Here is a 115,770-nt window from a genome sequence, read left to right as displayed (position 1 = left end):
GAGCCTGGTTCAATTAACTCTATTTTTTTTCACACAGCAGTGCGCCTAGATGGAGGATCGAATTAGATTCTGTATGCTCACTAGTGTTGTTGGCAAAACTACCGAGTTTTGCCAACCGGTTCGGCAAAACTGGTTGTGCCCGGTCCTCGGCAGAACTCACGCGAAAGGGGGGTGGCAAAACTTGGTAGAACTCCAGGATATCCAAGACTCGTGGAGATGTAATTTAGCTCTCTGATAATATAGTTTGAATTCAAGAGAACACGCAAAACGACGTCCCTAAAGTAAGATGGTGCATGCTGGAGGGCGCCCCCTCATATCACTGATCAACGAATTTCGAGTGCCTGGAACGAGTTGACAACAGCTCCCATTGTTACTACTGTAAATGCAAACATTGCGGCGACACTGACAACTTATCAAGAGCGCACATTCTGTGATCTCGGCACAACACGATCTGGATTCTGCACAGGGTGTAATCTCTTAGTTGACACATTTGAAACACTCGGCAAAATTCATGCAAACCTTCGCACTCACATGCACATTCGTGAAGAGATTGTTGAGACTCCACAGGATCTTAAAGCATCCTTCGCATGGGCACCTCCGCTCTCGACTGAGCCTCGCAATGCAGATGACCTTCTCACTGATCTAGAGAGTATACTCAGTGAAGAAGTTCAGAGCATATTGAAGTGCTCGTGGGAAATTTTGATTTCGACCGTCGAGTTGGATCAGGTCGAACAACCAGACTGTTCTAGATGAGATTGAGGTGGTTAATTACAATTGCGAGGGTGACAGCTGGGACGAGGCAACATTGATATTGATGTCATCATATGTAGGAATGTCATACATACAGTCTACATAACCTAGCTAAGCGCCTAGAGTTTTGCCAAGTTTTGCCGGTTTTGCCGGTTATAACCGGCAAAACTAAAGCCAAGTAGTTTTGCCCCCCACACTAATGCTCACCGCGCTGGCATGAATGCTGAGTTTGAACTTAGAGATCAAATTTTTGATGAGTAGCAGATATGCGTGTCACTGGATGAGCATAAAAATGGCGAACAACAGAAAAACAAACAGACCCGCGCTTTAGCTTGACACCAGTCATACACTCGCACTTTTTGACGGTAAGAGTCAACTCACCGACCGTAGATCCAACTTATGACACCGATGGTCTAGATGAACTTCTTCACAGCCATTCTCCTGGCATTAACAATTATCAGTCCTCTTGGCGTGCAAGCCACGTCTGACTCAGAGAGTATCAGATTATGCAATTGGGCTCCATGCGGGTACTTGTGCGGGGGAGTCACCCAGTACACCGAAAGTTGCACCGACTCGAACGGCAACCCTAACACCCAGCGCTGTTGTGAGAATGTGTAGTGGTGTGGGGAAGCATTGTGATACAAGCGAGGGGTCTGGAGGTATCGGCGATAAAACGCTTTATCAGAACACGTCCTGGGAGCCAAGTAGATTGCGTCCTTCCGCCCGAGGTATCAGGGTCTGAAAGAACAAGTTATTCCATGATACAGGCAATGGCCGAGAATCAAATATACAGTCAGAACAACAGCAGGTTATGCATAAAGGTAGGAGAGGTTCGACCAACCAGCCATCTCATAGCGCTGGAACTTACTGTGATATTGGTGTCGAGACTCGAAGGCTACCTGAAAATACCGAGGTTCAGAGTCACAGCTGGGGCCTCACCCACCTACTCCAATACATTTTCACTCATTTCTAGCTTGCCCTCCTCTTCAGCTTTTCCCGTGGTGAGTTAGGCTTGCGTGAATTGTTTGCAAACTCACTTATGCACCAATTTGAATGGTTCAAAGGCCGAGGTGTGTCAAAAAAATCTCGTTGATCGTTTGCGGGTTGACTGCACAGGGTAAATTACATTCTCTCAGTACTGGAGGTGACACCCTTACCTGTGTAATATTGTCCAGGAATATCACTTGGTTCACCAATAACAGTGGCATTCGCAACTGTGAGTGGAAACAGTAATTAACATAGAAGCGCAAGGCGGAATGAATACCGTGACGACAAGGCGACATAGCGACCCGCTGTTTGCCGACCTCTGGTATGGTCGACAGGACAAGTTGCAGATGTAGTGTCCCAGTAATGTAAGCGCATCTGCAGTGTTTATACATATCACCCCGATGACGGCTAAGGAGGAGTTCGGAATCCTCGTCTATCAATATGAAGTTGTAAGTTAGTTACCGGAGCAGGCAAATATTTCCTAAGCACCATGTAAATGTGAAGCAGAATTCGAAGTGATTACAATCCAGTTGTAAGGCATAGTGACTGTCACTATAAAGTATGATGCACAAGGTGTGGTATATGATACAGGACGGTGGAAACAGATACTTACTGTACAAATTTATTACCATATGAAGTGTCTTGATTGTTCGTGATATACCTTCAGTCATCGAATTCATCCACGCCGAACCCGCTTAAGTCCATTGCCATCACGGCATCCGTCTCATCAAAATCCATCGCATCGCTCGCATCCGTGGGTGGCAGCTCTAGAGCGTTGGCCCGCCGTGCATCCTCATCCAAAAACGCCAAGCACGTCTCTATGCACCCTCTCCATCGCAGCGGAACTGCTCCACCCACGTCTACCCAGCGATGTGACGCTCCCATGTGAATCGCTCGGCAGCGTGCCTCACGAAGAATCGGCCCTTGTGCTCCGGGTTTGCACACCCGCCCGAGCCCTGCGATGGCCTCCGGCCATGCTTTCGAGGTTTGAGAGGGATACTATTGGACTTGAAAACACCGGGCACGTTCTCCGTCAATACCTCGCGTACATTTTCTGGCACGTTCCAAACGTCGGAAAGAGGGACCCCATAATATTCGCTGAGCACAGTCCGAGAGTTGTCGTCTTTCAGTGAGCAGAGTAACTTTCGATAACAGATCTCAATCAGTGGAGGTACGCCCGGAAGGAAACGTCGTCAAGGGAGATACTGTGATCGCTCTCGATGAATTCGCCGCCGACTCCCTGTATTGTGAGAATATGCGAGTCATGGACCGCCGCTGAGACAGGATGTCGCGAGAGGCGGAGGGGACGCGAGCAAAGGACGGCTCGGCTAAGAAGGGATTTGGGTTGAGCTGTAACTTCAAGAGTTTCATGTCTCGCATCTCTGATGGAATGTAGGACAGGCGGTTCAGCGAGATATTCAGCTCCCTCAAGTTGATCAAATGACATATCTCGGGGGGATATATGTCAACTGGTTCCCGCCTATAACTTGGTAAATATATAATAATGGGAAACACGAAAGAAACGCACGCAGACTCAACACAGTCAGATTTTCTAACTTGAAAAGCTCAGGAGGAAGATCGTGAATGTTGTTTCCAAAGAGGTAGAGTTGAAGCATATGTCGTTCCTTGCCCGAGTCTATAATGGACTTTGTCCGCTCGAATGAACGCACTCGGGACCTCGAAAGCTGGCTCGGTCTTGACGGTGACAAACTGCGTCCGGAGAATAGACTTTGCTCAGATAATTCCGTCGTATTAAAAAAACCCCGCGAGATCGGCGACCGACGCAGGAATAGTTTTCAATGATAGATTACTGTATGCACGATAAGACGCGTCAGAAGAGTGAGTTCTATGAAGCTGGGAAATACGGCACCTCAGGTCTATGTGCCCGTTACCTGTATCGAAGGGTTTGCGCAACGCGTCGTCCCATAATCGCTCCATCGCGATCAACGTAACGCGGACGTGCTCGAGTCTAGAGAGAAGAGACTTGACGTTTCGTCGTGCAAGTAGTCTTTTTCTCCCAGCGAGCGAGAATAGACTGAGCTGCGGGACAATGGCGTTGGAGTAAGTGCGGGAGGTGTACTCGGGGGAGTATCTTGCCTTCTTTTCCCGCTGTGGAGGGCGTTTGTTGGCTTTTGCCGATGCCGCGAACGGATGAGAGAAACCTAGACGCGTCTGGGGTGGGGAGTCTAGTATATACGGCTCATGCTGTGACTCGAGGGCGGAGATGAGTCCAAGGGTGCTAACAACGGCGACGATGCCGGGGATGAATCTCGAGATGACGATGAATTCGATTCAAAATCCATGTCATAGTCTGTCATTTCAGGTTCGGTTGATGTGGGGAAATAGATGGTCGTGTTGCAAGTTGTGTGTTCACTGTCAAGCTTGTTGATTGCGTTTACCTTTTATAGGCAGCGATTTAGGTCGTACGTAAATCTAATGCTCTGCCCAGTCGGAACGTAAACAGAAACAACTACATTCTCATTGCATTTTACATGTGCAACGTATGTATGTGTTATTGTCAACGCGGACTCTGCATTTGATCGAACCTACTGGATAAGTCTTCCAAACTTCCGCTGCAAAAAATAGCTTTTAGAAGGGTTACTAATAGACTTTTCCAGCGTTGTAGCAAAGGAGTCTACAGTTGACTCTGATCAGCACTTGCCGTACCAGCAGCAGCAGAAGCTCTCACCAATGCAGCGATAAACTGTTTTCGTCATCTTCAATTCGTTGTTCAACCTGACTGTGAACCAAGGTTCGTGAATGGGCAGTACAGTAACCAGTGACTTCTGCATGGCTGAATGCCTCGAATCCAGTCCATACAATTTTTCTGTTTTTGCTGATCAATAGCAGAACTCTATATCGTAATTAAATGCTTACCTGCATGTCGGGCCGCTTCAAAAAGTTCGAGGACTCCTGAATATCAATCGGGGCAGATACGAACTCCAGGGCCCACCTTGTGAACGCAATCTCAGATGGTGGGAGAACACTGTTGATCTACCTGAGGATCAAGCATTCGCAGCGAACCTCTTCGTGCTCTGTCCACAGTTGACGACTCCATCGGATTTTGCATCCAAAGGGTCGATAACATGCTTTGTAGTCTATGAATGCGGTCCAAACAAATATCGCTGCACAACCTTGCGCGACGCCATTCGTATTGGGCAATCAGCTTGCATCCCACTGAGCTACCTCTGGGAGTCTGGAAGCGAGATTGGGGTTGTATCCGATGCACAAGTACCGTATAGCAGATGGAATGCGTGAGGTGACAGCTAGACGTATCTAAGATGTGTAGAAGAGAGGTGCACCAGTGAATAGTCAGCACTTGAAGAGCATACGCAAGATCGTTCAGACAGGTCGCATGGTCACATCCTGGAGTAGCGCTCCGACACGAGAAGCAGGACATGACTTGATGCAAGCCCAATAGGGTGCCGATGCCATCCGACAGTTATCGAGCACTGACAGGTAGATCTGCAGAGATGCGACACAAAGGTTAAATTCGAAAAGAATGCGGTAAATGATTAGGTATTCGGCAACGCCGCCCTTGGTCAACCGAGCACTGATGACCGCACCCGATGCGCACGCCGCGAGTCTGTCTCATTGACTTTTCTATTGTTGTCTTAGGTTGGTATTGTCAAATGTGACTAGTTAATAAGATCGATGACCACGGTCCATGCAAAGGCTCAAATCTTATCAGACAGTCCTAATACTCATTATTCAGTCTTCACAGGGATCTTATGAGTCGATCATAACATACCTCAGGGAGACTAGACCAATCTTTTTAGACAAAAGTACGCCTCGATCTGCAGGTCTATCTGTGCACTGCTGTGGATATGAGGCGAGGATGGTTATTAGATTCGTGACCAATAACCTATGAGGCAAGCTGGACTGGTAAAACTGGCTTTGAATTTGGAGGTCGAGCGGATTCGCAGGATAACGTGACCTTTAGCGAATGAAGCTGTTACTAGCATAGAAAAATAAACAATATAGTTTTCAGTGTCACTATTGAGTACTGAGTCTTGACGCGACGCAACGCAACCTACACTGGAAAATCAACGGCTGCCTCATACGTTAGGACTGGTCACGAGTCTAGATGGTTATTCTGAACAAACCCCTGGCCGATTGAATCCACGAGCAGAACACTCTTCATTTCATAATACCTGGGTTCTGCATCGATCATCTATCTGCGTTTTGTTTTCCACCACGTTATACGCCGTACGGTGCGCGTGCGGTCATGTTTTGCTGCAGATCCCAGTACTCAGCCATAAATATAAACTCTTGATCCTCTGTCACTGAACCCTACTATCACCTCCAAAGATGACGGAATTTTACTCGATGGATGCCACCTTTGACCAATCGTACCACCCAAAGGTACAACGTAGGGCTGTGTATTAAGCACTATTCAACATTGGGCAGCTGTGAGTCACCATCAACATCTTCCTGACCTCAGGCGATTGCTGCTTAAAAGCAGCTACTCCACCTGTTTACCGAGATTGCAAAGCAGAGTCATCCACCCTGCTTCTGTATTGATGTGTTGCAATGATATGTGAGCTAGTGTGATGCTGCAGTCCGGTTCTGAACTTCGGTTCGGACCTGAACCCTCCCGGACCGGACCGTGGGTTCGGTCCTAGGTTCGAAATAGTATAAGGACCGAACCGATTATTAAGTTCAGCGTTCGGCTGCTGCCTGAATACTGTGAACCCGTTCGAACCCGTCCGAACGTGTTCTCATATTCTTTGCATGATCCACCAATATATCTGCTCTGATCTTCTGGCAACCGGCATGTCGATCGATCTCGGGACAATCAACAGCGGAATCGGACTTCGCAGCCAAAACACCCAACACATTCCATTGGCGAGATCTGACTTCCCTGGTAATCTACTCGATGTTCTGGTAAGCCTAATGTTAAACAAATGTTAATCTTTATTCAGACTTCAATGGACTTTATTTTCAGAACATATTCTCAGGTTTCTCGTTCTGGTACTTCAAGCTTCAACACCAAGTAATTGCATGGCAACAGGATGTTCAAGGTGCGTCATTTTTTTGATCTCTTATCATAAAATTTGGAATAAATGAGCTACTTACTACAGGTTCAATCTTCACCCTCCTTGCTGCACAAATGTCGTGCGCACTTGGATCTGACGGCCAACTCAAGGATGCTAGTGCCATCGATTGGTACAATGATCCTGACGATGACACGCCCATGCTTCCTCCACCTCCGCCTCCTGCATCCAATGGCAAGCTAACTGCCTTTGTGTCTCGCTCAGGCCGAGCTGTTAAACCGACAGAAAAAATCCGCGATGCTGGCAACACGGCTTCCAGCCAAAATGAGTGGCTCCAGCGCCTCCCCAAGGACAGCCTGCACCCAAGCAAGTGCAACATGGGTCCCGTCTGGTCCGTCACCATGATGACGATGACGACGAACCCCCTGCGCTAGAGGATTGTTCAGATGATGAAGAAGAGGCCGAAGACAATGACAAAGAGGAAGCTTACGAGCGGACCAAGGTATTTGGAGACAAGGACCGTGAGGATCGCAAGCATAAGAAGAAAGAGGAGCGCAGTGGGGATTTGAAGGTAGTATTTACTCAGGAGAAGGGACGCATCAATCCGCACACCCAAGAACCCGAAGATGGCTGGTGGTGCGAGATATGCAGGTATGTTTTTACTTTTACTTTGAACGTCACACACATAACTAACTTTGTCAATTCAAGAGCCAATGATGTACCCACCAATCAGTGCTTTTTCAAAGGCAGTGTTTCGACTCGCCGCACCCATATCGCTCGAAATGCGAAGTGTCACTTTCCAATATACCGGACCGCTGCAAAGAACGAGGTATCAAGATGCATGATCGGGCGATACCTCCTAACTGCAAAGCAACCGACGACTTGCAGAAAACGTTAGATGCCTCCCTCACGCCTAAAATTCCTGAATTCACCAAGACCGGTCTAATGGATTACATTGTTGAACTTATCGTGTCTGAGGACGAGGTGAGTTTTTTTTTTGTAATCGTGACTTAGGATGTTCATGCCATAGATAGGCATTCCAACTCATTGACAAGGGACCCTTTCGCCGGCTCCTTCAATACCTCCGGCCTTCCCTTTCAGACAGGGATATTCCTCACCGCACCAAGACTCGAGATGAAATTCTTGAACGGGCACAGCTTGCCGTTCCAACGTGTCAAGGAGAAACTTAAGCAAGTTGATAGCAAGATTTCGATCACATTCAACTCATGGACCTCCGAACCTGGGGTACCTTTTCTCTCCGTCACCCGCGCATTATATTGACTCCCCAGCTGGGAAACCTCATGAGTGGGAGTTGAAGACAGAGCAGCTTGCATTCACCATCATCAACGGCAATCACAGTGGGAGCAAACATTGGAAGAATCCTGATTGAAACTATCAATAACTATGGCATCCGCACTAAGGTTGGATGGTTTACAGCTGACAATGCTACCAACAACAACACAGCAATTCAGACTGTCGCACTTGCTATCGACCCTTCCGGCAAGAAATGGATTGCTGGGGAACACCGTGTGCGGTAAGTGAACTATTTAATATCGTGATTTATATATATTGATGTCTACTATTCAGCTGTATGGAGCACGCCTTGCACTAGCTGCGAAACACTTTGTTGAGGAGGTCGCACCCACACCAGCAAGCGTGCTCCTCAAGAACATGGCTGATGAAGATGATGATGATGAAACAACTGATTTTGAGGTTGCCGACACCGCAGGAAAAGCCCCCTCGCACTTGTTACACAGATTCGGAAAATCTCCCCAAGCACGCACTTTTTTTTCAACAGTGTTGTGTCGAGGTCAATGAGCCGAAGCTTGAGCTTTTTGAAATGGATTCGCACACGATGGGCCTCACTCTTTGGTATGTTGGAGCGCACCCTTAAGCTACGCAAAGTAAGTTGGTTTCTATTACTGTGCCTATGCCCAATACTAACTCAATTTGATCTGCCGCAGGGTGGTGAATAGATTCATACAACGTGGCGGGATGACAGCGACGAAAGTCCCAAACTTGCAGGGCAAGTCATATGGAGCATTCAAGCTTTTTAGCCGAAGAATGTAAGAAGTTGGAATTGATGCACAACGTGCTTCAGGTATGTGCGGAGTGTCCAGTCGAGTCTCAAATGTTTGTATTAACCTACTGTATAACCAGGAACCTGCCAATGCACAACAATCATTTTTCGGCGACTCGTGAACCTAAGTATGGCGCGCAATTCCAGTCCTCGAGTATCTCCAACAAACTTGGCAAAACATGGCTGGTTCTTCGAAGTTTGATGACTTTTCATCTGCCAATCAACTCTGGCCTCGACAATATTCGCAAATGGTACCACAAGATTGACGAAACTGATGTTTATTTTGTTTGCCTCGGTATGTGTTTTATTTACTATGATGCCCTATCTAATGTACAATGTAGCGCTTGATCCTAACTATAAGGTGGCATATGCGAAGGGTAATGGGAGCCTCACGACTTCGACGAGGGCATGAGACGCTTGCGGAAGGTTTTTTGACAAATATTATCATCACAACTCCTCGCCCGCTGCTGCAGAGCCATCTATTGCAGCTCCTGCCTCGCTTGCTCGCCATGGGTCATACGGCCATAGCTGGATGCGTGATGCTGTCAAAACTCCGTGTCGCAAATGACACCGCAAATCGAAGACCTCGCCAGGAGCTTGACGACTACCTTGCTGCCCCCATTAGAGGATGTTGAGAATATAGTGGCGTGGTGGGGCGTGAGTTTTTTCGCATCGCATTTCCTTGCAAGTTGACTCAATATGCCTTAGCACCATTCCATTCAATATCCCACCATCTCACGCATTGCAAAGGATTACCTTGCTATTCAAGGCTCTGCCGTTGCATTTGAACGAGCCTTTTCGAGTGGCGGCATCACTGGGACTGCGCGCCGTAATCGTTTGTTGCCAACAACATTCGAGGCCCTTCAGCTATTGAAGAGTGGGTACCGTCAAGGCCACATTTCTGCAACGGTTCAAGCTGAGTTTGCTGCTGCTCATGAACACTATGCCATGGACGAAATTTAGCTACTCATTTACGGTTCATGTATTTCTTGCACTTTTGTCAAATTATATGTAGTGTTCGAGCGTTCGAACACGTTCTGAACTTGAACTGAACGCTTGTGAACACGTTCATAAGGGTCCGGTCCAGCGTTCGCCCTCCTTGCCTGAACGCGACCGATGGTCCAGTTTCGGCGTTTGCATTTAGAGGCCTAAGAACCGAACCAAACTGGACTTCGGCACCACTACACACAAAGCCAGGTGATGTCATCCAAAAAAACGAAAGTAGAACTCAGAGAGTACAAAAAATCAAAGGTGAGGAGGCACATATCTAGGTGTCACTACTGTATATCTGATCTATCATAGAAGGGCTCAAAACAACCCACTCATGTAAGCAAGGAATTGCAGGACGACAGCATGAGCCAACTACTGGGCGTCACTATAGCGGCCATCAATGCTACCAAAGACCTTGTGCCCATCGATCTCGCGAAAGGCATCCTTGGAACAATTGCAAACATTCTGACTCTCGTGCAGGTGTGTTAGCCTAACTCTTAGAAAGATTGATGAAACCCTACCTAGCCTTGCATTTATACAGTCAGTAATCAAGAACAAGTCTGATTTCCAGGCGATAGCCGACAAGTGCGAGACTATCAGAGAAATTCTTGAAAGTGCGACCAAGGATGCTACCGAAGATGATTTACGGGGACACTTAGGGCATGCATTAACCCAGCTTAACACGTAAGCCGAACCGATTTCACCATTGCCAGAATCTGTTGACACTGTGCAGGTCAGTAAACTGTATTAACAGTGATGTAGCATCATCGAAGGAGCAGGGATTTTGGAGGAGGCTCTTCACTGTCATGATTGATCGCGACAAGATCGCTGCATGGGAAAAGGATTTAGATCGCGTCCTTGGACTCTTCAATGTATGTCTGTGTAACTTCATCTCTACTTTGCTGGCTGAATGGCGTCCTAAGTTTGAAGCGATCACTGGCATAGGGATCAACATGAAGTTTGTAAAGAAGGCTTTGGAACTCGCGAGCAATGTTCCTAATATGAATGCCCCAAAGTACGTTGTGATTTTTGGTGGGTGGTGCGTGTCCCCTGAATGCAATTAGGAATCGTCAAATCAAGCCTCCATCACAGCCTGCCATGCTGTACGGTCGCGACGATCTTGTGGCAGAGTTGACAAACCTTGTCATCAATGATGAGCATTTAGCGTTGATCGGTCCTGGGGGCATGGGAAAGAGTTCTGTGGTCAAAGCCATCATCAACGAACCGCTTGTCACAGCCAAATTTGCTGTTAGGCGCTTCTTTGTGACTTACGATGGCTTGGATGCTTCAACCATCACTTTTGAAACCTTTATGACTCGTTTTGCAGGAGCCCTTGGCATAGAGATCGCTGGCGCTGATCCCATACACCAGATATCTACCTTTCTTGATTCTGCCAGCGCCCTCATTGTCCTCGATAATGCTGAAACCTTCGAAGAGGCCAGTGTATTGTCGGCACTTGGAGACATACCGCCGGCCATCGCTGAAATCGCTAATATCCCTGGTGTCATTCTGGTTCTCACGTCATGCAGTAGAAGGAATGCACCAAACATACGATGGATTACCAAGGATATTCTGCCACTGGACTTGAGCTCTGCTCAAGCGATGTTCTTTCAAATTTATCAGTGCGCCAGTTGTAGCGAAGCCAAAGAAGACATAAAAGGCCTGCTCAAAGAATTAGATTTTCACCCCCTTTCCATCAATATACTCGCAAACGCTGCGCAACAAAATGGCTGGTCTCCAACCACACTGCTCAAGAGATGGAACGATTGTCACAGCAAGGTGCTTGACGGCGGCAGGGGGAAGCTGCAAAGCTTGTCTGACACCATGCAACTGTCGCTCAGCTCGCCGTCTGTCCGGAATCTCGGTGAAGATGGACTTCGTGCTTTAGCTATCATTGCCTTCTTGCCCCAGGGTCTGAACGAGAACCTAGCTGGTCGTTTGTTGCCATCGCTTCTGCAAGTTGACACTATATGCAATGTTCTCTGCATGCAATCACTCGTTTATCGTCAAAACAACTTTCTCAAGGTGCTCGCCCCCATTCGGCATTACGTGCGGGATTCGTTGCAAGCACCTGACTCCACATGTTTGCAAGATATACGTACCTTCTACTATTGCACTGTCACCTCCTGTTTGAAAGAACGTGATCAGTATGCTGATATCATTATCTCGGATCACGTAAACATCAAGCATGTAGTTGCCTTCGACCTTGCCAATATCCCGGATGACGCAGAAGAGACCTATAACACTTGCTGGCAATTTTTGGAATTTTTGGAGCGGCATCTTCCTCGCCCGACTACTCTTACCCCTGCTATTTCCAACATTGTTGAGAACTCTTCCACGTGGATGTTAAAATCAAACTGCTTGTTAACTCTCGCGTGGCTCTACAACACACTTTCTCAGCTTGTCGAAGCATCACAGGCTTTCCAAGCAGCCGAGGTGCTCTACCTCACTGCCGGCGACCTCGAGATGATGGGGGATTGTCTTATAACTCATGCAGACTTACTGAGATGTCAAGGTCGCTTTATTCAGTCCCAGAATCTCTTAGAGGGTCTTCAGGACTCCAATTCTTGGGAGTCTCTCAGCGAAACAACGAAAGCCCGAGCTTGGTATTTTTTGGATATGGCCCGGATGTATACATTCACAGCATCTGCTGATGAATTATTTGTGAAGTTCACGGAAGACCACAACTGGGGCTTGCCATCCAAGATTTGGCACTGGCGGGCCAAATTTTGTCATGGGGGAGACATTGTCCAGGTGCACACCCACTTAGAGGACCTGTTCCTGCAATGCACAAGTGTCGGAAATGTCTTCAACTGCAGGGATGCACTTGAGGGGCTTGCAGATATAGCATTTTGTGAAAGCAGGCTATCCGACACAATGGATAACCTACAGACACTTGTAGGGATTTTCGAGGGACAACATTCCGACGATACCCTTTGGGCTACTGTGGGAAAGGCTGTTGTTGCAAGCAAACAACAAGGGAATTGTGACCTTGCAAGGGAGCTCATCCAGAAAGCCTTGGAATCATTCCCCATTATTCGCAACTGAGCAATGCGCGCATATTCCTCCAGCAATCTTATGGCTCGGCATGCATCGAGCTCACTGCAGGCGAGTGGGCCAGGGCTGAAAACCTATTTCACCACTACAATTGAAGCCTGAAACATGCAAAGCAATCTGGTGGTCAAGGCACTCAGTATATGTGGTCTGGGGGAGATTGCATTTGCGCGTAGTAACTTTGCTCTAGCCACACAGCGCTTCGAGGAGACACGGTCTTTGTGCACTGAGATGGGAGTGCCTCCACAGCATCTGTACAGTTGCTTACTACTCAATACATTACCAGACAGATTCGAAGGATGGGTGTTGTTTTTGGGGGGCCGGTCGCCATTTGTGAATGTTACAGTGGCTCAAAAAACCGTCCGTATGTTTTGGCATTTTTCACTATCTATAATATTGTGTGAGAACAAACAAATGCCTCAAAAACATGCTTATACCACATTGTAGTATGGCTTCAGGGCTTTCATTTGAGCCCTACACCGTGGGAATCGGTGGAGATATGGTGGAGATACAAGGCTCACAAAATGGTGACTCATGCGGACAGTTTTTTTGACTCAAGTATTTTACAGTAATAACCAGGTATTCTAGTATTTTGTATGACCTCCCCTGGCTTTAATTACTGCCTCTATCCTTCTAGGCATACTCTCAATTAATTTCTGGCAATCCTCAGCTGTGATCTTCCCCCATTCCACTGCTACTCTCTCCCAAAGCTCCCATACTCCTTTAGGGGGGTTTTCATAGGCTTGAAGCTTTTTCTTGAGTGTTCCCCAGAGATGTTCAATGACATTGACATCAGGAGACTGTGCTGGCCAGTCAAGAACATTGATGTTATGTTCTTCAAACCATTCCCTAGCTCTTCTGGATGTGTGCTTGGGATCATTATCCTATTGAAAAATGATATCTTCTTCATCAATCCCTGATTCTGCCAAGCTAGGCAGCAAGTGGTCATTTAAAATGTCCACATACTGCTCAGCATTCATCTTCCCCTCAACCTCAGCAAGCATTCCCACACCATTCCATCCCATACAGCCCCATACCATTAAAGAACCCTCCTCCAAACTTGACAGTCCCATTAACCTCTCTGTCTGTTAGGCCATCTCCCTTCTTTTTCCATACATACACCTTCCCATCTGACCCAATCCTATTGATTTTGGTCTCATCTGACCATATAACATGCTTCCAGTCCTCTACAGTCCAGTGTTGATGAGCTAAGGCAAAGGCTAGTCTTCTCTGCCTATGTTTGATGGAGAGAAGAGGCTTTTTCTTCTTTGTTACTGCCTTGAGATGAGCTGCCTTGAGAACATTCCTCACAGTTTGTGAAGAGACAGGGGTAGTGATGGTGGAATTGATATAATGGGTGGCTTGGACAGCATTATCAGCCTTTCCTGTAGTGATATGTTGGATAATAGCCCTTTTGTCAGTAAAGGTAAGCTTGGATGGACGTCCTCCACAAGAGTTTTCCTTGTCTGGGTGGCTTTCTTTGATGAACTTGGCCACAGTGGACTTGCATATTCCAGTTCTAGAGGAAATTTGGCGAGCAGAGAGGCCAGCATAAGACAGAGAGAGGATATTATCTCTTTGAGCAGAGGAGATGGCTTTCATGGTGATTATGACTATGATACATGAGATATTCTGGTTTATATAGTTAGATATAGTCATAAAATAAAATAATGACACCACTTTATAATTTATATAATAGTGGCATGATTTTTATGGTGTCTAAATAATGATTTATATAGTTTTAATATACACTCAAAAAACTGTCCACATGAGTCATCATTTTATAAGCCTTATATCTCCACCATATCTCCGCCGATTCCCACGGTGTAGGGCTCAAATAAAGCCCTGAAGCCATACTACAATGTGGTATAAGTATGTCCTTGAGGAATTTTGTTTCATTCTCACACAATATCATAGATAGTGAAAATGTCAAAACATGCGGACAGTTTTTTGAGCCACTGTATGTAGATCATGGTATTCAAAGGAACCATTGTACACCAAGTTGTATCTTTCTTGTGTCTCATACGATTTACCCAGAGCAGTTTAACGACCACATATCTATGCTATGACATGAATGACATGGACCGTCCACACCAGGTCGCAGGGAAAGTGTGTTCCATGTTCATATTACAGCGTGTTAAACTCGCACGTGCTTTAGGGCAGACTCATGAACATTCATCAATGTCCTGAATCTCGTACCTATCTGCCAAAGACACAACCAATAGCTCTAGCTGCCTGCGCAAGGATGGCGCAGGCAACATTGCGTTCGAAATGAAAGACAATCTACATGGCCCAGGGGAAATTATGCAAGAATCACGACTAACTTATAGCAGACGCAGCCCCAAATGTGAATGATTCTCCCAGGTAAGTCAAGTTTATGCTGCCCCGAGCATCATGGGGGCATTGGAATTAGTGAAGTTGGGCGTGGATTATTTGTCCAGAATGGCATGGCAAATTTGCGTACTTGTGCATGGCGAGATGATCAGAACAGGAACGTGATAAGAAATATGTACCATGCAGCTGGTACAGACAGATGGTGGCAGAATGTCAGCATATCAGCGTCAAATTGCCTTCTACAGAATGAGAAGGGCATCATATCCGAAAGTAAAACTCTGCTCTGGGACCAGAAAAGATAAGCTGTTATGCGACACTGAGGGATATCTCCAAAGCGAATGACAGTAGTGCCCAAGTGTCCTTTAATGTTGTGTCAGGGAATATGGACGTGCGCGCGAACACTGACATGGCCAAGCAACAGACAAGAAGATAAAGGATTGAAGGACAGACCTAGATAAAAGGAAGAAAAACCTTGAAACCATAGATTGACTTCGTCCAGCCTAATACCCAGTCTCTTGTTCACGAATCCGGCGCCCCTTCTGTCCTTCCATTGCTACCAGTCAAACCGTCATCCTCACCTCCCAGGTCTGACTCATTGGGTCGATCATCCACTTCAAAGTGGGGGTATCGTGTCGGTGGCGATTAAACATAAGGATATGCTATCCATGATCCCAAACGATATTATTAGTCTCACGGAGATCAGATTTAGCGAGAACTTACCAACCATGATTTGCCCCACCCAGAGGTCGTCGACGATCCTCGAGCTAGTCGGATGCATACTTTGCCACCTTATGCTCTTGTTCAGTTCCTTGTAGATTGTATCGCCCAGGTTCAAACTTCCAGCGTTGGTTCGCCACAGCAGGGATTTAGGAGGTATGTAATAAGCCTTGTGGCAAGAGTCGAGTAGATCGATAGATGGATGGTCTGAGAGACCTGAGGTATGCAAGTTTGTTGGGGGATCCAGTGTGTCTTGGAGATCGGAAGATAGAAACATATGACTATCAGCTCTCCCGGACGATGGAGTAGAGTTGATGATCTATTAGTCGAGGATGTGAATGGATTTGGCTTCGAGCTGAAACAGGCAGAATATTGTAGAAGGGGATGTGTTGGAATGGCACATGTTGAAGACAAAGTAGCAGCTGATGATGTGACATTGGATGGGGGAGAGTCGAGATATAGTTCCGATCGAAGCTAGTCGATCTGATGGCTAAGCTGTTTGACTGTGAGCCTGCATTTAGTGTCATGTATCTTGAGAAGGCCAGACTGCTCACCACGTCACCTTTTCATCATACAAGCTCCCTTTTGGGCTTGGTGAAACGTTCAGACATAACATCTCGTGGCGTCATAGATTAATCTAGTTTCTCATCAATGTTAATATACCTGGCTAGACGAAATGGGAACCCAGAGAACGTGCAAGGGTATTGAGACGATCGTCTGCACATCTCGAGCTCTGCATGATAGATCTGATGATCGATGATTAATAGCCACAATGGGTACCCATGACCCATACCATCTGACCCACGAGTCACCCGCGGGTGTTGCCCGGGCGGGTACCCGGGCAAACCCTACCCATGACACGCCCTAGACAGTTAGTTGTAACTTGTAATGTCGATCGTGGTTTCATTATTTTGATAGTAATTTCATCAGGCTGCAGCATTCTCTCAGATATTATGCAAGGCTCATCGGTCAATTTTTCCCTCATCTTTTAGGACTCAGACTGCTCCATCACTTTAGGCTCGTTGTGTAGCCAGACTAGATATGTCGATATGACTCAGATACAGTAGGTTGAGTCACACATTTGTGCTGCGCAGTTTCTCACCCTGAAGTAGTTGGAGGCACTCGTTTGACTTCTCAATCCTACTTCCATCACACAAACACAGGCAATGTTATCCAAAGCCAAAGACTGCAGGGTCCAGGCGACTAAAGGCAAGAAGGCATACATCTACTATGTTTCGTATATCTGATCTAACGTAATAGGACGACCTGCAAGCTAAACAACCCTCTTCTCAAATCAAGCAGTCCCAGAACGATAGTGTATATCAGCTGCTGAATGTCACCATAGCCGCGTTCAACACTACGAAAGATCTCATTCCTATCGCGCTTGCCCAAGGCATCCTCGGGACAATTGCAAACATTCTGACTATTGTGCAGGTGTGTTGGCCTATCTTCAGAAATATCACTGAAGCTCTACCTCTATATACAGTCAGCGGTCAAGAACAAGTCCGATTTCCAGGCGATAGCCGACAAGTGTGAGACTATCAGGGATATCCTTCAAAGAGCGACCGAGGATGCTACTGAAGACGATGCATCAGGAAATCGCCCAGGCCTAGGTTTTTCTAGTTAGATGTGATCAACGTAACCAAACATGGTAGATAAGGATCAACCATTTTAATTCTTGACTACGTGATAGCACTTAGACATTCAATGTCTACTGAGTTATGATACAGCTCAATATTGATTGTCCTTGGGATTCTCCTGTCACTACAGGCCTCCTAGGTGATATTCTGGCTTGGGGCTACCATTTTTCACCTTTACTTATCTCCAATTGTCTTGTGTTCACTTTTTGGTGGCAGTGTTAGAAGACGTGGCCATACAGTAGCACATAGATATTCAACGTCCCTGTAACTTATGATACAGGCTCAATATTGATTGTCCTTGGGATTCTCCTGTCACTACAGGTCTCCTAGGTGATGTTCTGGCTTGGGGCTACCATTTTTCACCTTTACTTGTCTCCAATCATCTAGTGTTCACTTTTTGGTGGCAGTGTTGGAAGACGTGGCTGTACAGTAGCACTTAGACACGCAATGTCCATGAGTTATAATGTAATGGACTCCACATCGAAGCCATGTACTGTCCGCTGATTGGTAGCCCTCGTGGAATCGGATATTTTGATCTTTAGTTAGGAATAAGCGTGAAGAAAATAACATGCTATTGCATGGATAAACTATTTCATACAAGTGAGATTTCGTATGCAGCTACATGAGAACAGCAAGTTAAACGAAGAGCAGCAATAAACCAAGTGAAACCGTTTTCAACATCGGCACTATCATCGCCTTGCTCCAAGTTCGCAAAGGTCGAGAATGCAGCAGGTTGGTGATCCTCTGCCCAGAACAACAACGGCGTGTCCGTTGACACTGTTCCGCTTGCCGAAATCCTTGGACTCAATGAGTTAGAGTTCAAAAAGTGTGTGGTATCACTCACTGCCAAGATAAGATCCTTCATTGCGACCTCAACCTTGATCCGTTCATCATCTGTAAGAGTGGGCCAGACGAAGTGTGGTTTTGGCGAGAGGTAGATACTCATGGAGTCGGACGCGTAGTCCAAGAACTTGGCACGAGTATAACACTCGATATCATGGGTATCGAAGTCGCCCCAACGAAGCTGAACGTCGATCCAATATTTATTGCTGGTCGTGCCATCCAAAATGTCCTCGTTCTAAATAAACGGAGCGATCAGATTAATGTCCAACCAGGTATGGAGGATGACCTACGTCTGTAACCAGTGAAGGCCGAGAGATGTTCCACCATAGACGTGCAAATTGAAGTTGTGAAAGTAGTACAATTCGAGGGCGCAACATGATGTTTTTAGTTAGTCATTGCGTAATCAATCAGCTAATGTAAGCCAGTGTATCCTGATACTATCAATCACTGCCCAATATCTAGTACTTCGCTACTTAATCTCTAGAGCACCATGGCATCTACTCTGGCACCACCTACTAACAATCAAATCAACAACAACTCACTCGTAAGTCGTTGTATCCTCAAGTTGTACTCATTAACCCAACCGTCACTAGAATCAGGTACCCTCGATTCAACCTGACATTCCAGGCCCGCTGATCATCAGCGATTCAGCAGTTGTATGTTATGAATACATTACATCAATATGAAACTAACCTACGGTTGTAGGGAGTGTGGAATACTGCCATCGAAACGGCCCAATACCGCATCCAGAATCATGCCACCATGCCGCCAGTTCCTTTTCCGACAACCGTTGAGGAAAAATGTTGGGTGACTCTGATGGCGTTGAGGAGAGAAGAAGACCTGCAGGAGACAACTAGGTACTTGGAGGACACGTGGAGGGAGCTGAGAGAGGTAAAGAAGTTATTGGGGATTAACAATTAGGATCCCGCATAGTCCACCTGTGAACGTCTTCGATGAGCTGAAGCTGAGGGGAGGAAATTACATCTTTTTGCGATAAACTGCTCGCGCTTCTGCCTTCTGATCTCAACCTGTTGCTGCTCTCTGCGGTGTGATCGTCTTGCTTCAAATCACCTTTATTCTTATAGTCTGATCAAACACGCATCTTCAGCAACCGATATCAAGATAAAAAATTGAGACAAGTATACTGGCTCTGCGGTGTTCCATAGTACGTGACTCCATGACAGATGGCTGGATCGAAAATATCAGTGTAGGAGCTGAAGCTGATGGGAGGAAATTACGTCCTTTTGCGATATTCTCCTCGTGCTTCTGCCTTCTGATCTCAACCTGTTGCTGAAATTTTTGTCAGGCGAGTCTACAGCCGAAGAGAATAGAGGCTACCGGAGGTGAAGCATTCCCAGGTCTTCCAAAGGGTCCCTGATGAGGCTGAGGAACGTTGCGCCTGGAGGCTAAGTCAGATCGTTCGTTGTTGGGACCATACCACTGGGGGGTGGGTCGTGTGCGGGGGCATCACGCCTACTGCTAGACCAGAATGGATCAAGAGGCACGCTTTGGACACCTAAGATGTTCGTCGCTCGACTGTCCTCTCAGTGGAGGGACGCGACCCTGCACACCAGTGAAGGCGCTATGACCCTGCATGGATGTGTTGTGAGAGTCGATGCCAAAAGCCAAGGATGTTGCTGGAGCAGCAGGCTCTGGCATCATATGCCTTGATGTAAACCGTGCGCTATAGTATTATGGAACATTCAGCGAATGGTTCAATGGAAGTTATACATAACACTAACCTCGTGGCTGCTGTGCGTTCCCTTCCACGCCTTGGCTGCACAGATATGTCAGTACCAGATACATCATGCGATTTATTAAATGATACACACCGATATACCAAAGGCAAAGTAAGAATCCATGCCATCGCTATCGTTATCCTCATCAGAGTTCCCGAAAGAAAACATTGTGGAAGGCTCGTGAACGGGAGGCATCAGTTCTGGCTCTGGTACACGGGAATCACCACGTGCTTGGTTCGCTTGTATTGACCATCGCAACGAATCGTGGTATATTCCAGGCGGGAACATATCCAAGTTAACGCTGCTAGAAGGATTAGATCTCCCAGATGTGTCACCGTTCAACACCTGTGGTCATTCCAAAGACATGCGTGGTGGAGAGCGCAAGCGAGCAGCACGCAGAGTGTGCAGAGGTGGTGTGGGTGGACGATAAACATATGGTGGCTGCACATCTCCCTCAGCTGAGTTTGTTGAATCCGGGATAGCATTGATCAGGGCGAACACAGGGTCAAAGATACTGTCGGGTGAGTCTTCAGAAGAGAGGTGATTGCGGTCTCTTGACAGAGATCTGTTAGTCCCACTTCTTGTCTGCGGATGTCTGTGTTTGGATAACATCTTGGAAAATCGTGCTCTCTCCCATTCGTTCAAGCCTCCTCGTGGAAACTGAGAAGGTGACCCCGGACCGTTTGATGCGAACGGTCTTGAAGGAAGGTCACTTGTTCGACCAGATGACAAAGGGTGGGAAGATGTAGTCGATGAGGAGTCCGTTTGACTGGCTATAAGACACCTCAAACGAGCAGCTGCAGTCAAACTTGAAATGTCTGAACTGTCTTGAGGAGGCTCGTCAGAGCTGGTACGTGAAGCAAACAATTGAGAGCGAAGATGCGCCCTGGCATTGGTGCGGCGATGTTCTGCGGCACTCTCTGATACTAATGAGTTGCTGGATACTGTCGTAGCAGAGGAATGCAAGCAGGAATGAAGGCGGATAGCGAGCTGGAGGATGATTGGGCGGCTCATGGCGGGAAGGTGACCCAGACAATGAACGGGCTAGATGAGAGAGATTAGTGAATACAGTTCACATAAATGCGCTGCACCTTACCAGTTTCTACGCCATGCTCGGGTAGACCGCGGGCATTATGAAGACCTTGGATGATCTCATGCACACTGTCTGAATGGGAGGGGTCGTCATCGTCTTCATCATTTTTGCCGGCAAGATCATAACGATTATGAGCCATGACCCTGCGTCTTCTCTCGTTATCCATGGAGTCCTCTTCACTGAGACCCTCTACGTAACGGTCAAATGACAATTCTGCTTCATCCGAATCTTCAAATCCCTGTTCCCTGGAAAACGAAGAAAAAGCCGCCGAGAGAGGATGAACTGGTGATATTTGTAAATAACAGGAAAAAATAACACTTAAATCATACCTGAGTTGCATGAGCGTTCGATAACTGTTCTAGCACGTGCAGCAACCTCTTGGTATCTGTCAGCAGAGCGCGAGGGAGATGAGTCATTGTCCTGGATTGTATTCAAAGTTACTCGAGGCCGTTCCTCATCAGCAGCGTAGAACTGAGAAATGGAGTCTCCAAGCACTGGAAAAATAGTAGCTTTTAGTCAATATGATCATCACTTGTGTGGGACAGAGCACCAACCAGAGGATGACGCAGAAGCGCTTGCTGACGTACGCGCAAGTACTCGATCTCCAGCCAGTATCTGAATGGGTAGAATGTCTTGCAGCCTGCGGCCTAGCAGCTAGATCTGAAGTTGGTTGCTCAAATACGCTGTCAAGCAATCCCGGATGTGACTACATCTGGCGAGGGCGCAATTGGCGGCGAAGGACGGGAGGAGGTAGGAGCACCCCATAACAGATTTGACGAGCCAGAACTTGACCCGCGATGGACATCTTGCCTGCCGTCGGGTCCATGTAAGGCATCAGTATTGTTTCTTTCAGTTTGCAGGACTGACGGTATGGAGGCAAGTGATCCACTGGAAAACTCATCAGATTCTCGTGTAGATGCGTTTGTCCTTGCTGATGAAGAGATCGATGGGGGTGGGTGGTATGAATGATGAGGAGGGGTGTTGGACGAACATGTAGAACTGGAGACATTGCTTGTAGTATAGCCAGGACGTAATAAGCCTGATATGTTCGGTGATATTGCGTGAAGACGGAAGGCAAGGGCGTCTACGAGGTTATACATTTGTCAAACAAATCTACAAACGTTACGATCAGCGTGGCCTTTCGAAGAAAAAAAGAGCAGACATACCGATTAACTTGTTCTCAAGGGTGAACCGGATGATGGGTAGAATGACCTCCTGCACCTGCGACAAAATCTCAGGCGAGGATTTAATGCATGAGACAACCTGCACAACTTTATCAGATGCTTTGAACTAACATGATGGCGAGAGTACACGCACAGTCCAAATAGTTTTAGGAACTCCCAAAACATTGTTTACTTTATCGTTGTCGCCATCCGTCACGAGAGATTCCACATCAAAATGCTGTCTGGAAATTGTTTTCTTCTGCTGTGCCAGACCCTCTTTTGCCAGGCGTAAGTAAGATTTACACTAGATACATGCCGTCAGTGTATCATATTAGCATCTACAAGACAAGGCTCACCAGCCAGTGCAGTGAGCTGCGACACCACAGGCATTGTGAATATCAAGGTCCATTTCATTGGAGAGCTTGAGAAGATCTGTAACAGCCACCATCAAAATCAATGAGTGCGTTAACGGGTTTGGACATGAAACACACCTTGCTGCGGGATGATACGAGACCAAGATAAGGAAAAGCAGTAGGACTTGACGCCAAACTGAGCAAGTAATGCAATGTCCTCCTTCCAGAGCCTGTATGAATCAGTGGCCACATCCCTGTCTCGGCCGTCCATTCTCTGTCCAGGTTGCTTGGAGAAGTCGTCCCAGATAGACTTTCCATGCGTCCATCGACATTGGCAGATCCTTCGATCTGAAAACCCTGCTGTAAAACACGTCATTGCTTGATGGCAGCGGTAAAAATTGTGAAATGTACCAGTAGAGGGAAAAGGTACCTGGTACGTTGGGTCGGTTTTGGTGAAGAGGACGACGAATGGTTGCCAAGTATCGATATGTTTGACGAAGAGGGTGATGTCAAGAAACTTGCGGTAAGCGCGGATGATGTCCTCAGTCGAGGCGACGAAAATCAGCAATCTGCCCATCGGAGAAGCCCATGCGTTTAGCATGCTTCATGAGTTCATGGTCTATTTCTTCAACGAAGCCAACTACCTTGATTCCGAGGGCGATTTTAGCAGCAGTGTAGGCAAGCGGATAACCAGTAGCTTGAGACGCAGAGCACTTGAACGACATAGACTGATGAAAGTCGTATTAGCATAGACAAATATAAAAAGAACCATGAACGTACCGGGCAATAACCTTGATAACACAGTATTCCTTGGACATGGGGATTAAGTGCATACTGGACGAAAAAACCAAGGGGCAAGACGTTATGAAATGATACAGTGTGCATGTTAGCAGGAGCAGGAAGAAGAGTCTGGGCTAATGACGTTTGGGATTGGGATAGAGACGTTGGGACAACGCGAGTGATAGCCGTGATGAATCTGTCACGAGGGATATCGACGTTTGGGAGGACGCAAGAGAAAGCCTCGATGAATCCGTCGAGTTCGAATTAGACGCAGAGTGCGAAGAAGAGGAAGGAAGAGGCGCAAAACCTAGGTTTGCCCCTGGGAGACGAATAGCTCTTGTGGAGCACATCATTCAAGGAGAAGTCTTTCCTGGTCATGCCATCGACCAGTGCTCTCAAAGATGGCGGTTGTCCTATTGGCTTGACAGGCATTGGAAGTTGGGTTGTGGCATCGAGCTGCAGCGCTTGCTGGGAAGGAGATTTAGCTGCTTCTGCAACCTCCTGTATCAGCTTCACGGCTTCCGCTTCCTGTAGATAAAATGAGCCATGTGAAATGTTAGCCACGTCGCAGATACCTACTTGAGCATTCTTCTTCTCCTCGTTAGCCTTGCATTTTTCCTCCAATGCGGCTGCATTCTGTCGGGCACGTTCTTTCTCTTTCTCCCTGCTCTTCTTCTTCCACCTGTCGTCGCTGTTTTGTGCGCTCAACTGAGATGTGCATGGCGGTTTTGTGAACATCTTCGATGCTTAGCGTAGGAGTCGCGAACGAGGCAGGGGTTTCGGAGGTCACTGAGATGGTTGATAACAAAGGTGACTGACCAATGACGCTACCCCCATGAGTTGTGGTGGGTGAATTGAATGACGCCGAGAGGCAGACAGAGGTTGATGTGGATCTCTAGCAAAAAGCCTTCCAGTTGAAATATGGGGTCGAAGCTGCCGAGTGGTATCACACTTCAATAATGACGGTAATGGTGGAGGCCCCATGGTCGACAAACGGCGACCTCTGCTATCAAGCATAATTTTGCGTTTCTCAATAGGAGAAACAGATGGAAGCCTGTCCCAGTTAGGCGGCCCATTCATTGAGGGAGATAGTAAACTGTCACGAGACCTGCCGAAAGAAGTATAGTCACCAGGACCATGTCTCAATATGTGCGATGAGCGATCATAGCCACTTACAGTTTTTTGGAGTAATTGCACTGGTTGTACAGGCGACCGCATTGGTCCATCTCGTCCACTACGGATGTTCACTGGAGGTGGAATATGCTTTATATGAGCCTCTCCTAGACATCGGTGCCCCAGGGAAATGCCGGGTGTTTGGATGAGAACTGTATGGCTCGAGTCTGAGCATTCATTGAAAAGAACTCTTGAACCTTCCAAAGGCGAGTAGCTAGGATGCGAAGATGCAGGAGACATTGATGAATGTCGAGGAGTACGTGGTAGATCCTTGTGCACAAAGGATGGGGAAGGCCTAGATCGTGGCCATCTCCGGTCAAAATCGTCTGCAATAAGCCTTTGTCTGAGAGATTAGACTATTCGCCAATATTCTCCTTTAAGTTTGTCAGACTGATGCGTGAATAGCACAAACATTGTAACATACCTCATCGTCCAATTCGCATGAAGGTATACAAGAGCACACGCATGATCCGTAGCAAAAAAAAAAAAAGCCGGAGACGCCCAGAAGAGCTTTTGTCTCATCGAATATGCACATTCTTGGATTGCTTTTCGATGTCTCCCAAACGCAGACAGCTGGCCAAAATCAGGGCTGTCTGGCGAAAATTGACACACTGGCAGAGGGTAAAGTGGAAACCAAGCAGCTAATGGCATCTAAGGACGCAACACAGCGATGACCAACTGCAGAGAGCAGAAATAGAGATAAGCCAGACAATAGCGGGAGTGTAAACAGGGTATGGTCCAGAGTGCAACGACCAGCCGAGGAATTCCAATGCCAATAGAGTGAACAGGAGATCCACCGCTGTCCAAGAAGGAGAGGAGGCAATGGATGGGATGACCGTTACTTGACGTTGGTTCGAAACCTGTGGCTCAGATGGGAGCGGCAGTCATTGCTGCAACACTGCGATTGAGAAGTCAGCGTCATTGCGGCAATGCGTACAGATCAGACAGAAACATAGAAGAGCAAAGAAGACCAAATAACATCAATTGGAAAATCAAAAAGCAGAATCCTTGCTTATTTTCTCTCCCACACTGATATGGATAAGATCGTACCTGTGCTAAAAATTCTCAAAATCTGCTATCTGCAGCACGCCATTGTTATCGATGAGATGATCAGCAGCATTTGTGTGTAGGGTCACTACTAGGGTGTCACTCTGTGAACAGTCATAAGATAAGATTGAGTGAGGCAAAGGCAATCTGTACTTTGAAACAAGCGATACATTCTGGTGCTTGACTGCCTTGAAAACTTTGATCAAGGCGATTAGAGGAAAGCCGGCAAGCCCTCCTTCTCGAAGTTATTATGAATAAAATAACATTTGAGCTACCAGGCTTTTGGTAAGATGGTGGACTGCTTCATAGACCTCTCTGATCATGATGATGAGCTGGTGGTATGTAAACAATTAACTTTGAAGAGGTAGGAGGGCCAGATGGTACTTGCCAGCTCTGCAATGGCATGAACCTCATTATCTCCACCTTGCATCAGGAGCACCTCCAGGCCTGCCACAAACTGGGCAGGAGGACAAAGTACTCAACCTTGAAGTTTTCTTGTGAACTGTGGAGGTGCCACCACCACATTTCTTAAGGGCGTGGTAAGACACCTTCAGATGAGGATCCCTGGTAGTCAGTTATCTTTGGTGAGCGTTTAAGACTCTATCCAGTACTCACATTGCTTGTGTGTATGTTGAAGGCTGAGACCTTCGACATTAGTGGAACTATAACAATATCCCAAACTGAACTTCAGTAAGGGCCGCCGCATCAGATTGTGCCAGAATGTAAAAAGAATGCTTGCAAGATATGCAGTGCTGAAGACTGGGACACACCTGATGAGTGTGACTCATCCAATTCCGGACTTTTCCGATGAGTATTCCGAGCCCCCACATAACTCATCATGCGTCTAACCAGCATTTAATAGAAAAGCCAAACAGGATTTGTACAGAGGTAACGGTAAATCTCATGGTATTTGTTGTACAAGGTCAAGAAACGAGATCCGAGAAGGGACTAGCAAACATCCGATGGAAATACTGTGACTAGTACGCAATGGGCCGAGCCGAAAAGTAGGAAGGCGGTACAGGTGAGCTAAATCTCAGAGACTTGGGGGAACTAAAGCCCTTAGTACTGTTTGGGACGACAATGCAAGAATGAATGATTGGCTGCTGTGTAAACTCGATAGGTTCAACGTCCGTCATGTTCCTCAACCTCTTCCCGTTCTCGTCTGTCATGATTCTCGGAAGACCCGACCTGGGAGCAATAGGCAGGATATTATTCATCCTGAATGTAGAGCATGAGTATGCTCAAACAGCACATTAAATACGTACTTTATGAATGGGAGAGCTTGCACTGTATCTGTCATATACCATATATCCAGTTACAGATCCGATGATCCGGATCTCAGATCCGATGAACATATCCGTCGTCCGGTCCACAGATCCGCTTTGATTCTTATTTCATTTCCTGTTCATATAATTCTAACTATCATTCATCTCCTTTCGGTATTCCTGTACACCGGTATACCGGTTATCCTTTACTTCCGCTTTGCTTACTGATCCGCTACACTTACGAATCTGCTTTTACTTGTACTTCATTCCCAGTTCATGATTCGTGATCCATCCGACTTACCAATACGCTCCACTTAGACTTTGCTTATACTTTCGTACATAGCCTCGCACCTTTGCTTATTGATCATTCCGTTAGCTATCCGTAGTATATAAACCTTTGTATATGCGCTGTAGTAGATCAGTTCGAATATCATCTTAGATTGCACTCATTCCGTCTGGACTCTAAGTCCATCCGTATCCGTCCGGACTTGAGTACGCTACTCTTGTCTACTCCGAGACTTAGGATAGATTCCTATAGTCTACATATCCGCCTCTGTCTTCGGACAGTCCTCACCCGTTAGTTTCTAGTCCGGATCCGATCCGGATTAGCCGTTACTCTATACGTTCGATATCCGGAAGTCTTAACGGATCCGTTGCAATACTTATCCGTTGCGATACAAGACTTATCCGTTACAATACTTATCCGTCTCACTAGACGCGATACTTTAGCTCTCTGAAATAAGGGGCAAGACTCGGGAAAGGGGCACAGCGCACGAGCTGAGGCCGAAGCCCTTCGGATCCGATACTACTTGAGTACGGTCTTAACAGTATCCGTGAATGTCGGAAACATGTTTGGATAATTGTACATTTCATTCAGAGCTGACATGAGAACCCCGTTCATGACTTCTGGTTCAAGATGTTCGATCTTCTCCGAGCTAGCACATTTTTCTTTCATGATGGTGACCATCGACTGGTAGAGCTGAAACATCGATGCAACATCTGTTAATTTGAGAAAACACAAAGGAAATACAAACTCACCAAAGTCATCAAATTGCACACCGGTTTTTGGCCCAGACAGCTGGAATCTGAAAAGATTTCTTCCGAAAAGAAATTGGCTAGCCTCGCACTGCCTTTTCCGTTTGCTAACTTGCTGATTGGGTGAAAGAGTGATGCCCAAAGGAGCTCCAGGAAAGCATGTTCCCCAACGAGTTCGGAAATCACCTTATACACCTGAAAAATGAAAAGTCATGAGCTAGTACAGTAACTGTGGTCTCAAGTCCCGTACGTCATTGATATCTTCGAGTTGAGGAGAATCACGAAGTACATGACCCTCGTTCCTAGTGCATCGGAAGAGGCGCAAAAGTTGGTGTGTGGTGACAGTGCACCTTTGATAACCTTCCTTAGTTCCGCCTTTGAATTGTCAAATGCCTTAGCCAGCTGCTCGCATGAGTAATGGAAAGGCGAAGGCGAAGGCGAAGGCAAGAGAGGGCGTACATTTACATGGAATTCCAGCCACCCAGCAGAAATGGTGCCTCCATTGGTAAATTTGACGGTTACTGATGAAATTGTGATATGATGACTGGTAGAATTCAAGATGCAAGGCACTGACCTGGTAGTTTCTTCATCTCGTCATAAGTTGTGTCACATAGATGAAGCGCGGTGAGAAAGATATTGGTAACTCGGTGTTGTACTTCCAACTGAGAAATCTCGAATGGGTTTGGGCGCTCTCCTACCCACATAGCTCCAACAAATATGGCCCTAGTGAGCATCACGATCCGCCACCAAGACGACTTCTTCATTGCGCGGGTGAGGGTGTCTCGTTGCTTCTTGTTTAAGGTTGCCCATATGCCATCCTTAGACCTTCTCCATTGTAAGTCGGGATGAAAACCCTCGTGGACTGGCTCTCTGTTGAGATCATCATCAACTTCATCCCATTTGTCCAAAAAGGGCATAATAGCTGCATCGTCGACACCATTGAGGGAGGTAATAGTGGATAATCCCCAGTAGTTATAGCCACAATCGAGCTCTTGAAGCTCCGTGGGTGTGAGGTCAAAAGAAGTGGGGGCCAGGAGACCATCCGAGAGCGCGTGATCGAGAGCACTTGAATTGTCAGAGGGCAGCGCCTCATACGTTAGTTGTTGTATGGGGGTGGGAGCGGGAGGCGGATACCCGTTTGGAAACGGAGCATAAGAGAATTGAACTGATGCGTTCAAAAGTTCTTGAAGCTATAAATGTATCACAATAAAAACGTGCACGACAACTGAGCACAGCACTCACGAGCCAAGTAGGCATTGGGATACCTCTGCTGTCAGCCCTACAGTATGTAGGTGTTATTGCACTAATATAAGCGCCGCCAGCTGGCTAGATCTGTCGTTAAAGATGGGATGCTTGATATGACAAATGGCTCACCGCTGTTGTGAATAGCTCGTGAAGGTGCGTAGCATCCCCCTCACCAGGGATAATCAGCCACCCAAGTTGCGTAAGCCGACCAGTCCAAGGCTGGGCCACCTGGAAGGATTTTTCGCACTACAAATAGATCACATGAGATTGAAAATTTGCATTCGAGAAGGAAAACTCACGTAGATGGCTGCTATTTGGTTGTGATTAGCAAGGTACCCTACAACAACATACGATCCTGTAGTAAAGGAGATGAATGGATGCTGAAAGAAAAAATAGGTACAACAAATTATAGTGGATGGACGGCAACAAACCTCCTCATGCTAGAGGAGAAGGTCATCAGCATCAGCGAATCCACTGCATTCAGTCCTGTACTTACGGCAAGCTGAATGAGCTGAAGAATTTCGCCGATAGCGGGCACGTATAGCCACACAGTAGGAGACATTGATTGACCTGTGAGTACGAGGGTGGGGTGGGTAAGGAGGGAATTGATGGCAACCAATCAAGTTAATAAAGGCTGGCCATAAAGTACAAAGCCTGTAATACATTAGCAAAGGTTAAAATTGGGGTAATGCGTACTAATCTGTGTATTGGCCGTTACTTCTCGTTATCGCTAGTTGGTGCCCACCACTTCTCAGCATTGCTGGACGATACCCACCTGTATTGCCTGCCAATCCCTACCTGACAGTGACCGCTGGCAATCTTGATTGAATTGGTGGCCATCAATAATCTCCGGTCATATTATGTATTAGCCATCCTGGGGTCGTGGAGTCGTGCCCATCAGACTACTAGGGTTCGATTGCTGTAAGATAACATCAATTTTCATAATCGAAAGCATGCCTCATGAACATATCATCTACTAGTGCCTCCGCGAGGGACCCCGTGCTTGCGTCCTGTCCTTGTTCAAAGAAGTCCCATTCTTCAACCCCAATATGACTCTCTTCGTCATTTTCATCCTGTTCGTCGTCGCTTGGGTGGCCTATCTCCGTGAAGTTTTCTCCGCCTTTAAAATCGTCATCATTCAGACAGGCGGCTGTCTGAGTGACTGATTCCCGTGATGAGCTATGATTATCTAATATACCTACCCTATGCGAGTACACATGGCCTACCCCGAGGCCATAATGGAACCTCATTAGTGTGTCACGATCTGCGAAACTGGTGGACTCGGAGTTATGATGATATAGATATGACTTTATGGGTAAGAGCACTCACCTGTTGACATAGTATTCTAGCCAGTCATCTTTATCTCCCGAAAGGGAAGAAATCCCCCCGTTAAGATTACGCTGGCCTTGAGCAAAAGCAGGGATTATATGGCAGGCTCTCAGAACTGCTCCTGGATCCACGAAGCCGAAAGCGGTTGGGTTTGTCAACAGCAGGAAGCGAACTCGTTCCAAAGTATGTGTTTCCCATGAATGGTGTTGTATCAGTTCATACCACCGAACAAAAAGAAAATCTATTCGGCAGGACTCATATACGTTATCTGAGCGCACAGCATTGATATGATGGATACCAAGCACTCTCGCATAACGATATTTGACATTGGATTCGTCACCGTGCTGGAGCAGCATGATGTTGCAATGGGGGGTCCGAGGATTTTCACGTCTTGAGCCTTTCGAACGTCGTATGTCGTATAATTAAATCTGACGAGGTTGTGGTGGTAGATTCTGTTGCGTTTGAAGAAAAGTTGTCCCTTGTCGGGATGGGTAGAGTTCTCCACCGAAGATCCAAGAGTCCCTATGCGGCCCAGGATATGATCCATCAAACGTGGTATGAAGTCCTGCGTCATGATGTTAGAACAACGATCGAGCGCCCCGAAAACCTTACCTTTATGGCAGGATCCCCCGCATGACTGCGTAGATAATGTCCCAAATCGTCGAAAATTTTCTCACTTCGTCCAATATGATGGTGTAATTGAGGGTCGATCGCAGTTTCGTCAGCTTGCATACGAGGGGCCGGTGTTGCCTGCCGGTGTTTGATATGATGTAAACGATTTTGACGGCGCTTGATTTGAATTAGCTGGCGAACGAAATTTCTGCGATCGGTTCGACGGTATCTGCCTTTCGAAGTTCAGTGCTCTAACTCTCCCTTATAGTAATTGAGGTAGGGAGCAGACAGGGAGTAAAATATAACTCACTGGTTCTGTACTATACGAGTCTGTTGTGCCAAAGCGACGAATGGAAGCGACATAATCGCCTAACGCATGGAATTTGTACATCTTCAGATTAAGCGACTTCTTCATCCTCGATGGCCTTGGTAAACATGGATCCTGCGACTGCTCAAAATTTGCCTTCTGTTTCCCTTTGGCATTATCCCCTACCCTCTTTTGAGCTGCTATTCTTTGCCCAACACCGTTTGGCACGCTGCCCTCCATGCATCTGATAGCATCCTTTGTCTGCCGACGAGACCTTGCATCGACCTCACGGTCGAGCTCTTGTGTGTGGTATGCAGTGCATACCTTCGTTCTGAAGTGACGGAATTTTTCACCAAGGTGGGTGGTTTGCTTGTCGAGAATCTCTAAGGTGAGGTCGGAATGCATGCGCAGTTTGGCGAGGCCATGCCAATGCGCCATAATGAAAAGAAGATCGAGCAGAATTATGTTGTGAGCATCAGGGAGGAGGCCTTCGAAGACAGGAATAGAACACTTGTACAAAGTTAGTCCATGAACATAAATGAGAATGGTCCCCGAGGTGTACCTGTAAAAGATCCTCAAAGTTGCGTGCCGCCATGTTCGACATTTCGGAGGTGTTGGCGGAGAACCGCCTAATAGTTGCAGGACCAAATGGAGGGACCTGCCTGTACCTGTCAGAGATGGAAATGAGTACCCCGGACTGTCATGAAAAAACAAATTCGGCACCTCTTGTCAAGCTCATGTACTAAGTCCTTGTTCAATGCAGTCAGAATTCTCAGTAAATGAATCAGGAGCATGCGCCATATCCCCAGCTCAAACTCGTGAAGGAGATCGACGACAAGCGCTGCAAATACGTTGAATCCGAATGCACTAAGTTTGTCGGACAGCGCATTCTTATTAAGTATTAGTTCAGGTGACAAATGAGACTAACGATTATGCTCACTAAATTCGGCATCCAGGAATCAGGTTTGAGAAGCGCCTCAACGGCCATACTGTCAACACCATAATTTTTCTCATAGATAAGTTTGCGTGCAGTAGCAATGGGCTGATCCCTCGAGATGTTGGACCATGCCAGGGTTGAACGTTGTTGCCAATCACGGCTCATCCCCAAATTTTGAAGCCGTGCAGTTGGTATGAGACAGCGTGGGCAAGGACAGCCTCCCAGCTGCCGAATGGTTGCAACAAGGACCCTGGATTAGTTAGTTTAGATGGCTTACAGATAATGATCACGACTCACTTTTCAGGGTAATCCGCAGAGTAGGTAAAGACTCGCGGGAAAAACCTGCGTTTGATTCCGTCACAGCAGAGAATGACCATTCCATGTTCATACGCCTCTAAAAACTCTTCGTCGAGCAAGATATTCCACTGAGCTTGAAACAGTTCACGTTGGCAATGCGTCGTGCATTCACGGCCAATCCCTTTGCCTGTTGGTGTAAGTTCCCACAAAATCCTTGAATGTGTCCGGAAGCTGCCAAAGTGTGCTTCAATGGAGAGGATCTCAGGAGGAAATCGTACCTTTTGAAAATATGCGAACATGGTTCCCCAAATTGCAGGATGGCCTACAGCGGCGATACTTAGATTCGTTTCCAATGTACATATAAAGTGGCCACAGCTTCGCGTTACCGAATGCTGTCAGTTGCGTGGCATCTGACCAAAACATCAAAGCGACGACAACGCATGGGGTAAATCACACCCTGGCTCTCCAGGAGACTCAAGGAGATCACTGGTGGGCATCCATAAAGGCTGGTGAGGTGTAAAGCTCGCCTTGAATGTTGACCTCGCGGGGAAGATGGGGAGCGTTCCATCGCAATTGGTAAGGTTCATAATGAAAATGCTCATCATCCTGAGCATTTGCAAGCTTTTCTCGAATGACGGAGGTGAGCGACCGATGGTAAAGTTCAGCTGCGATGTAAGGTTGAGGGCCTGGCTGAGCTACAGTCCGAGAGAAAGGTATTTTGATGTTGACTTGTGTTTTGTGCCAACCGGCATCCTCATCCTCCCATTCCTCCCCCTCGCCATCGTAAACACTTGCACCTAGCTGTGAGTCTATTCTGCCCCATGGTGTACTCCGGACATCATCAGGATTAAAATCTGGATCAGCCGACAATATCAATAAGGTCCTTGAAACTCTGCTGGGACTTCTGCGTGCCTCCATGCCAGTACCAATGACCCAGCTCGAAGGATGATCGATTGGGGTAGGGGAAAAACGAAACATTGTCAGGCTCTGCGAGGGCATCTAGCTCAGTTGGGGCTATAGCCGGGACGTGACTTATATCTTGGAGTGTTACTGCTTCCTCTGGGTCGTGAGAAGGGGGGGTTGATGAAAAGAACTGGCGTATCAACCCAAATACACTTCTAGCAGTACGAAAAGGGGGGGCCTGCAAAGATGAGCAAGCACTGGTAGATGCGTCTGCTGAACTGGCTGGTTGGTCAAGCTCTGGTGCTACAGCAGTATAGCCGGAGGGAAGGCTTGGGGGGGCTTGCGGAAGCACATCCTCGTATTGCCTATAGCTGGAGCGGCAATGGGATGTCAGTGTGTCTGCTCCTCCGCTGCGCCAGTGACAAGCCCTGTTCCGCGTCGATCTCTATAGAAGAGACAGCAAGATCGGCGTTTAATGATAATGTGGGTGCGTGGTCCTGCAGCAGGTCAGCAGATGGGAAAGAGCCATTCGCAAGGTGGCCTGGCTCGCTCGACGCCACTATGATAGGGCCAGTAGACTGTCTATCGAGGTTGTGGTTAACTCATAACCGTTTCACGGAGCCAAGAAGATGTTTTGCTTTGGATAAAGCAGAGAATAATCGTTTCTTGCCCTTAGTGCAAGAGCCCTGATGTTTTGTGTAGGCACTCTCCTGCGTGAACTCACAAGTACAAGCGCATCTGAAGGGAGTCGGCGATGAACCTGCCCAATCCATGAAGGAGAGCTGAAGGGGTAAGGATGTGGTTGAGTCCGACGTTGAAGGGTAGGTGGAAGAACTGACGATTTTGACAGCATAACATAATATGGAGGGTACTAGCGATCGAACCACTAGATTCCCACCTCTGGCAGCAGGGTATAGTGGGTGGGGACATTTTATGGTGGCAGCATTAGCTGGGCAGATGATATTACTACATGTCGCAGTCTCATAAAAGCAGAGTAAATACCGCATATTTGCCGCACTAGATCATACAATGGAAGCCCCATCTTCACCTTCGTCTACCATCACTGCCCCACCTGACTGTCGCGAAACCGCTCGGAGGTTAGCGAAATTAATTGTGGAGGCTACATTCTGTGACTATGCCCTTCTACACTATGACAGCGCCTCAAAGTCCATGGTCGAATGGTGGTGGTGAGACGCGCCTATTTAATATCCAAATTTTGAGTCATGACGCCGCCCCACACAAACGCAGGCCTATCGACGGTGATGGAAAGAAGATTTTGCCATTCAACCTGGAGATCCACCACAAAGAATATGAATTGAAATACCCATGCTGCCTATGCGCCGATGGTAGGGGTAGGACTGCGTACATAGAGTGCGCGGTGTACTCGTGGCGGAATAAGGACACTGGGCAGTTCGATTGGACTGCAAGGTGCGCATCTGATGAATGTGGTTACCGAGGTCAGTATGTTTCACGCTCAAGAGAATCACAACTGAAGAGTCGACCCCACCTAGTCAAAATTGACACGTACTTCAGGCTACCAACTATAACCACCTTCCAGTATCCTCGAAGAGGTACGAGCGTTCGTCCTTGCTTCACTGCAGTACTGCGTCTGACATCATGAACGGTAAAGAACAGCGAGTCTTGCCTATTAAGCTACAGTGGAATCGCAGGGAGCAAAGGGAATTGCTGAACAGACTCGATTCCTGCGTTGGAAATGGTATTACTACCAGGGAGTTCCACATTCTGTTTAGCCACTGCAGACGATGCAAGCGAGTCGGGGTAAGATCAGCGATGAAGTACCACATCTGTTCAGCAGGTGTGAAAAGGCGAAAAGTTCAACTTGAAGGATGATCATTATTGCGCAGTATGGGTTAGGTCGATATGATACTGATATTAGTAGTTGTTATTGTGGTCAAGCACACCAGCCACGACAGTTTTGGCCTTCACGTGCAGATCAGGAATTTCAACTGTTCATGTACTTATCATATGCACTACATGCTACATGCTATTATAATTATGATCTACTTGAAGGAATATGAAATGCGAGACACTATCGAGATTCGAAAGCGACAAGTAAAACCGCTAGCATGCTGCGCTTAGTCGTGTGAATCAACCCCCCCTTACCCCCCCTCCCTTTCACCCCCCCTTTCACCTCCCACCCCACCGCGAGGTATCCTCCAATCCGTGGATATCTGAGACTGCATCTATGCTACGTGCTTGAGTCTTCCTACTGCTTCGGAGAACGGGTTGGGCGAGTAGTGCCTCACTCACAGAAATGAAAGGGATGCCATGCACGTGATCTACCTTGTAGGTATATTAATAGCCTGCGGATATTATGGCCATTGGGCATGTTTGGTGGGCATGTTAGGCGGGCATGTTAGGCGGGTATATTTTGTGGGCATGTTTGATGGATTGATGACTATCGCTTTTTGGTGGCCTCCCTTCCAGCACAAGTTGGGTGTCAGGCTGTGAATTGCTAAGTACCTTCTCCAAACTCTGCGATTTGCTCATTTGCATACTGAATCCAGGTGATCTGAATAAACTGCTCACACATAAATAGTACTTAATTACTCCCACAGCCAAACACCTCCAAGATTACTGTACATACAATAATTGCCTCCCCCCCCCCTACACGATGTGTCTTTCAACAGAATCATTTGATTACTCGACTGCTCGCGCAAGCATTTTTCAACTTTTGAATGCCCTAGGCAGTGAGTCCTTGGATGCCTATATAGGCCTCATAGCAAACCAGAAGGTCAGTGGGTATTTTGTTTAATCCTGATTCTTTCAAACCTTTTCATGTAGCTCCAGACTGAACTATACATTCTGTCATTCTTGCTCAAAAATCGAGTTTATCCTGGTGATCTTTGGGAACTAGTCGGGGAGCGCAGCATAGAGGCGAAGCAAGAGGAAACTTTGCGACACCATCAGAGCATATGTGCTAACGGGCATGCCGGAAGGCATGCGGCTGTCGAACAAATTCTCTTAGACGAGAGGAAGAGACAGTGTCAGATGGAGGTGTCTTTGTACACCCAGGCAATTGAAGTCTTGGATCAACATTGGTTGTGTGAGCTTCTTTTTGTCTGAGTGTGGATGTGCAATCTGAACCCTCTTGACATTTTGTAGCACGTTTTGGTGCTCGATCCAAGCATTTCATCAGGCCTCCCTTGAGGCAAACGATCGCTCCCATGGACCATCTACCTCTTCCGTGCACACCTTTGGCCTGCTCGATATCAGTGCGAGAGATGTGTGAAGTTTGGCGGACGAGCCACGATGCCCATTTCGTGCCAACTGTAACATCTTTGACAGAAGTGTTATCACCTCTGAGCAGCTCCATTTCCTCAGTACGTAGTAATCTCACCTCGCAGGAAGGAAAATCAATGTCTGCCTGTCTGAATGTCAGTATACTTCGACAGTTGGCTTAATTGCTCTGACTGATTGTTCACAGTGTACTGGCCCCTCATTGCCCCTCTCGAGTACATGGGTCACCGTCGATGTCCAGAAATCTTTCTATGAGTCATTCAAGCAGGAACTGACCATACAGGCGGAGCTGATGGTGACATCCCTGGCCACCAGACACAGCAATGCCTACCTGCGCAACCTTGCATTAGATTTGCTCATCTTGCAGGCCAAGAGGCGCTGTGCCCACGCTGAGATAGCGCTATATACAATGGCCATCGATAATATATGTCAGTACAAATTCATGGATACCAGTGAGTACAACAAATCATGCTCCATTTCATGCTAATGATACCGCAGGTTTGTCAACATTCCCGGGTTCAAATATTCTATGACCTCCATGTAATGAAGTGCACCACCGCCCTGACGATGAGAATAGTGAGGATGACGCAGAGGAGAGTTGCGGAGACTATGAAGATTACAAAGACAATGAAGACTGTGAAAGCTACGGCTCGGAAGACTGCGAGGACCTCAACATGCAGTGATACTGGCTTTTTTTTATACCGAGATCTAAACATTTTTGCATGGATCTGTATTTGTTTGGCGTTCGTAAATTATTCTCGCCTTTTTATCGACCGTGGCTAGTACTATCATTACAATTGACCTTGTACTACATCGTTTGTAAATTATCGCGAAGTCCTGCATCATTTGGTTGTGCTACTCTCATGCTGTTCCTTTAAGCCATACGTTCATATCAAGGCCAACCTTCCATTTTGTTGTTAAATATACTTGTATGTTCTCTGCACTCTGAAATTGTCTTTATCACTGTGACGCCAGCCTGAATCCATCAGCAGCAGCAGGCGTGCTGTCACACCCAAGCTGTCACGGTGACCTTACTTGTAGTGCAGATACACCGTGACTTGTCACTCTATCATGATCTGTCTGGCAGGCCTATCCTGATCACTCCCGCTACCTGTGGTTGAACACAATCTGTGAGTTCTCCACCCCACAAATCATTCTGAGGTTATTACATTTAATATCATCTCACAGAATCATATCTGTTTACTTTACAGATGTCAAACGCTCTTGTTGTACTGGCGGAATCCGATATGCTGTTGGTTTGAACGACAACTTTGAGCGACAAGTTGAACATGTCGTGGATTTTGACCGACGAGTATCCAAGCTCTCTGCAAAGGAGGCTCGGTTTGCTATCCAGAGGATCTTCCTTTTGGAACTCGCGGAGACAAAAACAGGATTTTCGAATTTCCATGACCTCGCCATATATGAGCGCAGCTATGCAGGTGCTGCTGCTATTCGACCACATTGTTACCTTGGAAGTGGTGCGTTTTTGTGTATGGAGACGACATTCAAGCTGACAACATGTGGCCTTTCCCTTTCCCTTGCATCCAGCGGTGCCTCACCCTAGCTCGCAATGGTCCTCTACATTCGAGCAGGCGTTGCTAATGCATGCATAATATCACATACTCTGCCTGTTTGTGGTTATTCAAAATTTACAATCTTATCGCTCCCATGAAGCTCCATACCCTCCGATCCGCAAAAAGCCGCAAACGCGGACCATGCTCCAAGCATATAGTATTCAATCTCTCGTTTCGTCGACAAGGTCCTTCGCTGAACTGGTCAGCAGAAGAAGCTACGTTGGTACATGGTTATTTCTGTGTCTATTCTTTCCATGGACTAGTCCTAGTCAGCGCGTCTCAGATATATGCAAGGGCGATCAAGAAACGCCGTGTATGTCTGATGGACAGCAGACAATGATTCCTGTTTTAAAATCGCGGATCGTGTACACGTCTGCTAACTATTTAAGAATAGTGTACACTAGCAGCAGTTGCAGTTGCATTACAACCCCCTGCTCAGATCAAGCCACTGCTGCATCGCCCCGAAAAAGTGGGAATCTATTGCAGCTCCTGTATCTAGGTATTGTCCTCAACTTCGCCATCGTATTCACCTAAGCAGTACAGTCAGATTTTTCTAAGTGAACGTGTTTTCGACGTACTTGGAGTAGGAGAGGGCGCATCCCATGCGATCTGATGGGGAGAGCAAGTACTGAGACCATCTGGTGCATGTTCTTTTAAAATTCTTGCCCGATAATTTTCCTCTAACCAACTGAAGTCTGTACTTCTGGTACAGCTCTTCTAGCCTGGAGCAGTTCATCTCTGCTGACTGCAGTCGCTCTTTGAGCTCGATCGTGGCGTCCACATCGCTCTTTTCAGTTGTGAATCGCTGACACTGGAAGTGGAGCCTCGTCGCTCCGTGCTAAGGAGCTGTCGTCGTTCATGTTGTCCACCAACTCGATTCTAATGAAATACATCAGCACGTGCTGCCGCCAGGTAGAACTATCGGGCTTACCGCAGACTCAAGCTAATACTATGTCCTTGCAGTTTGGAGGTCTGGCGCCTAGTAGGCTGTGGCATATTGGGGGCCTTAGCAGATGCGTTCTTTGGTGCAGAGCTATAATGAAAAATTGAAAGTTCAAGGGAGTTATATATCCTTTTACCATCAGATTTCGAACTTACTATCTAAGCTCAGGTTTATTCGGTACATAAAATTGAGCGGCTACGATGGCCACGTAATTCAAAGTCTCCGTTAATGGTGGCTGTGAATGTGCCGTCATTCAAGGTGGACCTACATGGCGGCCACTTTTTTTGGCCATTGTCAATCTTGCCGTGGCTGTTGCTTTTGCCACCAGTTACCCTGTCATATTACGTAGTGCTGAGTGTAAGACCGCCTCTGGTGTCTGCAGAGCTCAGGCTACTTTCTCCCTCCCCATCTTTTGATGACCAACCAAGACACTGATTCCGGCGTCCCTGAGCAAACGTGGCTTGTCAGCCCTCCAAATGGGACCTCGCAAAAAAGCGTAGGCTGTCCCAGATGCTCGACTGCAACATTCATAGGTTAATAAACTCGTCTCACAGCTCCTTATCTGATCCACTAGTGTCCCACGGAGCCACTTCGGTCGAACAGTGTTCGCACTGTGTAACTACCCCTCATTGCTCACCAATGGTATCTTGAGACTTGAACAAATAGAAGATGTTCCGTTAGAGGACTTCCCTGCCGAGTGAAGAAATTTTACCTCTGCATTCGGCATTTGCTCTTTGGCTGACTGCGTTTGACAGAGAGCAGCGAGAACATCAGCAGTCTTCGAGCAACTTTTAGATTCATATCCCTGGTCTTTTAGAGCGACTGAAAGACGGATCCGAGGAAGAAATCCTTCACGTTGGAGAGCTGGTGCATCATCTTCTGCTTGGCTGGGATTCATGCTTACAATTCGCAGATCGGCAAGGGCGCCGCAGGCGCCAGGGGCGATGACACAAAAACGTTAAAGTCTGCAATACTTGATTGGATCACCCCCAAAGGGGAAGGTATATGGCCCCCTTTACATAGAAACTCTAAGATCGACCTGCGGTTTTAACCATGACCTTACAGGATCTCTTCTATGTCCTGCTGGATTGGACTGGAACGACTTCCAGTACGTTTTTGTTTGCTGGCATCTGTGTAATACTGAATCTTCTTTTGTACCTTTTTCAATGTAGGACTAAAGAGAACCTACGAAGCGGCGAGATGCTGGTCTGTGGGGATCAATGGCCCATTTTTTTGTACGCCCACCACATTTATGACCCTGAAGACCCTGTGGTGCGGGCTTCTTCGGAGCCGCTTACTAGTCTATGTGAGTGCACACTCATTTTTCAGATATCTCATTTGCTATGAGGTATTCCGACAGGCCTACAAGCATGTGGTCACATCTCCAAGTTCAGTTGAAAGGGAACCAAAGGCCACGCGATCCGGAAACGCGCGGCTCCATGGCATGAACTCCGTCACAATCGCCTCCCTAGCGTATATCGCAACCCAGGTCCGTTGAGTATCAATTCTATGGCTAAAAAATTTTGATGTACGATTGAAGGTGCGATTTTCCCTGAGCTCATCCTTGGTGTTCTCTCATACCGACACAACTACAGACTCGGAGACATTCTATCATAGCCTCCTCGACCTATTAGAAGACCCTGAAGAATACAAGGAAATTGACGAGCTACTGACCTGGTGGAATCGGTATTTTTTTTCGCTCTTCGCCATGCCACTAAGGCTGATCATTGTCACTCACTCAGCCAAGTTTTCCCCACTTCCTCTGCGGCCAAGAGACCCATTAGTGCCAACAGCGCGCTATTCAAAATCCGACAAAAATGTTTAGCCCTCAAACAAGCTTCGAATATAAATACCCCCTCTTCATAGTTTTATGTTTATTTATATATTCAGAGTCAATTTAAATGCAATCTAATGACGGCCTAATTCCAGCTTTGTAAAGCCCACGAAAGTAATTGCAGGACGAAAAACGTATAATACTGCTACGCCTTGGTGCGATATAGCCTAACGTTAGAAATTACTATACGATGGCATCATTCAGAGAGGGTTTGCGGTGAACAAAATCCCTCGCTATCTTGCGTCTAATGACTAAACCTCAGCAATTATCTGATGAAGGGCACCACATTGACATGCCTTCGCATTGTGGCGCCAAAAGTATCCCCCATCCAAATAGTCTGGCATTAGAAGACTCCATCAGTGAGGGAGAGAATGTAGAGCATAGAGTGACCAACTGACCTTGTGTGCGGTTACCACGTCTAAACAAGGTTGGGGAGGATGCTAACGTGCCGTCGTTGGTCGCCTGGGTTGTGTACTTAGTGTATCTGAGCAGCATAGGCGGGCATCGCGACCACATAACTAACATCAACATTGGAGGAGTTCTTGTCGGGGGTACAATAGCACGCTGTGCTTGCACGAGTCAACCCCATTGATACAACTTGGTACTGTGTTGCGGATGCGTGGCACCCTTGGGTTGCACGCAGTTCGGTCCAACACAGTCCGGCCATTTAAAACTTTGTCAGGCATTAGCATTTGCTCAGATATTGGGGTGGACAACATGACAAACTAACTTTATGTACACTTATTGTTTCTCATTGAGGTTGGGTCAGATGGCAACACACTGTGGCTTATCACCTGAATTCTGCACTTAGCGGATGTGGGCAACGAAGGATAGGATGACAACCACTTACCTAATGTCAGCGCTGGGGAAGTTCTTGTTGAGGGTGCAATGGCAAGCTGTGCTTGCGTAAAGCAACCACATTGGTCCCGCATTGCGAATGCTCGGCACCCCTGGGTTGTAGGCAGTTCGATCCAATATAGTCTGGCGATATAATTCTATGACTGACACTGGCATCTATTCAGAGATTGCGGAGGAAGTCAACATAGTCAAAGGTTGCATGTCATGACCAGCGCAAGTCAAAATTGTTGTGTATTGTCAACTTGCCCCAAGATGGCACAAATTGCAATACCTGTCCGCCGTGACAGAGTCGCCAGCTATTGCAACCGGACTGCCATAATTGTATATTTGGCGGCTTCCACCCATGTCAGTCCGGGTATTCAAAGCTTTCTCGATTGATATATAATTCTGATAGGTATTATGCAAATTTTAGACAAGATAAAGCTTGCTAATAATTTATCATTTTCGGGTCATTTACCTGATGATCTACGAGGACCCTTGGGGCATGTGCTGTCTCAGCTTAACAAGTGAGCCGAACCAAGTTCACCGTCGCTGGAAACTAAACATCAATCAGGTCAGTTAACCACATCAACAGTGAAGCAGCCTCAAAGACAGAGCAAAGGTTTTGGCAGAGGTTCTTCTCTGTCACAATTGATAGAGACCAGATTGCTCAATGGGAAAAGGACTTGGATCGCATCATCGCACTCTTCAATGTATGTCTGTGCAACTCCATCATGATCTCGAATTTGCTGCTGAATGGTTGTCTCAAGTTTGAAGCAATTGTTCGCATTGCAACAGGTGTGGAGAAGCTCGTTTCGGGACTCAATACTACTAGTGTTCATGTTCTAAAGTAAGTTGTTATTTTAGACGGGTTGTGCATGGCCTCTAATTGAATACAGGTATCACCCAACAGAGCCTCCATCACGGCCTGCCATGCTGTACGGCCACGACGGCCTTGTGGCAGAGTTGACGAACCTCGTCGTCAATGATGAGCATTTGGCCTTGATCGGTCTTGGGGGTATGGGAAAGAGTTCTGTAGCTAAAGCCATCATCAACGAGCCGCTCGTCATGGAGAAATTTGCTGATCGGCGCTTCTTTGCGACATATGATGACCTGGATCCTTCAACCATCACATTCAGAACCTTTATGACTCGTTTTGCGAGAGCCCTTGGCATAGAGATCGCCGGCTCTGATCCTGTGCGCCAAATATCTACCTTTCTCCGTTCTGCCAGTGCCCTCGTTGTCCTCGATAATGCCGAGACCTTTGAAGAGGCCAGTGCACTGTCGGTGCCCGGATACATATTGCAAGCCATTGCTGAAATGGCTAACATCCCTGGCGTCGTTCTGGTCCTCACGTCACGCAGTAGAAGGAATGCACTAAACGTGCAATGGATTACCAAGGATATTCCACCACTGGACTTGAGCTCTGCTCAAGCAGCGTTCTTTCAAATTTATCACCACGCCAGTCGTAGCGAAGCCAAAGAAGACATAAAAGGCCTGTTGGGGGAATTAGATTTTCACCCCCTTTCCATCAACATACTCGCAAACGCTGTGCAACAAAATGGTTGGTCTCCAACCAAGCTGCTCAAGAGATGGAATGATCGGCATAGCAAGGTACTCGATGGTGGCAAGGGGAAGCTGCAAAGCTTATCTGACACCATGCAGCTGTCACTCAGCTTACCGTCGGTCCAGCATCTTGGCGAAGATGGTCTTCGTGTTTTAGCCATCATTGCGTTCTTGCCCCAGGGTCTCAACGAGGACCTGGCTAGTGATTTGTTACCATCACTTCCGCAAGTTGACGCTATATGTGATGTTTTATGCATGCAATCCCTCGTTTATCGTCAAGATAAGTTCTTCAAGATGCTTGCCCCCATTCGGCATTACGTGCAAGATTCATTGCAAGCACCTGACTCCACGTGTTTGCAAGAGATACGTGCCTTCTACTATCGCACTGTCTACTCCTGTTTGGAAGAACACAATCAGTATGCTGATACCATTATCTCGGATCACCTTAACATTGAGCACGTAGTTGCTTTCAACCTTGCCAATATCCCGAATGACGCAGAAGAGACCTATAACACTTGCTGGCAATTTTTGGAATGTTTGGAGAGACACCTGCCTCGCCCGACTACCCTTAACCCTGCTATTTCCAACATCATCGAGAACTCGTCCACATGGGCGCTAAAAGCACTTTGCTTGTCATATCTCGCGCAGCTCTACCAAACGCTTTCTCAGAATGCTGAAGCAATACTGGCCTTTCAAACAGCTGAGGCGCTCTATCTCACCGCCGGTGACCCCAAGGGCATGGGGAATTGTCTTATAACGCGCGCAGACTTGCTGGGATGTCAAGGTTGCTTTATTCAGTCCCGAAATCTCTTAGATGATCTTCAGCACTCTGACTCTTGGGAGTCTCTCAGGGAAACAACGAAAGCCCGAGCTTGGTATTTCTTGGATATAGCCCGGATGTACACATTCACAGCACCTGCGGGCGAATTATTTGTGAAGTCCTCGGAAGACCGCATCTGGGATTTGTCTATCAAGATTTGGCACTGTCTGGCCAAATTTTATCATGGAGGAGACGCTGTCCAGGTGCACGCCCAATTAGAAGACCTATCCGTACAACATGCAGGTTCTGGAAATGTCAGAGCCCTCGAAGACATACATCAGGGGCTTGCAGAAGTTGCATCTTCCGAAGGCAGGTTATATGAAGCAATGGATATCCTGCAAAAGATCGTAGTGATGGATGGACAGTCAGCTGAAGGTGCCCTCTGGTCTACCATGTGGAAGGCTCATGCTGTTAGCAAGCAAGGGGATTATGACCTGGCGAGGGAGCTCATCCGCACAGCCTCGGGACCCTTCCAATTCTTTGCACTGCGCAGTGCACGTACATTCATCCACAAATCTTATGGCTCAGCATGCATCGAGCTCACCGCAGGCGAGTGGGACAGGGCCGAGTCTTATTTCACTGCCACGATCGAAGCCTGCGACATGCAAAGTAATCTGATGCTCAAGGCACTCAGCATACGAGGTTCTGGGGGAGATTGCATTTGTGCTTAATGATTTTGCTCTAGCCACACAGCGTTTTGAAGAGACACAATTATTTTGCGCTGAGATGGGAGTGCCTCCCCAGTATCTGTACAGTTGCGCGCCATTTAATAATTTACAGGACAAATTCAAAGGATGGTCATTATTCTTGGAGGGTCTGTCACCACTTATGAACGATACGAGGTAGATCACGCACGCTAGCCTGCAGTTGTATTTCACGAACAGTTGCATCATCGTTGTATTATGTCCATGGCAAGGAAGTAACGAGACAAATATAAGATATACTACGGCACGGTTTTGAAGATTCTAGGCGTGTCTGACCGCTCGAGGCTGCTCCTGTGCTTCACAAATAACCCTCTCTTTCAGGTGCACGAGTTCATGCTCTTTCATTAAGCCATGTGCATCTGCACCAGGGACATCTCAAATTGAATGTGCACGAAAAGAGTGACACAAACTCACATTGCCAACCGCCACAAAGCTATTCTGTTCGTCGTCTCCAACAGCGAGGTCCTGTCAATTTCTGTGCAAGCACAAGTTGACCACGTGTTCTAGGTCCTCTTCATGCCCTCGGATCACTGCAGCCAATTCACAATTTGGCTATTGGCTCGCCCACCTAGAGGTCACCGACGATCCTCGAGCTGGTCAGATGCGTACTTTGCACTACCTTGGTCTCGTTCAATTCGTCGGGGATTGTATCGCCCAGGTTCGAATCCCCAGTGTTGGTTCACCACAGCAGGGATTTAGGAGGAATGCAACAAGCCTTGTGGCGAGGAGTCAAGTAGATCGATGGATGGTCCAAGAGACCTGAGGTATCCATGTTCGTTGGGGATTCAGTGTGTCTTGGAGATAGGAAGATGGAAGAAAACATATGGCTTATTCATGTAACAGCCTGCCATCATATCTCGGATGATCATACGAGTAGTTTCATCATGATATGGCACCTATGACAAGACAGTGATGAGACGAACGCGGGAGATAAGTGAAGCGGAACACTTGGCACTTCAAGTGCGCACTGAGATTGCTATGGCATGGGAAGGCCATGACACAGATGTTTTACCTAAAAAACGTGTCTGATCCTTCGAGGTTATGCTCTTCATCGCACATCTCATATCCACTTTTCGATTGTAGTGCGCGAGCTGGATCTGCGACATCTCCTCGGATTGAAGGTTCATGAAAAAATATGACAAAAACTCACAATGGGCAATCGCTAGTCTTTCATAGGTAGACCGATAGAGGAAGACAGTTGGACGGCGATGACTACGCACAAGTCATTCATATTCATCTCATCATTTCCAACTGTGAGCTCATTCTCTTGTGCGTCATGTATGTGTTGTCCTACGATTCGCAATGTTTGGCCAGTCCACACCCTTAAAGTCGATAATACTCCATCCTAAACTGGTTGAATGGGTAGGCAGTTCATCCTAAATTGTATTGCCCAGGTTCATATTCCCAGTATTGATTCACCACCGCAAGGATTTTGAAAAGGTTCGGGAAACTACTAACTAGCCTTGCGATGAGGAGTTGAGTCGATCGGTGTAGTGTTTGAGTGGGATAGAACTGCCAACAACAGTAGAGACGATGAGGAGAAACAAAAATAATTTTCTGATCACGTGCAGCTAATTTCACTTGCGCAGCTGAATCTCGACTTCCCCAGGGACAACCTTTGCGGAGTAAAAATGCTTTCTACACAAGACGATCAAACGTCTGTCCACTTCGTTTCCCTAAATATTCGATGTTCAAGCTATCAACGATATATCTCCTTGCTTCATGCCAGCAATCCGACTGCATCGCAGATCACAACAATCTATCATAGGCTCAAGACTGGGTCGAAAGTTGAGATCTAAACTTGATGTCACCATGATAGACGCTGGTATGTTATCATTTATGCTGTGCAGTTTCTCACCCTCTGGTGACTTGAAGCAGAACCCATGTCTGAAACTTGGAATTCACCACGTGCATCCACTGGCAAGCGATGAAGCCGAAAAAAAGAACTCCCAAAAAGCCAAAGGCAAGCAGATACAAAGTTCAGTATCAGCGCCATATATTTGATCTGACATAGAACGGCCCAAATGTTAAAGAACCTTCTTCTGAAACCAAGGAGTCGAGCGATAATGCGATGCAACTGCTGGGCATCACTATAGCGGCAATCAATATTACGAGAGACCTCGTACCTATCGACCTGGCAAAAGGCATCCTCGGAACGGTCGCAAACATCCTGATCATTGCGCAGGTTCGTTGGTGTACCCTTTGCAAATGTTTGTGAAGGATCTTGAGGTCTGTACAGTCAGTGATCAAGAATCAGTCCGATTTCCAGGCGATAGTCGACAAGTGCGAGACTATCAGGGAAATCCTTGAAAGAGCGACCAAGCATGCCACCGACGACGATCTGCGAGGATACTTGGGCCATGCTTTATCTCAGTTGAACAAGTGAGCCGAACTAATTTCACCGCTGCTACAAACTGATGGCGTCGTGCAGATCAGTAAACCATATCAATAGTGAAGTAGCCTCGAAAAAGGAGCAAGGATTTTGGCAGAGACTCCTGTCTGTCACGAGTGATCGTGACCGCATTGCTGGATGGGAAAAAGACTTGGATCGCGTCATCCCACTGTTTAGTGTATGTTTCGGGAACTCCTTTAGAGCCACGGCTACTGAATGATGTTTTAAGGCTGAGATGCTCGTTGGTCTCACGATTGGAATGAACATGCAAACCTTAGGACTCGAGGGCAATGAGAATGGGAACGTCAAAAGGTAAGTTACCATCTCGGTGGGCGTTGTGTATCTTCTAAAGGCAATCAGGTATTGCCCACCTGTACTCCCATCACGTCCCTCCATGTTTTATGGACGTGAGGATCTCGTAGCAGAGCTGACAAATCTTGTCATCAATGATGAACATATCGTGTTGATCGGTTTTGGAGGCATGGGGAAGAGTTCCCTTGCCAAAGCTATCATTAACGAACCACCTGCCATAGAGAAGTTTGCTGATAGGCGCTTCTTTGTGACCTATGATGGCCTCGATCCTTCGACCATCACCTTTGAGACTTTCACGACTCGTTTTGCGGAAACCCTGGGCATAGAGCTTGCTGGTGCTAATCCTATGCGCCAAATATCTACCTTTCTTCGTTCTGCCACCGCCCTCATTGTCCTTGATAATGCTGAAACCTTTGAAGAGGCCAGTGGATCGTCGGCGCTCGGAGAAATACCACCAGCCATTGCTGACATCGCAAACATTCTTGGTGTTATTCTGGTCCTCACGTCACGCAGTCGAAGGAATGCACCGAACGTGCGATGGATAACAAAAGATATTCCGCCATTGGACTTGAGCTCTGCTCAAGCAGCGTTCTTTCAAATTTATCAGCACGCCAGTTGTAGTGAAGCCGGGGAAGACATACGGGACCTACTCAAGGAATTGGAATTCCCACCCCCTTTCCATCAGTTTACTCGCAAACGCTGCGCAGCAAAATAGCTGGTCCCCGGCCATGCTGCTGAAAAGATGGAACAATCGGCACAGCAAGGTGCTGGACCCCGGCAAGGGGAAGCTGCAAAGCTTGTCAGACACTATGCGACTGTCACTCAGCTCACCATCAATGCAGGACCTCGGTGAGGATGGTCGTCGTGTTCTGACCATAATCGCTTTCTTGCCACAGGGCCTCAATGACACCCTGGCTAGCGATTTGTTGCCGTCACTCCCGCAAGTCGATATTATTTGTGATGTCCTTTGCAGGCAATCTCTTGTTTATCGTCAAGACAGCTTCATTAAATTGCTCGCCCCCATTCGGCATTACGTGCGAGATTTGTTGCAAACACTGGACTCCACTTGTTTTGCGAGAAATATGTGCCTTCTACTATCGCATCGTCAACTGCTGCTCGGAAGAACACAATCGCTACGCTGAGATCATTACCTCGGATCACCTTAACATTGAGCACGTAGTGGCTTTCAACCTTGCACACGTCCCAGATGCCACCGAAGAGACTTATGACATCTGCTGGCAGTTTTTGTGGTGCTTGCAGAAGCATCTACCTCGCCCAACCATCCTTACTCCAGTTATCTTCAAAATCACCGAGAACTCCTCCACGCGGGGGCCAAAAGCGTGCTCCCTGCAGTATCTCGGCGCGCTCTACGCCACTCTTACTCAGCTCACCGAAGGGATGAGGGCCTTGAAAACTGCTGAGGCACTCTATCTTACCGTCGACAACCACGAAAATGTGGCACACTGTGTTGTCCAATGCGCAGATATCTATAGATGTCAAGGCCGTTTCATTCAATCCCAACAGGTTCTGGAAGCCTTCCAACACACCGACTCGTGGAAATCTCTCAGCGAAACTTTTAAATCCTACGTCTTGTATTTCTTGGATAAGGCCAGAATATACACATTGACAACGTTCGTAGACGAATTATTTGTTAAGTCCGCGGAAGATCGCGACTGGGGTTTGCCATCTAAGATTTGGCACTGGCGAGCCAAATTTTACCATGGAGGAGACATTGTCCTGGCAATCACGCACTTAGAAGATCTTCTCCCGCAATGCCCAAGTACTGGGGATCTCTTCACCCGCAGGGACGTACTTGAGGGGCTTGCACAAATAGCATTTTGCGAAGACAGGCTTTCCGACGCAATGGTTATTTTGCACAAACTCGTAGAGATGTTCGAGGGTCAATATTCGGATGGTGTCCTTTGGTACACCGTCCAGAAGGCTATTGTTGCGAGCAAACAGGGGAATAATGACCTTGCAAGGGAGCTCATTCATAAAGCCTCAGAGCCCTTCCAATTCTTTGCCCTGTGCAATGCACGCGCATTTCTCCACCGATCTTATGGCGCCGCGCTCATCGAGCTCACCGCAGGCGAGTACGTCAAGGCTGCGTCTCAATTCACTGCCACGATTGAAGGTTGTAATATGCAAGGCAACCTGCACGCTAAAGCGTTCAACATCCGTGGACTGGGCGAGGTTGCCTTTGTGCAAGGTGACTTCGTTTTTAGCAGCACAGCACTTTGCAGAAACGCGGTCTTTGTGCACGGAGATGGGAGTGCCCACCCTGCCATTTGTACAGTTGCTTGCCATTCCACGCTTTGTCAAACAGATTTGAAGGGTGGGGTTTTGTTTTTGGAGGGCCGCTCGTCATTCACGAATCTGACATAGATCATCGTATATGGTGACCGTGGTACATTGTATCTCCACATATCCGGACTGTGACACAAATTATAAGTACCAAGTCTTTAGATAAAAGAAATCCTGGTCATATAAGTCCGAGGATGAGATTACGGTGAGTTGAACTCACCTCATGACAAGGCCTTTGGGCAGACTCATAAGTGTTTCGTCAATATCGTCAATATTCAGCACGTCGATATTGCGGTGATTCACTACAGCTGTCTGTAGGATTAAGGATGGCATAGGCAGCATTGTGTTCGAAAACGATCGAACAACTTGAGACCGTCTGCATTGGCCTGCCTCGGAAAGCAAGATCAATCCGGTTGTGAATAACTGGTAGCTATTAGAACACGAGGGATATGGAGTGGATGGCCTCAAGTATCGCGCAAAAAATTATGCGTGTGATTTGCAGAAACCTCAGTCTCTTCGACGTCAGGCCGGGAGTCCTCTAGTGATTTGTGAAATCCAGTTGAGCGTGTATTGGACATGGAGAAGGCGCACTAGGCGGGTTATCTATAAATGGTTTCAGGACCGCGCTCCACAGCACCATAAACCATGACCTCATTGACCTGAGATTCAATGAGAGCCAGGGATACGTGACAACGCGGTGTGTGACATGCGCATCTAAGTGTCATCACATGACGTGACGACAGACGACCTTATGAAATTTGAAAACTCCGAGTCAGCACTAGCTCATGATGTTACTTCAAGCTTGTACATGTATATCCAGCTACTGTAAAGCTACTCTGTATCAGCTTCTCCCACCAATCACATTTGTCGCTTCCACTTTGCACGAGGTGCGGAAGCTCTCACCAGAGTTTTCGCAGTGTGACGTCTCAATTTTTAAAGACCTTGCAGACGTTTAACCCCAAGATTACACAGAGCACAAATGTTCTCAAGCCTTGACCGTATCAGCGTTCCCATCGCTTCATATGCATGGATCCAGGTTTCAATGACACCAACCATCGGTCGCTGTAAGTTCATATACATGTATTATTAGTAAATCAAGTCAATCAACTTGAATGTGTCCTGCTGATGACCCGTATTAAGTTCACCCAGCATTTAATCCGCCGACCCAATCGTGTTCTAACCATCCCTGGGACAGCCTTTGCGGAGCAGAACATGCATTCTATGCCCACCGCCTTGTCTCCCGAAATATTTGCAGCTGTGGACGACATACCTTGCATTGATTGCAGGCAATCCGCCTCCATCCTGGACTGCAGCAACATAGACAAGATCTTCCGCTGAGCCACAGGTGCATCGCATAAAACGACTAACCCACCAACATTGATGCACTTGGTTGCACATGGCTTGAGGGACAGAACATGGAGACCGTGTAGGCCTTTGGGTTGTTCACGCGAGCACGAAAAGGTGTCACTCAAGGCTGAGGGAGAACTATTGGATATCATCGGGTGATTTTTATTGTAAGTTCTTGCATTGTTCTCTCGAATGCCGGACACTCACTGTTGTGTCTTGAATCATTTTAGCTAGTGTCCCATCATCTTCACGTTGCGGTGCTGGACTGGATATTGCAGTGCTCTTGACCCCAACCGCGACTCCAACTTTGCATCTCCGCGTCCACCCTGTACCTGCGACCTTGACTGTTCGCGCTCGGGAATGAGACGAGACTAAGGTATTGATCTAAGATGTAAGTTTATTGTGTATGATCAGAGACCACTCTACTAGTTTCGACACCATCAAATTTGTGGATACATGTACACGTGACCATACTGTCGGACTGCCATGCTTAGCACTGTACCATCATTTGCATGAATACTAGTATGTCATGGGCGACGTGTGTGTCTAGGTAATATCATAGGCATGCCTGATGTACATGACAACTATTGGCATCCACCAAAAGGTATGCTGGCGACACCGTGATTCGGAGCAGCGGAGGAAAGGCTTACCATTGTGATCTAGACAGGGCGTAAACCAGATGACTGGCTCCAGGCCAGTCTGGTCCCTCAGATGCGCAGTGTGACATATGCGTATAATGATATGGCTCGAGTTCCTGCCAAAGTTGGTTATCTAAGCTGGCCTCGTTCCTCGGCCGGCACAGATTTGAGTCTACGCGCAAATAAGCGAGGTGGCGCAGCGCTTCTTGCTCCTGCCCACCTCGCAGCATTATCCTTTCAGAGTGCTAGTCACTCGTGTCTACCTCTTTTTGCACCCACCCACCACTCCCTGATCAGCGTGTGAACAAGATTTTCATCAGAACATCTCACCGACTTTGTCATCAACTTAACGTTTCAAAACTGAAACAAACAGCTCACTCTCATTTGTTCAACGCATAGTGTACGCTACCTACCGTCGCTCCCACAAGACAATGACCTGATCGGGCCCAACCTGCCCTCACAGCTCACCTTGCGCCATAGGTACGGACCCGTGTTTTGGACCGGAAAAGCCCTGCGGGCTTTCGCCCAAAAACCCAAACAATTAGTATCAACACATGACACTAGTACCATCCGTGTTCAGTACAGCATCGTAAATCATCAGAAGAGCCTCGGCTTCTTCGAATCGCACCAGTTCTCATTGCCACGAGTCATTGAAGCGCATAGATGAGAGCATGAAATATATCGATATGATAGACGCCCAGTAGGTTATGCGTTTATGCCGTACAGTTTCTCACCCTCCACCTTTCCTTTACCTTGAGGTTGACAGAGGCGCTAGTTCACTGGCTGAAACTCACTAGGATTTGAATCCACCACACAATCTCCGGGGATGTTCTCCAAAAATCCAAAGGCTGGAAGAACCAGGCAACCAAAGGCAAGAAGGCAGACATCCACGTTTCACCGCCGTGTATCTGATCTAACATAGAACGGCCCACATACTAAACAACCATCTCCTGAAGATAAGCAGTCCCAGGACGATAATGTGATCCAGCTGCTGGGTATCACTATATCAGCCATCAACGCTACCAAAGACCTTGTGCCTATCGATCTGGCGAAAGGCATCCTTGGAACAATTGCGAACATTTTGACTGTTGCGCAGGTGCGTTGGCCTAATTCTCAGAAAGACTGGTGAAGACCTACGTTTATACAGGCAGTGATCAAGAACAAGTCCGATTTCCAAGCAATAGCTGACAAGTGCGAGACCATCAGGGACATCCTTGAAAGAGCGACCGAGGGTGCTACCAAAGATGATCTGAAAGGATACTTGGGGCATGCATTGACTCAGCTCAACAAGTGCGTCGAACCAGTGTTGCCATCACCAGAATCTGATGACACTGTCCAGATCAGTAAACCGCATCAATAGCGACGTAGAGTCAAAGAAGGAGCAAAGATTTTGGCACAGGCTCCTCTCTGTCACCATCGATCGCGACCGGATTACGAGATGGGAGAAAGACTTGGATGAAGTCCTCATGCTATTCAGAGTATGTTTCTTGAACTCGCCTGAGCTTCTGCTGCTAAGCAATGTCCTTAGACGGAAGCGATTGCTGGCATTGCAATCAGGGTGGACAAGCTGACTTTGGGACCCAGGGATAACACTCGTGGGATCAATGACACCCAGTAAGTTGGCATTTTGGCAAGTGATGTGTGGCCTTAACCGTGATCAGGTATCGTCCACCCGCACCTCCATCACGGCCTCCCATGTTTTATGGCCGTGGGGATCTCGTCGCAGAACTGACCAACCTTGTCATCAATGACGAGCACATTGCGTTGATTGGTCCAGGAGGGATGGGAAAGAGTTCCCTTGCCAAAACTATCCTCCACGAGGCAGCCATCATGGAAAGATTTGCCAACAGGCACTACTTCGTGACATACGATGGGATAGATCCTTCGAACCATTACATTTGAAGCTTTCACGACTCGTTTCGCACAAGCCCTTGGCATAGAGCTTTCCGGCGTTAATCCAGTGCAGCAAATATGCGCCTGTCTTCGTTCTGCTAGCGCCCTTGTTGTTCTAGATAATGCTGAGACTTTCGAAGAGGCCGGTGGATCATCAGCGCTCACGGAAATCCCGCAAGCTATTGCTGAAATTGCAGGCATCCCCGGCGTCATTCTGATTCTTACAATCGCGTAGTAGAAGGAGTGCACTGAATGTACCATGGATTACCAAGGATATTCCACCACTAGATTCAAACTCTGCTCAAGAAGCATTCTTTCGAATTTACCGTCTAGCCAGTCGTGAAAATGCGGACGGAGGAATAGCAAACTTGCTTCGGGATTTGGAATATCACCCGCTTTCCATCAATCTACTCGCAAATGCTGCACAGCAAAACGGTTGGTCTCCGGCTATACTGCTGGAGAGATGGAAGGATCGGCACAGTGCGGTGCTAGACCATGGCGAGGGAAAGCTACAAAGCTTGTCATACACCATGCAGCTGTCACTCAGCTCACCGTCAATCCAGAAACTTGGAGAGAAGGCTCAGCATGCTTTAACTGTCATCGCCTTCTTGCCCCAGGGTCTCAATGAGGCCCTGTCCAAGCGTATCTTGCCATCTACCCTGCAAATCGACGACATATGTGATGTTTTATGGAGGCAATCTCTCGTTTATCGCCAAGGCGGCTTCGTCAAAATGCTCGCACCCATTCGGCATTATGTGCGAGATTCGTTGCCACCACCTGACTCCACATGTTTGGAAGAGATACGCACCTTCTACTATTGCACTGTCCAACAGTGTTCGGCAGAACGAGATGATCATGCTGATATCATTATCTCGGATCACCTCAACATTGAGCATGTTGTTGCTTTCGATCTCACCCAAATCCCTGAGGAGACTTATCGCGCTTGCTGGGAATTTGTGCAGTGCTTGACGTGGCATCTTCCTCGCCCAACTACCCTTACCCCCGCTATTTTCAACATCGTCGAGAGCTCTTCCACGCGATGGCCCAAAGCAGGCTGCTTGTAGCGTCTCGGCTGGCTCAACATGGCTCTTTCTCGGTCCAAAGAAGCCATACAGGCCTTCCAGGCTGCTGAGCCACTCTATCTCACCGTCGGCAACCATGAGATGGTGGCGCGCTGCATTCATCCATGTTCAGACGTATACGCATGCCAAGGCCGCTTCATTCAATCCCAACAGGTCCTTGAGGACCTCCAGCATTCCGATTCATGGCAACATATCAGCGAAACAACAAGAACCTGTGTTTGGTTTTTCTTGTATAGGGCCAAGATGTTCACGTTCACAACATCTGCCGACGAATTATTTGTGAACTCCTTGGACGAAGACTTCTGGGGATTGCGGTCCAAGATTTGCCACTGGCGGGCCAAACACTTCTATGGGGGAGATATTGTGCAGGTGAAGACGCACTTAGAAAACCTTCTCTTGCAATGCCCAAGTACTGGAGACCTCGATGCCCGCAGGGACGCACTCGAGGCGCTTGCAGAGGTAGCATTTTGCGGAGGCAGGTCATCCGACGCAATGCATCGCCTACAGGAAATTGTAGAGATGTACGAAGGACTTGATCCCAGCGTGGCGCTTTGGTATGCCGTCTGGAAAGGCGTCGTTGTGAGCGAACAAGGGCATCATGACCTTGCGAGAGAGATCATTCACAAAGCCTCCGAGCCCTTCCCATTATGTGCCCTGCCCAGTACAGCCGCATTTCTCCATAGATCTTATGGCTTGGCATGCGTCGAGCTCAACGCAGGCGAGTACGACAAGGCAGTCTCTCATTTCACCGCTACCATTGAAGGTTGTAATATCCAAGGACATCTTGACTTCAAGGCGTTCAGCATACGTGGATTGGGGGAGATTGCCTTTGAGAGAGGGGACTTTGCATTAGCCGTACAGCGCTTTGCAGAGACGCTGTCCTTGTGCACTGAGATGGGAGTGTCTCCAAGAAAATTACATGGCATACCATTCGATGCACTGCCAGAAAGATTTAAAGGGTGGACATTGTTTGTGGAAGGGCATTCACCATTTACGAGCGTTGATATGTAGATGATACACGGTAAGCTGCAAGCCGCAGTTGGGCACAGTATCACGCACGTCGATCCATATGTACTGCCAAATACTACCCTTTGTAGAGTATTAGACAGCCAGTGCGACTCCTACTTCTTGTTGAGCTCCTCTGCCCTTCTATGAAGTTCTTCACGACTCTATGAACAGCTATGAGGATACGATGTTTGAAATGCATCTTAACGAACCAATGGGGCTTCGAGGCTATTGACGATGTCCTTGTTAGGCACATGCGGGTCTCGAGCGTGGTAGGCGTAAAACTCGGGCTTGCTGGTCAAGCCCGCATCACACCTGGGCCGCCTGACCAAGTCTTCTGGTTCATTAGATTGCTAGATCAATACTCAGCAAAACTATAGCTAGGGAAAGAAAGCGAAAGCGACTGCGTACAGCAGGATGAGGAAGGATGTTAAATTGTTGCTCCTGCTGTCCCTGTTGGTGACTGGGTGAAGTTGTGGTATCTTTCGTTTGTTGAGACATTTGTTACAGGTAGTAATTGGACCACTATGATAGTGGAAAGCGCAGTGTCGCAGCACTTGGGGTGCTCCCCTATATACGCACCTGCGGAGCCAATCGTACGGATGACATCATTCACACGTGACGATTCATTTGACATTAGCAATTGAACGTTGAACGTTAATATGCAACTCTAGATCGAGTCACTTGCGCAGAGAAAGACAAGAGTAAGTAGAATGCTGAAGTATATTTTATTGTACATGACGCATTCCACATCACTTCGATAGCATCATCTTTCGATAGGTCAGGTTTCTGAAAATGAAATACTATGGAAATGCTAACCTTCACAAATTCTGAACCGATGCGACACGATCGACACGTGAGTACAAATAAGTACGATGCAAAAAAGGAAACGAACCATCATAATTGATCTGGCCATCGCCATCGATGTCTGCCTCACGAATCATTTCATTGACCTCAGCTTCAGTCAATTTCTCGCCTAGAAATGGCATTAATTTATAATTGATACCTGAGCATCACCACTGACCCAGGTTCATCATGACATGTCTCAGCTCAGCAGGGTTGATATAACCGTTCCCGTCCTCATCAAACACTTTAAACGCCTCTTTAATCTCGTCCTCTCTGTCGGTGTCGCGCATTTTGCGCGCCATCATTGTAAGGAACTCTGTGAAGTCGAGGGTACCGTTCCCATCAGCGTCAACCTCGTTGATCATGTCCTGTAGCTCTGCTTCGGTAGGATTTTGACCTATTGAGCGCATCACGGTGCCGAGCTCTTTGGTAGTGATCGAGCCATCGCCATCTACATCGCTTCGGATCAGGTGAAGTAATAATTAACATCACGTTGGTCATACCTATATCGAACAAAGCGAAAGCTTCCTTGAATTCTGTGGCGGGTAAATGAGCGCTGGGATCATCAACGATAACACCAGCGACGATTTCTCACCAGCTATCTGTTCTAGAAAATCGAACAGAAGCAATCAAGTATATCAGCACCGATAACGCCTTTGACCTCCCACCAAGAGAGTATTCACACCTTCAGACTGTGGGTCGTTCCCAGATTATTAATCAATACCGATCTGAAGCCCAGTGCAGTGCACGGCACATCGCGACTCACCAATTCATCCGCCATATTCTAGAAAGTTTCGATAGAAAGCCTTGTTGATTATATAAGGGAATACGATTTGCAAAGAGGATGACGCGGACGGTGACACCACTCAAGTACTCACACGCTGCGCCGGCTGCGGGCCTGCGGCGCGTAGCGTGAAGTCACCGGCACGTGACCTGGACACGAAATGGTGCGTCGTGAATGTTAGTGGATGCCACATCGATATCTCTCATTGCGTCAAATATGTCCTCCTCATCATCTCTAACGCTTAGCACGCTATTATCAATACTACAGACACACCTCAATGCCCAAACCCGACTTCTGCCGACACTCCATGTTCAACTCGGCCTACCACAAACCGCTCCGGAAGACGAACTGCAAACATTACAGCATACTCTGAATAAGGCCATTGAGTCTCGGATAGAGGTGCAGAGGAAACAAGTGGAAGATTGGATAGGAAAATGCGAGGGAGTGGAGTCTGGTTGTGCTCGGTGTTCGAGAGTGCTGGGCACATGCTGAAGTTGCTGGATCGCTCAGCGATCTCAAAGCTGAGAAGGTCTCGCCAAGGAGATATGAAAGCGCCACTACCAGGAGAAAACTAAGACAGGTCAGTCGAATCTTTTGCGCGCGTAATCTACTAAGATGCCAGTTTCTCAGATCTACCCTACGAAACTCAAGCAGCTCACAACGTTGACCAATCGCCTGAACGCCCTCGCACGGACGCTTGGCTCCCAACAAGATATCTTAACTTCAGCGGTTGCTACTACTGAGGAACTAGAAACTACAAGATATTGTACCTGGACGTTTCTCCAAACTTGAAAAAGAGCTTGTACGAGGAAAAGGTGAAGTGGTGAGCCAGTCTTTCCTTGTTTATCTCTGTACCTCTGATCACACATTTACAGTTGAAACGACTAAATCAACTGAGTGAAGTCTCTATTCAGATCGACTCAGAACTAGGTATCGATCCTCCCCCACCCACTGTCACACCTCATCCTCAACACTCGCTGTGCCGAGATATTATATGACACAATCTTCATCCGCCGGTAGCACACGTCTCAACTCGGGTGCAGATCCATCTGCGTCCTTAACCATCGGACCATTGGCTCCCACTCCCTCATCAATCGGGAAACCCAACAACCACATGCCTTGCCCATCGTTTTCTCCCCCACAACCCTATAGAGCCCCTCCAGAAGTCCCTGAGCTCCCCAACGAACGTGAATACCCCAGGTCCCTCGGACGCTTCATCAAACTACTCGACTCGTTGCTGCAAGAATCGTCACCTGGACCCAATCTTAAGTTCATGTGGTATCGACCCGACGCAGGGGGTCTTAGCATGGGCCGATAGACTGCACGTCGAACTCAAGAGGTGCACATCAAAGCTATGTATGACCAGCTGGAGGCGCTTTGGCGACGCATGGGTGTGGACGAGGAGGCTATGTATGATTTTGTCGCGGCGAATCGCAGGACGACGCCTTCTGTGGTTCAAGCGTATGAAGAAGAACTGGAGCGCATGATTGACTTGAAGCACGAGAGAATGTGCGAGTTTATCGCTAATGTTCGCACAGAAATTGAGAGCCTGTGGGAGGAGCTCCTGGTAGAAGAAGAATGAGCGGAATGATTTTGCGGCGTTTGCTGATGGTGAGTTTGTTTCTGCCACCCTCTTCGTGGAGTTTTCATTGAGTGGATGTCATAGATGAACATACAGAAGATTTACTGAGCCAGCACGAGCATGACATCGCCCGCCTGAAAGCGGCAGTGCGGCTCAAGATGCCACTGCTGACATCGATCAAGAAGTACGTGGAAATTTGTGAGGAACAAAGGGAGCCAGCGATCAGACGCGCCTTCTAGGAAGGGATGGGGGACGAGATCCCGGCAGATTGCTCCGGGAAAAGAAGATGCGAAAGAGGGTTGAGAAAGAGAAGCCCAAGGTTTGTCAATTACTATTCATACTCTCAACCTTCCGTCTAATTGTTTTCCGAACAGCTTGAGCAATAACTACTGTCATCGCTGCCTACATGGGAGCAAACGCACGGACGAGCTTTGCTCGTGCATGGTGAAACCATGCTATACTCCAGCTGTTGATGGAGAATGCATCGGCGAACGAACAGGAGAACCGCAAAGAACGCCTACTTCTCAACTCGAACTTCTTCTCAGCTTCACAAATCACACTTTCTCTTTCAGATGGGCGTGCTCATGCTCATTCAGTAAGCCATCTGCATCTGTGGTATATCAAATTAAATATGCACGAAGACCACAAACTGCATCGGCAACCGCCGCAAAGCTATTCCGTTCATAGTCTCCAATAGTGGGGTCCTCACCGACCTGTTGATTTCTGTGCAAGCACAAGTTGATCGCACGTTCTAGGTCCTCTTCATACCCTTGGATCACTACTGCCGTTTTCCTGCAATTTGCAAAATTAGTTATTGGCTCGCCCACCCAGAGGTAACCGACGATCCTCGAGATGATCAAGTGTATAATTCATGCTACTTTATGGTCTTGTTCAGTTCCTAGTGGATTGTATCGCCCAAATTCGAATCTCCAGCGTTGGTTCGCCACAGCAGGGACTTAGGATGTATGCAACGAGCCTTGTGGCGATGAGTCGAGTAGGTCGGTGGATGGTCCGAGACCTAAGGTATTCATGTTCGTTGGGGGTTTCAGTGTGTCTGGAAGACAGGAAGATGGAAGAAACATGCAAATATCGGCTCTCCCGAACGATAGGAGTAGAATTGACGATCTATTAGTCGAGGATACGAATGGATTTGGCTTCGAGCTGAGACATGCAGAAGAAGATTATAGACTGGAATGGCGCGTGTTTCAGACAAAGTAGCAGCCGATGATGTGACATTTGCCAAATGGGGAGGGTCGATGCATAGTTCCGATTGGAGCTAGTCGATCTGAGGGTTAAGCTGTTCGACTGTGAACGTGCACGTATGTCGAGAAGGCCAGACTGCTCACCGCGTCACGTTTTCCTCGTACAAGCTCCCTTTTGGGTTTGGTACACGTTCAAGCATAACATCTCGTGGCGTCGTAGGTTCCTCATCAGTGTTAATATGCCCGGCTAGACGAAATGGGAACCCAGATAACGTGCAAGGGCATTGAGACGATCGTCTGAGCGTCCCGAGCTCTGTATGGTAGATCTAATGATCAATCATGTGCGTATAGACTCAGATGACCCAACTGACCTGTCTTGGGTTCTCGTGGTATACAGTAATTGGCACTTTCACGCCATCTTGATAGGACTTTCTCAATGTCGGGAACGCGGAGCCATCTGATTCCAGTCAACAACTTGTATTCGTGCCCAGTGCTCTAGAACAACAGCTACAACACAATTTTACTATGACATCCCCCTCTCCAATCGTCCACTCCTTTCCTCGCAACTATTTGAGACCCGAAGCTGTATTGCAGGTATGAGGTATAAGAGTTCGTCCTCCTTGTCGGTTTGTGGCGAGCCGAGCTAAGTGTCGTCAAGACATGGCGTCCACCGACAAGCGCTCTGGCGACACCATCATGTACCCAGGCGAACAGGGAGAAAGAACTTGATGTTATGACTCGAAGGAGCTGAAAGAGGAGAGGTATTGCGAAGGAGAAACGGTAACCTTTATAAAACTGGTTACTGGGCGAATGTAACCATGACTAATTCAATCAGCCTGCGTTAACTAAGAAGGTGACATTGTCTTCTTTAGTAGACGAGCTATGAGAAGGGAGAGTGCAAAGGCGGGAACCAGAGGACCTCATGGGGGAGTTGCAGGCTGGAGACGTATTTGACTGGGCTTCCGAAGTACGCGTTCAAAATTTATTAATCACGTGCAGCTGTCAACACCGCGTGAAGTCACTTCAAGTTCAAAGAACACTCTCTAAAATTACTCGACCTTGATTTAGGTCGTGAAATTTGAAAACTCAGCGCCAACTATATGTACATATGGTACTTGTAGATGCATAACCAGCTACTGGAAAGCTACGCTAGATTAGCTTCCCCCACCCACCACATTTGCCACTTCCACCTCGCACGAGGTGCGGCAGCTCTCACCAAAGTGTTCACTGCCTGACACCTATGACCTCACAGACCTTACAGACGTTTAAACCCAACATTACACAGAGCACAAGTGTTCTTGGGCCTTGATCCTATCAGCGCACGAATGTCAAGCCCGTCGCCTCATACGCATGAATCGAGGCTCCAATGACACCAACTATCGGTTCCTGTAAGTTCATATCCCTGTATTACTGGTAAAATCAAGTTAATCAATATGTCATGTTGATGTCCCGTATTAAGTTCACCCAGTATTTGATCCGCCGGCCCTATCGTGTCCTAACTATTCCTGGGACAGCCTTCATGGAACTACATGCATTCTATATCCACCGCCTTGTCTCCCTAAATATTCGCAGCTGTTGACGACATACCTTACATCGATTGCAGGCAATCTGACTCCATCCCGGACTACAGCAACATGGACAAGCTCTTCCGCTGAGCGGCGGACGCACCACATAAAGCAACTAACATACCGATATCGATGCACCTGGTTGCACATGGCTTGAGGGACAGAATATGGAGACCGTGTAGGCCTTTAGGTTATCCATGCGAGCACAAAAAAGCGTTACTCAAGGCTGCGAGAGGACTACTGGACATCATCGGGTGATTTTGATTGTGAGTTCTTGCATTGTTCTCTCGAAGACAGATCACTCACCGATATTATGCCGGACACTCACTGTTGTATCTCGAATCATCTTAGAGCGTTCCATCCTCTTTCACTGTTGCGGTGCTGCACTGGGCAACGAAAGCAGTTATCTCGACCCCAACCACGACTCCAACTTTTGCATTTCCGCTTCTATCCTGTACCTGCGACTTTGACTGTTCATGCTCGGGAATGAAACGAGACTAGGTATTGATCTAAGATGTAGGTTTATTATATGTGATCGCAGAGACTTACTAGCTTTGACACCATCAAGTTTGTGGATACGTGTACACGTAACCATACCGACTGCCATGCTCAGTACTGTACCATCATTTGCATGAATACTAGTATGACATGGGCGACGTGTGCGTCTAGGTGATATCATGGGCATGCTTGATGTACACGACAATTATTGGTATCCACCAAAAGGTACGCTGGTGACACCCAATATCAAAGCGATTCGGAGCAGCGGAGGAAAGACTTACCATCATGATCTAGGCAGGGCGTGAACCAGAGGACTGGCTCCAGGGCAGTCTGGTCCCTCAGATACTGTGATAACGTGGCGTGACATGCGCGTCTAATGATGTGAAGTCTTTCCCAAATCTGCCTCGAGTTCCTGCCAAAGTTGAGAAGATGAAACATATCGATATGATAGACGCCCGGTAGGCTATGCGGTTATGCCGTGCAGTTTCTCACCCTCCACCCTTGCTCTACTTTAAGGTTGGCAAAGGCGCTAGTTTGGTGGCTAAAACTCACTGAGATTTGAATCCACCACACGATCTCGGGCGATGTCCTCCAAAAATCCGAAGGCTAGAAGAACAAGGCAACTAAAGGCAAGAATGCAGATATCCACGTTTCACCGCTGTGTATCTGATCTAACATAGAATGGCCCACATACTAACAAACCATCTCCTGAAGATAAGCAGTCCCAGGACGACAATGTGGTCCAGCTGCTAGGTGCCACTATATCAGCCATCAACGCTACCAAAGAACTTGTGCCTATCAATCTGGCAAAAGGCATCCTTGGAACGATTGCGAACATTTTGACTGTTGCGCAGGTGTGTTGGCCTGACTCTCACAAAGATTGGTGAAGACCTACGTTTATACAGTCGGTGATCAAGAACAAATCCGATTTCCTGGGGATAATCAAGAAATGCGCAACTATCCGGAATGTCCTTGAAAGAGCGACCAAGGATGCTACTGAAGACGATCTGCAAGGATCTTTGGGAAATGCCTTATCAGAGCTTGAAATGTGAGTGCGAGCCACATTGATTTCACTGTCGCTGGAAACTGATGACACCATGTAGATCAGTGGACCGCATCAATAGCGAAGTAGCTTCGAAGACGAAGCACAGATTTTTCCACAGGGTCTTCTCTATCACAATTGACCGCGACCAGATCGCTGAATGGGAAAAGGATTTAGATCGCTTAGTGGCACTCTTCAACGTACGTCTTGATAACTTCATCTCAAATTCTGCTACTGAATGATGTCTCAAGTTTGAAGCAATCGTGGGCATCTCGATTGACATGAAGAAATTGACTTCGGAACTCAAGGGAAATGCCCCTGCTATCAATGTTCCACAGTAAGTTTTTATTTTGGTAGGTTGTCCATGTCCTCTGAACACAACTAGGTATCACCCAATAGAGCCTCCGTCACGACCTTCCATGTTTTATGGCCGTAATAGTCTCGTAGCGGAGTTGACGAATCTTGTCATCAACTTGAACGATGAACATCTTGCGTTAATCGGTCCAGGAGGCATCGGAAAGAGTTCTCTTACCAAAGCTATCCTTCACGAGCCAGTTATCATGGAAAAATTTGCCGACAGACGCTACTTCGTGACCTATGACGGCCTGGATCCTTTGACCATCACTTTTCAAACCTTTATGTCTCGTTTTTCTGGAGCCCTTGGCATGGAGCTTGCTGGTGCTGATCCTGTCCGCCAAATAACCTCCTTTCTTCGTTCCGCTAGTGCCCTCGTCGTTCTCGATAATGCTGAGACCTTTGAAGAGGCCGGTGGGTCTTCGGCGCTCAGGGAAATACCATCAGCTATTGCTGAAATTGCAGACGTCCCCGGTGTCACTCTGATTCTCACGTCACGTAGTAGAAGGAATGCGCCCAACGTGCAGTGGATAATGAAGGACATTCCACCATTGGATTCGAGCTCTGCTCTGAAGGCTTTCTTTCGAATTTACCGTCCAGCCAGTCGTGAAAACGCGGAGGAAGGAATAGCAAATGTACTTCAGGACTTAGAATATCACCCGCTTTCCATCAATCTACTCGCAAATGCTGCACAGCAAAATGGTTGGTCTCCGGCCATACTGCTGGAGAGATGGAAGGATCGACACAGTGCGGTACTAGACCATGGCGAGGGAAAGCTCCAAAGCTTATCATACACCATGCAGCTGTCGCTCAGCTCGCCGTCAATCCAGAAACTCGGAGAGGAGGCTCGGCATGCTTTGGCTGTCATCGCATTCTTGCCCCAGGGTCTCAATGAGGCCCTGTCCAAGCGCATTTTGCCATCTACCCTGCAGATCGACAACATATGTGATGTTTTATGGAGGCAATCTCTCGTTTATCGTCAAGACGGCTTCGTCAAAATGCTCGCACCCATTCGACATTATGTGCGAGATTCGTTGCCACCACCTGACTCCACATGTTTGGAAGAGATACGCACCTTCTACTATTGACGCTGTCCAACAGTGTTCGGAAGAACGAGATGACTATGCTGATATCATTATCTCGGATCACCTCAACATCGAGCATGTCGTTGCTTTTCGACCTCGCCCACATCCCTGAGGAGACTTATCGCGCTTGCTGGGAATTTCTGGATCGCTTAGAGCGGCATCTTCCTCGCCCAACTACCCTTACCCCCGCTATTTTAAACATCGTCGAGAACTCCTCCACGTGAATGGCCCAAAGCAAACTGCTTGTGGTATCTCGGCTGGCTCTACATCACTCTTTCTCAGCACACAGAATCCATGAAGGCCTTCAAAGCTGCTGAGGCACTCTATCTTACCGCCGGCTACCACGAAATGGCGGCCGAATGTATTGCTGAATGTGCGGACATATACTGATGTCAAGGCCGCTTCGTTCAATCCCAACAGGTTCTAGAAGACTTTCAACGCTCCGAGTTGTGGGAGCATCTCAGTGAACCAACGAAAGCCGAAGTTTGGTATTTCTTGGATGGGGCCCGGAGGTACACCTTTGCAACATCTGCGGACGAATTATTTGTGAAGTCCATGGAAGATCGCATCTGGGGCTTGCAGTCCAAGATTTGGCACTGGCGGGCCAAAATCTCCTACGGGGAAGACATTGACCAGGCGAACACGCGCTTAGAAGACCTTCTTCTACAATGCCCAAGTACTGGGAATCTCTTCCCCCGCAGAAACGCACTGGAGGGGCTTGCAGAGGTAGCAATTTACGAGGGCAGGTTATCCGAAGCCATGGATATTCTACAGAAAATTGTCGAGATGTTCAAGGGAGACCTTTCGCACGAGGTCTTGTGGTATACCGTGTTGAAGGCCGTTGTTGCAAGCAAGCAGGGTGATCATGCCCTTGCGAGGGAGCTCATCTACAAAGCCCCAAATCTCTTCCAATTCTTTGCGCTGCGCACTGCATTCGTGTTTCTCCACAGATCTTATAGCTCGGCATGCATCGAGCTCACTGCAGGCGCATACGACAGGGCCGAGTCCCATTTCATCGCCACCATTGAAGGTTGTGATATCCAAGGACATCTTGATTTCAAGGCATACAGCAAACGAGGACTGGGGGAGATTGCCTTTGTGCATGGTGACTTCGTGTTAGCTGCACGATGCTTCACAGAAGTACGGTCTTTGTGCACTGAGATGGGAGTGCCTCCGCGACATTTGTACAGTTGCGAGCTGTTCTATGTTCTGCCGGACAGATTTAGAGGATGGTCATTATTTTTAGAGGATCAGTCGCCATTTGCAAACATTATGTAGATCATATTCATGTAACAGCTTGTCATTGTATCTTGGACGATCAAACATCCCCCATATGTTTCGTTTCCATAGATATTTGAGGTTCAAGCGATTAACGATATATTTCCTTGCTTTGTCCCAATAATCCGACTGCATCACAGACGAAACGTTACGGAGCCCTCTTTTGTTTGTGGTCAAAGGGCGATCACCCTTTACGAACGTTAATATATAGATGATATACAGTAGGCTGGAAGCTCCAGTTGAACAATAGTATCGCGTACGTCGATCCATATGTACTGCCAAATACTACCCTTGAACCTTTGTAGAGTATGGGACAGCACTAAGTGCGACTCCTACTTCTTGTTGAGCTCCTCTCCCCTTTTATGAAGTTCTTCACGACTCTACAAACAGCTATGAGCAAAGGGTATGGTGTTCGAAATGCATCTTAACAAACCAATGGGGCTTCGAGGCTATTGACGATGTCCTTGTGAGGCACATGTGGGTCTCGAGCGTGGTAGGCGTGAAACTCGGGCTTGCTGGTCAAACCCGCATCACACCTGGGCCGCCCGACCAAGTCTGCCGGCTCATTAGATTTCTAGATCAAATAATCAGCAAAACTATAGCTAGGAAATGAAAGTGAAAGCGACTGCGTACAGCAGGGTGAGGAAGGATGTTAAATTGCTGCTCTTGCTGTCCCTGTCGGTGACTGGGTGAAGTTGTGGTATCTTTCGTTTGTTGAGACATTTGTTACAGGTAATAATTGGATATGGTAGTAGTTGTGAAGAACAAGCGCAGTGCCGCAGCACTTGGGTGCTCCCCTATATACGCACCTGCGGAGCCAATCATACATATGACATCATTCCACACGTGACGATTCAAGCAATCCTGGTTGACATTAACAGTTGAACGTAGAACAAGCAACTCTTTCTGCAGACCGAGTCACTTGAGCAGAGAAAGACAAGAGTAAGTAGAATGCTGAAGTATGTTTTATTGTACAGGACGCATTCCACATCACTTCGACAGCATCATCTTTCGAAAGAAAGGTCAGGTTTCTGAAATTGAAATACTGTGAACGAATACTAACCTTCACAAATTCTGAACCGATGCGACACGATCGACACGTGAGTACAAATAAGTACGATGCAAAAAAGGAGACGAACCATCGTAATTGATCTGGCCATCACCATCGACGTCTGCCTCACGAATCATTTCGTCGACCTCAGCATCAGTCAATTTCTCGCCTAGAAATGGAATTAATTTATAATTGATAGCTGAGCATCACCAGTGACTGACCCAGGTTCGTCATGACATGTCTCAGCTCAGCAGCGTTGATATAGCCGTTCCCGTCCTTATCGAACACTTTAAATGCCTCTTTAATCTCTTCCTCGCTGTCGGTGTCACGCATTTTGCGCGCCATCATTGTAAGGAACTCTGGGAAGTCGATGGTACCGTTCCCATCAGCGTCAACCTCATTGATCATATCCTGCAGCTCTGCTTCGGTAGGATTTTGACCTAGTGAGCGCATCACGGTGCCGAGCTCTTTGGTAGTGATCGTGCCATCGCCATCTACATCGCTTCATATCAGGTGAAGTAATAACTAACACCACGTTGGTCATACCTTTGTCGAACAAAGAGAAAGCTTCCTTGAATTCTATGGCGGGTAAATGAGCGCTGGGATCAGCGACAACAACATCAGCGACGATTTCTCACCAGATATTTGTTCTAGCAAATCGCGCAAGAGCAACAAGGTATGTCAGCACCGATATCATCTTTGGTCTCCCACCAAGAGAGTATTCACACCTTCAGACTGTGGGTCGTTCCCAGATCAATATTAATCAATACCCATCTGAAGCCCACACGTGACATCGCGACTCACCAATTGATCCGCCATATTCTAGAAAATCTCTATAGAAAGCCTTGTTGGCTATAAGGGAATGCAATGATTTGGCAAAGAGGATGACGGGGGTCGATGATTGTCGTTGAGCAGAGCAAAGCACGGCCTTGCATTTGGCCAAAGATCATGTCTTCATCGGCAATCGCCACTGCCAAATCAGGCTAACTATCCCAGAGCCCCACACCAAATATTGTTACAGCCTTGATTTCGCACGCAGCACTGCAGCAGACTGACTAAATAGTACTACTAAAAGATCAAACGATGGGGGAACTGCGAAGCATGCCTAAGAGAGTCGGTCACAACAGTCATGCATGCATATGTGTATTAGGGGGTCGGGAACTCACGACTCCTTTCCAGTTATTTCCGGAGCTTCGTTTACCTACCTGTAAGTGCTTCTCATGGCCTCGCTTTATCGCATAAAGGTAAATCCTAATTATGAATGATGTGTAAGAATGTGATTGAAAATAAGTAGCGATATTAGTCCCAGTCGTCGTCATCCTCGTCCTCTTCATCACTATCACCAAGCCTCTTGTTCCTTTCTAGCAAAGCAGCAGCTAACGCGGCGGTCAGATTGCCGCCTGCGCCACCACCACCAGATTCTTCAGCACCAGATGTGGGAGGAGGAGAGGGTGTTGACTGAGGACCACCTGTCTTCCGTAAATTTGACACACCCTGTCCACGAATGGATGCGAGTAGGTCCGCGCGACCAGGCTGTGGGGAAGTGGGTAATGCCATTGTGCTTCCTTCCCCATTTGAGAGTGGTGGAGGTGGAGGTGGAGGGGAGGCGGCGACGGTGCCGTTCCTGCAGGCGGAGGAGGGGCGGAGGGGGCGGAGGGGGCGGAGGGGGTGGAGGAGCATTCCCAGATGAAGGCTAGCAGAGGCGGCGGCGGCGGCGGCTGGTGGTGGAGGGGGAGGAGGAGGAGGAGGAGGAGGAGGAGGAGGAGGAGGGGGAGGATGCGGATGAGGATGAGGATCCTCCTCATATGGAGGTGGAGGGGGTGGCGAGGCATTGACTGGTGGTCGTGCAGGAGGAGCACTGACTGGTGGTCGTGTAGCAGTAGCACTAACTGGTTGTCGTACAGGAGGCGGAGGCGGGAGAGCAGCACTCGTAGGACGAACTGGCGGTAGAGGTGGTCCTGAAGATCTTACTGGTTGTGGCACGGGTACAGGAGGGGCTCGTTGTGGTGGTTGTGGCGGGGGCGGTGGAGCAGCCCAGGTGGGACGCGGGGGTGCTGCAACAGCGGGAAGAGATGGCGCAGCAGAGACTGGACGTAATGGTGGCGGAGGAGTATGGAGAGCAGGTGCAGAATCGCCATTGACTGATGATGCAACACTATCCTGTTGCGTGTGCCCCCTATTTCTAGGCGCAGGTAAGGGCGGCGGTGACTTCTTCTTGACAGCAGGCTGGGGTCTATTTTGTGCATCACGGAGAAAGTCTTTTATGAAATCCATGTCCTGGTTGATGACCTCGCGACTAACGCCTGAACCCTCCAGCTCGCTCAGAAAGGCGGTCCATGATGGATCAATGTTAGTGGAGTTGAAACCCTTCTCAGGATCATAGCCCATGTGTGCAACATGCACGAAGGAACCAGCGGCTGGACCTGAAATCATAGACTTATCTATTCTACCACCCTTGGCAGATTTCTTCTTCTCTGAGGAGGAAGATTTAACTGAAGTAGAGGTCAAATGTGGTCAACTAGAGCTTCTAAATCACCGTACCTTTCTCTGCTTTACGGGTGTTTACTTTCTTGTAGAAAGTTTGTGCATCTTTCTCATCAGCAAAGACAAAGCCAATCATGCATTTCTTGGGTAGAAGTGAGTAATTTCCTTTGAATTGCAAATGGACACTTACATCGCCCGCGAATGAATGGAAGAACGGCCTGTCCTGGTTATACTCGAACGCTTCATATAGTTCGTGTTCCCATATGACGCCCCTCGTCCCCGTTAAATCAACCAGTCTCAACATGAAGGCGTCTCTGGAGTTATCTCGCGTGAAAGCGAGTGCACCTTGCAAGCCACCATACGACCACTTGTTTGGTTGTGGATGTGCAAAGTAGATACGAGCAGCGGTAGCGGTGATTATCTTTTGCGTGGAATTCTCTAAAGTAGATTTTACTCTAGACTTTTCGTCTGCTGAGAGTGCTGATTGGGAGGGCATCTCGGGCAGAAAGTGAATGCAGGACTTGGCCTTATAATGACCGTCACAATACAAACTGCTGTTCGGCGCAGCGTGGGAATCTATCCTAACACTTTACCCAAGCGTGGCTGCGGCAGGCTGTACGCATGGTATAGCTGCTTTGTTACTGCACTCAAGCTACTCACCGTCTAGGGAAGACTCATGGTCAACCTGGTGGCCGGACACCATCCATGTATGATCAATCGCTTGCTTCATGCATATAATTTCAGGAATCGAGAATCTGGACTTGATCATGTTCAAACTGGCGGCTGCCGTGCCAACGACCATCTTCATTCGTCTGTCTAGGGAAAGACTAATTCGCACCAGTGCATGCTACAGCGCTTAGGTAGCTGTGTGCAGACGTTCCGGTATCTTGACATGCACAGGCCTCAATGTGGTCGCTGAGTGTCTCCTTTAAACTTTGGGCTCCGATTGTCAGACCGTTCAGCTATTGAGGCCTCGGGTTTAATCGGTGAGTCTTTTCTCCGACATGATCGCTCGGCCCTCGCCATCGAGGCTTGTCAATATACGGCGAAAGTGTCAGAAAAAGTGCAGTGAAGCATACCTTCTGTAAGAACAGAAATTTGTGTGCTCAGTGGATTTGGCCGTGCACGCGGTTTACACTATCCTTTTTTTTCGCAGGTTTAAGGACTTCTTCACTGACCGTAGACTTTATACCCTTGTCTACAAAACAGGGAGACGAGTTTCCCAGTCCAGCAACTGACACCCCGCCCCGAAGATTCTAGCAGTGCACCAAAGAGTTTCTGGAAGCTCTCCCTTCGAGCTACGAAGTACGAGCCAACTCAGTGGTTCTCATGCAGTCACACACGATCTCGAGTTGATTTAAAGACAACAGATCCGTCAACGATGATTAAGCTCAATGGCAGCGATCAGCAGACCTGCATATTGGCTGGTTCATCAATTTCCTTTGCGACTTCTTCCATATCTTAGAGCACATCCTCGTTGCCATCAAACTCTGATGTCTACCTCGTATCTTCTACAAATGGTGTGTAGTCTGTTATCTCGTGCTGGTGTCTATAAGGGCTGTCCCAATGATTTGGCAATTTGGAAAATCATATTCGAAGTTCCTATTAATTCTAGCGTCCAGTGTCCACCGTACGTCGTACGTTCACTTCATAGTCTCAGACCCTTGATAAAAGGAAGACGGTCGTTCATGCAATTGAGGAATATTCTCGCGCTGCCGGTGCCGCCTACCAAACGGTAGATTGTCGCAGGCATTCGGAGGGGACTTGAGCATCACAATCACACAAGATGATTATTTGCATGAGTTGGTTCATCGTAAACGCTCAGTGGTTCAACCGTCAACATTCGGATTATTCACACTGGTTCTGGCACACGGAAGGTAAGCGGTCCTGTATCTTGTAAAGCTGGTAATCAACACGATTGCATTATCTAGGGGGTTCTAAACGGACAGACCTTACGGGGAGCTTCGGGGGGGCTTTGTGTCCATCCCGATTCTGTAGAGTTGTCTAAAATGTCCGACGCGAAAATATCAGCACCACCACGCCTTTCACCAGCGAACGGCAACGAGCGGATGACTCAGACAACCCGCTGGTGCGTCCAAGCATGTCATTCTTGGCCTTCCCTTCATCATTGAACCTTAGTGTTAGTGCGATGGTTATCCACCAATATAGGACAAGGTACATCTGCGCAATATGGGTTCCGATTAAGTCCTGGGCCACGGGGCAGATAATGTAGGGCCTTCTCCTGGCACACTGATACACAGCTTCCTGCTAACATTCATTTATAGATAAAGTGAGACTCTGGTGATCGTTATCATCATAACTTGGTAAAGTGACACTGCTCCGACATTGTAACATTCTTCAAAATAATTCTAACTGTCAAATTATATTGCGAAATGTGTCATTTCCATTCGCATGGTCTAAAAAAACCATCAAGCTATATGCCGCGAACGTCATTGAATAAAAATCGACCATGCTACAAACGACGGTGTCAATGCTCAAGGTGCGCAATCGGCCATAATCGAGTATTAAACTAAGTGAATTCGGTCACGACCACATGGTGATCGCATGTAATTCTGGAGATCTACTGCGCACATTACGACCCACCACGTTCGCATGTAAAGTCCACATGGCTGTGGGAAGGTTGTGTGGTGTAAGATAGATATCGAGGAATACATTTTGATACCATGTTTGAAGTAGTAATGGAAAGATCGCAGTGACATGGAGCGTGGGAATCTATACTGTGCGCTTGTACAACTCGAGTCAGGCCTTGCCGCGAACATCAACATTACATGATGGCAGCTCACCGCGACCATATGCCTAGGGAAGACTAGCAATTGTCGACTAGCCTGGTGGTTTGTCACCCGATTCTTCTACGATCAACTACTTGCTTTAGTCACAGAATCTTGCGAATCGATCTAGAGTCTAGGACTGCCTTTGGACCAAGATGCACACCGATCCGGAATTTTAAAGTGATAGCTGCGCATGCTACTGCGCTCAGATGACATCATGTATGTATGCAATTGTTCTGGTATCTCGGCGCACGCAAGTCTCATTCGGTGGCTAAGTGTGTCTTTTAGGCTCCGAAGTCTGACACACCGTTCAGCTCTTGAATCAATCCTGTTTGGCATAGACCAAGGACGAATGGTTCATTTTAGTCGGTGAGTTTGATTTCTAGCATGATTGCTCGGGCCTCTACCATTCACCCTGTCACATTTAAGTCGATGTGCAGCATGAACCTGTCAATATACGACAAAGCAACTGCAGAGAAGCACGCCTGTAGGAGCAATTTTTTATGTTCGGTAGATATCCCGTGTACGCGGTCTTACATCTTGTATTCCTTTTAGTTCTGCACAGATTTTAGGTTTTTTCGGCCCCGAACACGGACATTGGTCTAACTCTTGTCCGAGAAGCAGAAGCAGGAAATGAGTGTTCCGGTGACGTCAACCCCATTCATTCCACCACTCCGTTCCGATCACGTACGCCCACATGGTCTTCTTAAAACAAGGAATGACTTAGGCGATACCCGAATCTAACCCATACTTGGCTTACCATCGGGATGGAACTTTGTTGCGCCAGTCAGCCTGTTCCAGCTTCGCGGAGGTTAGTGCTGTTGGTCGACAGCTGTTAATAGCCGAATCTAACCTTGACCTATTATTTTTATTCGCATATCACGGGAAAAAAAGGTTGTTTCGAGAAGAATATAGACCATACATCAGTGTCGGGCTCATAACCGCAAGTGTCTAATACCTGTCCCGGCTTCCTTGCCGCCATCTCGGCTGCGAATGCCCTAAATGTTTTCCACTAGAACTGACAGTCGAAAAGAAGAGCGGGATTACGTCCAGGTTTAGGTTATTTGTACGTTGTTCGTCAAGTCCAGCTAACCTTTAGAAAACGTTTCGGAGGTCCCGTGGATTAACCACAATAACCGCTTGAGGAATAATCGGGACTTCATGCAATGATTGATGAGCTCCCCAAATCTTTCGATTATGATGCCCTACTCGGAATACAGCATCAACATATCCGCAGTTGACTTAGCGCGCGCTGTGCTACTCCGGAAAGCTCCCCATCAATTGCCAAATCAAGACACCCCACAACCGCACCAGTCATTGATCAGCGCATGACCTTTGCCGTACGGATTGCACAGCCAGCCCCTGATGAGACCCCTTATTTCAGGGACGCGTTGCTCCGCGGAACAAAATAAACGTTCACGGCGGGGAGCCGCCAGGGCGACATTTGAACGTTTGAACCCTGGAACTCTATCTGACCTGTACGATCGGATAATGCGGTCATCATAGCTTACTATGATGTATGTCGCCATCTTCGGCTTTGAGCGTGATCACGAGTATAACATGTGAGCATATTAGAAACGCTGTGCTGGCAAAGGCAAGTAATTACATAAGGCGTATGGATATACATGAAGATGCAAAAAAACAAGATGTGATAGAGCGGGATATACAATCAAACGAAATTTAATAACCCTGCAATATCAATCAATTACAAGCTGACTGGGGCAAGAATTTGAGAAGGTCCGTGAAAGTCATTGCCACCTCAGTCTTGGCGGCGCGTATGGTACAGTCCGAGTCTGGTCGTCAAAATTGTTCTCGAATGTTATCTAGCGAAGTCCTGTATGTCGTGGGAGTGTACGAATCGTTATCATAACCTGTTGGTGTTCTTGCGCTTGGACAGCATGGATCGCGAAGCGGTGAGACAGGCGGCACCTGCCAACACGACGACCTTAAAAGGGGTAATGGAGTTTGAGCGGCTTGATCAAGGGACTCCGGCAACGAGGGCTTACAGAAGCAAAGACAAGTGGTCTGTACCAGATGTAAGAGCCATCGACTAGCGCTAATGCACCAGCGATAGGATTGCCCGTGAGGAGTGCAAAGGCAATGACAAAGGAAGTTATGCCTATGCGAGTGCTATACATTGTGAATCTGTCAGGTTAAGGTCTCATAAAAATAACATTAATACTTGCCCAATTTCATTGAGGTCTCTCGAAAACGATGCGGCAGCGGGAGTGATGAGGGATATGACTGGAAGCAAAGTCAGTTGACATTTAATTTTACTAGAAATGAACGTGACGTACAACCGCCAGAGAAGAAACCGTACAAGATACCAAAAGCAATGGTACCGCCAAGGTTTGTGGCCGCGAACATGAGGTAAATTAACCCTCCAGATATGACAGTGCATGGGATCATCACTGCACACCGCCAGTTGTGAGTTCATCGGTGCGGTACCGATAGATGATTCTACATACCATTAAATGGCCCAATGACGTCGCCTAAAAAGTTCGGGATCGTCCTTCCGAATATTGAAGCAGCGTTCATTATGGGAATCTGAGCCACGTTTAGTACTTGATTCAGTTCATTGCTGAACGCTATTTACCGCGTAAAAACCAATGTTCTTCGACAGTCCGTGATCCTCTGAAAAGACTTGGAGGTAGAAGACTATGATAATACAGTGAGCCATGCAGTAAAAAAACATTTCCTATGACTTACATGGAACAAACAGGCCCCAGAATGTCAATGTAGCACTAATTGAAGATGTCAGCTCCTAGTTTGATAAAATTTTAATGACACAGACCCAATAACACATAGCCAGAACCCAACGTCGGACAGTATTGGTTTAATATCAACAGGTTTCGCATTCGGACGCTCTCTCCGACTGGGTAAACGAGTTTTCATGAGCAAGTTTGCGGTTACAAGGAGTCCAAGATCGATGAAACCAGCAGCCCTATGGTACCCAGTTAACGTCAATTTGATTGACATGTTGCATTTCACGCACCTCACTCCCCACCCAAACCCAGCACTGCCATTGAACAAATTATTAAGCATGATGGAATAGATGACGGCACCGAGCGATGAGCCTGGAGGGAGGTCGGCGCAATGTAAGTGAAATAGGTTAAAGACTTACCAGCCAAAACTACACCCATGGCGGCAGCACGTCGCCGCCGGAAATAATGAGAAGTGACGGATATTGCCGGAAGGAAAAGTAGCCCCATTCCAATGCCCATTCCAATACCTTGTGCCAAGAATATTTGATAGTACTGATGGGGTTTGGCGAGCGATAGCATGAATATCCTGAAGATACGTTGACACGGGAGGTTTGAAGATGGTGATCAGAACTTACGAGAACAGGTAAATGAGCGACCCTGCTCCTATGCAGTGGTGGAAGTACCTGCTCAGAGGGAATGGTTAGATGTCAGATGAGAACAGAAACGAAGACTCCAACCCTTCATCAAATAGCTTTCCAGCGGGTAAACCTCCAGCGAACAGTAAGAAGGTCTGCACTGAACCAATCCAACTGATTTCACTCGCGACATATTCTGACAGGTAATGCGACTAAAGACGGACAGGTATGTAAGTGGTGAACTGCGTGCAGACTGGGAGAAATGGTTACAGAGTAGTATGCCTGGTATACACCAAAAGACTGCACCGCGCCGAAGGTGCAAAAAAGTACCATAGACCTGAATAAACACGGAAGGCACGCGGAAGCCGCATGTGAAAAGGTGATCTGACGATGTGATGTGGACTTGGGACATACCCGCCAAGAACTGTTAGCCACGCTTTGAGGCCACCTTCGGGAAAGGGAGGTGGACCTGAAGATTGAGGGGGTTTTTCGACATGAGCAGAGGCGGCAAGTTCAGCATCACCACTAGAGTTATCGCTCTTTGTGAGTGCGAGGTTGGACTTGCTGTCGATCAGAGTTGTTCCGCCATCAGGAGTTGTAGCTGACATGGTTGGTACTGGAGGAAAGGGACGAAAGAACTGCTGTGGGAGATCATGAGGATTTCAAGTTCTTTAGGTGTTAGTCCAGATCCTTGGTGCTTCTTCTCTTCGGGCATGGTTGAATTGACACGAGGCTGCATCAGCAAGAATCCCCAGATCTGGTTGATTGTCAAGACGAAAATTCTTGAAATCTGGAGATTCAAGGCCACCGCTAGCGCCCCGATGGTGATATATTAAGAACGTGTTATCTTCGTTCTCAAAGATCTCACCGTAAGAGTACTATGAGCGCTAAGATCTGGCTAGTACGAGTCGTTTAACGTACCTTGACGTAGGGGTACCCTTACATACGCATCCATCTCCGCCCTTTCGATTTCGTTATTGTTTTATTTAATCGTTTTAATAATCGAGTCCTTGTGATATATATATATATCCGTTCCTCGCAGTAACGGAGGCCGGACTGCGCCGGCGATGATGATCAACACATGATTCTCCTGGGCCGGCATCGCCTGCAAATCACCCTCGCATGCCCTTCGTGGTTACAAAGCATAAATTTAAAATATTTTCTATGTATTCTCCGGTCCGTAGATGAAGTTTAGCATGCACTAACCAAGTTATTTACTAAAGAGCTAGACTCAATGTGTGCGAAAATCCAGCACTTAACCAGAACAAGGCCTCAACAGAGCCGAGATAAAAAAAAAACATAGACCCGATCTGTGACCGAAACACTCGAGCCCTTCCGTGCAGTTCCGTCCAGCCTCAATTCGCTGGGAAGACGCCGAATAAGCGATGTGACCGACTCAGACCAACTCTACAATGTGTTAAATGCCGGTTTCAGACTAGCACGGACCTGCATTTGGAGCGAGAAGACTGACATCAAAGCGAAGTAATACATTACCGAGAGTTCTGGGTTGTAGCCATATCTTAACAAGTCTCACTGGTGTGCTACCGATGATGCGCCATAACACCTTTTCTGTAACAGTTCAGCGGGCTAAGCTACATTGTCCCGTGGTGAGAGTAGTCAAAGAGAACATCGTGCTCACTTGGGAAAACTCGTATGATTAGCTAATCACTTTCCTCGAACAATCTGATCTCTATGATTTTCACCATGAGTTTGCCGCTTCGTGTGGCTTTTGACACCAGGAGGTCCATTTACTGTCAGACAATAACTTTTTAACCGCAAGCGTTGCTAAAATCAATGTCCATCCACCAAATGCCTCAGATTCGCAAGCTGACTCAAATGTTCTGGTGCTGTACTTCGTGTCGCTGACTCTCGGCGATCTCAGTTACGCAAGGGGCTGTTCCCAGATAATAATGGTTCCATTTCATCCTTGTGTGAGTACTAACGCGATATTTCTATTTCTCTCACTCAAGCATCGCCATTTTATACACCTTACTCTTTTCATAGCGGCAGAGCCTTGGCAGCTACCAAAACTTGTCCCGAGTCGAAAACCGTACCGACTTATGCCAAACATCGGCCAAATTGCTTCCTATCGGAAGAATCTGAACTCATGGCCTAAATCCGTGTGTATCTTGGTTCCTGACACTTAGACTCTCTTTCTATCCTCATGTCATACACAAACATGTTAATTTCCTACGATGTTATCCCCTGATTCTCAATCCGGTAGTTCGGTTGTGATGTTATTGATATCATTTGACAGAATCGTTTACTTGGGTCCACGTTTTCAGAGCCCGGAGGTGTTGTTTCGAATTGGTTAGTACCCACCCGACTTGACCTGATGATATGATCGACAAACTCTATAAAAAGCCGGCAAGATAGTCGGAATAACACGCTGTATCCTCCCCGTCAGTCTCGTGGAACATGGCTCATCATCTCCCTCATCATCCCCTCTTCACCACTCGTCTCGAGTTTCTTCCCACCGATGAGCGTGTGTCCCTGTCGTACAAACGGGCGAGACTTCTCATGCAAACCTACAGTACGTTGACCTCTTCATCCTCAAACACCATGACGCAGATACATGTCCCTTCAATCTAGATCTATCGGCTTCTGATGTTCAAGTCTGTTCTCCAAAGTATTGGGCCATGATGACAGACCCTATCATGTCTCTGGATACTGCCATGTTTACCATACTGGCGGCTCACGTCGGTCTTACCATTGGAACACTTTCCCGGCATCTTCACAGACGGCCAGACCTCCGCCCTCTGGTCAACCGTCTGTTGCGTTTTGACACTGTTGGTATCTATCTCCTCACTGAGAGGGGTCATGGTCTGGATGCATTCAACATCGAGACAACAGCAACGAAGACCCCTGAGGGCTTCATTATTAATACACCTCGCGAGGAGGCATGCAAGTACGTACCTTTTCTTAAGCATGTGCAGCCTTGTAATGAATTACAAATAGATTCATGCCTGCTTCCACCCCATCCTTCGGCATTCCGAAGGTCGCTTTGGTCATGGCTAGGCTCATGGTCGACGGCGAAGACCGTGGTCCGCGATTCTTCATCGTGCCCGTCTGCAACGAGCACGAAATGTTCGAAGGTGTCGAGTCGATCAGACTTGGTGCTCGTCCCGGAACTTGCCCTCTCGATTTCTCTATAACCAGTTTCAAACAAGTCCATGTCCCATTCAGTGCACTCGTGTCGTCAAACATCTATGACCATTCCCTGCCAGCCTCACCTCTGGAGAAGTGGTGGGATGAAGTATGGCGCATCCCTCTCGGAACTCTAGCTGTTACGGGGCCCTGGATATCTTCCATCAAGGCAGCTGCGTTCATTGCCGGTCGCTATTCTATGCATCGGTCTCTCGTGGGGAAAGGGACTGATCCCATACCCATTATCACATTCAGGACTCAACAGTGGCCCATCGCTCAGGCAACTGCCGTCGGCCTCGTTATGAGCAATTGGTTTCCAATTGTGGCCAAGAATAATGGTGACAAATTTCTGGATCATCGTGTTAGACATGGCATCGCAGTCATCATTAAAACCACTGTCTGTCGACACTTCCAGCGCTGCGTGCCCGAGGTTGCTGAAAGATGCGGTGCGCAAGGCACCTTCGAGCACAATTATATGGCTCGCATTGAGGTTCGTACGCATTTAATCTAACGATGCTTGACTGACGTATCGTATATTCATTCAGAATGACGGGAAAGGCGTGATCATCGCTGAGGGCGATATTCTCACTTTATGTATACGCCTATTCTCCGAGCTCCTCCTCCAGCGGTACAAGATACCTCTTCCAGACCCAAGCGAGTCGCTTCTCGCTCGGCACGCAACTTCTATATTAGAGGAGAATATCAGCCTTCTTGGCAGCTTGCGCGGGGGGCACCGTAGCGAGTCATTCAACTCTCTCATTCTCCCTCAGGCGGAGCTTGCGGTTGAAGCCATGGGTCACGCGCTTGCTTATTCCGCCGGTTTGAAATCTGGTCTTCCGAAGCCAATCCTTGATGTGTACGAATGTGCCGTCATCCGCCGCGATCCAGCCTGGTATTCCGAGAATGCTGGGTTAACCCGAATTCTGCAACGCATTCGTGAAGATGAGGCTGTTACATCTACCCTTCCCCATCTCGATACTTACCTCAACGATTTGGCTATTGAGGAGTACGTCTCTGCGCCTATCGTTTCTGATGAGGCGTGGAAGGAGTACCACAATGCGATGCCCGTTTTCACTGGTAACGCTATTCCCATCCATGACCAGGTACAGGCCATGTTATAGGCTGTTCTATCGTGAGTGTTAATCTTGGTCTCTCTAAACTCCGCAGCTCACATCGTATCCTTCTCTCGCAGTTGAGACCGCTCTTCTTTTTCTGACGTTCTTTGTAGAGAACCCTTGAAGCTTCCGGAAGTTATCCATACGCTATTTTTGAAATTCCCGGAGATTCATCTCAGCGCGCACTCCCTCGGATATCGGTGATGACCATGCATAGTGTAATATCAACTAGCTAGTACTGTGATTTTCTTTTATTTTTCTGTATGTTTGTTGTAATTGATAGTACCACGAGCTTCTGCGGACTGTATGTACTTAATGACTGGCATGTTTGCTTTTATCTATATGTTTGTATAAATTGGTTGTAATTCCGAGAAATGACTATTTTCAGCATCTGCATTATACATCTATTCCGCCAAACTCCACGTGTGAGATCAAGCTTGCGTATGGATAACCTTGAGAGTTGGATTCTTATTGGAGCACCGGAGAGTGCTTCTTGAACGACTCTGAAACGCAAGTTTGAAGATCAGCATCACGGTCTCTGAGAGATCCAATAGGCACGAGTGAGTTAGTCAAACGCATACCCTCGAAAGAACCCGAAGGGAAAATACATATACTATCAATACAAGAGACCCAATTCTATTTCAAAGATGCTTACTCGCAAGGTTATGTGGTTACGTACGCATGCACCATCATGATTTCAAATTGCGGTACACTCTGATCACCGTCGCACGTATGACCATCGGGTATGATTACATCGTGGGTGATAGGCTTATGTTCATAGCATTCAGACGTTTGTGTGAACGTCTCTCACTCACTCATGACTAGAATTTCCCATCTTCAAGGGGGCGCAATCATGGAGCTGCATTTGGGTTCGCTGGCACAGAAAATTTTGGAAGAGATGGTTTTGGCTCAACTCTATTGCCCAGTGTGTTGCGGCTATGATCGAGCTGATAGGGTGGTACACATCCCGGCTATCGCCCCGACTTCCCTTTTCCTGTCGTACGAGCTAGAAGAACAAAACTAAATTGCGTCGAATCGCTTTAAGTATGGGCAAAGGTCTGATCGTCACCTGTTCGGGTCCGGCGGTCGATGACTTTAGAGAGGGACCCAAGGTGGCGGGTGCGGCGAGTCGGACATATTGGCGGGTAGCTTTGCATTTAATTAGATAACATACGGTCTAACGTGCAATCAACATCGAAAGCGGATGATTGTCGAACTTATCGTATACGGGCCGAGCGAACCCCAGGGTGATATCGAACCATCAGACTTCGTGCTCAAGACTAGTTCGATTGGGGATCAGTTAGTAACGGCGCAAGATGCAATCACTCTTCAGCCAACTCAGGCGTAATACCAAACTGTTGTAACTGAGTTTCAACGTCATGCAGAGAACAAAGAAAATACCTGATATAACACAAATGCTACAGCTGCAAACACAATCAAGAACCGTGCTTGCCTTCGTGGAATGTTTCGAAGAACTGCCTGACGTCAGCTTCACCAACTATTCTGCCTTCCTGAGCGAACGGCCGGAGATATGCAAGTAGGTCATCCCTGTGAAAATGCGCGATGAAGATTCATCAGAGGTATCTGATGGAAATGCTAACCGCATATCATTGAAAGCTCGGATCCCATCAATCGCCCTATCACGAGGAAGGCGCTCCAATGCGCGCATACCGAGTTCCTCCAAAGAAAGAGCTGTCATCAATTGTTTGTGTTAGCATGCGGCCGCTTCAGATAAGAGCCAAGTGCACCAGAATCAGGATCTTCCGGGGGTTCGTAAGTTTCTTCTTCCTCAAGGAGATATGGACGATCGCTGAGAGATGGAAAACACTATAATTCGCCGATGAACGGAAACGTAAGAAAGCGTGCGTATGGGAAGCTCACACGACTGCAACGACACCACCGTTCGCGCCAACCTTCAGTCAAGAAAACGTCACCCTCAGTTAGGGATACTTTTATATCTGACGGTTGCTGTGAACTCTGTAACATTGCTTGTGCAACCGAATTTGGTGCTGGGGCAAGACAAGGCGAGGATGGCTCTGGCGAAATATGTTGTTTTTTCCGCTCTGGTTCCTCTGAGTGAAAAGAATGCGACCGGCTTCGTTTTTGCCCAGAGGCCGTCAAGGAATCATCTATATCTAGTAGATCATCTTCCGCGGTTGTCGGCGCATCCGCGCATAAGGGGTTATTGCCCAGTTTCCTCCATGGGCTATCTTCTGTGTCACGAACCACCATTATGGTACCCTGTGTACCAGCATACCGGCGAAGGGTGTCAATCGAGTGAACGCACGAGGAGCAGACGAATGCATCGTAGTCCTCAGCAGATATGAGCGGCAAAGGCAGCCCTGAAGAGGAGGCTTCAGAATGGTTGTCTTCGGCATCATGGCCGTGGTCTGTGATTTCATGTTCAGGTACAGGGGACGATTCCCGGGAGGATGGTCGTGGCCGTAAATGTAGACACGACTCGTGGAACCAGTCCTTTGGAAACAACGTATATCAATGACAAACGACATAACTTTATTGCACGCGTACGTACCTCGCACGCGAGACACTGGATCATAGTTTCCCTCTCGCATTTTGGATCGTATGGTCGGCCACATCGACAAAAATTGCCCCTAAAATTCTGGTCGTATGAATTTTCCCTGTTTTCCTCCTCTAGACTGCGATGCAGAGTGCACCCGTGTGGGATAGCCGTTGTTGGGCAATCACATCGGAAATTGCGCTTGGGGAATAATTCTATTTGCTCGTGATCCGTGTGGCACGCGATGGAGCACGAAGAACACAGGCCACGGGGCAACTGGCAAGTAAGGCAAAGGTACACGGCTTGCCTGATTGGACCCAGGGAGTACGTGCAGCGAGAGAATTCGTGAGGAAGAGTCAAAGCTGCTTCTCGAAGAAGTTCATCTTGAGAGGCAACAAATTCCGTCAGAGAACTCAAAGAAGCCATTTTCAGACTTTGTGTTCATGAAGTAGGTTTGTATGGCACTTGTAGGACCTGGTAAGTACTACTTACCCAGGCAGGAGATGGTCGCAGGGTCGCCGCAAAGACGAGAGCGTCTTTGGCGTTCATTCAAAAATTAAAATTAAATAAATTATGTAAATGAAATTAATTCGAGCAGGGGAGAATTAACTACCACAACCCTTTGAGTTTCAAGCATCAAAACCTTGCGCATCGCGATATTGCGCGGAATAGTATCGCGGTGCGAAAATTTGCGTGTGTCATTGTAAAAATTCCTCAGGGCCCCGTATCTGGTCTCATGCAATGTCTATTTCAATTTTTCCACAGTCGAACAAACTAACAGGGTGTAAAAGTAGATATCTACTGTACCTAGACCTGCAGTGCTAAGACATCTAGATTCCTTGGTAAGAATCATGGTACTTTCTGAAGTCCGAAGAAAATGGTCAGTGAGTGCATTCAGAGGTTAATGAGAGATTCACAAATTAGCGTGTTTCACCCTTGTAACGGTATAACCTATCAAAATGGTGGGTTGATACGCCGCGGCACACATGTCCTTGGCGCTATCATCAACACCGTACTAGGGAATAGGTCAGTAATTATTTTTACAAGGAGATATTGATAAAGAGGGTGTTGTAACGACCCTGCCGGTTGTGAGTGAAAATTTTGACACGACCGCCGCGTTGAATGTCGAGAACGACAAATGAGAGTTGTTCGAAAGTCTGCAAATGAGGACATTAGTGATGAAATGAGCAAGGGAACATACACATCGAAACCGATGACCGACCCATATTTGCTCTCCGCTGTCACAGCGGAGAGCAAAACAAACAGAGAGGAAGCCACGCACCATGACTTGGCGTGGTATTGTAGCCAGCCATTTGCATCGGGAGAAGCTTGGTCAACTTCGTCTCGCTGCAAGTAGATTCGAAGAGGGTGCGGAGATGTGCAAGAAGATGCAGGGACGTTGTGTTAGGGACGGCGGAGGTGTCAGAGGGTGAGGTAAAGTCCGACAAGGCTAAAAAATTGTGAGAAGTGCTGGGGCGAGCTGCAAGCAGAGAGAATACATGAATCTGCAACAAAGCAGGAAGTGTGGAATCACTCACCAAAATTTCGGCGGAGCACACTCCCGAATAATATAGCTTGCAAGATGGAGTTGCAAGTTCAAATCTTCGAATGAAGATTGTTGTGACCATCCGTAAAGCAGGTACTAGGGGATGACAAAAATCTGTTAGAACACTTCAAATCAATGTATTTACTTACTGAAAAAGACCTGGCAATCTTTAGAAACACATGAGAGTCGGACTGAAGACTACAATGAGGCTTGAAGCTTGAAGCTTGAAGTCGGAGTCATGTGTGTCGTCGACGGTGGCAGCGAAACAGACCTGAGGTAAAAGAATTGGCGGGCCGGCACGTTCCGCAAGGCTATATTTCAAACTCCGTCAGGACCTCCACCTAATGACCGTAAGTCTATAGTTGGACCGCCTAGAGTCTAGACACGCCTATGTATACAGATAATGTGCCCTCATGATCAGGTCGAACTGCGACGCCTTATCGGATATCGATATAATTACATGGTGGAATGACCACCATTGAGCGATACGTGTCTCACATCAACGGCCATCCTTTAATCTCGGACTACACTTCCTTGGCAATACCAGATGGCTACCCTCGACATCGACGGAGTTCGTGCTTCCTTCCCGTCCCTGGAATCAGGGTACATCTATGCCGATAATGCGGGAGGATCGCAGACTGCTCAAGGAGTGATCGATCGGATCGTAGATTATCTGACCAACACCAACGTACAGTTGGGAGCTGATTATTTTGTCGGCACGCTGAGTACCCAGCGCGTGGACGAGGGCTCTTTCACCGTTGCAGAGTTGTTCAATGCTGCTTCCATCGACGAAGTCGCGTTTGGACCGAGTTCGACGATGATTATTGAGAACATCGCTAGAGCGCTCGAAAACGATATCCAACCCGGAGATGAATTCATCATTACCTATGAACATGAAGGTTTCTACATTATTTTGCTGTATCCCTTTGTAAAAAACAACTCAACACTCATCATAGCCAACAACGGTCCTTGGAAGCGTCTGGCTGAGCGGTGCAATGCCGTGGTCAAATATTGGCGACCTACACCAGTGTCTGCGGAAAACCCTTACTCAGTCGCATACAAGGTCGAAGAACTATTGCCACTTGTTTCTTCACGAACCAGGCTGGCCGCCATCACTGCATGCTCCAACATTTTGGGATCGGTGGTTCCTGTGGAAGAAGCAGTGAAGGCACTTCGCCAGCGTGCAAAAGAACAGGGAGCGAGAAAGGTTGAGGTGTCTGTGGATTGTGTTGCATACGCACCACATAGAAAAATGGACGTACAAAAGTGGGATATTGATTACTGTGTGTTTTCTTTGTACAAGGTTTTGATATCCGCGACTCCCTTCGATTTTGCATCTGACGCTGTTTTTTTAGGTGTACGGGGCTCATAATGCTGCTGCCTACGTGCGGTCGGCGTCTCTGCAGACATCTCTTACATCCATCGCACATCATTTCCTGAAGGTGGACGATAAGCCATATAAGTTGCAACCAGGTGGTCCAGGCTACGAGCTGGTGTATGGTGCAACAGCAGTTGTGCCATATCTAAAGTCTTTAACGCCAGAAGATGATCTTGCAGTATCTTATGACGCAATCGCAAACCATGAGCAAAAACTTCTGGTCCCTTTACTCCGCTTTTTGACGGACGCAAAACAAGTTGGCAGGGGTGTTCGCATTGTTGGGACAAGCGAGATCAATCTCTCAAGAGTTCCCACTGTCAGCTTTGTTGTCGTTGGACAGAACACGATCAAGAGCAAGGATATCGTAGGAGCGTTTGACAAAAAGGGAGGGGTAAGTCCGACTTTCAATGATCTTATTGTATTCGATTATGCATGTTGCACAGATCGGAATTCGATACGGCCACTTTTACGCATATTCTCTTGTTGACAATCTACGCCCAAAACTGGACGTGGATGATGGGGTCGTCCGCATCTCACTTGTCCATTATAACACCGTCGGGGAAGTGGAGAAGATTGTGGATGTTTTGAGGGAAGTTTTAGCTTGAGCAATAGTGTAAAATTGTGTGAACATGTATGTAACTATCTGGGACATTCTGGGGATGTATTTTTCTAGCACGGTGCCATCAATGGTGTATGTATGATCTCGAGAGTTATAACCCTGTAAGATGTATGCCTGAGGTTGCTTATCTCAGCACGGACTCGGAGGTCCTCGTCCCGAGTCGCCCGCGCTTGTGATCGTCTTGTGATCTGTCCTCATGCACATGATTCATTATCATTTGCCCCAGATAGTGTTACATGAAGCAGCAGCCTGAGATTAAGCCTTCAAGCCTGCAGAGTCTCGCATTATTCACCAGAGTCAATCATGGCTGTCACTAAACCATCTAGCGGTCCTGACCCCATTCTGCTTACGCTCTTCGCGAATCGTTTTATGAGCGTCGCAGAAGCAATGGGCAGGTCTTTGCAACAAACCTCGATCAGTACTAACATAAAGGAACGCTTGGACTTCTCCTGTGCACTTTTCGCCCCTGACGGCGATTTGGTCGCAAATGCGCCCTTCATCCCGATTCACCTTGGATCTATGAGCTTGTGAGTCTTTAAAGCAGTTGCTGAGTGTCTTTGACGCACGGCTTAATCTGGAGTCAGTGCTGTGAAGTACCAAATGAAACTTCATGGAAAGGAGTTGAAAGATGGTGATGTGCTAATGACCAACTCTCCTCATGCTGGGGGATCGTACGTGCAGCTTTCCTTCACGGTTGCACATATTCACCAAGAGGCAGTCACCTGCCAGATATTACTATCATCACTCCAGTTTTTGACAAAGGGACTAACGAGATCATATTCTTTACCGCCTCCCGGGGACACCATGCTGATATCGGCGGCATACTGCCTGGGTCTATGCCGCCCACGTCTGTGAATATATTCGAAGAGGGAGCGGAAATCGTGAGCCTGAAGATTGTACATGGCGGCATGTTTGACAAGAAGGGGTTGTACGAGTATATGGTCGAAAAACCAGCACAGTATCCGGGAAGCTCTGGTTGCAGGAACATCAAGGACGTCGAGAGTGACCTCAAGGCGGTAGGCCACCCGAAAGTACTCCTTTCAGAATTCGTTGCTCACTCATGTTTCAAAGCAAATTGCGGCCAACTACAAGGGAGTTCAGCTCATCACAGCACGTCTGTCATGTTAACTATTTACCTGCTCATGCACTGACTATCATGTTTTGCTGCAGTCGTTGAAGACTACAGTCTAGAGACTGTTCAAGAATACATGTATCACATCAGGAATAACGCCGAGAACTCGGTTCGAAGTCTGCTACGCGACGTCGTCAAACAGTCGGGAACTAATTCTCTCAGTGCCGTGGACTATCTAGATGATGGATCTCCAGTGAGTTCCGATCGCCGTTCACACAAAATCATGGCGCTAAGAATCATGACATTACTCACAGATTCAGTTGAAGGTGGAGATTGACGAGGAAAAAGGATCTGCTGTCTTAGATTTCGAGGGTACAGGCTGCGAAGTTAGGGGAAACCTGAATGCCCCGATTTCAGTGGTGCACTCCGCCGTGATCTATTGCATGCGTGCAATGTTGAACGTTGACATCCCGCTCAACGCTGGCTGTCTTGTCCCCATTGAGAGTACGTTCTTTGGCACAAACCGAAAGTTCAGCGATCGTATTGACATGAATTACCGCAGTCAAGATTCCAAAAAAAATCCCTTCTTTCCCCATCCAGGACCGCTGCTGTGTGTGGCGGAAATGTATTGACCTCGCAGCGCATCGTAGATGTTGTTCTCAAGGCTTTTCATGCGTGTGCTGCTAGTCAAGGATGCACCAAGTTCGTTATTCCTTTTCAAATAGCTTTGTTCTGAATGTTTTACAGCAACTTGACCTTTGGTACGGGCGGTAAAGATAAGAATGGCGTGGCCATTGCTGGATGGGGTTATTACGAGGTATGACGTTTTATTACAATTAGCGTTGGAGTTTACGTGCTTCTTTAGACCATCGCGGGTGGATCAGGAGGCGGCCCAGGATGGCATGGCACATCGGGTGTACATACTCATATCACAAACACTCGTATTGGCGATGTCGAAATTCTTGAACGCCGCTATCCCGTTCTTATACACCGCTTCGGTCTTAGACCAGGCTCTGCAGGGAAAGGTAAATGGAATGGCGGCGATGGTGTTATCCGAGAGTTCGAATTTATGCAAGGGATGCAAGTGTCCATCCTAAGCGAAGTATGTTATTTCGGGTGTGCCCTTCCTCTGGTGAAACTCACATATGTGGCAGAGACGTACACGTGCACCATACGGCATGGCAGGTGGTGAACACGCCATAATGGGACGCAATACTTGGATTAAGCAACGGCGTGCCGAAGAGGGTGATATACCCGAGGAAACTTCTGAGGAAGATCTGGGGCCACGCCACATAAACATAGGAGGGAAAGCGACGGTGTTCATGGGAAAGGGAGATCACCTGTTGATCGAAACACCTGGTGGCGGAGGTTGGGGTAGGCCTGACGAAGGTCAGTTAGAGGCCACTGACCAATACAAGCATCCCTGGGAAGCAAGAGGAAGTTTCGCAGAGAGGGCTGCTGCGCAAGCTGGGTTCTAGGGGCTATTTCGTGACAAGTTTCCGGTGTATGTTTTCCAAGTCCGGTGTGTATGTAATAATTTGAAGGCGCAGCACCATTCCAGTTAGCACTGCAGTAGTGCATTAAGTTCGGCTAGTACTTTGTATACGTAGTGGATAGTAAGATGCTCCAATAATGGTTTGGCAGCTAGACTTGAGCTAACAGCAGTTCTTCAACTGACAACATTTTGCCGAACCGATCATGCTTGGTACCAATCTCTGTTCCATGGCGTATGAAGTAATATATTATACCTTTTGTGCCTTGTATACATTCGGAGCCGATCGTGACGGAGAGGTCTGCTGCTCTTCTCGGCCCAAAGCTGGTTCGGGGTCTTTTAGTCCAATCACAGCCCGAATTTGCGGGACTTCTTTGCTCAGTGCACCACGTTGGGCCCGGTTCGAATTAGATTTATCGCCAGACGAGCCGCCGCTCTATCAACAACTTAAAGTCTCACTGATGGCGGCCGGATACGAGGCTCTCTCTACGTCTCCCTTTGTATCAAACTCATGCGCTAGTTATGACCTTTACGATTACACGATTTGTCTCTCTGGGTCTTTCTGCTCGAACGAGCAAGGCTTCCTTGCGATTATTTCCACCCGCAAGCGCTAGCCCCAGATGTATCAATATTCATCCATTATCGCGACCAATTAAGACCCCTCCGACCCGCCGATTGTATAGTACGGCTACAGTTGGAACTGCCAAGACCTTTGGATCTGCAGTGGCAGTCGCTGTAATCGCCGGTGGAGCTTCACTCTTCCTTGCCCTGGCACGCTCTCGAGATACCGCCCCTCCAAACCCGACGGCGGAAGCTGTTGTTGAGGTTATTCCCACTCCTCCTCAGACTGGTTCTGAGCCGACACACAATTTTGCCAAGGCCCTCGAAGACTTGCAGGCAGAATTCCCAGAATACTCCATTGTATCTACCGACCCCGGTGAACTGTATGCTTATGCACAGTCAGCCTACTCTCAATTTGTTGGTCAGTCAGCTTCTCAGTCTTCCTCGAGCTCTAGAACATGAAGTTTCACAGGATTACCGCATACCATTGTTGTACACGTTCGAAGCACCGAAGATGTTGTAAAGGTAGTAAAAATAGCTAACAAGTATCTCGTTCCAATTGTACCATATTCAGGAGGAACAAGCCTGGAAGGGAATTTGTCTGCTGTACGAAAATATACTCAGTGTCATCATAACTCTTTCTGACTGTGAATCTTGCTTCTGCATTCTATAGCCACCCTCTGGATCAATATGCGTAGATCTCTCTGCCCTTGACAAGATCATAGCAATCCATGGTGGGTAGTGATTCTACACGATTTTAAATTCCCGTCGATGCTAATATGATCTCAGAGTCGGATGCAGATGTGGTTTGTCAAGCTGGAGTCACCTGGAATGATCTGAATGAAACGCTGAGGGAAAAGGGTATGTCACTGTGTAGTCGGTGTCACAAGACTGACCGACATATTCTCAGGCATTCCGTTGTTTTTTTCCGGTATGTACCAGGAAAATGAAACCATTTTTCCGTAGTCATGAGGATATACTAGCTTGACCCTGGTCGCAATGCCACGATAGGTGGCATGATTTCGACTGGGTGCTCTGGAAGTGAGTCAGAACCTCGCGAAACCCAAAGAAATCTATTGAACTCGCTCAAGCCAATGCGGTCAAATATGGAACAGCAAGAGGCGAATGGATTCTTAACGCCGTGAGTGAGCTTTTCAGTTATGCTAAGAATATCATTTGGCTTATGAAGGAGGTTTGTAAGACGGTGGTGCTTCCGTCGGGCGAAGTGATCAAGACACGACAGCGCGCCCGCAAGTCATCGGTGGGTTTTGATGTCACCAAATTGTTCATAGGTGCAGAAGGCACTCTTGGAATTATCACGGAAGGTGGGTGGAGTGTGTCCGTGTGTATTTGGTTACACTTACTAAGGCTCCTTTGGTGGCATGTCATTTTGTTACAGCTACATTACGTCTAGCCCCCGTTCTGCCAAGCACTGTTGCTGTGGCGCAATTCCCTGATATTCGACATGCAACTGATGCAGTGTGTGACGTCTTGAACCATGGCGCAGCACTGCGTAAGTCACAAGCACTTCAGAGGTGTCAAATGCTAAGCGGGGCATGCCTGTTCCCCACAGAATGCGTCGAGATCATTGATGAACTTACGATCAAGGCGCTAAACCAATTTGGGACGTCTGCGAGAAAGTGGCCAGAGAAAGTTACTCTCTTCTTCAAGTTCCAAGGCTCGGACGATGTGATTCAGGAAACGTCGCGCCATGTGGAAAGCGCGGTTGCGAAGCATGGTGCAACCGACTACCAACTTGCTTCAAACAAGCAGGAAAGCGAGGACATCTGGCAGGACCGGAGAAATGCGCTTTTCGCGTGCCTTGCATACCGTCCAGGATGTCAAGGGTGGATCACTGACGTATGGTAAGTAAGCGATGTCATTCCTAGGGTTGCCGACCCGGCGGCGACCTATAATGACACCACATCATTTGCTCTTATTCAGCGTCCCAGTGTCACGCCTACCCGATCTTATCTCTGCTGCAAAGAAAGATTTTGAGGAACTCGGTCTAATTGCACCAATTGCTGGTCATGTTGGCGATGGTGCGTTCCTTGGCACACTTGTTCACGTATTTACTGATACTGCGCTACGAAGGTAACTTCCATGCTCTCGTTCTCTATGCGGATGACGCGGAGCTTGCCCTTGTACGAGAAGCAGTTAGCAGGATCAATCACAAAGCCATTGAACTTGAAGGAACATGTGAGTGTTGTCTTTGGTTAAGTGTCAGTTTTCATAATCTAGCTGACGCTTTAGGCACTGGGGAACACGGCGTTGGTACGGGTAAACGCAACTACCTCTTGACTGAACTTGGAGAAGGCACGGTAGCCCTCATGAGAACCATCAAACAGACGCTCGATCCCCACAACTTGTTTAATCCAGGAAAGGTATGTAGTTCCTCTGTGAACTAGACGTTTGATACGATTGTATCTTACAGCTGTATCCCGATGTTTTGCCGCCGTCCGACACGAATGCGTTGACAGAAGGTCACGCTATCTCAGCCAGCAGCAAATCTTGAGTCTCAGAGTCGGGCGCTCGTAATTTTTTTTTCACCTTTAAAGGTTGTACAATGTGACGTATCTTCTTGATGACATTCTGTTCCTTATGAGAAGGACAACCAAGTATTTGACTAATCGGTAGTTTGATTATTCGACGGCCCTATTTCAGATTTTCGGCCATCTTGAGTGATTTCTCAGTATTGGTGGGAGCCCTGAGCAGGGCCTTCAGCATTGTGCTATTTTGACGTGTATCCTGTGAAGTAATGTCGATTGCCAACAAGTTGAATGAACTGGGATGCGTCTGCAACAGCCTAACTTTTGACTCTTCAGAGTGACGCCGAGTGGAATAAACTCTGTCAATGCCAGGATAACCCCCACGAACCGAGCGTTGCAAGATGGCATCCCAGGGTAAATTCTTCACGCGGTAGAAACTTCGGCTCGTACAAAGTCCACTCCGGATGCTAATTACTAAACCTTTTGATCCGCGGTATTCTTATTGGTTGGGCTAGACCTTTGACATATCAGGCTACATACCATCAACACAGGACACCTGTACATGGTTTTTTTTTATGTAAAAAAAAATCACTCGTGGCAGAAAAAAACAGCCAGAATAGCACAGTCAACCCCCCATTCCCTGACGTTACATCGCTTCCCCAACCTGAGAAGGAAGAATTTCCAATATTCCTTTGATAACCTATTAGGTGAGTATCTAAAATATTTCTTGGTCTACCAAGACTAAATCTATACAAACAACATAAATATCTTCTCTCTAGTGAGTATGAAACAAGAATCACAGCGCGTCGTGGGATGGCCGGTTTTTGATCAGACCGACCTGCGTGTGATGATGAAAAACTGATAACGAATTACACAGACAGAATCAAGGATCTGGGGAATCTTCTTTTGCAGTGCATGTAGCGGACCATATATTAATGGTCTAGCTTCCCTGAATCTTCTAGCGAGACTGTCTTTTTTTACCTACCGAGGACAACAAAGTCCACTTTTGCCCACCATTCGACTAGAGTCACCGCTTTGGACTCAAGTTCTCTTCTATCAGGCTACAGAACCATTTGCTACCCTGGACTCGTCCCTATTACTTTTTATCATTGTAGGACTCATCACTCATCGGTCATCATGCCAGGAGGATCGCTTAACATGCCCAGAAGTACTTCGCAGATGTTACGCTTCATAGTCGTTGGAGGGAGCATCGCAGGCGTCGCTTGCGCATATGCGCTACAAGCAGCAGGCCACCAAGTATTAGTTGTGGAGCAGGGCGATGGGAGGTGTGATGTATGTAATCCATCCCATCGAGTCCTACGCGATATGAACTTTATCCCCAACCTAGAGTCACGGCGGCATACGGTCTCCACCAAATATGACGCGCCTGCTGAATCATTGGGGACTCGGACCTGCTATCTCCCGAGTTGCGATAAAAGCCAACAGATTTACTTTCATGGATGGTAAATGATGGGCAAAGAAATCTCCGTTATCCGTCGGTTCATATACCTTCCTTGCAGGGAAATCTGGGGAAGAACTTGGCACTCTCGTACTGCACGAGAAGCTTATGAAGGCGTTGGCGGCGGACTTTCTATATATCCAGGTTTGTCACGTTCATGACATGCGACATATCCGGATCTTTGATGAACATATCAATTCTGGTCATAGCATGGAGCACTGCACACGATATTCGTCGAGTATGCCAAAAATGCCGGCGTTCAGTTCCGATATAACACGGAAGTCGTATCGGTCGATCCGTGGAAGGGCATGGTGATTATGCGCAATGGTGCTAAATTGTCTGCGGACGTAATTGTTGGCGCGGATGGTTATAGGAGCGTCGTGCGTCCTGTGGTGGTTGGTCCTGAAGGAGTGAAAGGCGTTTTGGATAAGCGTGTATCGGTAAAGTAAGCACTGCTTTTGCTACTCGGTTGATCACGGTTGATGTTGATTGGCGCTCATAGCATCACCGTACCCACAGACCTGATGCGGCAACACAAAGATCTTGTTAAATTAACGGTCTCACCAGAGGTATGAAGATGAAGATGATGATCGCATCCTTGTATGACATTAATGTTTAATTAGTGGTCACTATGGTTGGGTGATGATTGCGCGACGCATGGGCTACTCACCGTGCGTACCCTGATCACAAATATTTGATAGAACACCGCCTAACTTTCTAGAAGGTTGATCCCCGGTCACTCAAGAAAGAATATGCAGTAGTCATGCATGTTCCTACGGATGGAAAACCGGCACCAAACTCGTGGGATCGGTCACAACCTTTGGATAAGAAATTTTTGAAGCTGGACCGCTTTGAACCTAGGTATGTCTGTGGTTCATTTGCCTCGACATTGCTGATGTTGGTGAACAGAATACAAAAGCTAGTAGGACTTGCGCAAACTATGACTCCAACTGGCCATACTATTTACGAACCCTTTGATAATTGGGTTCATGAGAGCGGAAAGGTAGTACTAGTTGGTGAGGCCGCCCACCCATTGATGGTATGTATTTTTGCTTCCTAATCATATACATCGCCCAATGATCGCTGGTTTCCGCAGCCCAACGGGTCACATAATGCTGCAATGTCGATAGAGGACGCCATGACACTATCGACTCTCTTTTCTCTCCCAGCATCTAAATCGCATACGTCCGTTCTCCTTTCCGCTTACGAAGAGCTGCGACAGCCACGTTGCGCTGCGACGCAAGCTTCTGAATTACGGAAACGAGATTTCATATGCTTGCCTTTGGGTCCTGATCAACAACTTCGCGATGACGGTTTGCGAGATGCAAGAGCGCGGGCGTTGCTTGACTGGGACGATGCGGAAGAAGAGTTTTTACGTGATACATGGGAGGAATATATCGACCTATTCGCTTTTGACGCTCAGGAAGCGGTGGAGGATTGGTGGACAAAATGGGGGCCGGCTATATCGCGCCCGCGGATGGTAGACTCTCGAATAGAGAGCGCAGTGGGCAGGTTTGAATCGTTGCATCTGAAAGTGGATATTTCGTAGGAGGCGGTAGTATGAGTGCTTTTGCAGGAGGAGGAACGAAATAATCGTGCTTCGATACCTTGGACGCTATTTACCCACACGACGACACCCCAAGCTGAAGGACGATCAGTTTAGATGCTCGCGCCTCATTGCTTTCATATCGATACCATGTATTAATATTACCATTGTCGTACGGGATTTGGATGTAGTTTCTGTTTCTTGCTTGTTATACTACTACAACCTGTCGTTTGTTTACCGATGTGACCGTTCGTTTGCGTCGACAGCCTGAAAGCAACTACATGTACATGTACACGTTGCAGTCTAAATCATCGCATAGGGTGGTATGTTGAACCCGGGTCGACGCGAGAAACTGCCAGTGCACTCACCGCGATAGACCGTCATTTCGCCAGCACGTGACAAGCACGCAAGCCACATCGTGCCACAAGGGCTTTCAGAAAGTTGGTGTTGTGCTGAAGTCATATTTCATAGTTCCAATGTCCCCTCGCAGTGCCGGCCTGTGTGTCAAATTTTAAGCAAAGAACATACACATACCAGCGCTACTACGGGCCAATGGAATACCAAATCTCAAGCATACATGCACCAACCCTTTAAATTAGATCTGGGCCTGCAAGAGAAATCTGCGCATAGAATACTGTTATCCATGGTTACAATTGAATGTGAGATAGCATCATGGGATATTCGAACTAGCAAACCCACAAGAAGAAGCTGCGGATGACGCTGTCACTATCTGCACCACATGTGAAATATAGAGTTCAAATTTTGAAGTGCAGGGTCAAGCATCGGCAACTCGGAACTATTGACCTGAGGGACGAAAAATGAAGCAATCGTGCACTGACTCCAGAAACCTTGGTTGCAAGGTGATATAATCATGAGATGACTGTATCCGTCTATGGGTGGGTGATAAGTGCGAGCACTCTACAGAGGGTGGGAGAGATTTGGAGCGTTCGAATGCGCCAGTCTTGCCTCCCTCCTTCTCCCTTGCTTGCTCTGCAAGCTGTAGAAGGGCGATAAGCATTGTGAGTCCACGATAAGGTAATTGTACGAACCAAGGCTTGCCATGAGTGGTCAACCGGCCGCTGGAAGGAATTAGCATCTACACCATGTGGATACATGAAACTCGGAACTCACCGCGCTGAAGGGCGGCCTGGCGCTGATTGTGCGTGAGGATCCCAGCGCCAATTAAGACGCCAATAGTCAGGCCCTGTGCCCACATACGCACTTGAACGATCTTTTGGGGTAACGTCTGATGTCTGCACACACATGTCTGCATCAGAGACGTGGAACAACCGTCGACTTAAGAGAACCCACAAACCTATCTTTAGAGATAATGCTGCCAGCGACTGCCATTGACAGAGCCCAGCTTCCAAGAATGATGCTGTACTGGTGTCGTGTTGCCCAGTCCTCCGATTTTGTCTTTTGTTGTCAGAGCTCCCCATCGTGCTTCTTCCTCTGCTGCTTCTCTATCCAGTTCCATTTTACCTGCGCCGGTCCTGCGGGGCGTTAGACGGTAATATTTGTTTCAGGCATTGGGACCTACCAGTGTGCACGATCGAATGCTAGACCGCGCCTTTCAGCCTGGATGGATATACAAGGCGCGATCATTATGACGGTACCCATGACCTTTAAGGGCAGAGGGAGTGCTCGGTAGGATGCCCATCGGCGGTTTAGCAGCAGTGAACCGGGGATAGCGACGGCTGCGCTTAGAAGTGCACCTTCTGCTGCACCGCGGATGGTAGCATTGGTGTGGCCGTCGATTTCTTCCTGAGTGACGATCTTCATTACTGTATTTGTGTGAAACTTTTGACTTTGCCTTTCACGATGGTGGTTTGTCAAACACGCAACCCTGCCGTACTTATATTAGGCGATTGACGCTCGCGAGCCGCCCCGGCGAGGACTGATCGCGTTCGGAATAGTACGGGCAACCAAGATGCGTCATAGATTGATCAGCCCGAGTAATTCCGATCTCACGTCGTAGTCACGTACGAATTTGCCACCACGACGAACTCGGAGCAACACTACTGGCATGAACAACCTTGGCCTGTCGAGCTGCACTAGAAATCCGGTTCGAACGGAGCCACCTGCGTTTTATTTTCTCTGACAACGCTGTGCGGAAGCTAATATTGACGTGTACTCCGGGACTAATAATTACCTATTCAATATACTAACGGTCCTGAAAATTTACATTTCTGCACCCCCTCTGAATTCTCTGAATCGGTTGCCCCTGGATTCAACTCGAATCTGGTATACTTGCCTTGCGAAATGGCATTTGCGATCTCCAGCTCTTCGAAGCTTCAAAGCTTCACTAGCCTATGTCGATTGCAATGCGTTGACTGTTTGTGAACAGTCCGCTAAAGATCTCCGCCGCTGCGTGTGACGTCATCAGGTATGTTGTAACTTTTGTTGTGAATTTTGTGAAGAGCCTCATAAGCGAATGGAGCCCGGTAAGCGGATGCACTAACACTATAATGGCTTCTTCCGCAAGTCCTAGCATATATAACGGGCATTTTATCGTCTCTTTACCTTCAGTGCCTCCCTCCCCACTTCCCTCACCTTCCGCATCTCACCTCACATTCTTTTTCCAAGTCGTTCTTTACCATGAAATTGTCATCGTTTGCTCTCCCCATCCTCTCTGCGTCAACCGCGTTCGCTTTGTTTCCTGGTCCTCCTGGTCCGCCGCGTCCTTTTAGGCGTACCCTTACGCAGGATACCTGCGGTTGTCTCGACACCGACCTGACTCTTCAGGAGGTCCTCGATAGTCAAGGTATGCTGCCTTTCTTTCGCTCTAAGACTCAAAAGCCGACCGTCATTTAAATCAGGCAAAGCCACCGTCGCAGGCCACCTCAACGCCTGCCTTTGCACCGCGGATGTTGTCGCATTCGTAAAATCAAACGTCGTTGCACAAAAAGCTGTCAAACTTGTTGGCGACTCCACCAAGGTGGAAACCTTGATCTCGAACATGGTAATATTTTTGCATGATCCCCAGCTGCATTCACTGACTTTTTTGATAATAGATCACAGGCCTTGCGACAGCCGAACACTGCTCTTACCCTGATCACGCCAGTGCTCTTTGCACGGACTCCAACCCGTGCAATTTTGAATGCACTGATGGCTACCTTCCGTTCCCTCCCGATAGACCCACTTCTTGCAAATGTCCTGAGCAGCTCATGGAGTGCGATGGCAAGTGCGGTCACTTCAAGCAATGCCCCAGCAAACCGGCTCCGTCTCGTCGTGTCAATGAGCCCAAGTGTGCCGATGGCCTCACCATGTGTGGCGTCCCTGATACCACTGGTCAGCCTTGGAAGTGCGTCGATGTTAAAACCGATGTCGAAACATGTAAGTTGTCTCTTCGCGGTTACATCACCAGACTCTGATGCATCGACAGGTGGTGGATGTGTCAAGGGATGTCCTTACGGAAAAGCACCCGTTAATGGCGTGAACTGCAAGAATATCAAGGGCGTCAATCGCGATACTGTCAGTTGTGGTAACGGCCTTTGCATTGTGAAAGACTGTGCCGAGGGCTACACCCTTTCTCCTGCTTCGGATACGTGCATTCCTGTGTCCAAACAAGAAAGCGAAGCTGCTATTCCTAAACCTAGTGGTTCAACTGGAAACGCCGAAGTTCCCAAGGTTTCTCGTGACGAGCGTACCGCAGCATTGAAGAATGGTGCAGTTGTCCCTATCACCCCCATCGGTGTTCCAGTTGGCGGATCGAAGGTCCCTCGTGATCTTACTGGTGGTATTCAGCAAAGCGCTGAAGTCGTTGTCAAGCCAGTCCTTGGTGCAACTGAGCGTCTCACTGCCGGTGGTTCTGCAGGTCCTGGGCGCGTCGTCGCTGGTGTTACAGAGGCCGTCAAGGTAGTTTCTCCTGTCGTAAGTGGAGCAGAGAGCCTCACGGGTAGCTTCAAATCTCGTGATGCAGGACTGGTGCACGGTCTTGCGCCTATTGATGGTGCTGTGAAGGGTTTCAATGCCCATAAGGGCGCACTCGCTGGCATGCATGGGACCCGTGGTTTTAGCAAGCGCTTGATACCTGGCTTTGGCACTTATTTTGAAGATGCTAAGGCTGTTGTGCCTGGTATGACGGCTTGATTTGTTTTAGCTCTCCACCCTGCGCTTACGATAATATACCTATTGCGACTCGTCTACAAATACTTGTCAAATAATCAAGTTCCTTTTGATGCGGTATAGCATATTTGCTCCCGTCCGAGCCACCAATGACGCCACACAGTTATCCATTGACGTCACAATTAAATATTTGCAGGAGTATGTGGGGCTCATGAAGAGTATAAAACCCAGGCCAATCGCAGTGCCATTCTCCTCAAATCTACTCTCGAATAACTTGCTCAACTCAAATTCATAACTATACCAGCGAAATGTCTTCGTCTGACGCACACCCATCTGCCGTAGGCACTAATACCCAACCCGGAACGTCGACTGTGCCTTCCACGGATGCTCCAACTCAAGCAACGTCTGAATCCTCCACCAAAGATAGCCAGGTTCCGCCACAAAGACACGCAGGAGCTGTTGGGCTCGGTCCCGCATACAAACAAGGAGCAGTAAGTTTACATCCACCACATCTCAGAGCTAAACGAAGTCGCGTCGCGTCATAATAGGATTTCGGAGACAAGCTCGGCGGTTTGCAAGAGGAGATCAAGGGAAAGATTATGAGGAACCCAGAGCTAGTCGAACATGGACGTGAGCGGCGTACGGGGGTTTTGAAGAAGAAAGAGCAAGAACAGCAGGTACGGAATCGAGCGTTCCACTACTCCAGCTCTTCATGGAACTCATGTATGTTAACTAGGATGAAGAAGACCCGTTCGCGAAACCATCATAGAGATAGTGGGAGAAGCTATCATCACATGCTGGCGTGCATTGGTGCACGAACGGTAACTTGAGTATATTTAGACATGAACGTCATTGCATAGTTACGTCATCGATGATATCTACATACGCACGCATAAATTCCAAGGGGTTGAACGACAGTGAACATCACAAGTTGTCACAGACAATCATGCGTAGTCCTCCTCCCGAGCCCCGTCGTGGTGATCATGGCTCCAACATCATCGGGCCTCGAAACCCTGAGCGTGAAAAGCAAGCTCCTGATCTCGTCCACCCTCCCTCGACGGATCGGGGCACTCTCCCTTCGCTCAAATGGTCATTCGCAGACTCGCATATGCGTATTGAAGATGGCGGATGGGCACGTCAGACCACAGTCCGCGAATTGCCCGCCTCCAGAGAGCTCGCGGGGGTGAATATGCGTCTCGATGAGGGAGCCATCCGAGAGCTTCATTGGCATCGCGAAGCAGAATGGGCGTATATGCTCGAGGGCAGCTGCAGGTTCACAGTTCTTGATGTTGAAGGGGGTGCTTACGAGGCCGATCTGACCAAGGGGGATATCTGGTACGCACCAAAAGGTCGTCCTCATTCCATCCAGGGCGTCGGTAAGGGTGGGTGCGAGTTCATGCTTATCTTCGACGATGGAAATTTCTCCGAGGATGAGACCTTCCTCCTTTCAGACTGGTTGGCTCATACTCCGAAGGAGGTGGTGGCCAAGAACTTTGGCCTTGATCCTAGCGTGTTCGACAAACTGTCGCAGAAAGGTGATGCATCTGACGATACCGTCAGTTCTTGCCATTGTAAAAAAATTAATGTCGTCAACAGAAAAGTACATGTTTCGCGGGATCACACCTGATACGTCCTCGCCTGGCTTGCCGTCTGACGTACCGAAGTCCAAGCATCGTTTTACGCACAGCCTTCTCGCCCAACCCTCGCTCAAGACACCAGGCGGTACAGTCCGCATCGTTGACACCTCAAATTTCCCTGTCTCGACAACGATTGCCGCCGCCCATGTGACTATAGAACCTCATGGCCTACGGGAGCTCCACTGGCACCCGAATGCCGATGAATGGTCGTTCTTCATTCGTGGTCGTGCTCGAATAACTGTTTTCGCTGGCAGCGGGAACGCGCGTACTTTTGATTATCAACCTGGAGACGTCGGAATTGTGCCCCGCAGCCTTGGTCATTACGTGGAGAACATCGGGGATGAAGAAGTGGAGATGCTTGAGGTCTTTCGTGCACCGAAGTTTGAAGACTTTTCTTTGGAGCAATGGTTAAAAGGTTCTCCTAGCCAGATGGTGTTGGAACACCTGAACTTGCAAGACAGTGAGGAAGGGAGGAAGTTTATGGAAGCGCTGCGGAAGAGCGAGGGAAAGGAGCCAGTGAAGCCTGCAAAGGCCAAGTTGTGATTGTCAAAGCGCTGATCCGCATAATGTAGTATGACTCGAATCCTTGATAACCATGACGCGGCTGCTCATCAGTTCATTGATAGGCTTGGCCAGGCATCAGCCTGACTCGGAGTCTACTGGCTCGTTGCAGTGGCCAGGAGTCCAGGACCAACACTAACATTACGGATACTGTTGAATGCCTCGAGTCGCTTGAAAAATCGTCTATATACCGTCTCCTTGAACCACAAGGCTTGTTGCGTGCAAAATTATCGAACCTATATCGCCAGAGCGGGCCAGGTGAAATTGACCCGGTCCTGCCGCGCCTGGCGCCTGTGACCACTGACACGGCACTGCCGCGGCTTATGTGACGCGGCAACCGTCACAAATCCTAGGCACAGATTATGTTCAAACCAAGTTCAAACACTATCTTATATGTCGCTCGAAATGAATTCCAAACACTTTGAATCCTCGCTAATGATCAACATATGAATGTTCATCTGCGTACAGACCCTGGAGTGCTGCATTCAGCTCATCAGTTTTACAGTGCTTGTCCTCCGTGTTCGTACTACTTGGGAATGTTGTGTGTATCTTGTGTTTGTATTGTATTGCCTCTAATCATTGATCAATGTTTGTTTTCAGACAGCAGGTGTGAAGTATTGTCTCACTGTCAAGCTTCAACTTCACCTTGTCAAGTCTGATATAGCCTCTGTACTCTGTATTACCACGTCAAGCCCCCAACCATGCCATGTCGAGCCTCAGTCAGGCCTGGGTCAAGCACTACTCATACCACGACAACTTCTCCTCAACATCTTCGTCAGCCCCCGTACTAATATAAACCTCCTCACTTACCTATGCCGTGTCAAGGGCCGGGCCCAGTTGCATGCCGCGTCACAGGCGCGTGAATGCCGCATCACGACCCCGTCAAACCTCATCAATGCCGCGTCAGGACTTTTTAACTGTCAGTGTCACTAAGGTACCCGTCATAATAAATAATTTTCTGACAGCGTCTCTGTCCTAACAGAATCAGATGTCGTACACTGTAGTTGTCCATAGGCAGTAATCAAATCATTTCTCCCGCATCGACTCCTGTGGCTTAGAGCAGAACTGGCATCGCGCTTTTGGACATCTGTATATACCATACCTTTTGTGAGTGCTTTGAGATGCGGAGTGTACTTACTTCAACCATCCTCTAGGAATTTTTTGTAGTATCCCAACGAGAGAGGGAATTAAAATCATCCAGAACAGCCACTGGGTGTTGGGGACCATATTCCCTGCTATGACTGCTCGGGTGCGCCGCTCTTTGCGAACCCAAATCCGACAAGTGAACAGGTATTGTAATAGCTTATCTTCCGGCCTCTGTGCAGGACCGCGTCACAATAGTTACGCCCACTTTCAAAGATTCAAACACGTTGGGTGCCATCCTTTCTTCGTCTTTCGGCGGTGGAGCAGCCGACAAAAACCAAATAGTGGCCGAGGCTATGAAGGGGATCTTTGCTAGACTTATGATGTGCTGCTGAACTGCATTCGGAGCCTCCGGTAAGTCACCTTATATACCTGAACACTGTCACCTCCAGACGTTCCATAGGCGACAAAATTCTCAGGAAATAACATGTCGTCAGGCGAGGGAAGTCCTTTGGTCTCCAAGGATTGATGAGCTGAGAAACTTTTCTTAAGCGTGATCAAGTGGGGACTTCTGTTCTGTAGAAGTCGACACAGGGGTTGATGAGCTGTCAAACTTTCCTTATTGTCCAATAATTGACGTGATTTGTTGCCTTATTGCCAGCGTCCCCCCACGGAGTAGCAAGGATAAGGCTGTAGACGCTTACCTAGAAAAGTTTAACCTAGATGGACTCAAGGATGGACATATAATACTTCTCAACGCTTGTATTCGTTGCTTTGGGTACGGACGCCGATATCGAGTGTAAGCCACTGTAGGCTTGACAGCGCTTTCCACCCCTTGAATAAGCTCATCCGTCAAATGATCTGATCTGCGAACAAGGTCGTTTAATCTGCTCGTAAGTATGGTGTCTAGAAGCTGACACTGACGTGAGAGTTCGCATTTCCAGTCTCATTACATCCCCCTCAAATTTACAACTACAGCACCCTCGTACTTAAGTAGACATATTTACTAGTAAGTTGTAAATGCTGTACTTGCTCGCTTATGCCAAACACTAACGCTCTTGCTTGATTGCCGAGCTCACTTTGTGGCATACTGCGACTTAGTACGGTGTCATTTGCGTGACTGCCGGGTGTCAAAGCCTTGAGGTTACGCGCCAAGCCCCCCGACTTCTCTTTTGCACGCTTGCTCATCCCTGTAACCATTCGAATCGTTTTACTCACATGTCGAGTGTCGTCTAATCACTCATCGGAGTTGCTATACCAGTACTTAGACGTACTGCTTGTCACTTGATAATCGCGTTGATCTACATAATGTCTTCTTCCTCGCAATCTACCGACTCATAGCAACGGCCCTCTGGGCATACCGGGACCCTTTCCAGGATTTGCACTATATGCTGGTAACACAGGACGCATTTGTTTGACAGTTTCGCGAGTCAGTTTTTGAGTGACCACCAAAAATGACACACATTGCATCCCGCAGTTCGTCAGACGCGTCATGACTAGGTGGCAATAAATTGCGCAGTTCAGTAGAATCTTGTGGCCTGATAGCGATGTTGCCCTGATTATATCGTTGAGAACCTTCCTCCCCGAGCCAATTGCGCTGCCCAGATGATTTATATGAATAAAAATGTGTGATACGCGAGAGAAATCACGCCTGGCAGACTTCAAATGTTTGAAAACGAGAAGATTCGGCGCACAATCAGAGTTGCAGATGTGCACACGCAACAGATCTCGTACATAATCCTTGCGATCGGCAGATTTGACAGAGACTGAATGAACCCGAGCAATGTCTATGTATTGTTTGCGAGTGAAAGTCAAGAAATGATCAATAAGATGTCCGAGACTAGGACACGTAACTGGCAAGAAATCACCCGACAGAAACTGATTCACAAAACGCAGACGAACTCGAGTGACCCCAAAATACCTGCGTAAAACGCATGTCAAGACGACCGTCGACCGAGGATCCATCATTGGAATGTTCTTGGTCAGAGACCACCATGGCGACAGGAGGAGCCAAAGCATCAGAAAGAGGATGAGAGGATGAGGAACAGCCCATGATGAGGGCAACCGAAATGAACTGAGGGAAAAAGATAGAGGGGGAAGTATCAAGCCGAATGGACAAATAAATATCGACAAACAATATAAGATCGGTGTTTCAGACTGAGAGAACTGACATCCTGAAACCAGTACACTGTAGTCTGTGGCCACCAAGACATCAATACATTAATGATTTACCGATACATCATCATGTGTAATCGATTAATCAATCGTCCACTGTCCAGTTGGATGTATCCTCAGCGAAAATCACTACAGTACCTTTTCGGCGCTTGCCATACTTCCAAACCATCCAACCTGGGCCTAGAAACTTTGGCTCTCAATGGGGTCTGAGTGCAGATCCAAATTATCTTGTCATCATAACAGATATACTACCCTGCTCAAATTGTAGAAAGAAGTACTTCAAGTTACCAGGTATCATTTGTTTCTTCGGCTATCAACTGTGATAGGGTCTGAACAATTGATCTGTTTTGGAGATTTGCAACAGGTGACAGCGTCAAAGCGTCTATATATTTTGGTGTGATCTTGAGCCTAATGCAGGATCACAATTGCAGCAGACTTTCGAGTGCGTTGGTTCCTGTCAGTCATACCCAGTCATACTTTTACAGACATGACATTGATGAGTGGCATACTAGACAGTCGGATTGATCGACAATACGGGAAGTGGAGCCGGCGGAGAAATCAGACGTATCCTACAGATAAAGTCCCTCCTCCACTAGCATGTGTGGGAGTCAAGGGTTACGAGGACGGAACTTCTTCATGAGAATCAACGCCAACTTGAAGTATTCTCACTGAGAGTTCTCAGGGCCTGTCTCAGCAGATCTGGCAGAGATGCGGGCCAACGACTCTTCTCGAAAGCCAACACATGTTGTTTGAGTTTGATGCATCATGACGTCGCCACGGCCAATGATTGCGTTCGTGCATTCACCCATCTAGTACGACATTTATTTTTGTCTATTACTAAGAAACATGGTATAAAACCACTGACGGGAGCACTGTTTTTTCTTCATTCCCAAAAGATGACGAACTTGAATGAACCGGAGGCCAAACTTGAAGCTCTCTTGGACATCATCAATTCCTCTGCACGCCAAGCAATCGCGGAATACAAGAACACAGGACATGGGGTCCCTAGTGCCGACGCAACCGCCTTCCACCCTCTCGACTCGGCGACAGATACAATTGCCCTCAAAAAGGCAATTAGGCTGCTCGAAGGTGCATACCACCAATTGAGCGCAATACTGGCTCCCCCCCAACACTCGGTGATGAATGTGAGTCCCTCTTGCAAATGATCTCTCCTCTATTGCTCATTTCCTAAGCTTGTTTTCAATTACAATTGGGCTTGCACAGATGTTGCTTCGCGAGCGCGCATTGCAGATGTTTTGGACGAACATCCAGAAGGTCTTAGTGTGGACAGGCTGGCTGAAGCAGTCAACCTCGACAAGAGCAAGACTGCTCGCATCTTGCGAGCTTTATCCCTCATGGGTTGCTTTAAAGAAGGTAATGTGCATGACAATTGACAACGTTTCTCTGAAGCCTGTAATGTACTATTAAACAGTCGAACGAGACGTCTTCGCGAACACTCGACTATCCCTGATACTCAAGTCAACAAACAACACTGGATGTTTTGCAGGACTTCATACTCAGATGATCTCGAAATACGCCGCAGTTCTCTATGAGAGTATGATTGACGAAGAATTTGCTCATTCAAATGAGCTCGACAAAGCACCTCGGGTATTGGCCTTCAGGAAGGAGGGTATGAATGCTAACTACTTTCAAGCGATCAAGGACGATGTGAGCTTTCGTTGTCACACTGTCCTCAGGCTTCGCTTGACAATTTTTATAGGATGAGAAACGAGAGGTGCGTGCAGAGCACTCTGCTTCATCCACGACTGCCGGTTCACAGAGTCACATGTATAGCTGTATCATAGGGCCATGCTTGGCCAAAATGAGACGGTGGGCGGTTCTGCAGTTCTACATCGTAAGTCATCGCTATTTATGAATCGTTAGCGTGTCTGATGTAGGTCGCAAGACTATCCTTGGGACAATATCTCATCTGTGGTGGATATCGGATGTGGCATTGGGACATTCTCCACTCCTCTGGCGAAAATGTTCCCTCATATCAGAATAACTGATCAGGATCTTCCGGAAGTTCTTCTGGAGGCACAGAATGTGAGTTCAAATATCCAGTACCCATAATCACCTCAGCGGGTACCTTATTCATATTTGATTAGGTATGGAAGAAGAATGCTCCCGAGGCACTGCTGGACGGGCGTGTGGAGTTCGTGCCACTCAATTTTCTCGAGGATGTACCTGTTGCTGGGAAGGATGTTTATTATGTAAGAGCTTCTTTTCCTCCCTGCATCCCCAGGAACTCGAGCATCTTATTATGTAGTTAAGGCACGTTATCCACGACTGGCACGACCGCGAGGCAACGATTATCCTTCGTAATATTCGCAAGGTCATGGGACCAAACAGCAGAGTGCTAATTCGTAAGTCAGCTGCGGTTCAGTGGAGTATTTTCTGCAAAGCCAATGCCTTGTGTGCTAGATGATTGCGTGCTCTTTCACACATTGCAGGAACGTGACATTGGAACCGACGAGCTAAGCACCGTGAGTTTCAGAGTGCAGTCCGGTGTATTTCTGAATTCATGATCCCAAGGCCCCTGAACCTATGTTACCGAACTTTGGGGCAGGCGCTCTCATACCATACCAAATGGACATGACGATGTGGCTTGCTCATAATTCGAAGGAACGAACCCTGGACGAAGTGAAGATCCTTGGGTAAGTTCATTCTAGTATATTTTGATATGACGGTGGTTGACTGGTGATAATTGACAGGGCCTCTGTTGGCTTAGTATTCACCCAGGTTTATGATCTTGTGGATACCATGGTCATGGAGTTCAGAATCGCTCAGAACTGAGTCCAGAGGCAAGCTCTTCGATACGTGGTGTATATCATTGTCTGCCACCATAATTTACTGAAGACGACGAGGACGACAAGCAAACTTGAAGTTAGTAGTAAAACAGACCATGGCAACTTACACACATACTAGAACCAAGTCTCCGCGCTAAATCACACATGATTATCGAATGTCATTGGACATTTCATAAGTCGTGCTCGGTGCTGAACATTAATGTTCCAAGGTCACTGCATGCCGGAAGAATAACGAGGAGGATCAGATGCCGATAGCGGCATTAAGTGCAATGCAGCAATAACCAGTCAGTGGTGAGTACTCGCATTGAATATTGAACAAAGACGGTAGAAAACAGCGTGTCGAGCCGGACCCTCTATCACTGCTACTAGGCCGCTATCACCGTACCTGATCGACATCGTCTCGAACGGCGTGCATAGTACTGTGCCCTCTTGTATGGATATAAACAGGGCCGCACAACACCTCCAATGGTCCGTAAGGGTAACCAAATAATATGATTTATGCGAGCAAAGAGGAAGAGTTCGGAACGTGATCGACCTGAAGCGCAAGCCAACGTAATTGCTTGATACACAAGGTGCCCACTCTATGCTCTATTGATCACGAACAACTTAATTGTCTAATGTAGAGTCATAGTCTGGCTGTTTTTTTTATCAGGAATTCGGCAGGTCAATTGGCCACTCGTATCATCATCATTTCCAACCTCATCCACACGCGGGCGTCGATTGTGAAGACAGTGGTTGAATTGGTTATTTCTTTCTCCTTCCTCCACTATTCTTGACCAGGACGCTTAACTGAGTTATCTTCCGATTAAGCATGAGCACGCCCATCTGACAGAGAAAGTGTGATTTGCAAAGCAGAGAAGAGGTTCGAGCGGTCAGAACAACCTAGAATGAGGACTAATCAAGGGCTGACCGTACTATATCTGGGGTTTGTCCCATTACTTCCTTGCCATAGATATAATTCAATGTTGACGAAACTACTCGTGAAATACAACCCGCTGGCTACATAACGTATACGATCTACGTAGTATCGTTCGCAAATGGCGATAGGCCCTCCAGGAATAACGACCATCCTTTGAATTTGTCTGGTAATGTATAGAGTGGCAAGCAACAACTGTACAGATGCTGGACAGGCACTCCCATCTCAACGCACAAAGACCGTGTCTCTTCGAAGCGCTGCGCAGCTAGAGCAAAATTACTACGCGCAAATGCAATCTCCCCCAGACCACGTGTGCTGCATGCCTTGAGCAGCAGATTGCTTTGCATGTCGCAGGCTTCGATTATAGTGGTGAAATAAGTCTCGGCCCTGTCGCAGTCGCCTGCGGTGAGCTCGATGCATGCCGAGCCGTAAGATCGCTGGAGGAATATGCGCGCATTGCTTACCACGAAGAATGGGAAGGATTCCGAGGCTTTCTGTATGAGCTTCCTCGCAAGGTCACAATTCCCTTGCTTGCTCGCGACAACAGCCTTTCCCACAATGGCCCGAAGGGCGTCATCGGAATGTTGTCCCTCAAAAATCCCTACAAGCGTATGCAGGATATCCATTGCGTCGGATAACCTGCCTTCACAAACTGCTATTTGTGCAAGCCCGTCAAGTGCGTCCCTGCGGTTGAAGAGATTTCCGGTACTTGTGGATTGCAGGAACAGGTCTTCTAAGTGGGTGTGCACCTGGACAGCGTCTCCCCCATGACAAAATTTGGCCCGCCAGTGCCAAATCTTGGAATCCAAGCCCCAGACATGATCTTCCGTCGACTTCACAAATAGTTCATCCGCAGATACTGTGAATGTGTACATCCGGGCCATATCCATAACAATCCGAGCTCGGGCTTTTGTTGTTTCGCTGAGAGACTCCCAAGAGTCGGAGTGCTGAAGATCATCTAAGAGATTTTGGGACTGAATAAAGCGACCTTGAGCTCTCAGTGCGTCTGCACGAATTGTAAGACAATACCCCATGCTCTCGGGGTTGCCGGCAGTGAGGTAGAGCGCCTCGGCAGCTTGAAAAGCCTGCGATGCTTCGACGAGTTGAGAAAGTGTGCTGTATAGGTGCGCAAGAGTCAACAAGCAGTGTGCTTTTAGCGTCCACGTGGAAGAGTTTTCGACGACTCGGATATTGGAAATAGCAGGGGTAAGAGTAGTCGGGCGAGGTAGATGCTGCTTTAAACACTGTAAAAACCTCCAGCAAATGTCATAGGTCTCTTTATTGCCATCTTGGACGCAGGCAAGGTTGATACCAATTACGTGCTCGATGTTGAGGTGATCCGAGATAATGATATCAGCATGACTATCTCGTTTGTTTGAATACCGTCGGACAGTGTAATAGTAGAAGGTACACATATCTTGCAAACACGCAGAGTCAGGTGCTTGCAACGAATCTTGCACGTAATGCCGAATGGGGGCGAGCACCTTGATAAAGTTATCTTGATGATAAACGAGTGATTGCATGCATAGGACATCGCATATAGTGTCGACTTGCGGAAGCGATGGCAATAAATCAGTAGCCAGGTCCTCGTTGAGACCCTGAGGCGAGAAGGCGATAATGGCTAAAGCACGAAGACCATCTTTGCCGAGATTCTGGACTGATGGCGAGCTGAGCGACAGCTGCATTGTGTCTGACAAGCTCCGCAGCTTCCCCTGGCCAGCGTCGAGCACCTTGCTGTGCCGATCGTTCCATCTCTTGAGCAGCGTGGCTGGAGACCAGCCATTTTGTTGTGCAGCGTTTGCGAGTATGCTGATGGAAAGGGGATGAAAATCCAACTCCTCGAGCAAGCCTTTTATATCTTCTTCAGTTTCGCTAGAATTGGCGTGCTGATAAATTTGAAAGAACATTACTTGAGCAGAGCTCAGGTCCAGTGGCAGAATATCCTTGGTAATCCATCGCACGTTTAGTACATTTCTTCTACTGCGTGACGTGAGAACCAGAATGACGCCAGGGATATTAGCCATTTCAGCGATGGCTGGCGGTATTTCTCCAAGTGCCGACGATGCACTGGCCTCTTCAAAGGTCTCAGCATTATCCAGGACAATGAGGGCGCTGGCAGAGCGAAGAAAAGTAGAAATCTGCCGCATGGGATCAGTGCCGGCGATCTCAATGCCAAGGGTTCTTGCGAAACGAGTCATAAAAATTTCGAAGGTGATGGTCGAAGGATCTAGGCCATCGTAAGTCACGAAAAAGCGCCAATTGGCAAATTTCTCCATGACAAGCGGCTCATTAATGATGGCTTTGGCCACAGAACTCTTTCCCATGCCCCCAGGACTGATCAACGCCAAATGCTCATCATTGACGATGAGGTTTGTCAACTCTGCCACAAGATCATCACGGCTAGTGTTGCCGCGGCTCCGGCTCATGGCCGGCTTTAGCCGTGAGTGGAGCTTTAGTTAGCCAAACCGTGTATGTAGTTATAGCTTATGTAATTAGTAGCTTGGTCTAGTTAATGGAGCCGCATTTAAGGTCTTCAAGCCAGCTCAAGCCAGCTCTAGTAGAATAATAATAATAATAATATATATATATGATATTGTGCTACAGGGGGTGTTGGAGGAGATGCTGTTGATGCCGGAGACGTTGATGGTGAATAACTTGGTAATGGCGTGTCGGACGATGTGGGTGGTGTGATGTAGGAAGAGTTGGGTGGAGGGAATTTTGGGATACCTGGTGAAGACGAAGCTGAAATGATGCGAGTCCCATACCTGGGGGTGTTGGAGGAGATACCGTTGATGCTGGAGACGTTGGTGTTGAATAACTTGGTGATGGCGTGTCCGCTGATGTGGGTGGTGTGATGTAGGAAGAGTTGGGTGGAGGGAATTTTGGGATACCTAGTGAAGACGAAGCTGAAATGATGCGAGTCCCATACCTGGGGGTGTTGGAGGAGATACCGTTGATGCTGGAGACGTTGGTGTTGAATAACTTGGTGATGGCGTGTCCGCTGATGTGGGTGGTGTGATGTAGGAAGAGTTGGGCGGAGGGAATTTTGGGATACCTGGTGAAGACGAAGCTGAAACGATGCGAGTCGTACAGTCCTCCATACCTGGGGGTGTTGGAGGAGATGCTGTTGACGCTGGAGACGTTGATGTTAAATAACTTGGTGACGGCGTGTCTGGCGATGTGGGTGGTGTGATGTAGGAAGAGTTGGGCGGAGGGAAATCAGGCTTTGGCGGTGAAGGATAATGATGGCCATATGTAGGCGTAGGTGCCAAAGTGGTTGGAGGAAGCGGGCAGGGATCTGTGGTAGGAGGAGGGGTTGTCTTAGATGATGAGGGAAGAATGTAAGTTGGGAAAGGTCCTTGACCTACAAAATCCTTCTTGACCATGTCCTCGAACTCCCTAAGCGTCACTGGATCCACATTGAGCTCCCAATCCAGATACTGACACATCTTGCGCTCTATCTGAAGCCCACAGGCTTTTTGGCCCACCGCATGCATCTGATCCTGAAAAGTTTCAAGGTGAGCTGTGATGGGCGGGAGGGCACAGATCAGGAAGCCCTGCATACCTTTAAGCATTGGAAGGGCAAGCATAGACTGCGGCCTCATGCGAGAGGATGAGGCGGAGGAATGTCGTAGGTGAAGCGCGATTTGGTACCTTGTATGGCGTGTACTTGAGCGAGGAGCTCAAATACTGAAGGTCGCTGTGTGCCGTGCTCGCGAAGCATGGAGGCTGCATAAATAACTCAGTATATTTGGACGTGATGGAAGCAAAGAATAACTCACCAATAAGTTGTGTTCATCTGCGACGAGTAAACGGGATATGGCGGAATGCGGTACTGTCGTGACCAGTGAGGCTAGAATTTACTAAGTCTAAGATGCCCGTCGGCGACTAAAGAGAGCGCCCAGCTGAGAATAAGTTACTAAAAATAGATTATCGCCTTGATCTACGGCCAGCAAGCTATCAATATCTACTACTACAGGATCTACAATCATCGTCAATCGACATATAACAATTCAAGTACCTATGGGTCCCCAAGATAACGTACAGTGGTCCGATGAATGTTTGATCAAAATCTAAAGTAAATGTTAGTTGTACTGCAGTGTTGTTCGCGCGTGATACTTACGAGAGCAACGGATGACTGAGCGACAGCACAGAGCCGAAAGACAAGCCGCAGGACAGAGACTTGGAGGGGAGAGAGGAGAGCAGAGTAGAGAGAGAGCAGGGGAGAGAGGAGGGGAAAGAGGGGAAAAAGCAAGGGAGAGAGGAGAGGAAGGAGGAGGTCGTATGCCGCGGAGATCGAGGTGGCGATATTGGTTGTTGAGGATGTTGGGGAGGCAGGAATAGAAGCGGCTGTTGTAGGACAGGTCCAATATGGGTTCTACAAATGTACAGTACACCATGACCACGATCATACGCAAACTCATGCTGGGAGCTCGAACTTCTGGCCGTGGAGGACTCTGGGAATGACATCTTGCACGCCTTGGCCTGGATCCTGCTCTTGATAATTTACCAGACGAAGATATCAATAGGCTCTTCGAACGCATCACAAAGGTGAAGTCGATGCGAGACCACAACTCCAAACTGTGACAAGAAAGTAGCCTTAGCTGTTCGAGACGATATCTGGAGCGAATCAGGTTGACCTTTCTCGAGTGACTGCTACTACAGATGACACAAGCCTTGAAGCCGGAGCTGAGTCATAGTACACCTGATGTTGACGGACCTCTAAAGGACGTTCAGTACCAACTCGAGTCTCGTCTTCAAGCTATCACAGAGTCAAGTGAGGCGGAAGACTTGAAAGTAGAAAAAGATCATATGACATTGATGAGCATGCATTTGGCGCAGGGATCATGTTATAAAAGACCCACTTTGTAAAGTAAACGTAGAAGAAGTCGAGGTAAAGCCCGGTTTGCACCAGTCCAGCTGTGACAGCTATGGGATCCACCACGTCCTCCGTAAAGTATCTGGAGGGCAAAATTGTTCGACCATAAACAGAATCCACCGAACGCGTGCATACCTATATATCCAGTTGGGAAGGTACAGAGCACGATAAAGACCCAGAGCAGCCAAATAGTGCGTTGTAATTGTCTCCGCCTCGCCAGTACGCTGCAACATGAACAACTGGGGGAAAATGGCGACAGATTCGAGATATATAGAAAATGTCCAGAGAATTTCGGTTGGCTCGAACGCGTAGTTGAATATCAGCGATAGAAAGAAGGATGGCCCAAGAAGATATTCAATCTTGAACGTGTCAATGGAGGGGTCATGCGTCGGACTATCAAAACCAAGGTCAATATTCATGCGGAAGGCAGTCATTAGTGAGTACGAACCGGAAACGGTACGTCATGATGTAGAGGATGTGACAACTACTGCTTATGAAGAATAGCTTCATGACGAAGTTGTAAACAGACACCCAGCGAAATAGCAGGTCGATGTAGCGTGTCATGAATACGAGGGCGTAGAGAGCCTGTGTCTTGAATGAAATACCTAGCAGACATGGGACACGCTTGAGAAAGGACAAATCTGTGAATCAACATTGAATGCTTTGAGGGTGACCGTCTTCGACATCGAGACTCCATTGAAGATTGTTCTGAGAGCAGTCAGCCTGAGGGAGGAAGTAGAAATCAATCGCTTTATCATAGTCCTTCGCGGAAAAGGCTCACCTCTGGCGGAAAGCGGCTTGGGCGTCAGAATGACAAGCACAGACGAGTGCAGATACGGATATCGAGCTAATCGTGTGGTTGGCTTTGTCAAATATCCATTGAGCTCAAGCTTGCGCGATTCTGGCAATTTTTCCGTGTTCTAAAAAAACCGCATCAATCAGCAAGAAGAACAGCGATATGGAAAATCGACTCACTTCCACAAACTGTGCGAACACCGGATTGGAGCTCTTCTCTTTTTCGAACTCATACTTGCCATACAGTTGGTGAGCACCATAGCTTACGAAGGGTGCGAAATGCAGCACAGAATCCAGAAGGATGTCCCCGATGTGCTCCACGACAGTGTACGACTTTTGTTGCTTGTTGAGTGCGTCTCGAAGGCGGGTATTTACTGTGATGATTTCGTGGATGTTCCAGAAGACCTGTGTGATGAAGTCTGCACGATGTTCAGCGGGGATGATGTCACTATCTTTCAGCCCATTTATCCAGACCTGTGCAGAAGGTGGTGCAGAGTACATGAGAGCAGTGTCGAGTTGGATGAATGTAGGGTTTAGCGCTAATTTAACGGTCGAACTTTGGGTGATGTGAAGTCCAGTCATAACAGAAAGGGCGACTCATTGAACTGATAAGTAGTATTAACACTTTGCTCGAATCATACAAACATAAAGATACTCACATTTAAAGTGGGTATAATTCGGTGGCCTTTTCTTTCGATGCGGCGATCACGCCAATAAGGATAAATGACTTTCGCCAGGCGCAGTAGTAGAGCAGGTTTGTGGTATCCAAGTCGGTACCGTGAACATGGCAAACATAGAGGGCGGTAGTGGGGAAGAGAATGCTTCTTGATAGTCTGTAAATGGAGGAAATGTCATGCCGGACTCGAGGCCCTGTGAGACGCATCAGCGTGCAATATGGTAGTCAGGTAAATCAACTTGCATGGTGCAAAAACTCCGTTGTGTCATGGGTGACCTTCTCAAAGATGCCCATTACAAGCTCGAACTCGTCTTCCGTATGCTGTGTGCGAGGAGCCCTCAAATGAGCAGGGGGGATTCCCAATTAACGCCTATGGTGAATGACATGAGGTCACTAACCCTGGTATTCTGCCGAGTTTGGGGGGATTCCCAATGAACGAGGGTGGAAGACTGAATGGTCCTCCTGGTCAGCCGGCAGTGAACAACATGAGGTCACTTACAGCCGGAATTTTGCCTGACAAACGAACCTTAGGTCAGACGCCTATGGTGAACGACATGAGGTCACTTACCTCTGGTATTCTGCCGAGGAAATCATTCTTTATGTCGGCCATGATCACTAAAGATGAATCTTCAGAAGTATGTCCTTGACTACCAGATGGCCGAGGCGGCCCAGAGTTTGAGCTGTAATTAATGTAAGGAGGACGCAAAAAATATTTGAGGCAGAATGCTTCATTCCCGATGACACTGGCAGCTGTACCACTAGTGGTCTAGAATTATCCTCCCGCAAACAAGTGCAGATGAGCACAAATGAGTACAGATGGGCACACATGAGTGAAGATGGGCACGCACAAGTGCAGACAGGCACAAACGAGTGAGGGCTTGCTAAGACCAAATGAAGATAGTCAAGGAAGATAGAACAGTTCACAATTGAAATCACGATATGACGCAAGAAACATTGCAAGATGCCAGGCAAACAGAAGTAAGAGCAGTGTAAGAAGGAGTGAAACAAAATCCACAACAATTGAGCAGGAAAAGCAAACATCACAAGTCGTAGGTAGTAGGAGCATCGTCAATATCATCACACTCCTCCTCTGCAATAGCTCTGAGGAGAGTGTCGCATACATCACCTGTCATTCCGCCGCTGGAA

At 47.7% G+C, this 115,770-nt stretch overlaps 41 protein-coding genes across 41 annotated transcripts; 21 read left to right on the top strand and 20 right to left on the bottom strand.

Moving 5' to 3' along the window:
* Positions 1–2,400: 2,400 nt before the first annotated feature.
* On the bottom strand, positions 2,401–4,055 carry DFJ58DRAFT_861895 (uncharacterized protein; the record flags this gene model as incomplete). Its single annotated transcript, XM_041394055.1, has 7 exons — positions 2,401–2,736; positions 2,787–2,879; positions 2,944–3,119; positions 3,266–3,373; positions 3,408–3,470; positions 3,630–3,899; positions 3,935–4,055. The coding sequence occupies 7 exons, from the start codon at positions 4,053–4,055 to the stop codon at positions 2,401–2,403; spliced, it is 1,167 nt and encodes a 388-aa protein (XP_041238003.1).
* A 5,959-nt stretch (positions 4,056–10,014) lies between these two features.
* On the top strand, positions 10,015–12,852 carry DFJ58DRAFT_861892 (uncharacterized protein; the record flags this gene model as incomplete). Its single annotated transcript, XM_041394054.1, has 6 exons — positions 10,015–10,065; positions 10,117–10,284; positions 10,346–10,488; positions 10,538–10,676; positions 10,728–10,819; positions 10,869–12,852. 6 exons carry the CDS (start codon positions 10,015–10,017, stop codon positions 12,850–12,852), a joined length of 2,577 nt encoding a protein of 858 aa, XP_041238002.1.
* Positions 12,853–17,075: 4,223 nt separating this feature from the next.
* Positions 17,076–17,536, top strand: DFJ58DRAFT_733997 (uncharacterized protein; the record flags this gene model as incomplete). Its single annotated transcript, XM_041386387.1, has 3 exons — positions 17,076–17,141; positions 17,170–17,343; positions 17,396–17,536. The coding sequence occupies 3 exons, from the start codon at positions 17,076–17,078 to the stop codon at positions 17,534–17,536; spliced, it is 381 nt and encodes a 126-aa protein (XP_041238001.1).
* Positions 17,537–18,528: 992 nt separating this feature from the next.
* DFJ58DRAFT_617861 (uncharacterized protein) lies at positions 18,529–18,736 on the bottom strand (the record flags this gene model as incomplete). The annotated part of the gene is made up of 2 exons (XM_041380991.1): positions 18,529–18,627; positions 18,683–18,736. Coding segments are annotated over 2 exons (153 nt in total), but the record flags the coding sequence as incomplete, so codon positions are not given.
* Positions 18,737–19,726: 990 nt separating this feature from the next.
* Positions 19,727–24,746, bottom strand: DFJ58DRAFT_846195 (uncharacterized protein; the record flags this gene model as incomplete). Its single annotated transcript, XM_041393263.1, has 22 exons — positions 19,727–19,791; positions 19,831–19,908; positions 19,964–20,076; positions 20,135–20,169; positions 20,225–20,476; positions 20,564–21,175; positions 21,223–21,506; positions 21,554–21,718; positions 21,812–21,878; positions 21,935–22,034; positions 22,092–22,308; positions 22,391–22,445; positions 22,542–22,663; positions 22,744–22,819; positions 22,879–23,100; positions 23,171–23,281; positions 23,385–23,468; positions 23,521–23,716; positions 23,828–24,048; positions 24,100–24,228; positions 24,340–24,628; positions 24,697–24,746. The coding sequence occupies 22 exons, from the start codon at positions 24,744–24,746 to the stop codon at positions 19,727–19,729; spliced, it is 3,543 nt and encodes a 1,180-aa protein (XP_041237999.1).
* A 1,971-nt stretch (positions 24,747–26,717) lies between these two features.
* On the bottom strand, positions 26,718–29,847 carry DFJ58DRAFT_846194 (uncharacterized protein; the record flags this gene model as incomplete). Its single annotated transcript, XM_041393262.1, has 10 exons — positions 26,718–26,958; positions 27,872–27,984; positions 28,044–28,235; positions 28,500–28,561; positions 28,615–29,230; positions 29,283–29,366; positions 29,415–29,531; positions 29,585–29,665; positions 29,717–29,725; positions 29,782–29,847. 10 exons carry the CDS (start codon positions 29,845–29,847, stop codon positions 26,718–26,720), a joined length of 1,581 nt encoding a protein of 526 aa, XP_041237998.1.
* Positions 29,848–30,217: 370 nt separating this feature from the next.
* DFJ58DRAFT_846193 (uncharacterized protein) lies at positions 30,218–31,346 on the bottom strand (the record flags this gene model as incomplete). Its single annotated transcript, XM_041393261.1, has 4 exons — positions 30,218–30,464; positions 30,615–30,958; positions 31,003–31,179; positions 31,227–31,346. 4 exons carry the CDS (start codon positions 31,344–31,346, stop codon positions 30,218–30,220), a joined length of 888 nt encoding a protein of 295 aa, XP_041237997.1.
* Positions 31,347–32,204: 858 nt separating this feature from the next.
* Positions 32,205–32,635, bottom strand: DFJ58DRAFT_668513 (uncharacterized protein; the record flags this gene model as incomplete). The annotated part of the gene is made up of 2 exons (XM_041382704.1): positions 32,205–32,423; positions 32,474–32,635. 2 exons carry the CDS (start codon positions 32,633–32,635, stop codon positions 32,205–32,207), a joined length of 381 nt encoding a protein of 126 aa, XP_041237996.1.
* A 615-nt stretch (positions 32,636–33,250) lies between these two features.
* On the bottom strand, positions 33,251–34,600 carry DFJ58DRAFT_733990 (uncharacterized protein; the record flags this gene model as incomplete). The annotated part of the gene is made up of 4 exons (XM_041386386.1): positions 33,251–33,621; positions 33,659–34,035; positions 34,094–34,252; positions 34,395–34,600. The coding sequence occupies 4 exons, from the start codon at positions 34,598–34,600 to the stop codon at positions 33,251–33,253; spliced, it is 1,113 nt and encodes a 370-aa protein (XP_041237995.1).
* A 99-nt stretch (positions 34,601–34,699) lies between these two features.
* Positions 34,700–35,770, top strand: DFJ58DRAFT_846192 (uncharacterized protein; the record flags this gene model as incomplete). The annotated part of the gene is made up of 5 exons (XM_041393260.1): positions 34,700–34,857; positions 34,919–35,098; positions 35,229–35,241; positions 35,306–35,449; positions 35,702–35,770. 5 exons carry the CDS (start codon positions 34,700–34,702, stop codon positions 35,768–35,770), a joined length of 564 nt encoding a protein of 187 aa, XP_041237994.1.
* Positions 35,771–36,305: 535 nt separating this feature from the next.
* DFJ58DRAFT_846191 (uncharacterized protein) lies at positions 36,306–37,614 on the top strand (the record flags this gene model as incomplete). The annotated part of the gene is made up of 7 exons (XM_041393259.1): positions 36,306–36,381; positions 36,406–36,425; positions 36,476–36,737; positions 36,797–37,014; positions 37,119–37,359; positions 37,385–37,429; positions 37,481–37,614. The coding sequence occupies 7 exons, from the start codon at positions 36,306–36,308 to the stop codon at positions 37,612–37,614; spliced, it is 996 nt and encodes a 331-aa protein (XP_041237993.1).
* Positions 37,615–39,000: 1,386 nt separating this feature from the next.
* DFJ58DRAFT_846190 (uncharacterized protein) lies at positions 39,001–39,740 on the bottom strand (the record flags this gene model as incomplete). The annotated part of the gene is made up of 7 exons (XM_041393258.1): positions 39,001–39,035; positions 39,084–39,114; positions 39,191–39,290; positions 39,316–39,384; positions 39,437–39,538; positions 39,604–39,683; positions 39,717–39,740. The coding sequence occupies 7 exons, from the start codon at positions 39,738–39,740 to the stop codon at positions 39,001–39,003; spliced, it is 441 nt and encodes a 146-aa protein (XP_041237992.1).
* A 761-nt stretch (positions 39,741–40,501) lies between these two features.
* Positions 40,502–41,273, top strand: DFJ58DRAFT_846189 (uncharacterized protein; the record flags this gene model as incomplete). Its single annotated transcript, XM_041393257.1, has 4 exons — positions 40,502–40,556; positions 40,621–40,754; positions 40,809–40,937; positions 40,989–41,273. The coding sequence occupies 4 exons, from the start codon at positions 40,502–40,504 to the stop codon at positions 41,271–41,273; spliced, it is 603 nt and encodes a 200-aa protein (XP_041237991.1).
* Positions 41,274–42,539: 1,266 nt separating this feature from the next.
* DFJ58DRAFT_861886 (uncharacterized protein) lies at positions 42,540–45,470 on the top strand (the record flags this gene model as incomplete). The annotated part of the gene is made up of 4 exons (XM_041394053.1): positions 42,540–42,646; positions 42,694–42,832; positions 42,890–42,969; positions 43,019–45,470. 4 exons carry the CDS (start codon positions 42,540–42,542, stop codon positions 45,174–45,176), a joined length of 2,484 nt encoding a protein of 827 aa, XP_041237990.1. The 3' UTR covers positions 45,177–45,470.
* A 1,551-nt stretch (positions 45,471–47,021) lies between these two features.
* On the top strand, positions 47,022–50,298 carry DFJ58DRAFT_846187 (uncharacterized protein; the record flags this gene model as incomplete). The annotated part of the gene is given in 8 exon segments (XM_041393256.1): positions 47,022–47,034; positions 47,243–47,394; positions 47,449–47,591; positions 47,641–47,779; positions 47,831–47,913; positions 47,962–48,501; positions 48,521–48,762; positions 48,887–50,298. 8 exon segments carry the CDS (start codon positions 47,022–47,024, stop codon positions 50,296–50,298), a joined length of 2,724 nt encoding a protein of 907 aa, XP_041237989.1.
* Positions 50,299–53,229: 2,931 nt separating this feature from the next.
* On the top strand, positions 53,230–56,336 carry DFJ58DRAFT_814689 (uncharacterized protein). The gene is given in 8 exon segments (XM_041391670.1): positions 53,230–53,298; positions 53,350–53,492; positions 53,542–53,680; positions 53,731–53,816; positions 53,864–54,062; positions 54,082–54,303; positions 54,368–55,114; positions 55,160–56,336. The coding sequence occupies 6 exon segments, from the start codon at positions 53,669–53,671 to the stop codon at positions 56,186–56,188; spliced, it is 2,295 nt and encodes a 764-aa protein (XP_041237988.1). The 5' UTR covers positions 53,230–53,298; positions 53,350–53,492; positions 53,542–53,668; the 3' UTR covers positions 56,189–56,336.
* On the bottom strand, positions 56,287–56,716 carry DFJ58DRAFT_134157 (uncharacterized protein). Its single transcript, XM_041378808.1, has 3 exons — positions 56,594–56,716; positions 56,395–56,535; positions 56,287–56,346 (listed from the first exon to the last, which is right to left on the bottom strand). Exons 1-3 carry the CDS (start codon positions 56,681–56,683, stop codon positions 56,299–56,301), a joined length of 279 nt encoding a protein of 92 aa, XP_041237987.1. The 5' UTR covers positions 56,684–56,716; the 3' UTR covers positions 56,287–56,298.
* A 91-nt stretch (positions 56,717–56,807) lies between these two features.
* Positions 56,808–57,899, bottom strand: DFJ58DRAFT_814683 (calmodulin). The gene is made up of 8 exons (XM_041391669.1): positions 57,795–57,899; positions 57,714–57,720; positions 57,624–57,635; positions 57,532–57,564; positions 57,207–57,479; positions 57,078–57,158; positions 57,002–57,012; positions 56,808–56,952 (listed from the first exon to the last, which is right to left on the bottom strand). Exons 1-8 carry the CDS (start codon positions 57,807–57,809, stop codon positions 56,935–56,937), a joined length of 450 nt encoding a protein of 149 aa, XP_041237986.1. The 5' UTR covers positions 57,810–57,899; the 3' UTR covers positions 56,808–56,934.
* A 129-nt stretch (positions 57,900–58,028) lies between these two features.
* Positions 58,029–59,394, top strand: DFJ58DRAFT_733982 (uncharacterized protein; the record flags this gene model as incomplete). Its single annotated transcript, XM_041386385.1, has 7 exons — positions 58,029–58,211; positions 58,243–58,392; positions 58,443–58,541; positions 58,564–58,635; positions 58,688–58,791; positions 58,833–59,110; positions 59,165–59,394. The coding sequence occupies 7 exons, from the start codon at positions 58,029–58,031 to the stop codon at positions 59,392–59,394; spliced, it is 1,116 nt and encodes a 371-aa protein (XP_041237985.1).
* Positions 59,395–63,045: 3,651 nt separating this feature from the next.
* On the top strand, positions 63,046–65,419 carry DFJ58DRAFT_134001 (P-loop containing nucleoside triphosphate hydrolase protein). Its single transcript, XM_041378807.1, has 6 exons — positions 63,046–63,288; positions 63,340–63,513; positions 63,565–63,707; positions 63,763–63,901; positions 63,953–64,038; positions 64,087–65,419. The coding sequence occupies exons 1-6, from the start codon at positions 63,244–63,246 to the stop codon at positions 65,141–65,143; spliced, it is 1,644 nt and encodes a 547-aa protein (XP_041237984.1). The 5' UTR covers positions 63,046–63,243; the 3' UTR covers positions 65,144–65,419.
* Positions 65,218–66,533, top strand: DFJ58DRAFT_749333 (uncharacterized protein; the record flags this gene model as incomplete). Its single annotated transcript, XM_041387648.1, has 3 exons — positions 65,218–65,343; positions 65,423–65,501; positions 65,538–66,533. The coding sequence occupies 3 exons, from the start codon at positions 65,218–65,220 to the stop codon at positions 66,416–66,418; spliced, it is 1,086 nt and encodes a 361-aa protein (XP_041237983.1). The 3' UTR covers positions 66,419–66,533.
* Positions 66,534–66,579: 46 nt separating this feature from the next.
* DFJ58DRAFT_814667 (uncharacterized protein) lies at positions 66,580–67,242 on the bottom strand. The gene is made up of 3 exons (XM_041391667.1): positions 67,052–67,242; positions 66,852–66,992; positions 66,580–66,798 (listed from the first exon to the last, which is right to left on the bottom strand). The coding sequence occupies exons 1-3, from the start codon at positions 67,139–67,141 to the stop codon at positions 66,751–66,753; spliced, it is 279 nt and encodes a 92-aa protein (XP_041237982.1). The 5' UTR covers positions 67,142–67,242; the 3' UTR covers positions 66,580–66,750.
* Positions 67,243–67,265: 23 nt separating this feature from the next.
* DFJ58DRAFT_133894 (calmodulin) lies at positions 67,266–68,420 on the bottom strand. The gene is made up of 8 exons (XM_041378806.1): positions 68,274–68,420; positions 68,198–68,204; positions 68,108–68,119; positions 68,016–68,048; positions 67,691–67,963; positions 67,558–67,638; positions 67,482–67,492; positions 67,266–67,426 (listed from the first exon to the last, which is right to left on the bottom strand). The coding sequence occupies exons 1-8, from the start codon at positions 68,286–68,288 to the stop codon at positions 67,409–67,411; spliced, it is 450 nt and encodes a 149-aa protein (XP_041237981.1). The 5' UTR covers positions 68,289–68,420; the 3' UTR covers positions 67,266–67,408.
* Positions 68,421–68,768: 348 nt separating this feature from the next.
* Positions 68,769–70,449, bottom strand: DFJ58DRAFT_733977 (uncharacterized protein; the record flags this gene model as incomplete). The annotated part of the gene is made up of 3 exons (XM_041386384.1): positions 68,769–69,961; positions 70,011–70,095; positions 70,144–70,449. The coding sequence occupies 3 exons, from the start codon at positions 70,447–70,449 to the stop codon at positions 68,769–68,771; spliced, it is 1,584 nt and encodes a 527-aa protein (XP_041237980.1).
* A 567-nt stretch (positions 70,450–71,016) lies between these two features.
* DFJ58DRAFT_917242 (uncharacterized protein) lies at positions 71,017–72,186 on the top strand. The gene is made up of 4 exons (XM_041395519.1): positions 71,017–71,583; positions 71,632–71,830; positions 71,885–72,042; positions 72,123–72,186. The coding sequence occupies exons 1-2, from the start codon at positions 71,348–71,350 to the stop codon at positions 71,690–71,692; spliced, it is 297 nt and encodes a 98-aa protein (XP_041237979.1). The 5' UTR covers positions 71,017–71,347; the 3' UTR covers positions 71,693–71,830; positions 71,885–72,042; positions 72,123–72,186.
* Positions 72,187–74,289: 2,103 nt separating this feature from the next.
* Positions 74,290–77,057, bottom strand: DFJ58DRAFT_814644 (MFS general substrate transporter). Its single transcript, XM_041391666.1, has 15 exons — positions 77,004–77,057; positions 76,497–76,945; positions 76,353–76,419; positions 76,185–76,294; positions 76,083–76,130; positions 75,867–76,033; positions 75,738–75,819; positions 75,537–75,686; positions 75,452–75,486; positions 75,339–75,400; positions 75,211–75,289; positions 75,040–75,153; positions 74,929–74,986; positions 74,749–74,872; positions 74,290–74,687 (listed from the first exon to the last, which is right to left on the bottom strand). Exons 2-15 carry the CDS (start codon positions 76,688–76,690, stop codon positions 74,607–74,609), a joined length of 1,371 nt encoding a protein of 456 aa, XP_041237978.1. The 5' UTR covers positions 76,691–76,945; positions 77,004–77,057; the 3' UTR covers positions 74,290–74,606.
* Positions 77,058–78,500: 1,443 nt separating this feature from the next.
* On the top strand, positions 78,501–80,350 carry DFJ58DRAFT_718787 (acyl-CoA oxidase; the record flags this gene model as incomplete). Its single annotated transcript, XM_041384526.1, has 4 exons — positions 78,501–78,615; positions 78,675–78,990; positions 79,041–79,719; positions 79,775–80,350. The coding sequence occupies 4 exons, from the start codon at positions 78,501–78,503 to the stop codon at positions 80,348–80,350; spliced, it is 1,686 nt and encodes a 561-aa protein (XP_041237977.1).
* Positions 80,351–81,679: 1,329 nt separating this feature from the next.
* Positions 81,680–83,398, bottom strand: DFJ58DRAFT_814628 (uncharacterized protein). Its single transcript, XM_041391665.1, has 5 exons — positions 82,878–83,398; positions 82,226–82,819; positions 82,093–82,171; positions 81,946–82,036; positions 81,680–81,892 (listed from the first exon to the last, which is right to left on the bottom strand). Exons 1-5 carry the CDS (start codon positions 83,286–83,288, stop codon positions 81,781–81,783), a joined length of 1,287 nt encoding a protein of 428 aa, XP_041237976.1. The 5' UTR covers positions 83,289–83,398; the 3' UTR covers positions 81,680–81,780.
* A 1,557-nt stretch (positions 83,399–84,955) lies between these two features.
* Positions 84,956–86,391, top strand: DFJ58DRAFT_733973 (pyridoxal phosphate-dependent transferase; the record flags this gene model as incomplete). The annotated part of the gene is made up of 3 exons (XM_041386383.1): positions 84,956–85,711; positions 85,764–86,177; positions 86,230–86,391. 3 exons carry the CDS (start codon positions 84,956–84,958, stop codon positions 86,389–86,391), a joined length of 1,332 nt encoding a protein of 443 aa, XP_041237975.1.
* Positions 86,392–86,593: 202 nt separating this feature from the next.
* DFJ58DRAFT_814606 (Hydantoinase B/oxoprolinase) lies at positions 86,594–89,136 on the top strand. The gene is made up of 10 exons (XM_041391664.1): positions 86,594–86,932; positions 86,990–87,076; positions 87,124–87,421; positions 87,477–87,519; positions 87,576–87,730; positions 87,792–87,985; positions 88,045–88,179; positions 88,225–88,294; positions 88,343–88,579; positions 88,632–89,136. Exons 1-10 carry the CDS (start codon positions 86,709–86,711, stop codon positions 88,953–88,955), a joined length of 1,767 nt encoding a protein of 588 aa, XP_041237974.1. The 5' UTR covers positions 86,594–86,708; the 3' UTR covers positions 88,956–89,136.
* Positions 89,137–89,350: 214 nt separating this feature from the next.
* DFJ58DRAFT_814602 (FAD-linked oxidase-like protein) lies at positions 89,351–92,284 on the top strand. The gene is made up of 11 exons (XM_041391663.1): positions 89,351–89,951; positions 90,003–90,136; positions 90,322–90,412; positions 90,542–90,571; positions 90,622–90,671; positions 90,732–90,855; positions 90,930–91,395; positions 91,475–91,572; positions 91,625–91,729; positions 91,784–91,914; positions 91,965–92,284. Exons 1-11 carry the CDS (start codon positions 89,492–89,494, stop codon positions 92,043–92,045), a joined length of 1,770 nt encoding a protein of 589 aa, XP_041237973.1. The 5' UTR covers positions 89,351–89,491; the 3' UTR covers positions 92,046–92,284.
* A 676-nt stretch (positions 92,285–92,960) lies between these two features.
* DFJ58DRAFT_133553 (uncharacterized protein) lies at positions 92,961–95,314 on the top strand. The gene is made up of 9 exons (XM_041378804.1): positions 92,961–93,312; positions 93,368–93,482; positions 93,540–93,622; positions 93,688–93,923; positions 93,981–94,047; positions 94,102–94,149; positions 94,203–94,339; positions 94,388–94,517; positions 94,575–95,314. Exons 1-9 carry the CDS (start codon positions 93,157–93,159, stop codon positions 95,025–95,027), a joined length of 1,425 nt encoding a protein of 474 aa, XP_041237972.1. The 5' UTR covers positions 92,961–93,156; the 3' UTR covers positions 95,028–95,314.
* A 918-nt stretch (positions 95,315–96,232) lies between these two features.
* DFJ58DRAFT_133454 (uncharacterized protein) lies at positions 96,233–97,202 on the bottom strand. Its single transcript, XM_041378803.1, has 3 exons — positions 97,011–97,202; positions 96,565–96,921; positions 96,233–96,517 (listed from the first exon to the last, which is right to left on the bottom strand). The coding sequence occupies exons 2-3, from the start codon at positions 96,804–96,806 to the stop codon at positions 96,346–96,348; spliced, it is 414 nt and encodes a 137-aa protein (XP_041237971.1). The 5' UTR covers positions 96,807–96,921; positions 97,011–97,202; the 3' UTR covers positions 96,233–96,345.
* DFJ58DRAFT_814589 (uncharacterized protein) lies at positions 97,179–99,273 on the top strand. The gene is made up of 4 exons (XM_041391662.1): positions 97,179–97,788; positions 97,844–97,986; positions 98,039–98,360; positions 98,410–99,273. Exons 1-4 carry the CDS (start codon positions 97,623–97,625, stop codon positions 99,114–99,116), a joined length of 1,338 nt encoding a protein of 445 aa, XP_041237970.1. The 5' UTR covers positions 97,179–97,622; the 3' UTR covers positions 99,117–99,273.
* Positions 99,260–100,002, top strand: DFJ58DRAFT_709351 (uncharacterized protein). The gene is made up of 3 exons (XM_041383801.1): positions 99,260–99,583; positions 99,641–99,769; positions 99,829–100,002. Exons 1-3 carry the CDS (start codon positions 99,401–99,403, stop codon positions 99,859–99,861), a joined length of 345 nt encoding a protein of 114 aa, XP_041237969.1. The 5' UTR covers positions 99,260–99,400; the 3' UTR covers positions 99,862–100,002.
* DFJ58DRAFT_133567 (putative oxalate decarboxylase/oxidase) lies at positions 99,694–101,313 on the top strand. Its single transcript, XM_041378805.1, has 3 exons — positions 99,694–99,769; positions 99,829–100,627; positions 100,689–101,313. The coding sequence occupies exons 2-3, from the start codon at positions 99,964–99,966 to the stop codon at positions 101,270–101,272; spliced, it is 1,248 nt and encodes a 415-aa protein (XP_041237968.1). The 5' UTR covers positions 99,694–99,769; positions 99,829–99,963; the 3' UTR covers positions 101,273–101,313.
* A 2,483-nt stretch (positions 101,314–103,796) lies between these two features.
* On the bottom strand, positions 103,797–103,946 carry DFJ58DRAFT_625075 (uncharacterized protein; the record flags this gene model as incomplete). Its single annotated transcript, XM_041381096.1, has 1 exon — positions 103,797–103,946. A coding segment is annotated over one exon (150 nt), but the record flags the coding sequence as incomplete, so codon positions are not given.
* A 1,498-nt stretch (positions 103,947–105,444) lies between these two features.
* On the top strand, positions 105,445–107,344 carry DFJ58DRAFT_733966 (S-adenosyl-L-methionine-dependent methyltransferase; the record flags this gene model as incomplete). Its single annotated transcript, XM_041386382.1, has 11 exons — positions 105,445–105,693; positions 105,742–105,922; positions 105,981–106,216; positions 106,269–106,283; positions 106,343–106,403; positions 106,455–106,594; positions 106,657–106,761; positions 106,818–106,914; positions 106,973–107,034; positions 107,084–107,205; positions 107,263–107,344. 11 exons carry the CDS (start codon positions 105,445–105,447, stop codon positions 107,342–107,344), a joined length of 1,350 nt encoding a protein of 449 aa, XP_041237966.1.
* Positions 107,345–108,297: 953 nt separating this feature from the next.
* On the bottom strand, positions 108,298–110,741 carry DFJ58DRAFT_861802 (uncharacterized protein). Its single transcript, XM_041394052.1, has one exon. It carries the CDS (start codon positions 110,698–110,700, stop codon positions 108,376–108,378), a length of 2,325 nt encoding a protein of 774 aa, XP_041237965.1. The 5' UTR covers positions 110,701–110,741; the 3' UTR covers positions 108,298–108,375.
* Positions 110,742–112,694: 1,953 nt separating this feature from the next.
* DFJ58DRAFT_668526 (HDEL sequence binding protein) lies at positions 112,695–113,759 on the bottom strand (the record flags this gene model as incomplete). The annotated part of the gene is made up of 4 exons (XM_041382705.1): positions 112,695–112,731; positions 113,140–113,235; positions 113,289–113,546; positions 113,602–113,759. Coding segments are annotated over 4 exons (549 nt in total), but the record flags the coding sequence as incomplete, so codon positions are not given.
* A 209-nt stretch (positions 113,760–113,968) lies between these two features.
* Positions 113,969–114,422, bottom strand: DFJ58DRAFT_640568 (Rho family DH domain-containing guanine nucleotide exchange factor; the record flags this gene model as incomplete). The annotated part of the gene is made up of 2 exons (XM_041381343.1): positions 113,969–114,073; positions 114,129–114,422. Coding segments are annotated over 2 exons (399 nt in total), but the record flags the coding sequence as incomplete, so codon positions are not given.
* Positions 114,423–115,770: the final 1,348 nt, after the last annotated feature.

Source organism: Suillus subalutaceus (assembly GCF_016647625.1).
Source record: "Suillus subalutaceus strain FC151 chromosome Unknown DFJ58scaffold_162, whole genome shotgun sequence".
NCBI lineage: Eukaryota > Fungi > Basidiomycota > Agaricomycetes > Boletales > Suillaceae > Suillus > Suillus subalutaceus.
This window is presented reverse-complemented; position numbering and strand designations above follow the sequence as displayed.

Coding starts and splice junctions, on each gene's coding strand:
- DFJ58DRAFT_861802 (XM_041394052.1), bottom strand. CDS start 110,700: ATGAGCCGGAGCCGCGGCAACACTAGCCGTGATGATCTTGTGGCAGAG.
- DFJ58DRAFT_134001 (XM_041378807.1), top strand. CDS start 63,244: ATGTCCTCCAAAAATCCGAAGGCTAGAAGAACAAGGCAACTAAAG. Junction 63,708..63,762: donor GCCTTATCAGAGCTTGAAAT/GTGAGTGCGAGC, acceptor GACACCATGTAG/ATCAGTGGACCGCATCAATA. Junction 63,902..63,952: donor GCTTAGTGGCACTCTTCAAC/GTACGTCTTGAT, acceptor TGATGTCTCAAG/TTTGAAGCAATCGTGGGCAT.
- DFJ58DRAFT_917242 (XM_041395519.1), top strand. CDS start 71,348: ATGGCAGCGATCAGCAGACCTGCATATTGGCTGGTTCATCAATTTCCT. Junction 71,584..71,631: donor TCTAGCGTCCAGTGTCCACC/GTACGTCGTACG, acceptor GATAAAAGGAAG/ACGGTCGTTCATGCAATTGA.
- DFJ58DRAFT_814628 (XM_041391665.1), bottom strand. CDS start 83,288: ATGGCTTCTTTGAGTTCTCTGACGGAATTTGTTGCCTCTCAAGATGAA. Junction 82,820..82,877: donor TCCAGTGTCTCGCGTGCGAG/GTACGTACGCGT, acceptor TTGTTTCCAAAG/GACTGGTTCCACGAGTCGTG. Junction 82,172..82,225: donor GGTGGTGTCGTTGCAGTCGT/GTGAGCTTCCCA, acceptor GGCGAATTATAG/TGTTTTCCATCTCTCAGCGA.
- DFJ58DRAFT_814683 (XM_041391669.1), bottom strand. Junction 57,480..57,531: donor TTTCGCTTTGTTCGATATAG/GTATGACCAACG, acceptor GAAGCGATGTAG/ATGGCGATGGCTCGATCACT. Junction 57,159..57,206: donor ACATGTCATGATGAACCTGG/GTCAGTGGTGAT, acceptor TGCCATTTCTAG/GCGAGAAATTGACTGAAGCT.
- DFJ58DRAFT_814667 (XM_041391667.1), bottom strand. CDS start 67,141: ATGTCTCAACAAACGAAAGATACCACAACTTCACCCAGTCACCGACAG. Junction 66,993..67,051: donor ACATCCTTCCTCACCCTGCT/GTACGCAGTCGC, acceptor TATTTGATCTAG/AAATCTAATGAGCCGGCAGA. Junction 66,799..66,851: donor ATAGCCTCGAAGCCCCATTG/GTTTGTTAAGAT, acceptor AGCTGTTTGTAG/AGTCGTGAAGAACTTCATAA.
- DFJ58DRAFT_134157 (XM_041378808.1), bottom strand. CDS start 56,683: ATGTCTCAACAAACGAAAGATACCACAACTTCACCCAGTCACCAACAG. Junction 56,536..56,593: donor ACATCCTTCCTCATCCTGCT/GTACGCAGTCGC, acceptor GTATTGATCTAG/CAATCTAATGAACCAGAAGA. Junction 56,347..56,394: donor ATAGCCTCGAAGCCCCATTG/GTTCGTTAAGAT, acceptor AGCTGTTCATAG/AGTCGTGAAGAACTTCATAG.
- DFJ58DRAFT_814689 (XM_041391670.1), top strand. Junction 54,304..54,367: donor AAATTGCAGGCATCCCCGGC/GTCATTCTGATT, acceptor TGGATTACCAAG/GATATTCCACCACTAGATTC. Junction 55,115..55,159: donor CCCCCGCTATTTTCAACATC/GTCGAGAGCTCT, acceptor GGCTGCTTGTAG/CGTCTCGGCTGGCTCAACAT.
- DFJ58DRAFT_814606 (XM_041391664.1), top strand. CDS start 86,709: ATGGCTGTCACTAAACCATCTAGCGGTCCTGACCCCATTCTGCTTACG. Junction 87,077..87,123: donor TCTCCTCATGCTGGGGGATC/GTACGTGCAGCT, acceptor ACCAAGAGGCAG/TCACCTGCCAGATATTACTA. Junction 88,580..88,631: donor AAGTGTCCATCCTAAGCGAA/GTATGTTATTTC, acceptor CATATGTGGCAG/AGACGTACACGTGCACCATA.
- DFJ58DRAFT_814602 (XM_041391663.1), top strand. CDS start 89,492: ATGACCTTTACGATTACACGATTTGTCTCTCTGGGTCTTTCTGCTCGA. Junction 90,137..90,321: donor TGGAAGGGAATTTGTCTGCT/GTACGAAAATAT, acceptor ATGATCTCAGAG/TCGGATGCAGATGTGGTTTG. Junction 91,396..91,474: donor GGGTGGATCACTGACGTATG/GTAAGTAAGCGA, acceptor GCTCTTATTCAG/CGTCCCAGTGTCACGCCTAC.
- DFJ58DRAFT_133567 (XM_041378805.1), top strand. CDS start 99,964: ATGATATCTACATACGCACGCATAAATTCCAAGGGGTTGAACGACAGT. Junction 100,628..100,688: donor CGACAAACTGTCGCAGAAAG/GTGATGCATCTG, acceptor TGTCGTCAACAG/AAAAGTACATGTTTCGCGGG.
- DFJ58DRAFT_133894 (XM_041378806.1), bottom strand. Junction 67,964..68,015: donor TTTCTCTTTGTTCGACAAAG/GTATGACCAACG, acceptor GAAGCGATGTAG/ATGGCGATGGCACGATCACT. Junction 67,639..67,690: donor ACATGTCATGACGAACCTGG/GTCAGTCACTGG, acceptor TTCCATTTCTAG/GCGAGAAATTGACTGATGCT.
- DFJ58DRAFT_133454 (XM_041378803.1), bottom strand. CDS start 96,806: ATGAAGATCGTCACTCAGGAAGAAATCGACGGCCACACCAATGCTACC. Junction 96,518..96,564: donor GCATTCGATCGTGCACACTG/GTAGGTCCCAAT, acceptor AACGCCCCGCAG/GACCGGCGCAGGTAAAATGG.
- DFJ58DRAFT_709351 (XM_041383801.1), top strand. CDS start 99,401: ATGTCTTCGTCTGACGCACACCCATCTGCCGTAGGCACTAATACCCAA. Junction 99,584..99,640: donor CCGCATACAAACAAGGAGCA/GTAAGTTTACAT, acceptor GCGTCATAATAG/GATTTCGGAGACAAGCTCGG. Junction 99,770..99,828: donor AGAAAGAGCAAGAACAGCAG/GTACGGAATCGA, acceptor TATGTTAACTAG/GATGAAGAAGACCCGTTCGC.
- DFJ58DRAFT_814589 (XM_041391662.1), top strand. CDS start 97,623: ATGAAATTGTCATCGTTTGCTCTCCCCATCCTCTCTGCGTCAACCGCG. Junction 97,789..97,843: donor GGAGGTCCTCGATAGTCAAG/GTATGCTGCCTT, acceptor CATTTAAATCAG/GCAAAGCCACCGTCGCAGGC. Junction 97,987..98,038: donor AAACCTTGATCTCGAACATG/GTAATATTTTTG, acceptor TTTTGATAATAG/ATCACAGGCCTTGCGACAGC.
- DFJ58DRAFT_133553 (XM_041378804.1), top strand. CDS start 93,157: ATGCCAGGAGGATCGCTTAACATGCCCAGAAGTACTTCGCAGATGTTA. Junction 93,483..93,539: donor CAGATTTACTTTCATGGATG/GTAAATGATGGG, acceptor CCTTCCTTGCAG/GGAAATCTGGGGAAGAACTT. Junction 94,518..94,574: donor AGGCCGCCCACCCATTGATG/GTATGTATTTTT, acceptor TGGTTTCCGCAG/CCCAACGGGTCACATAATGC.
- DFJ58DRAFT_814644 (XM_041391666.1), bottom strand. CDS start 76,690: ATGTCAGCTACAACTCCTGATGGCGGAACAACTCTGATCGACAGCAAG. Junction 75,401..75,451: donor CTGGGGCCTGTTTGTTCCAT/GTAAGTCATAGG, acceptor GTATTATCATAG/TCTTCTACCTCCAAGTCTTT. Junction 75,154..75,210: donor CGTCATTGGGCCATTTAATG/GTATGTAGAATC, acceptor GGCGGTGTGCAG/TGATGATCCCATGCACTGTC.